The 144,179-nt window shown below is 44.5% G+C and overlaps 1 protein-coding gene across 1 annotated transcript; it reads left to right on the top strand.

The window, feature by feature from the left end:
- The first annotated feature begins 27,924 nt into the window (after positions 1-27,924).
- On the top strand, positions 27,925-113,439 carry LOC115315116 (lysosomal alpha-glucosidase-like). The gene is made up of 18 exons (XM_040221063.1): positions 27,925-28,362; positions 42,095-42,243; positions 43,442-43,607; positions 49,856-49,952; positions 57,646-57,884; positions 82,130-82,261; positions 83,629-83,739; positions 91,935-92,051; positions 93,759-93,958; positions 97,421-97,554; positions 99,324-99,475; positions 101,912-102,060; positions 105,158-105,242; positions 106,114-106,298; positions 106,925-107,013; positions 110,808-110,857; positions 112,294-112,440; positions 113,377-113,439. Exons 1-18 carry the CDS (start codon positions 27,925-27,927, stop codon positions 113,437-113,439), a joined length of 2,703 nt encoding a protein of 900 aa, XP_040076997.1.
- The last annotated feature ends 30,740 nt before the right edge of the window (positions 113,440-144,179 follow it).

The following is a 144,179-nucleotide window of genomic DNA, read 5'->3' as shown; positions in this document are numbered from 1 at the left end:
AACAGCCATTTGAAGTCATTTTCAGTCATAATCTCTGAAATAGCATAGATTCGTCAACTATATCCACGAATAGCCATACATAGCCATTTGAAGCCAGTCTGGTAAAAAATATATGGTAATAGCCAAAACTAGCCACATGAAGCCATTTCAGCTTGTAGACAAAGAAATAGCCGCTAATTATAAATACTAGTCACTTTTAGCCATTTATAGCCAATTCAAGCCACCCAAGTCAGGAACAGATGATTATAGCCAATAATAGCCAATCCAAGCCAACCAGGTCAAGAATAGATGCTTATAGCCAATACTATCCAGTTGAAGTCATTCAAATCTATACACACTCCAAATGCATAAATTGCCAATAATAGTCACTGATAGACATGTATAGCCATTTCAGGCCGATTTGGCCAAGAACTGCCCATAGCCAATAATAGGAGACACTTGAATCCATTCATAGTCAAAACATCATGAATACTGTCACTAAATGTCACTAATGTTCATTCTGAAGCAATTTAAGGTGATATTGTTAAGATGATATGCAATTGGGGCTAACAATAGTCACTTGAAGCCATTTTCATTCATAACTATAGAATTGCAGAATATAGCGACCAATAAGCACTAATAGCCATTTTTTTGGCAATTCGAGCCAACCAGGTCAATAACAGATTCCTATAGCCAATAGTAGCCATTGGAAGCCAACTCAGCCTGCATAAAATCAAATAAGTCGAAATAGTGACTGATCATCACTGATAGTCACTAGAAGTCATTTACACTCCAAATCCGCCATATAATTTATAAACATGATAATATAGCCAATAATAGCCGTATGAAGCCAAATCAGTCTCCACACAATCGGGCAAGTCGAAATAGTGATTAATAGCCATTGAAAGTCTCTAGAATTCATTTAGACCCCGAATCTGCCATATAATTTATAAACATGATCACATAGCCAATAATAGCCATATGAAGCCAGCTCAGTCTGCACACAATCAAATAACTCAAAATAGTGGCCAAAAGACATTAAAAGTAACTAGAAGTCATTTGAACTACATATCTATCAAGTCAAATTTTGATCAAAAAGCCAAAATTAACCATTGAAAGCCAACTCAGTCCGCGTGCATTCAAATAACTCAAAATAGTTACAAATAGTCATTGATTTTGTCATTAAAAGTTATTTGGAACCGAAATCCGCCATATAGTTCGGAAATAAAATCAAATACCAAATAATAGTCATTCAAATCCCCCCAATCTCAGACATAACATTACAAATGTCATGAAATGGGGACTAATGGTCATTAAAGTCTATCACAAATGGAACTACCTAATAAACAGCCGTTCAAATAGCTCAGAAATATAATCCAATAGTAATTGCAGTCATTAGAGGCTAACTAGAGCACTATATAGCTCCTACGGAGCAGAGTAGCGCAATCCTTTGAACCCCGTGTTTTGCCGACAACATGGCCGACAGAGCAGCTCGGCGCGAGTCACGTGGTACTCAGGGTTCCAAGAGGCGGCCCGCCCTATGGGAGAATACATGGAGATCGACATAACACGGCTGATTAAAAAAAATAACGGCGAGTTCACACTTTTCAAAACTAGCCTGTCGTGAAGTTAGTAAAGCGCTGAACACTTTATCAAAGTTTGAATAATATCGGATGCGTGTGCAAATTTTGAGAAGGCAATTTCCAGGGCAATGGCGTTTGAAGCAGACGATGTTTGCTCGCAGTGGAGATGGGCTTTTCGGGTTGGCCGGAGCGGGTCACGTGAATGGTGTGACGTCGCCATGTCGTCTGCTGCATGATGCCGCTCAGGCAATTTTTTAAAAAAAGTTGCGTCCTTGCATGGCACAAAACTTATCGCAAATTATTCTAAAATGTTTCATTATTATGTCAAAAAAAAGTGAAAGCCGTTTACAACTCCCTGTAACACCGAATTAGAGCGCAGCTCTTGAGGAGGAGGGAAGGGTACTGGGGGAGTAAAGTGACCTGGGGGGGTCACGTGACCTTGGGGGGTCACGTGACGGTGCCGATGATGTCATCAGTGACGTCACTGATGACGTCATCAGTGACGATGACGATGCGGACTCCGATGACGTCATCAGCGATGATGACGATGACGATACGGATGTCGGTGACGTCATCAGTGACTTCACTGATGACGTTATCTGTGATGATGACGATGACGATGCGGATGCCCCCCGAAGTCACGTGACACCCCCAGGTGACGTGACCACCCCCAGGGTCACGTGACCTTCCGATGACGTCATCGTCACTGATGACGACACCGGCATCCGCATCGTCATCATCACTGATGACGTCATCAGTGACGTCACTGATGACCTCACCGGCATCCGCATCGTCATCGTCATCATCACTGATGACGTCATCAGTGACGTCACTGATGACGTCACCGGCATCCGCATCGTCATCGTCATCATCACTGATGACGTCATCAGTGACGTCACTGATGACCTCACCGGCATCCACATCGTCATCGTCATCATCACTGATGACGTCATCAGTGATGATGACGATGCGGATGCCGGTGACGTCATCAGTGACGATGACGTCATCGGGGAGGTCACGTGACCTCGGCGGGGGTCACGTGACCCTGGGGGTGGTCACGTGACCTGGGGGGTGTCACGTGACTTCGGGGGGGGGGGGGGTCACGTGACTGGGTGTCACATGACCTTGGGGGTCACGTGACCCTGGGGGAGGGGTCACGTGACCTTGGGATGACCTTGGGGTCACGTGACCTTGGGGTGACCTTGGGGGTCACGTGACCTTGGGGTGACCTTGGGGGCCACGTGACCTTAGAATGACCTTGGTTACGCCGACGGCGACGCCAACGGCGACGCCGACGGCGACGCCGCTCAAGCCGGGAACGGGCCCCTAAGAGCTGCGCTCTAAAATGATTGCCATTCCGTACATCCCCACAAAACTGAAGGAACAACGATTTTCTCACGTTCTCCATGCATTTCTGACCGCAGTTGGAACCTCCGGGCGTTCGCCGCTAGTCGCCGAGAGACGGTGTTCTAGATTGCGCTACTCTGCTCCGAAGGAGCTATATAAAGCTCTAAGACTAACCAGGCCCCCAAAACGACAGGTAAAGAGCCAGTCACGGGAGCTAGTAACAGCCATAGCCTTTAGACTGGTCCATAAACTGTCAATTTACAAGAAAGTCGCTAATTGCCAGTAGGTCAGTTGTACTAGGTGTAATACATAGGTCTATATAATCTAAATACCTAGTGCTAATATGAAGCGCACCTCATTATCAGAAATACCGTGTATCAGCTCTTGCTCAATTGAAATCGGCCACACCGATTTTCCATATATTCATAATTCCTGATAGTGTGAAGAGAAGAAATGGTGTAGTGAATGACTGCTTTCCTTTTAATTTCGAGCTCATAGTTTACCATCCCACACCGAGAGATGGCAGCACTTCTGTGTCTCCCGACAACCCCATGTATTTTGGCTCGAGTTTCCAGTATTGGTAGTCAATGGTATTTGGTATCACCCTCGTTTTGGGCGATGAACAGTCGACGGGGTTAAACCAAGAAGGACAGCACGGTGGTCTACAGAGGATTGTTTACGCCATCCAAAGAGACGGACGCCGGATATGAGGTGTTCTTGCCGACAGGCCAAGTGGTCGTCCGGAAGTTTACCGGCATGCAAAATGTCAATATTTTTATCTGGTGTAGCACGTATACCTGTACATAATTAAACAGCGCACAAGGAGAGGGACAGAAAAGGAAGACAGAACAGGCAAGCGCTGACTCGCAACTGACGATTTACTATGAAAAGGAGAAGGAAGAAAACTACACACATGAACATATATCGGAAAAGAGAAAGATGTGAAAAAGCTAATAAATTAAATAAAATTACACCTAAAATAATTATAGCTGAAAAGGAAAACAAAATAAAATGAAAATCAATCTCTCAAAGTCCTAGGCATGTCCAGTGCCGGCACTCCGAAGCCTTGACCATACACCTATTTGTGCGCAGCTGCCCCCATAAACTCATACTCGCTGTCTTGTAGTGTTAATGATGGCTGGCTCACACATTTGGATTCGAGCTTTCTTATCCAAAAGGCCTCCACTATTTCTCTTGTTGTTTTTTCTTTATGGGAAGCTAGAACAGTTGTTGCACAAAAATCTGGATCACATCCACAGGTTCTGCAGTGGATGGCTAGGTGGCTTCCAGTGGTGGTTTGAAGAGACTGTTTATGTTCCCTCAAGCGGTCGCTGAGGCAACGCCCAGTCTGTCCGACATAGGTTTTCCCGCAGGACGGAGGAAGATGGTAAACCACTTGTAGAATGCAAGACACAAAGTGCACCTTGTGGTTTTTCATGCGCGCAAGCCCTGCTGTCATTGTTCTTGTCCACAAGCGTGCAAATTCTACCCAGTTTGTTTGGGGCTGAAAACACCATGGGCACGTTGTATCTATTGGCAACATTTTTTAAGTTGTGCGACGTCTTGTGGATGTATGGTATAACTAGTGGTCGGATATTGGTAAGGTCTTTGCTCTTTTTTCTTTTGGTCGATCCTTTACAGGTTTGTATCAGAGTGCCCGCAACTTCACTTAACATGGCTGATGGAAAGCCGGATCTTGAGAGTTTGTTTACTTGAGTGCTGAAACTCTGTTCGATGGTGTGGTGACAGGATTTTTTCAAAGCTGAATACATGCACGAACTGGCTATCCCTCTTTTTATTAATTTTGAATGGGCAGATTGGTAATTAAGAATTTCTTTTTTGGAGCGTGGTAGGTAGGACCAACAAATGTGGTGATCTGAGATTTTTATAGATAGGTCCAGGAACTGCAGCACATTTAGAATAGGTTGTTCATACGTAAAACTCAGACCTTTACCGCTTCTGGAGAAAACACTCAGGATTGTATCTATTAAGTCTTCCGTTTGTTCTTCTTGGAGGATAATAAGAAAGTCATCAACGTACCTGAAGACTTTTATAATAGACATAGTGCTCAAAAGCGGTGCGAGGATCATGTCTACGCCTCCCAGAAAGATGTCGCTTAAGATGGGAGCAACACATGACCCAATGCACACTCCAGACCGCTGTAGGTATGAAGAATCTTGCCATTTTACAAACAAGGCTTTCAGATAAAAGTCTAGTAGCTCCATGAAGCTTGCCGTTGAAGTACCACTCGAATTCTGAAACTTGATTTCTCCTGATTGTTCAATGGTTGATTTGACTGAAGCCAGGAGAGCATCCTGTGGATTGGAGTAATACAGGTCCACCACGTCTACGCTGAAGGCTCCTCTCTTCTGATTGGTGTCACTCTTCAAAAAATCAATTACCTCCTCGGAGTTGTGTATGAGGAACGGGTCAACTATGTTGAGGCTAGAGAGGTGAGTCTGGAGATAGAGGGCGATCTGTTTCTGCCAAGTGCCCCTTTCTGATACAATGGCCCTGAAGGGACATGCATCTTTGTGGGTTTTTGCACTAAAAAATATATCCAGGTGCAAGCTGCTAGAAGAGCGAATAGGCGGATTGGCCGAACGACTTCAACGGGCAGAGACGGATGGAAACACACTTCGCCAAATACAACAGAGGCTGACGTCAACGGAGATTCAGTTGAAAGAACTTACAGAATAGAGGGCGGTTCTACAGGACACCGGGACCAGGCCACTAGGATCAATGTGCTCAGCCAATCAAGAACTGCCGATAGCGATATCCGAGAAGCAGTTGAGTACCACGATCGTGGACTTAGAGAGAAACAACTCCACTGATCGGCGGAGCAGTCAATCGTTCGATTCATTGCATGAAACACAGCTGGGTAAATTGTTCCCTTACTGTGACATACTCTCGACGCAGAGTCAGATAGTCTTAAACTGTGATATGGAAGATCAAGCTCACGCAGCCGGAAACAACGCAACTGAATCTCAGCGCTCGCAGGTGACAACTGTGAGTACAACGAATCGAATGACGCAGACTTCGAAAGACACTACTCAACTAAGTAGAACAGAGGAACAGATCCGACCGCCATCCTGTGTTCACCGTGAAGTTATTGTGGCTGGAGACAGCAATGTGGCCCTGTTTGCTCGAGCGCTTTCTGAAGATGTCGGAGATTACCGGAGTATGGAAATAATACTGAACAGAGATGGAACGCTCGAGCAGATTCATGAGCTGATTGAAACGTACGAAGAGCGAGCAAGACAAGTTCCTCGTATGTACATCCTCCATGTGGGTATGAACGATATATTACAAGGTGGTCAATCAGATGCTATAATAGAAGGCTTGAGATTGAAGTGGACGAAGCGTAAAAACGCACTTGCCATCTGCTCAGTTCCGGAGATTCGCAGCAGAGGCAAGCAACTGCAAGCTGAGATAATGCTGCTTAATGTTAAATTAAAACAGCTGTGCAAAAACATCAAAGCACGGTTTATAGACTTTACCCTAGAATTTGAAAATACAAATGCAATCCAGGCAGATGGGATTCACTATCGGCAATTAGGAGTACAAATAGTCACAAACCGGCTGGGGGCCGTGGCAAGCCGTTTTTTAGGGCTCCGGTCACGTTGGAGCAAGCAGAAAAGCCGGTCAATGAACAACAGGCACAGGAAGAACCAGACACCAGTCCATCGCGTGTCAGCTGCGAGACGCGACTACACAGAACTGGTTCCGGGCGCACCCCGTTCTCGTTCCAACATGAGACCACACGTGATGACCAGCGACTCTGGAGACAATCAAACGCCGACTACAATCGGCCTGGGGTACTCCCCAGAGTACCTGAAGGAATACCCATCCGTGGCGGGACTCGAGATGCGGCCTCCAACTACCGGTGCGACGTGGCCTGTACACCCACAAAGACAATGCTCCACACTACCCCTTCACAGGGAAATGGATCACAGGGACAGCCTTCATTCTGGGTGCGACAAGATGCTGAACAACTTATTCCCAGAAGGCTACAACTGTCACCCAGCAAACCATCTTTTGCCACCCACGAGGGAAGCCAAACTGACCGACAATTTTCCTCCAGTGCCGGACCCCCGGCCTCACCATTGGATCACCGGGGACTTCCCTCGGCACCCTGCTGCCCTTCCATCGATGGAGGTGATGCACTTCGTGCACCAAGTGGTGCGACAACAGTTGGAGGACCCGTACCGACAGAGGAGATAGGAAGTCGGGGTTTCAGAACGGAAGACGAAGTCGATCACGTCTACGTTTCGAATCGGACGAGGCTAACAACACGCCGTAGAAAAAAGCAAAGTGTGGTGGTAGGCTTCTTGAATGTCAATGGTGCAAGGCGGCAGCGAAAGTGGCATGAATTGTACGCGGTTCTTTGCAATAAGGGTGTTTCTCTATTTGGCGTGGCGGAAACCCACTTGCGAGACATGGAAAACCCCCCTATAGACCCAGCCTGGTGCTGGACTGGCCGTAATAGAGTTGAAGGAGAGCGGCGAGGTGGAGGCATTGGACTCCTTTGGTCCAGTAATGGACAACCATGGCTTCGAACATCGGAAGATTTCCGGGAACACCTATGGGTGCCTGGAAAAATTGGCAACGTATTGGCAGCTGTGTGCATCATTTACATTTCTGTGGGAAGCAGCTACCACGAAGACAATAGAAACGTCCTTGAGTGTGTTCGTCGAGATATCCACAAATTGGATCGAGGCATCTCCGTGCTTATATTGGGAGATTTTAACGGACATCTGGTTGAATTAGACATGCGGGAAGATTACAGCGGCAGTATGATGAGACAATTGGCAGAGGATCTCGAACTGGAAATATTGAACCTAAGGGAAGAGTGTGAGGGACAATATACATGGACAGTGCGAGACCATCGGACCTGCATCGATTATGCACTCGCGTCAAACAGACTTGGCAGGCGTCTTCAAAAAATGGTTGTAGATGAAGAGGGTGAGTACAGTGTCAGCAGCGACCACAACAGCATCTTCCTGCACTTTGGTACTGTTGGAAAAACTCGGAACTGCACGCCGCGCAAGGTTACAACCCTACTGCGCGAAGAAGACATAGATATTGTTGTCCAAAATTTTGAAGAGAGTACTCGACGTGCGCAAGCCCGCAGCTATGATGATTTTGCAACCGAGCTTAGGATAGTCATTGCTAAGCACTCCATCGTAAAGAAGACGGGAGGAAAACGAAACCTTGTTCCATGGTGGGATGTTGAAATTAAACAAGCAATTCAAATGCGACAGGAATCTAACCGGCGACACAGACAAGCGGTAAAGACCTTTCGGAAGAGTCCTTTTACTTTACGACTATGGGAAGAGTACCGAAAGAACAAGGCAATCACGCAAGACATTGTGGAAGCAAAAAAACAAACACACGAATGCAAGGTCATGGCGGAGATTAGAGATGGCGGAAAAGGAGCTGTAGAAAAATTCTGGAGATATATGAGATCTCTAGATGGCAAAGACAGTGCTCCTCAACTCCTTGGTTATGACAGTGGAGGCCCAGTTCAAAGTGTCGGAGAACTGCTTGAGCAACAACTCTACCTTCTGTTTGGCTCTGATGTGGAAATTCCTGCAGAAAACAGACATGAACAAGTCTGGCCCAACGAAGCGTTCCCATCGATGGCCTCTACAGATGAATATGTAACCCTTGTGGGGCGGGTGCATATAAATCGCGCACTCACGAGATTACACGCGAATACATCGCAGGGCTTGGACGGAATCTCGGCTAAGGTGTTGAAGCGCTTGAAATCAGATTCACGAGATCAAATGGCGCACCTATTTAGTCGCATAGTTCGCGGAGAGGATCCAGTTCCCAGTGATTGGAGACGTGGTCGAGTCACGTTCATTCCCAAGAAGGGAGGCAACAAACAACGATTGAGTGACTATCGCCCTCTCACTGTCACAGCTGTGGCATACAGGCTGTTTGCAAACATTCTCAATTTGCGCATATCTTATTGGGCCGAGAGTACTGGTGTTCTCACGGAACTACAAAACGGTTTTCGAAAAGGTCGTCGGCTTGATGACAACGTATTCATCCTGACGCAGTGCATAGAGATCTCGCGGGTGGAAAAGCGGAATCTCATCGGTTGCTTTCTTGACGTTGCTAAGGCATATGACAGTGTCCCCCATTCTTTGATGTTAAAACCACTTCAACAGCTCAACATGCCTGAACCCTGGGTAGGCTTAATACAACGCCTATATGATGGCAATCACGTGATGGCAACGTTCAACGGGGTCGCCTCTAATGACGTTCTGGTGTGCAGAGGACTACGTCAGGGATGCCCGCTGTCACCTGTTCTTTACATGCTCTACACATCCAATATAGAGAGAGCACTAGAACGCACGGGCGTTGGCTTCTTCCTGCAACACACTCTGCATGGAGACGTCGTCAATTGGCGGCTTCCTGGACTCGCTTTTGCAGATGACATTGTCCTTATGGCTGATAGCGTGCCAGACATGAATGTGCTGCTCATCGCCTGTGAAACAGAAGCGGCTCGACTTCGACTACGGTTCAATGCCAAAAAGTCGGCAATTGTGCTTTTCTCCGGAGACATGGAGGGCCTTGAATCCCTTACCATTCAGAACGCTGTGCTCCCTGTTAGTACCAAGTACAAATATCTCGGGGTTACACTAACTACTTCAGCAGATTATCTGGCAGAACACCACCAAAACCTCAAGACATCGGCGCTGAGAAAGCGCAATGTGCTTCGTCGAAAGAGCCTGTGGAGCTGCGACCGTTATTTAATAACCCGGGAACTGTGGAAAGCTGTCGCTGTACCAGGCCTCACTTTCGCAAATGCTGTTACATCTGTCCCCAGCGAAATTAGGGAATACCTTGAACGACGACAAAGAGAGATCGGGCGCCAGGCGCTAGGATGTCACGGGAGAGTGCCTAATCAACTTGTACAAGGTGACCTTGGCTGGTCCTCGTTTGAGGCACGGGAGGCCAGCAGCAAGCTGGAGTATTACGCCCGACTGCGACATATGGACGGAGATCGCTGGGCACGAACGGTTTTTTTATACATTCATTTAAAGAACCTACACACGACATGGAGGAGGCGTACCAATCGACTTGGGACAAAGTACGGTGCCTTCTCGATGAGCGACGAGCCCTCTACAAAGAAAGATTGGGTTGCGAAGGTGAGAGGACAAATTAACACCGCCGAGACGAATCGGTGGAGAGCCGACATGGAAGAACATTTCAGCATGCACCTATACGCGACTTTCAAGACCAACATCGCTGCCGTCCGCTGGTGTGGAAACACACTGGGCAGCCGACTCCTTGCCGAGGCCCGCGGTGGTGCCTTACGCACCCGCATCTACAGGCATCGGTACGATGTGAACGTGACCGAAACCGTGTGCAGTGCATGTGGTGAGGTAGAAGAAACTATCCAACATTTGCTCCTTGAATGTTCGGCAATCGTACCTGCGACAGACGTCGACACCCGCATTGAGCAGGCCCTTGGTTTTACGGAGGAGAACAAACATGTGATGTGCTCAAAGAGAAGGCTCGAGGCATGGTGAAAAGTCCACTCGTGATACTTCAGAGTGCCTACGAACCATTTCTCAGACTTTCTAGTTCCTTTTCATTATCTTTCTCTTTATCTTCTTTTCTTTAATGCATGTCTATTTTATAGACGCTCGTTAAAAAGGGCAATTGCCGCCAGAAATACATACATACATACAAGCCCTCAGCTTTCTTTATTTTTACCGCCAGCTGATTGAGACTTAGCTTTTGACAGGTGGCATATGCTCTTTCCTTGATCTTTTTCAGTACTATGTCTACAGGCTTGAAATTTTTCATTACAGCAGCGTTAGCCTTTTCATTGTACATACCCTCGGGCATGACGACAAAGCCTCCTTCTTTATCTGAGAGCAGAAGTTTCTGGGAGTTTTGCCCTAAATATCTGACCACGGGTCTGACTTGAATGAGCTGTCTTCCTTTCTTGATGGAGCTTGTGATGACGTTCACACATTCTGAGATGCATCGGGGACGATCTGCTTCTGGAACTTTGAAGGCTACCTTCCTTGCCAAGGTTAGTAAAGCGGGTGGCTGTAAGGTGGGTTCCACGGAAAATTTAGGGCCTAGGTCTAAAGTCTTCCTTACAGGAGAAGGAATACTAACGTCGCCCAAGATGGTTGTTGTCCCTTTGACGGCAGTCAAGTTTCTCTTTTTGCAGAGCAGTTGGGGAAGAATCCCCCGCCAGAGAAATTCAGCAACTTGTCTCTCCGAATTGCTCATGTTGTAGAACAGCCTTCGTTGTTGGTTCTCGGTGCCTCCACGAGCAGCACAAGCCACTCTAAGGCATTCCTTGAAATACCTTTCTTGCCGCCAGTACTCGGAGCGAAGAATCCGACACAGTCTTCTTGCATGGCCTGCTGACGGTTGTAGCATACCGCACAATCCATGGAGTTCCACTGGACAGAGGCCCTTCTTGATGTGCCAGGAGACCACTCTGGCACTAAACATGCACTGGGCCGCGAGGTTGACCAGATGAAAAATGTTACTGAAAGGGGCATATTTACATGTGAGAGGAGGATAGAGGCCCGATGTACTAGAAATGAACTTCAAAATGGTGGATACTTGGGCTAGTTGGTGGTTGCTATACATAATTAAACAGCGCACAAGGAGAGGGACAGAAAAGGAAGACAGAACAGGCAAGCGCTGACTCGCAACTGACGATTTACTATGAAAAGGAGAAGGAAGAAAACTACACACATGAACATATATCGGAAAAGAGAAAGATGTGAAAAACTAATAAATTAAATAAAATTACACCTAAAATAATTATAGCTGAAAATGAAAACAAAATAAAATGAAAATCAATCTCTCAAAGTCCTAGGCATGTTCAGTGCCGGCACTCCGAAGCCTTGACCATACACCTATTTGTGCGCAGCTGCCCCCATAAACTCATACTCGCTGTCTTGTAGTGTTAATGATGGTTGGCTCACACATTTGGATTCGAGCTTTCTTATCCAAAAGGCATCCACTATTTCTCTTGTTGTTTTTTCTTTATGGGAAGCTAGAACAGTTGTTGCACAAAAATCTGGATCACATCCACAGGTTCTGCAGTGGATGGCTAGGTGGCTTCCTGTGGTGGTTTGAAGAGACTGTTTATGTTCCCTCAAGCGGTCGTTGAGGCAACGCCCAGTCTGTCCGACATAGGTTTTCCCGCAGGACGGAGGAAGATGGTAAACCACTTGTAGAATGCAAGACACAAAGTGCACCTTGTGGTTTTTCATGCAGCAAGCCCTGCTGTCATTGTTCTTGTCCACAAGCGTGCAAATTCTACCCAGTTTGTTTGGGGCTGAAAACACCATGGGCACGTTGTATCTATTGGCAACATTTTTTTAAGTTGTGCGACGTCTTGTGGATGTATGGTGTAACTAGTGGTCGGATATTGGTAAGGTCTTTGCTCTTTTTTCTTTTGGTCGATCCTTTACAGGTTTGTATCAGAGTGCCCGCAACTTCACTTAACATGGCTGATGGAAAGCCGAATCTTGAGAGTTTGTTTACTTGAGTGCTGAAACTCTGTTCGATGGTGTGGTGACAGGATTTTTTCAAAGCTGAATACATGCACGAACTGGCTATCCCTCTTTTTATTAATTTTGAATGGGCAGAATGGTAATTAAGAATTTCTTTTTTGGAGCGTGGTAGGTAGGACCAACAAATGTGGTGATAAAAAGAGGGATAGCCAGTTCGTGCATGTATTCAGCTTTGAAAAAATCCTGTCACCACACCATCGAACAGAGTTTCAGCACTCAAGTAAACAAACTCTCAAGATTCGGCTTTCCATCAGCCATGTTAAGTGAAGTTGCGGGCACTCTGATACAAACCTGTAAAGGATCGACCAAAAGAAAAAAGAGCAAAGACCTTACCAATATCCGACCACTAGTTATACCATACATCCACAAGACGTCGCACAACTTAAAAAAATGTTGCCAATAGATACAACGTGCCCATGGTGTTTTCAGCCCCAAACAAACTGGGTAGAATTTGCACGCTTGTGGACAAGAACAATGACAGCAGGGCTTGCTGCATGAAAAACCACAAGGTGCACTTTGTGTCTTGCATTCTACAAGTGGTTTACCATCTTCCTCCGTCCTGCGGGAAAACCTATGTCGGACAGACTGGGCGTTGCCTCAACGACCGCTTGAGGGAACATAAACAGTCTCTTCAAACCACCACAGGAAGCCACCTAGCCATCCACTGCAGAACCTGTGGATGTGATCCAGATTTTTGTGCAACAACTGTTCTAGCTTCCCATAAAGAAAAAACAACAAGAGAAATAGTGGATGCCTTTTGGATAAGAAAGCTCGAATCCAAATGTGTGAGCCAGCCATCATTAACACTACAAGACAGCGAGTATGAGTTTATGGGGGCAGCTGCGCACAAATAGGTGTATGGTCAAGGCTTCGGAGTGCCGGCACTGGGCATGCCTAGGACTTTGAGAGATTGATTTTCATTTTATTTTGTTTTCCTTTTCAGCTATATTTATTTTAGGTGTAATTTTATTTAATTTATTAGCTTTTTCACATCTTTCTCTTTTCCGATATATGTTTTTTTTTTTTATTGATGTGAAAAAAGGAAGCCAGAGAAATTAGCCGGGAAGTATCTCCTGACTTGCTACTCTGGTTAGGGGGTAGGGATGTGGGTACAAAGATATAGTAAGAGTAAAAAACGCACGAAAATAAATAAAAATAAAACGAAGAAAATTAAAATCAGTGTATATCTTGTCACAGCGTTAGAGTTTCTTGTTGAGACCGGTCGCCGATAGGTATCGCAAGAGGGCATTTGTTGCTGTTGTGGCAGAGGCTTCGTTTTCCCACGGTCCCAGTATCTTGCAGACGGTGAGGTCTTCTCCAGAACGTAGTTGCATTTCTTTTTGCAGTTGAGTGCGTTCTTTTTCATACTGAGGACATTCCAGCATGACGTGTCCTAAGTCTTCTGTGATTCTGCAGTGATCGCAGTGTGGAGAGGCAATTCTACTTATGCGGTATAAGTATTGATTGGTGTAAGCTACGTTTAAACGTATTCGGTGTAGTACAGCTTGGCGCCGACGGGTGAGACCGCGAGGTACGCGAAACGTTAGGTGAGGATCAATAGCTCTTAAGTGTGTATCTTGATCGGTTGCGTTAGCCCAGAGGCGTGCAGTTATAGTCTTCCCCAGGACTCTTATGGTACTATTTATGTCCGTTCTAGTAAATGGGGCTTGAACGTCGTGTATAGAGCTTTGAGCATCTGCTGCCACAGCGTCAGCCAATTCGTTGCCTTGAATGCCGCAGTGACTTGGTATCCAGTGAAGACATATTTCATTACCTTGACAAACTGCGTCCCAATGTAGTTTGAGGATTTCCAATAATATCTGTCCGTATGGGCTTTTCTTACATGGGTGCTGGAGTGACTGAAGGGATGATTTAGAGTCTGTTATTATTGTCCAAGGTCGAGGAGGAATTGTTAGAATATATCTCATCCCTTCACGAATAGCTACCAGCTCGGCGGCTGTGGACGACATCCTATGGGAGAGCTTATAACCCTTTTTTAAGGAATGTGCGGGAGCTACCATACTAATAGAGGACTGATTGAGCGTTGTGGACGCGTCAGTGTAAATATGACAAGAAGATAAGTGTTCAAAATGAATGTAAGATAAAGAGAGCTGTCGAAGAGCGACAGCGGGGAGCATTGATTTCTTTGTAATACCCGGAATAGTGCTGTAGATATTAATTCGAGGTAATGACCACGGAGGAGTAGAGATTAAATTGTATCGCTGAAAAGATGTTGAAAGAATGTGCGTGTGATCGAGGATCTCTTGTGCAATGCGGCTGTAGAAGCACCTTTCCGGGATGTCCGCTAAGTGATGGGCTTGGTGCCTCGTAAGATGGCGCATATGATTTCGAAGAGTTTCCTGCGTACGAAGAGCTGTTATGGAAAAGCAGTGGGACTCTGCTATTGTGTCTATGGTGGATGTACATTTAGGAACACCTAGACAAACTCTGAGTGCCTGTGCTTGTAGTGAGTGTAGCTTCTTCATGTTAGTAGGAGAGAGGCCATGCATTACAGGAAGGCAGTAACGAAGAATTCCCACAAATAAGCTATTATAGAGGCGAAGAAGGGCACACGTCGAAGTTCCCCAGGTTGTTCCGCTTATGAACCGGCCAAGGTTAGGAAATGAAGACAACTTCACTTTCAGATAAGACAACTGGGGATTCCATGTTAGGCCGCGATCGATAAAAATTCCAAGAAATTTGTGAGATGAAACATAGGGTATTTTAGCACCATTCACTTTTAACGGGTATCAATCCATTTTCATTCGTGTGAAGGCAATAGCGGCAGACTTTTCAGGGGATATTTCAAGCCCGTGCATTGCCAGAAACTGAGATACGTTAGCAATTGTACCAAGCAGTCGAGTCTGTATGCTCTTAAGGGAAATTGCAGATGTCCAAATACATATATCGTCGGCGTAAGTTGTGATGCGAGTGGATTTCCAGCCCATCTTAGAAAGACCAATAAGAGCTATGTTGAAGAGCACAGGACTCAAAACCCCCCCTTGAGGTACTCCTTTCTTTACAACGTGTTGTGCTGTATCTCCTTCTTTCGTGCGCATGAAGATCGCTCTGTTACGTAGGTAATCAGCTATCCAGTGATAAAGACGACCACCAATACCGATCGTTCGAAGGCCTTGTAAAACAGAGGTATGACTTACATTGTCGAAAGCACCTCGTACATCCAGAAACACGGCTGTTGTTATTTTTCCACGAAGTTTTTGATCTTCAACGTGGGTAACTAGATCTATAACGTTATCGATGGAACTTCGACCCTGTCTGAAGCCGGTCATTGTTTCGGGATACATTGACTTTGACTCTAAAAACCATTCTAGACGTGAGAGAATCACGCGTTCCATGCATTTTCCGATGCAACTTGTCAGTGCAATGGGCCTATAAGATTTCATATCCAATGGAGATTTGCCAATTTTGAGTACAGGCACAATTCTAGCTATTTTCCACTCTTGCGGAACGGTACCAGTGACCCACGAATCATTGAATATGTCTAAGAGACGCTGGCTGCCTTCATGTCCAAGGTGTGCCAGCGTGCCATTGGTAATTCCATCTGATCCAGGTGAAGAAGAGTAATTAAGTGACGCCAGAGCTTGATCAAGTTCTTGGGAAGTAAATATAACATCAATCTCGGTGGAGAATTGGTCAGGGGAATTTTCAGTGTCCACGATTGGTGGACTGACGCTGGCCACAGCTGGCAGATCCATAATGAAGCGCAATAATCCTCTGCAATATCCAAGAGTGACCTTCGCAAGAATATTGAGAGGGCATTGAATGGCGATCTTTGCTGCGGTGTGGACCGCAAGCCCCGCGCAATATGCCATATTTGTGTCATGGGAGCACGTGGATCAAAAGAAGCACATAGCCCTCTCCACTTCTTTCTAGCGAGCTTGTCTAAGTAACAGCGGATATGTTTTTGAGTTCGCCTATCAATCCGAACATCGTCAGGTAGTTTAGTGCGCCGTGCTCGTCGTTCTGCACGCCGCCGGATGGCACGTAGACGCTCATATTCCCCATCCACCTCGGTGCGCGAGGAAGGGAGGTGGACGGATCGCTTGTACCCAGTTACTGACTGCTGAATGGTGGAAATGAACTCTGAATGGTGGAAATGACTGCTGAATGGTGGAAATGAATTGTATGTACTTGTGTTTCGCAGCTTTAATTCAACGTTATCCTTAAAGGACGTCCAATCAATGTACGAAATCAGGTTTCGGTGAGCTTTGGGTTGTAGGCCATGTAATGTGATATACGTTGGTGTATGGTCACTACCATGGGTCTCGACATCTGTGAACCAAGACGCTCGAGATACTAGTTCAGATGACAAAAATGAGACGTCGAGACAGCTGCTGCATCGGGTGCCACGAACATAGGTAGGTGTCCCGTCATTTAGGACGCAGAGATCGTGTTCGTCCACTAAATCTAGAAGTTCCCTTCCACGGTGTGTTGTTCTTGCGCTACCCCAAGCTGGATTATGCGCATTAAAGTCTCCGGTCACTAATATAGGGTGAGGACACTGCCTTATGATGGTATTCAATCTGTCGACATCGAAGAGACATGATGGAGCAATATATGCAGCGATCACAGTGAATGAAAGCCTCCCCTTACTAACGGTTACGCTGACATATTCATTGCTTGGGTGTGATGAAATGTTATGTGTAATGTATGTTAAGCCTTTTCGAACTGCGACAAATACGCGACTAGCACCAGGCTCTCGATTCGATTGAAAAACCTGGTATCCAGAGAGACGAAAATCTATTGGTACACGTGACTCACTAACCGCCAAAATCGGGAACTTATATTTGAAAATGAACTGTCTGAAGTCAGAAAGACGTGAACTTAACCCTCTTGCATTCCACTGGAATACTGTCGCACGTTTCACATTATCTTCAAAGGAGAGGGCATTAGCCAGTAGATTGGCACGAGCTACTCAACAATGCTGTGATCGCAGGTTCAAGGACCAAAAGCCCTTCAATTATGTTCTTAAAGGTGCCGGATGGCAGTTGGGAAATCGAGTTTCCAATGATAGAAAATACAATACTTATTATGTCGCTGACTGTCATCGAGCCGAAAGCAGTAAACGACGGCTTATGAACTGGAGTAGCACGAGTGGCTGCGTCGATGTATGTGCGCTTGCCAGCCGGTGGAGGCTGCACAGGAGTGCTTGTCGTCTGTCGAGGAGGCGGTGGCTCACTACCCGGCACGTTCTTTGTCGCCGCTTGCTCATTCGAAGGAGCCCGCTTTGTCTTGTTTTTCTTGTTGTTCTTCTGTAGCTGTTGTTGAGAGGATGCCAAGTCTGGTGAATCTTGAGGAGGCAGAGGTGGATAAGATTCCAGAGGGGGAGGAGCTTCTTTACTCGGAGGGTTCTGACGCGGTCCTCGTATGAATGTCTTCGCCTTGTTAAGAGCAGCTAGACGTACCTTGCAGTTTACATAGTCTGCTGGGTGTTCTCCGTCGCAGTTAGCACATTTTACAGGTGAGTCGCCCTTGCAGTCTTTGGTTAGATGGGGTTCTCCACATTTCTTGCACTTTGTGCTTCTTTTGCAGTATTTGGCTATGTGGCCAAGTGCCTGGCAATTGAAGCATCTGGGTGGTGCCTCAATGTACTCAGTGACCTCGTGCTGAGTAAACCCGAGGTTTACTTTCAACGGGCGTTCTGTGTTCGGTCGAAACGTGAGCACGACACGATCAGATGCTGTTGCGGCGTCACCAGGCTTTCCACGGCGGCGATAGAGGCGGCGAGCTGCGACGACACCTGTCGGTTGGAGGAAGTTAGCCAGTTCAGCATCTGTGTACCACGCGGGTACCCCCTTGATTAGTCCGAAGTTCTGTAGGTACGTATTCGGTATGGTGGCTTGTACTGGCATGTCTCCAAGGTTGCGGACTCGCAAGAGCTTGTTTACCGAATTTACTTCTGCGACTTCCACTAGGAGGCCACCCCTAGCTGTAAAGTGATGGCGCAGAATGGGGCAACCAGCTGCCGTGTTGACCTCGGCACTCAGCTTCAATGGGTTTTGTTGCTGGAGACGATGGGCTTCGTTAGTAGGCGTCAGAAGTACTGGGACTCCCGTTGTCCTTTGTCGGCGGTGTTCCACAAGAACGAAGCCTTCTAGGTCACCCTCTGTTAGATCTTGGTCCATCTCCTCGTTTACTGCTGCTGCCGGTACTTTGGCAGGTGTCAATGAATGATCAGCAGAATCACTGTCGGCGTCGTTGTGTCGTTTTCTCAGTCCAGAAGGGCCCGAATGATTGTCTTGAACGACATGGTAAGCGTGGTCCTTGTCAGCGGAAGTCTGCTGGGAGCACGATGGATCCAACGCTGATGCCGGCAGAGACATCCCGGGTTGAGGGGCTATTCCGTGTCGGTTACCTGAAGTAACCCGTGCCGCGATGAGCTGCGGACGGTTCGCGGTCACGTCTGATGTCTTAGATGCCAGTCAGTAGTGTGTGGACGGGGTTCAGGACGATCAAGTCAGAGAGCAAAGAGGTGAACGTCCAATCAGTTCCAACGTCCTCTTCTTTCCTCCGATATATGTTGATGTGTGTAGTTTTCTTCCTTCTCCTTTTCATAGTAAATCGTGAGTTGCGAGTCAGCGCTTGCCTGTTCTGTCTTCCTTTTCTGTCCCTCTCCTTGTGTGCTGTTTAATTATGTATAGCAACCACCAACTAGCCCAAGTATCCACCATTTTGACGTATACCTGTGTTAAAGGGGCCATGAAATGATTGTTTAACTTCTTCTCCCTTAGCTTTAATCCTCAACTCAAAAGAGAACAGTAGAATTACGCGGTCGTGACATGCTAGGGCACCGGTGGGATGACTCCAAGCTTGCACCGTGCTTTTTAAGCACACCATAGAACTTGTCATTCACAAGTGCACTCATGTGCACTCATTGGCCACGAACGCGAATTCAAATATTCATCGACGAATTGATTACTGACGAGCGCATGACGCAGTTTTCGTGTCAAATGCGTGAGGTGGGGTAGGCTGACGTCATTTTGGCTGTTGTAGGCATTGAAAAGAGGATATTTAGAACCTTACACACATGATGATCGCATCATGGCACACGGACATTAATCAGTACAAAACGGGCCCAGCTATAGAAAATAAATATTACACTCGCGAAAAATAATTGTCTGTAACTTGTTAATTACAAAGACGAATACGCCTCTGAGCATATAAATTTAATAGTGTGTGTTGATACATTCTTATAGAGCAGGTCATTTCATATACGTCATTTGAGCAAACGCCTGCTTGTCACTTAAAAAAAGAAACAAAAAAACACTGCGATCAAATGTAAGCAATTGCAACGAAAGGACATTTATCAAAGTCTTCAAACTATCAATTCGTAAAATCGTCGATTAGTACAAAAGGTTAAATGTCGCAGGCCCTTCCTCGCTTAAGGCGCATTCCCACCGGCGATGTAAGCAGTCACGCGATGCGACTAGATCGCATCGCAAAAAAAGCTAGATGGTCACAGCGGCGTACGCGATGAGCGAGTCCAATGCCTTCGTTGGTGAGTCGTTTCTCAAAAACTCTCGCTTCGAGCGCCGTTGATTGGCTCAGTCGCTCCGCGACTAGATCGCATCGCAAAAAAGTCGGGTCGAGTAACGACTGCTCATATCGCGTCACTTTTTGCCCGCGATGGTCGCGTTTACCTTGAAAGTTATCGCGCGACTAGATCGCATCGCCGGTGGAAACGCGCTTTTAAAGTTACTGTGATTATTCGGTGACCCAAGACTGAAACAACTTCCCGTGGTATACTTCGTGTACACACGACGTATACCTTTCGTTTCGATTCTCAGCAATTCCAACATTCGAAGGAAGCTAGAAAATGCGAAAATGTTCTCCTAAAAGCTATATTGTAAGATCGCTGATTAGTACAAGACGTAAAGATCGCAGGAGCTTCCTCGCTAAAAGTTTGTGATTACGCGGTTACCTGGGGCTGGAGGAACTTCCCCAAGGTCCAACATGCGACGCATACAGTTCGCATTGATTCTCAGACATTCTAACGTTCAAACAAGGCTAGGAGTATGCGAAAATTCCATGCAAAAGGTCTTATTGATCCTCGAACACATCCAGGAATACGAGCACCGCTACGGTGATATGACTGATGCTGTCGCACAGGTGCGAATATCCAGAGCGATCTTGCACAGAAAATGTATAAAGTCACATTCTTTCACATCTTCACGTTATACCTGCGTCAGAGAACACGAAGTCCGATATCGTCTGCAAGCAGCGGCACATTACGACTACCGCGCACCGAACAAACTCGTATCCATCAGCTCTGGGCGCTGCTATCTTACCGGTGATATCACGGCTCTTGCGAGGTCACGTGACGAGTAGTCACTGGGTTGCTAAGGAAACCGAGCCAGCTCAGCTCGTTGCTATGGTATTGCGTGTGACCAATCACGATGAGAGGCGGCACAGGGAAAAGCGTGGCGCTACTCTGGCAGCTGCGCTGCCATATCGAGTGGCTCTAGCTCTACCCAGCCCCTCCTAGAAGGAAAAATCCATCTAGAGCCACTGTATATGGCAGGGTAGCTGCTATAGATTCATCTACGCGTGCGGCGATGTTGTGGCGGCACCCTCAAGACAGCAGAAATGCTCGTGCCGTCGTCTTTGTTTCCTTCGGCTACAGTGGTGCTTTTTGGCATTTATCTCCTCGAATACCGCCCGGATTTCTTATTTTGAGCATTGCGTGAGTGTGTTCAAGCTCAAGATATTACTGGCACGTACTGTATATAAAGGCGTGTATGAAGGATGCGAATTTCGTTTTCATCACCCGAAAAAAAAAGAAATTAATGTTAGCATTCCAAAAAAAAAATTGGGTTGTGTGTATGTTAATACAGCTTTGGTTTGTTTCAACTGGCGGCGAGTCTTCCTGCTGTAGATAAAAAATTTAGCCAGTGCAGTATAACCACTAGCCACGGGCGTCTTTAACGTGGACCACGCAGTAGTGATACACGACCGCACGCCGGTACGATGGCACGATGCTCATTCAGATCGAAACGGGCAGGGATGGGGATTAAACCCAGAATCCCTGGGTTCTGTAGCGCCAGCTTTCGCTCAACGTGTTCCGAGCTGGTAGGCAATATATCGCACTTGGTCAACGATCCCCCTCTTAGCATTCCTTGAACAATCGCAACGACTGCGTGATCACGAAATCATATTTCTGCTTGTTAACACCGCAGCTTGGGCTAATTGATTTTTCATAATTTTTACTTCGCAGTGCATAACATCACTAGAGCCAACTGAGGACATTCAGGTCTTTACTGCCGGGATCGCGGGTGTGCGGCACAACTACGTAAAGGCACCGTGCTTGACCGAAGCAACAACCCGCTAACAAGAGATATAATTGAAGCATATTGCCAGGCTTGACGATGGATGTGTGATCAGCCCATCTCTCACCTTATTGGAAAAAAATTGGCTTATCTAACCTTAAGATGATAATCGTGGTCTATCTTACAAATTCGTTTTAATAAGCAAAGAAAACAATGACAAAACAATTTCCAGATTTTGTTTTAATACAAAGTAGAAGAAAACGAAGACAAAATACAAAGTGTTGTGAGTCAGCGCTGTGTGTATGTTTTTGTGTCTACGATTGAGTGAGTGCTTCCTATTGTGAGACATTTATCCGGTGTGAAGTACATATTTCTGCGTTGCTATATCTCTGCTAAGATTTTTTGCTTTGCAATTGTAGAAAAGACGTGTGGCGAGATTTGTACTATCAGGTCGTGTTTTAAAGTCGGGATCGTCCAAGACGGCGTACTGCAGCTTTCTTCTTTTCTTTTTTTTTTCATCCACTCTGCCAAGCGAGCCTATCGTAACAAAATAAAAGTTAATAATGCTTCAGACCATAGAAAAGTTGGCGCATTTTTTGCAACGACTGTGAGTGACAGCGCGTCCCCTTCTTGTTAGAGATACCGCGGAAACGGCTGACGGCGGTGAAGAGGCGGCTGTGGTGCTGACGGCCTGCTGCGCTTCTTGCAATGGTTGCAGCAGTGTGTACGCGCGGAGCAGAGTGGTTGTTCCGATTGCTTTGGTCGCAATGGACGAAGTCGTAGCTGACGTGCTCATTGCAAGTGCCCGAATTAAGGTTTGTGTATTCCGGAGCTTAAAAAGTAACGGCTGCAGTTTCCCCGCTTGCCACTCGAGGAAGTACTTGGTGCAGGCTCATCGGTTTTAGGAACCCCAAGTCAAAGGTCATCCGTGTATGATCGCCACATTCCGCACATTGGAGTCTCCACTCCTTGTTGTCCTATTCCGACGAGTTACTGGAGTCTTCGTCGGAAGAGTCGCCGCACTTTCCAACAGGCGTACCGGCGTATGGTGCCACTCCTATGCTGTCGCTGTAGCGCATCAAATCTAATTGAATTTCGCCCAGCTGCGATGTGCCCATGGCTAGAGCGGTGATGAGACGCGCCGATTCAGAAAATATGTCAGTGGCATAGGCGACATCAGCGCCGTAAAACCCTGAGGTAAAGCCTGACGGCAGATCGCCAGCTCGCCGCTAACGTTCCCATTCTCTTACTGCCCGCTGCCATAGTCTGTCACGACCATCAAAATTACGCCACGGCTTGTTTTGCGGTGAGTTGAAGAGGAAAAAAAACTAGATATATAATTCTTCGTGTCGAAGTTAATAAACCGACACGAAAACGGACGCCTCTTCGGTGTTCAGTGAACATTGGAGGATTTATGTAAACGTTATTTTGCAAAAGTAAAAAGACCATTTCATGGTCCCGTCAAGGGGATTTTTAGAGCCTGGCAACCGGCATCTGACGTCTGACCACCAAAGGGGATGACTACTTCCGTCCGCAGTTTTGTGGCTTTGACTCATAGGAACTCTATGCGATTTCTCAGGAATAAGCAAGACAAAGAAGTAATGCCATTTTATGTTATCGCAAAATCCGCTGGTTCTAGCGGGCAACAAGCTCCGCCCATTGGCCAAACACTCAGTATAAACGGCTCTGTTTGCGGTGCCGCCTCATGGGCGCTCTCCTGTGACGGCGCGCGGGTAAGATTCGAGCAGACAACGCGATATGTAATATCACTCAGTGGCTGTGTTAGTTCCCATCCATGCACATTAAAAACGGTATAAGTATTAAAAAAGTGTGCCTGATGTTTTTCTGGGTGATATTGTTAGTAAAAAAAAAAAGCCCCTCAAAGTTGTTTTCTGGAGCGCAGCTCTTATACGCGCCCGTTTCCGGCTTGAGCGGCGTCGGCGTCTGCATCGCCGTCGCCGTCGGCGTAACCGCGCGGTGCATTATGGGATGTCCCATAATGAAACGCACGGGACTCGTGACGTCATGAGTGTCATCACGAGGGTCACGTGATGTCAGAACGGTCACGCGACGTCAATAGGGTCACGTCACGTCGCGAGGGTTCCATGACGTCACGAGGGTCACGTGACGTCAAGCCACGCTTTGAATAATAGGAAAAGTCCCATGATGCAGCGCGCGGGAGGCGGAGGAGGAGGAGGGGTGGAGAAGCAGGGGAAGGGGAGGGGAAAGGAAGAGGAGGAGGGAGGGGATTAGGGAAGACGAGTGATCAGGAGGAGGAGAGGAGGGAGGAGAAGGACATGAGTAGGAGGAGGGAGGAGACCAGGAGGAGGAGGAGGTACGGATGAGAAGGAAGCGCATACCCTCCCCTCAGTACCCTCCTCTTCTCCTCAAGAGCCGCGCTCTAGTTCGGCGTTACAGGGAGTTGTAAACGTTTTTCTTTTTTTATATTAAAACGCTTTAAAATATTCACAAACAAGCTTTGAGCTTCCCATTTGAGCTTGCACTGCCTGCATTAGGGCGATTCACAACCGCTCTGATAATTGTTTTTAGAGCCCAGCTCTTTGGCACCCGTTACCGGCTTGAGCGCCGTCGGCGTCGGCGTAACCGTGCGGTGCTTTATATGTCAATTTACCCGCTAAATTTAGCGGAGCATTTCCACCTCAATGGGAGGAAAGGAGGAGGGGCATAGCCTCCTCTCCATACCTTTCCCTCCTCCTCCTCAAGAGCTGGGCTTTCATTCGGCGTTACAGAGAGTTGTAAACGTCTTTCATTTCTTTTTCTTTCAAATCATTTACTCAGGTGAATTAAAAACCTTTTTTTTTACAGGACAACTGTTTTTGAGAAAAGTTTTGTATTCACCAGAGTAGATGACGTGCAGTCTTCTTAGATGCGAATCGCGCACAGTTGTGTTGCAAAGCGCCGCATACTTGTTTTAGCTACATTAAACTTGCCGATACCGATGCTTCTATCCAAGTGTGACGCCACAGTTCATGACGAGCAATTGCTGGTCGCCAACTGATGCTTAGCTCCCTCCCCATCGAATACGTGTCAAAGAAGATTGTCACATCGCAACTTCTGCTCCCCAAAAAAAAAAAAAAGCTGAAATTTTCACAACTTCTTAAATTTTTTGCGTGGCCCGTGGAATTTATTTGTTTTGCTGCGAATTATTTACAAATCTAAAATCACACGCTGAGAAGCGCATCACGTATTATGCCCTATTTTTTCTGTGCGGAAAATTAAACAGACACGCGGTAGAAGTCATTAACGTTGTATGCCTCACACTTTGGGACGCTGCGGTGTCTGCGACTTACTAGATTTAACATACCTCGATCGCGAAAGGTCCACGCACCTTTCGTGTCCTCCAGGGGAAATAGCGGTGATTTATTTAAAATGACTTCGCAAGCCAGCCGCAGCTTGTTCTTGCCAGTTATTTTGAGGAAATGTTTGTTTGCTAGTTAACAAAATTCAAAATTTAATAAACTTGGAAGTAATAAGAGACCAGCACTCACAGAATACACTCGAACCAAACAAACACATGGAGTCGCTTTCACTTTAGTGTTTTCGACACACGCGGGAGGTTGTATATGTATAATATCGCTTTCCTGTTTTAAATTTGACAATAATATTGTGAACATTGATTCAAGTTGTAATTATATAATCTATGGGGATGACACGAGTATATTTCTTTCTGATATATCTGAAGAGGGCCTGATAAATAAAGGTAACATATTTCTTTCGAAGTCAAAAGTATGATCTGAGTCCAACTGCCTGAGTATAAATGCTTCAAAAACAAAAGCAATAATGTTTTGATATTGCGGTTCAAGTAACCGAGTTAATAATTGTTTTAATTTTGGGTCTTCAAACATTGAGTATGTAAATAGCGTAAAAACTCTTGGAGTAATTTTTTTTTTTCCGATGGCATACTCTGGTCTAATCACGTGAAATATCTCAGCTCTAAATTAGGCAAAGCCTCAGGAATTATAAATAAGCATAGGCACGTCCTTCCAACCAGCGTAAAAAAAGGTTTTGTGCAATTCCCTGTTTTATTTCAATTTATGGTTATGTTAATGCACCCTTATCTGGGGTGATACGTCTTTCTCAAACTTACTAATAATACTCTTCGAAAAAAAAAAGTGCTCCAAACAATAGGTAACGTTCCCTACATACATCATACGCATTCACTGTTCAAATCATAAAATATTATCAATATACACCAAATCTATAACTATCGTTTAACGATGGCATATAAATATGCGGGCCATGGGACGCTCATACATGATTCTTCAACTGTGTGATTTAACAGAAAAAAATCGATTATTATTCATCGAGAAATAACCAGCCCTGGCTAATTCCGAAATGCAGGACCAACTATGCTTGACAAAAAAAAAAAAAAAAAGTTCGTTATGCTTTACCGTCTATTTTGAACGACTATTTGGTTAAGGCATAGATATTGTGCAATTGTCAAACAGCCAAATATTCAATTTGTTCATTTGATTTTCTCTTTTTTGACCACTGCATTATATGTACTCCGTCGTAGCTGCCGAATGGTGGGCCAGGAGCCTCGTCGAGCTGCATTTCTGCAGCTTTTTCTATGACCTCCAATTCACCACTTGTATTTCTGGTGAAAAATAACGTTTGTATCGTATCGTACTGTATCGCTGAGACGTTCATTACCATTATCAAGATGTTTCTACTGGGCTAGAGAACAGTGCATGACCACCCCAGCGCTTCGACATCTCAGCGCCAAAAGTGTTTGTTAGTAAGACTGCGCATGGCACGTTTTAAAGATGAGGTATGATGTCCTACTTCAAATATCACTTCAACAAGAAAGAAAGCTCCACGTAAAACAGGCTTTCCCGCGCATTACCCAATCAGCGCACGAAACGAGTTGACTAGGGTGCCTCAACGTCCTTCTTTTTAGGGTGATGCCACCCTTTGTAGTACCCGATACCGACAGCACGCGGTCACGGGTAAATACAAAGAAATCGACGAAAAAAAAATGTCGACATAGCACAGTCAGCGCCGCAAACGCGTGCAGGGACACGTTCTTTCGGGTGCTTCTGAACAAAAAGAAAAATAAACATGTGTAAGAAAATGCCAGATGCCACCACCAAAGGGCACATGAATGCACCCTAGAACTAACGAGCCGAGGGAGACAACATTTGCACGTAGTTGAACGTTCCGTCAGCGTTTGGCTGATGCTCGTCTTCACTCAGTGGAACCGATGAAACGGAACGCGGACTCAGCACCCATGCAGCCATGCATTCTTTAGTTCTCTATCTCGACTAGGCGCGGCAAAACTATACTGGGCACGGGTCTTGCCAATCTTTGATCTGCGCTCAATCAAGAAAAATAGAGTAAGGAATCCATTCTACATGCCTTCTGTTGGTCAAGACACAACTCTGCTAGATACAAAGCAATACAAGCAAAGCCTCTTTATCCTGGGAAAAGGGGCGCCATTCATTGTTCTGGAAATGCTCGAGACACGTGCCTCGCGCCACCTCTGTGAACAACATGGCGTCTGAAATCTAACTCAGTGCTGGGCTAGAGTGTACTCTAGTTGGGCAGTGCCGCCAAGATCTTCCCGAGGGCTGCAGGTAGAACGTGCCTCGAGCATTGACGCAAATCGCGCTACTTTTGATACATAAATGGGCTTTAAATACAAGCAGGAAATAGCACCTCCTATAGCCCAATACAGTAGCCAATAGAAAATCAGAACCTTAGTATTTTCTTCTTCAATGATTTCAAAAATCACATTCCGCAACTTTTTAGTGCGGTTATTTCACTATTTTTTTTACCGTCACATTGTTAGCACGATTAAGCGATTTCCAGCATTTCATGTTGTTGTTGTTTTAAATATAACGGCTCATATAAAGTACTATTTAGCTTCAAAGTGCTCAGTGTAGGCACCAACCTAAGGTAAACTATGTTTTTAATCAATACTGTGTTTGAAAAAAATCTTGAAAGTGCCAATATTGCGTCCGCCCTCACTCTGTGACATTGTTACCGCGAACGAGCCATCTCTGGTTATTTTTTTGCTTTTCGGTCATTTTGAAGGATTGCTTTCAAAGCTACCATTGAGGTGGAAGTGCTCGGTTGGGGTCGCCGGCCTTTCGAAGTAAAATCAGAAAAGGCGTTAGGGTGATGTTGGCGCTAACAATGCCCCACGCGCAGTATGTACATCCTGCTACGCTCACGGAGAGGGCTCAAAATAGCGTCCACAACAAACATATATTCAAAGCTCCCCCCCCCCCTTTCGTCGTAGCGGAGGACGCTCTCGAGTGCCATTTGGAGACAGTTGCCGAGCGCTTTGACTGTCACCCCGAAGAGAACGCCAGCGAAACCTCCTGTCTCCTTCGCCGCTGCTGCTGGGGGGTCTTGGACAACACGGTGGACGAGACGGTTAAGAACAGTGTCGGGGTTCCGCGATGCTTCTTCCCCAAACACTACCTGGGCTACTCCGTCCAGGGTGCCCAGAGCTCCATCGACCGGATCACCGTCCAACTCAAGCGACGGACGCCGTCCGGCATCGACGTCGACGTGCCGCTCGTTCAGGTTCAAGTGCTCTTTTACGATCGGAACACGGTCAGGATAAAGGTAAGTTCCGTGTTTCTCATTCTTACACATTTATTTGCCTCCCATTTTAGATTTCTACACGTCAGCATATATTTCAGAACGTCACACTCAGCCACATTAGGACCGACTGCAGTCAACTCTAGGATGTCCGAATAAGCAGCGCCAAAAGTAGAGCGTCATGGCGCCCGTTTTCTTTGTCCGTTTGCTGCCTTCCGCTGCATTAACCGGACACCGTGAACGCGCTGTTTGTTTTCTTCTTTTTGGCGAGTGTGTGTTGGGTTTAGCCGGTGGTTGGGAAACCCTACGAAGTAAACAAGCGCCGTGAAGATGCTGTTGTGACGCTTCCTGATTAGCTCCATCGGACTTCAGCTTTGGCTTCGTTCGGACTTCCTATGAAATGGAATATAATAGAAGGGGGTGTAAACTGCTTTCTCGCACCGTTATTATGCCCGAGTCCCACTAGAGCGACAAGTAGAAACAACCGAAAGCGACAGGCCTCAAACCGGATACCTCAGCAATTTGACGGGCTTTGTAGAATAAAGGAGGCTATGATGAAACACGAGCATCATACAGGCGAGGGTATCTCCGGCAGGCTTGCAGTCACTCCTGCTTACTTCACAAGCACCGAGCGACTAAACGCCTGCCAACACATGCAGCATCGCGAGCATGCTGCTTGTGTTCTAGTCTTGTCCGTGTCGGCTGTTTTAGAGTGCAGCTCTTAGGTGCCCCTTTCCGGGTTGAGCGGCGTCGGCGTCGGCGTAACAGCGCGTTGCGCAATCGGACGTTTCCTCGCTAAAGTTAAGGGGAAAGATTTCCTGCCAAATTAAGCCGGACATTTTTTCTCTATACTTAGCGGGGACATTCTTCTGCTAAATTTAGGGAGAAATTTCCCGTTGAATTTAACGTAAAAATTTTCCTGCTAACATTAGCGGCGAAATTTTCGCTAAATTTAGCGGAAAATTTAGCAAAAACTTTCCGCTAAATGGGGGTGGAGCAGGAGAGAAGGACGGGAGGGTACTGGGGGGGGGGGGGGGGGCGTACCCTCTCCTCCTCCTTTTCAAACGATGTGCTCTAATTAGGCATTACGGAGAATTGTAAACGTCTTTCACATTTTGTTTCTCTCTCTAGTGGAAATCGGGCATTGAAGTAACCTACAACTTGAAAAACGCGAGGCGTGCCCCATTATTCTTGTTGCTCTTTGATTTGTTCAGAGTCTTTCTTATTCACTGCTCCGGAGTTGCCCCCGCGATTGCACCCGAGTCCCGCGTTTTTTAAGATGTATGCTATACTATGAACGGAACGCACTTCCTCAAAGCCCTGTTTCTGGGCAAAACCAGGCCACAGTACGTGAGTTGTGTGAGGCACACCTTCGCGCCCTCATAACTCATCGAAATATTTGCTCCAGAAAAAAAAATAATCTTTACTTAAGATTCTCCCTAGATTCCGTGTTTTCCGGATTTTTTTTTTATCATATTTAACCCAATTGTGTAATCGGTCAAGCTTATTGTTTCGATATTTTCTGGCTCTATTGCACAAATGTATAATAAATTGTACCTAATGACTGCCGGAAACTAACGGTTAATGAGGTGACCTTGCGCCCAAAAAAACACTGAACAAGGCTAACATCGTAGGCGTCGATGTCAGCGTACCAGCAGGACCGAGCGCTGTGGCGAAACTGACTCTGGGTCGCCCCGCGGAGGCCCTTATGGCCACGCGCGGTCTTCTGGAACAATCGGCGTAGAAGGTTCCGCGGGTAGAACAGCCGGTCCCCGAACAAGCGACAGGGTTCTGGAATTTACCGGAACGTGACATTTACAGAAACGCCAAAGGGTGTGCCCGTTCCGAGGCATCGAACCTCAGCCTTTTCCGCGTGAAACCAACGCGATACACATTGTGCCACGGGCATGCTTGCTCGCGCACGCGCGGGGCAATATGTATGCATTCTTTTCTAGTGACTCTCTTCGTGTTACGTATCTGGACGCATTACTGGAAGGGGCAATACAATTGCCTTCAGGGTACATCAGAAACTACGAGCCGATGGCCCAAATTAAGAAACTCCAGGAGCGCAACGTTACGGCTCTCTGCATCATTCTTTCAGGGTGCTCTTCGAACGTAACTCAATAATATATAGCAAAACAATTGTTTGTGTGTTTGTTTATACAGCCTACAACTTAGTCTCCCTCAACGGTCGACTTCTCTCCCAGCTGTAGGTGGGAAATTTAGCCTGTGCAGTACAACCGCCAGCCTGGGTTTTTTTGACGCGCATGGCGCAGTAGTGATACATGACCGCACGCCTGCACGATGCTCATCCAGATCGAAACGGACAGGGGTGGGGAAAGAACCCAGAATCCCTGGGTTCTCCAGCGCGAGCTTTTGCTCCACGTTCTCTGAGCTAGTGTACGCTAGGACACTCGGCCACCGATCCCCTAATATGCTACAATTTTACCATGGTCCTTCCAGCATGTGTGTATGTGTTTGCTTGTCTTTTTCACTTCCGGCTGCGCTCTGACTTTTAATTAGACCATGTGTATAAATTCCGCCTACTATTGTAGGACGATCATAAAAGCAGACAACAAAGAAAGCAAAAAAAGAAAAAAAAAACTGTACACGCCAATGGGGGAAGAGAAATGTAGCTTTCGTATCAATGGGTCTTAAAAGACTGTCACAGGGGAAGACCCACGCATTTTCTATGGCATATTTTTGGTTCTTATTCTCAGGAACTACTGAAGCAATTGGCGGCAGAGTTGTGTTCTAAAGATAATACTAATCTTAACAGCGTTGCGGAATTCAAGTTTTAGAATTACGCTTTAATATTGTTTTCCGTGGCTTTGAATTGTGTAAAAATATAGTTTTTGTTAAGCTTTCAATTTCAAGCTTTTCAGCAATTTAAGTAAAGGATGAATAATTATTGTACCGCGTTGGAGTGTAAAATGAAGTTGAGCGTGCTCCCGTACCTTTAATTGTATGCATGGCAGGAGAACCAAGGTTACTAAATCAGATCAGTTGACAAGCTCCGCATTAGCCGGGCTTTGGAGATCCCGCCCCCTCCGTTCGCGCGGGCGTGGTGGCGCTGCCGTAGCAGCCCATCCGGTCCACAAGGCCGGCCAAGCTCGGAACGCTGGCTTTTCATTGCGAAATCAGGCGGTCGGCGGCACGTCGGCGGCTCTTACTCATTTAAAAAAAAAAAATGAACTCTGCAAGTAGATTCTGCTGCAGTCACGATTTTAATTATGCACGCTAATGCTTTCTTTGATGTTTACTCTATAATTCATCGGATAGCAACATGGGTGCCTATCTTTGGGTCTGGCTTCCGAGTGCGATTCTATGTTCGTGTATTATCAAAGTATAACGTGATTTGTGTCATATTTAATGTCCCTCACATTCATCTATGACCAGCATCCACAAGCAGGGGTTCGCGTGCGCTGTCAGCGCCGTATTCAGTTTTGGATAAACGCTCCCACTTGTCACAAGAAAACGAACGAAATGCGTTTTCTGCCTTTTATTTGTTGCCACAACAAATCTTAGGCAAGGCTAAAATTGCAGATAAATACTGTGCAACATTTATTTCTATTTGCACGAAAAACATTGCAAGGAGAATGCAAAATTCCACGACTGAAAGTACCTGTACTTGGCGATCACAGGACCCGATGTTTTCTTGTTTGCTACTAACACCTTTTCCGTCATCTCTCGGTTGATGTACCTCGCGTAGAAGAGCATTTTCGTTACAACAAAAAGGCATTGCAGTTATTAAGAGTGGTCTTTGCACCCCAGGCTTCCTATGTCGCAATCTCAGGGTAGCTAAAATGTATTTATTTTGGCTTGAAATAGATCGCAGAAACGTAACGAGATCAATAAAACAGCATTATTATTTTTGGACGACTGCAACGTTAAGAAAATAGTAGTTAACATAAAGCGAATTTAAATTTATACGCGCTTATAAGCACGCCAACAGGCATGTTGCTGTCAGGCACATGGAGCATGCATACGCTTACACAAATGAGCTCGTTTCACATAGTAAACGAGGGTGTTTCGCAATTCATGCACTGTCGGCTCTAAGTTGTAGCAGGTACTGTAAAGTAACGGTCCTAATATCCACCGCACATTCACACTTAAATCTCTAAATATGCACAGACGATTCCGCGCTGATCAGCTGATCGGAAGTGATGTTTTAAAATTCTTACTCGCACGTCTCCAAAATGGCACGCACGCTCAAAGGAGCAAGGTTGTCACACACGTAAAGAGCACACGAGAGGAATAACTCAGTTGTTTTCACCAGTAGCAGGCCTCGACGTAGCCGAATATAAATTCAAATACAGCCCGATCCTTTCAAATGACGATGACGTTTTCCAATTATCGTTCTTTCCTAATGCGGATTCCGAATGTATGCAGCGCAGTTTACGCTTGTACTTCTGACACAAACACACAACACCAGAAGAGGGAGGTTCTCGGTATTTTAGTCCGCAGACAACCAAAACACAACGGTCCATCTGCCGAAAACCACGAACGATAGACGCAGCCATTTCTCCGAGCTGCTTGCCTTGGTGCGTAATGTTGGAGAAGTGCAAAAACTAAGAAAGCCCGGCGGGCGTAAGTTGACCTCTAAAGTCCCAAGAAATGTTGTCTCAATCCGGCTATTATCACACTGGCAACATTAATTGGTAATACACTTTGTGAGCCCACACAAATCCGATGTTTCACGGCCCATCCACGGGTACCGAGTCAAGTCAGACCGAACGGGTCCGGAGGCTTGGACACCAGCGCCGCTACGCGGCAGCGAATGGCAGCGCGTCACTTTTTTTCTCGGAGCTTGTCAACGTCTCCGACCCAGTAACGTTGAGGAGAACGGTGTCCCCAACTATAGCACAGTTACAGCTCAGACGGCCGCGCTCTGGCGAAGCTGCCGGCCGCCCTGTGACGCGTAAAGCTTGCTACGTGCCAGTACCGCTTCGGAAACATAGGTGGTATGCCTCACTGAAGAGGTCGTAAAACAGCGAGCGGGTATTCAGATTGGCCGTACCCTTGGCAGTGCAGGAACTATTGACGTCACGAGCGTGATACGAGTTGCACTTCTCGCTATTCGACTTTCAAGGGAGGGGCAGAGCTTCCGCTCAAGATATTTCCTTTCCGTACGCCTTAAAGAATGAACAGAGTGTAACGAGACTGCAACTCGACGTCGATGTATGGTTATACACAGGCACGTAGCCAGGATTTTGTCTCGGGGCGGGGGAGGCCGCTTAAGACAAAATGCTGCATGAGGGGGAGGGGGGCGGTTCCAGCAAAATGGAAGATTTCGGGGGGGGGGGGGGGGGGGGGGGCTCATGGCCCCCCCATTCTGGCTACGTCCCTGGTTGTACACGCTTAGCCAAGCATGCAATCCACGTAGCCTCAAGCGCCCGGATTGATCGCATTACAAACCAAGTAAAAACGCACGATATGCGCGAATGCTGAGAATGACGCGAACCAGAAGCTCTTTACTGAACAGGGCTTAGTTCTGAGCACGGTGTAGGATAATACTCGTCAGGTGAGGACAGCGCGCTCCTCGCGCGGTGCAGATAAAGTTCGCTTTTCACTCTCTCTCTAACTAAGGTTACAAGCGGCGCTGGCAGGTGACTCGTCGACCCGTGGGCACGGCAAAGACGGTGCAGAAAGACCACGGTGTACCGGGGTGTCAAGGCAACAAGATAATTTTTTTTCGCTCTCGCACAGTTTCGCCGTTTGGCCGCCGGCGACATTGTCAGCCACGGGCACGGTGGCCGCGGAATAATGCAGCCTTTCGGATGCCTGTCGAACGAACACTATCCGATTCCTCGCGCCGCGCGTTCAGCCCCGCCGTGTCCTCACCTAAAAAGTGTATCTTACACCGTGGTTCTGCGACTGGCGGCCATAGGTGAGCTCGCTGCTATTGAGCACGTGCTGACGGCAGGCTTCCCCAACGATTCTGACACGCACATTCCACACCATCAAGATTGTCTTCTTTGTGACATCATGAACTCGAACTCACGCCGACCATACGCTGTGAGCAGTCGTCTCAATAATGGCGTCGAGTGAGAACTAAAATGACTGGATCGTGTGAATGTAGCGCCAAGTTGCCCGTATGGTCGACATTTTGGCTTAGGAATTTCGCAATATCACCTTGACATCTCCATTATGGTAAGCCGTTTTAAATTCGCTGCTGGCGGGCAGCTTTATAAAGATGTCTCTTGTATACCAAGATTTTGCTATCCGCACACCGGCGAAGTAGGCGTACATTTTGTATCAATAGGAACGATGCACGAGCAACACGAATATAGACGACGACGACGCCGTTTGATCTAATCCTTTTTAGGTGTACGGACTGCTTTATTTGTCGTTCTTAACGGAACGATACATGGTGTCAAAAGTGGGATGATAATCACTGCTCATCATGACTGATTTTCCGCCGCCAGAAACGCTGAGGTTCGGAGAGCATGCCGCTGAAATCTAGAAAGTTCAAGCAGAGAATTTCTGCTTGAACTTCTGGTGGCCATGGAACCCATCAAACTTCGGACTCGGCAGCAAAAGGCCACTATCTTTTTGAATATCGCGGGGCAGGAGGCTATTGATGTCTTTAATACTTTTGGACTACCACCTGAGGAAGTCACAAATTACGACAGTCTGGTAGAAGATTTGAAGAGTACTACCTCCCTAGATGTAATGAAACTTTTGAGCGTTACGTATTCCGGACGCGGCAACAGGAGGAAGAAGAGCCATTCGAACAGTTCTACCGCGACATCCAGCTGAAGGCGAAGACTTCCGGATTCGGCGAACTAACAGAGTCAATGCTGCGTGACCAGATCGTTTACAGAACGTCAAGTAGGAAGCTGCGAGCGAAGCTCCTGCGAAAAAAGGATTTAATCTCGGAAATGGCAGTCGAATGTTGCAAGGCTGAAGAGATAGCCGATATGCACGGTAAAGCATGGAGTGCCGCAACACCTGTCAGGGAGAAGAGGGAAGCAATGCTGAAGGTGGAACCCGTTGAGAGAAAAAAGCACGAAAGTAAGGTCGGAAAAAAACTCGGGGGTAAGAGGAAATGTGGCTTTTGCAACTATGTTCACCATCCTCGACACTGCCCAGCTTACGGGAAGAAGTGCGCAAAGTACGCAAAAAAAGAAACATTTTGCAGCATGCTGTAAGAACAAGCCGACTGGTGTCCACGAAGTCGAAGAAGCCAGTGAAGAAGACAGCGAATTTGATGCCCTCGAAATTCTAAAAGCCAGCAGCAAGCGGCCCATAGGTAGCGATGACCGGACAATCACAACGGTGATGGAAGAAAAAGAAGTGGAGCTCAAGGTAGACACCGGTGCTCAGACTAACCTATTTCCTCGCACATTGTTTCTGAAAATTAGGGCCAAACAACAGCCTACACCAACGGTTGGAATTCTATACAGCTATGGCGGTGGACTCCTCCAACATCTGGGAAAAGTCCGGTTGTCCGTACTCATTGGAAACAAGCAAGGACTGATGAAATTTTCGTTGTCAAGAAAGGACGGCAGGCCATTATGAGCCTGAAGGCGAGCGAGTACTTCGACCTCATCAGCAGGATCAACACCGTTGGGCATGAAGCCCAACTGCGCCGGAAAGAAGAAAGCGAGTTTCCATCTCTCTTCTGTGGTCTAGGATGCGCAAAGAGACCATAGAAGATGGTTCTTCGTGAAAACTCCACCCCGGTGATACAACCATCTCGTAGGTGACTGCACGCACTCAGAACGCCTCTCGAGGCAGAGCTGGATTGAATGGAGGAATCCGGTGTCATCGTGAAAGCGCAAGAAGCTTCAGACTGGGTGAGTTCCTTAGTGATAGTACGCAAGAAGAACAATAAGTAGAGAATATGCATGGATCCCCGTCATATAAATGAAGCACTCAAGAGAGAGCACTTTTAACTTCCTCGAAGAGAGGAAATTGAAGCGGACTTGGCGCACGCGGCATATTTCACCAGGCTTGACGCCAACAGCGTTTTTCATCAAATACCGCTAGATGACGGCACATCTCGAATATGCACCTTTAGTACGCCTTTTGGGCGATACCGATTATAACGACTACTTTTTGGACTCGCTTCAGCTCCAGAAGTAGTTCAGCGTACCATGAGCTACCTTCTAGATGGCCTTCCAGGAGTCCGGGTATATATACGATGTCTTGATTTGGGCTGCAACACAAACAGAACATGACCAACGCTTGCACGGAGTGCTCAAGGCCATACAAGCTGAAGGACATCCCTAAACTTCGAAAACTGTGTCTTTGGGGTAAAAGAAATCACCTATCTAGGGGATAAGATTAGTGCCGCTGGCACTGAGCCAAATCCAGACCTTGTAAAGTGTGTGGCAGCCCTACCTATCCCGTCAAGTAAAGTTCACAGGTGGTTAGGGACAGTGAATTACTTTGGCGAATACTTGCCTCATCTGTCAACGCAGACCAAGTCCCTACGTAAATTCATTAGGCAGGACACTGTTTTTGAATGGTTGCCAAGCACGAAAGTGAGTGGCGGCAGATACGAAAAACGTTGACTGAAGCGCTGGTGTTAACACTTTTTGATCCCACTAGGCCTACAAAAATCTCCACAGACGCTTCTGCCTTTGCTCTGGGTGCGGCATTGTTCCCGCATGACGAACAAGATTGGAAAATGGTGGGGGATATTGTTCAAGAGTGCTTACGGACACAGTGCGTAGATATGCTCAGATTGAGGAGGAGGCATTAGGAATTGTATTTGGGTGCGAGAAATTCAACGAGTTTGTGCTAGGAAGGAAAGCATTAGTTGAAACCGACCATCAATCTTTAATCGCTCTTGCAAAGAAAAACTTGGGTGAATTGCCACCAAGGTTGCAAAAACTATTTCTTCGTTTGCTGAAGTTTGAATTTGATTTGCAGTTTGTTCCGGGAAAGAAGCTGGTGATCGCGGGCACAATTTCTCGCATCTCTTGCGAGTCACAACTCGAAAAAAGCTCCACCGACGTTGAGATACATGCAAATGCGGTGCTTTCAACACTGGTAGGCAGCCGGACTTTGGGCAGCCTACAGACCGCCACATCACATGATCCGGTCCTGCAGGAAGCTGTCAACTGTGTAGAAGCGGGAAAACCAATCCTAGTTGAGTTAAAGACCATCATGACAGGGCTTTTCGTGGTCAACGGAATCTTGTTGAAAGGAAGCAAATGAGTAATTCCTACAGCAATGCGCAAAGAAATACTTAAACGGATACATCACGGCCACCTACCCTACTAAAAAAACATTTGAAACTCAAACGGGTGGCAAACATGTCCACCTGTTTGAATCAAACGTGATTATGGGGTACGGGTACCCGTTTGAAACGGTACCCGCTTGATACGGGTGCCCGTTTGACACGGGTGCCCGTTCGACCTCGCACGTGATCACACCTCTGAATGCGCCATTCGAATTGGCAAATTATGCGCTCGCCCTAAATGGGTATCATTCTGGGAGCTTGGTTATCTTAAGCTTATTTAGGACGTCCCGAAACTCTCAAACGTATCTATAACATGGAGAAAACACGTAGAACAAATGCGCTCGCGTGGGTGCTTGCAAATGAGCTGGAAAACAGACACACAAGATTGTTTTCAATTCTCCTCGAAGTTTATTGCCTCGCCTGTAGACAAGTACAAACATGCAAGCGATCTGTGAAATGTGAGAGGCACTTTAAGCTTTTATACAACTGAGAAGATTGCAAGGCAAACAAGAACCGAGGTGATTCTAGACTATACAGGTAGACTTTCGGGGAAATTATTTACCCGGCGTACTCTTCCGGATTATTTATAGAATTTTGCAGCTACAAAATTCTATAAATAATCTGGAAGAGTACGCGTAGAAGAACGGTCAATCGTTGCCAACAAGTAGGTTGCAGTGCACTTACCATAATAATAGCGGACTTGAAAGACGTAATCCGTGATATTTGTGGACACGGTAAAAGCAGGACCACCACACAAACACAAACGAGAGGGAACGGCTCCTTGGAAGTTTCAACACGATGCGGCGCACGAGCTGTCATTTGCCGAACCCTACCAAACCGCAAGAATTCTAAGAATCACTTGTTGCCGATATCCACGTAAGATTTTTCGAACACTGAGAGCTTTGGTGCACATCCAATACGTTGTCGAGAGACATCGCAATAAGACCGCAGGGATAGGCGACAGATTGAAGCAGTTGGGACGAACGAAGTTTGATTATAATGCAATTAAATGCAAAGCTGCGACTGACAACAAGCAGACAAAGAAAAAAGCAACTGCAAGGCGCGGCCTTGCGGATCTTGATGCTTATCAGCGTGTAGCTCGCGCGCTGCTGTGGGTCACGTGACAGAGGTGACAAGAAAGGAGAGAAGGGGCGCGGTGAAGGGGCAGGACACCGAGACGGTTCCGAACCCTCTCCCCAGGCATTCCAGTGAGACGTGCTTTTTGTAGCCTCGGAAAACAGGCGCGCGCGCGCCCGCACGCATTTCAGCACGCTCGAACACAGGAAATGGCGGCGGCCAGAAGCGCGGCTTGGGCCCGAGCGAAGGAAGTACTCACCGCGAGCTCGTAGTTAGACTGCTGCAATGGCGGGCGTGCTCTCGCAATGATCTATGTTCTTGCAGCCGCGTGTTCGCGTGCTACCTTCGCTGCGTCTTGAAATGAAGTGAAACGGACTCTAGAAGTACATTCTTTCATGCGGTCGCGTCTTCTGCGAGAAAGATTCGAGCTGAATAAGTAAGTTGAGGCAACAAAGATGGACAAAGTTTTAAGGTTCTGTCAAAAATATCGGCCCACCAAATTTACGTAAAAAAAATGTGTTAGTTTTAGTTGCAATATAAGCGAACATCAGCGCAATTAAAATATATATATATAATTACTTGCATCACGCGGACGATCTGAAACCGATGAACCGGCGCTCGCAGCCTTCCGGAAACATAGGCTGCCACGGCTGAAAAAGGCGTGCCCACGCCGCCGATCTGTACGTTCAATATCAAACGGGCTCCCGAGAGCCGTTTGATTAAACCGGTACAGTAGGCCCGTCACCGGTCACCTGTCTGTGCAACATGGTCACCGGTTTGAGCAAACGTGCGACAACCTTGCCCAAACGAGTCGCCCATTTGCTGAGACGAGTGACCCGTTTGCGAAAGAAGTGACCTGTTTGCCCAAATAGGTGACCGTTATGGCTCATACGGGGGACCTCTTTGAGCCATACAGGCGACCTCTTTGACGAACTGGTGACCGGTATGGCTAAACTGCTACCGGTATGGGCCCGTTTATTTTCATACAGGCGCCAAATGTTTTTTTTTCAGTAGGGCTAGATCTCAACAAGTGCAAAGCAAGGGCAAGAAACCTTGTTTATTGGCCAGGAATGAATGCGGACATCACTGCACTAATCAGGGATTGTGAGACTTGACAAGTCTTCGCATACAGACAGAAAAATGAACCTTTGCATACACGTGAGGTACCTCAAAATCCTTGGAGCCGAGTTGGAGCAGACTTGTTCGAACTGTCTCGAAGACATTACCTAGTTGTTTATGATGCGTACTCCAATTTTTCGGAATTGGAGGAGCTACAGGGCGTAAGTGCTAATGGTGTGATAGCCAAACTTTCTGCGTTTCTTTCACGTCTTGGAACACCCGTTAGAGGTCTGCACTGACGGAGGCCCACAGCTTTCTGCGAAAGAATTTAAAGACTTTTCTGCGCGGTATGACTTTATTCATACAGTCTCAAGCCCTCAGTATCCCCGTTCCAACGGCCTAGCGGAGAAGGGCGTCCAGATGGTCAAGCAACTGCTCCAAAAGCGCCGGTTACTGGGGAGGAGTTCTGGCTGGGTCTTCTCAGCTACCGTACGGCTCCGCTGGAGGCCGGTCGCTCGCCATCAGATCTTCTCATGGGTCGCGGAATTCGAACACCTGTGCCAGACCTCCAGTTAACCAGCACCGCCTGTACAAAACATGCACAGAACCTTCAAAACAGATGGCATCTAGGACATTTGCAGCCAGAAGACACTGTGCGGATCCTAAATAACGGAAAATGGTTCACAAAAGCCAGTGTGCAATCATACGTAGCCCCTAGGTCATACACTGTCATCACAGAAGATGGCAAGACGTTCCGCCGCAACAGGCTACAACTCTTGAAAACATGTGAAAAATAGGTTCGAGGAACAAATGGCGATAACAATGACGACGACTGAGAAGTGGAAGATGAGGGACTACCGGAATTACTCGACCAGACAACACAGATGAGCAAGAAGCTTGGACGCCGCATGAGTACGTCCAGCAAGCTCAAAGGCTGAATGGGCACACTTCACGTACGTCAGGCAGAACAAGACGACCTCCACGGACACAAAGCTATGATGAATACTTCCAGCAAATTTCGTAGTTTTTTTTTTTTCTTGTTTTTTTTTTCTCATTTTTCTTTCGTTCTCTGTTTCGTTCTGTTCTTCTTTGTCTAATAATTTTGTTTTTTTCTTTGTATTATCATTGAAAACGAGAGGAAAGATGATATAGCAATAAAAATGATGCACGAGCAACACGAATAAAGACGACGACGGCGCCAGTTGACCTAATCACACCCAAGTGTACGCACTGCATTATTTGTCGTTCCTAACAGAACGACAAATGGTACCAAAACTACATTCGGTTTCGGTGCTTGGGCGTTTTGAAAAATAGTTTGACCGCTTTGAAATACGCAAGAAGAACAATATAATTGTAACAGATCCGTGGCGATGGACATGATTGATTAGTTCAGTGCATCCACACTCCTAAAGGCGCTTATATTGGCGAAGACTGCCTTCAGAACCATGATGCTCTATGGTGGTCTTCTTGTGACTGAAGAAAAACGACCCTCTCGAAGATTTGAAGATTTGAAGGGTATGAAATGGCGATTGCCATAGCAACGCAGACACATTAGCCAATCACCTTGTGAGGTTTATGTCGTCTGTATGTCAGTATTTTTTTGTGTTCCACTAGCAGACAGAAAGCAACGACACTACTTTTTCATGATTCACTGATTTAGTGAATATCGCCTATTGCCGCCGAAAGCACGTCCAACTCGAGCGCCCATCAAGGCCATGGACACACTGTCTTCATTTTTTTCTTAATTCCCAATTGAAGTTGCCTCGAACCATAGTGCGCCGGCACGCCATCAAGAAAGAACGCCAAGCGGAAGTTGATTTGCGGTAATTTTATGCAGAGAGAGGTGTCCTCCTATGCATAAAATACTCCTATGGATTTAACATCCAAAAAGGCATGTTGGATTGATCATATTTTGCAAAGCAAGGGTAGTGGCGCATCCAGATCCGGAAATATCATGAATCTGAGATAAAATCCTACTGTTATATCTACTTAAGTAGACGTTCTGCCCTGATCAAAAAACGTCCCTACGGCATTCAACCAGCTTTGCCACATTACAAGGGTAGGCTAATCAGTCTTCAGATAAACACCTTTCGCAAAAGGCTGCGGCGCCCTCTGCGCCGCCGAAAGAAATGCTGGGAACTTGCTGTAAATAACTTACTGTAGCATATGGCGGAAGCGACCCTGAATGTGACGGGCGCAACACAGGCGAGCGAGGAAGGGTAGGCAAGCAAATCCGTATCCTTCGCTCTGGCTGGCTTTCTTGACTGTCACGTGGCAGATGTTGGAGGGCAAGGAAAATCGTAAAAAAAAAATTTATATATAGAATTCAGTGCGCTGCGCGCGCAGCGTGTTAAAACTGTGGCGAACCTGGTTTTTTTTCTTTTTTTTTTCTTGTTTTGAGTTGTGTTAATTGTATCATTGCAGGTCCTGGATCCGTCGGTTCAGCGCTTCTCTCCTCCGGTGCCCAGTATCCGCGACCAAACCTTCTCAGGTCTCTGCGAGTACGGCGTCAACTTCAGCGACGCCGACGGAAAAATTCGGGTCTATCGCCTTGAATCACCGGACATTGTCCTGTGAGAAAACGTTGCTCCATTCGAATTGTTGCATCACATGTAAGAACAGTACCACGGCGCTTTTTTTTCTACTCCTTCGCACGTTCGCCGAAGAGCCGGAAGGAGAGCGACTTTCTTGTTACAGTAAATGTCAAAAAGTAGCGCCAATATTTGCATCCAGAACCAAATGCGTTTAAAAAGTGCATTGGGCTTCTTGTTACAACCGCAGAATTTGGATAATGTCGAGTGGTCGCTATTGGACCTGTTGCAATAATAGATATTTTGAATAAAATTACGCTGATTAATTTACTTCAGAGGTCATTACGCTGTCATTGTCAACGTGATAAAAACAATCTAAAGAAAAAATACCGGTAGTGCTGGCGCTTTTACCATCACAAATCGGATGTCAACGGAGGTTTCAAATTACACACGAGGGAAACGTCAGCGTTCGGCGAACGTTCTGTGAAAAGTCAGAATTGACTTGACTTGTCAGTAATGGGGCTTTACTGGAAGACCTGACGTTTGTGTGGACGAAGCAAAAATATCAGAGAGAAAAACAAAACGCCGCTAAGCCTACGCTGCAATGTCACGCAATGCCTCCTGTGTAATGCCTTTTCTCTTTGTACCTCGCGTTAGTTGTACGACGTACCGCCAAGTGGCCCGGTGCATCAAGTACAAATAACTAAAATGTTCAAAAAGTGTGCCCATGCAACCCCGGAAAAAGCCTAAGTACATGTGAAATAACTTTGAAGACGCCATGCTGTTTACGCACAACCGCCCTTAACACGTGCTTAGTGCGTTTGTGAAATCGTGGTTGGTCAGTAAGTATACGTAGGCACAGAAAGAACAAAGCAGCCACGCGGACACTTGTGCTGCGAGTCAACATACAGTAAAGTTGGAAATAAAATTCGCATTTTGTAAATTTGAAGCTGTCCTCACGAGAGGACAGCTTCAAACCGGGATTTTCTGGCTTTTCCTGAGCTTCATCACATGTAGCCGAGTTACGCGCAACCCCGGATATTTAGCGTTAGTTAACGGTTAGCGGTAACGATATGTATACTGCAACGCTCAGTGTGTGCACTTGGTCTTCCCGTCCTTCATCTTTTGGCACCATTTATTATACCGTTACCATGTACCACCAACTCACACAACTTTCCACCATTATAGTATTAGGATGAAGTCTGCCCTGTGGTTATTAGAGATTCCCCCGGCGGTTCAGTTTCCAGACAGACCTATCGAGACTGGTGTTCACCGACCAGTTCCTCCAACTTTCGACAACGATGCCTTCGAGCACAGTGTTCGGCCTGGGCGAGCAGTGGAGCCACCTACGCAGAGACACCAACTGGACTCGGCACGTGTTTTTCAACAGAGACCGAGGGCCCGTGGTACGAACGGAAGACGTTATATGTCTTTATGGTGCTCAGAGAGAACGTGTTCGTTATTCTAAGCTAACGTCGGCCCCCTAACCGGTGCATTCCTATGCTTTATCTCACATTTCGATAAACATCGCACAGTAGCAAAAACGCGCGGGCCTAGCCATAGCCTTTTGTATACTCTGTGTCTGGCGGAAGCACTTTCCAACCATTCGCAAATTTTAGTAACATCAGAGCCGTATATCGGGGGAGTTTGGCCAATGGGCGAAACAAAGGCCGCCGCTAGCGCCGAATACTCCTCCCGTACTTAGAACTTACACTAAATGTGTGACGCAGCAACGGCCAATCGGCAGACCGGGACGTCACAATATTGGAAACGATACTTAAACCTTGAAATAGAAGCGTACAATCTCGGTTTCTCGGTGACATTTCGCTCTCGGCCGGCTTGTTGGAACAGCGTCTCAGCTGAGAATGGCTGAGAGGAAAGAGATAACAGGAAGACGACGACATTGCAAGAATGCCACACTGGGCGTCGGTGGTGCCTAAATCTAAGCCCTGGGCCTCGGTACCTCGGAAACAGCAGCTTTCTACTATGACTGGGCTACCCCCTTGGAGCCTGGTGCTTGGCCCCCGTTGAGCGACAACACCATCATGCTCCTCGGGATCCTTTGTGCTACCGTGCACCGATCAAACGGCAAGCTGCAGATCCCCTTGACCTCCTGCTGACCCGCCTCAACGGAGTGTCGAGATCGTCAAATCGGACTGACATCCTTCGCAATAGCTACAACCCATCTCGTCGTCATCTTGCATGTATAGACTTATCGCATTATCATGTTGATTAGACGCGGCACCGTGAGCCTCCATGATACGGGCTGTTGCCTTTCCGCGGTGCCGCGGCTCGCCAGAGCCAAATAAAGATATTAATATTAGTATTTTCATTAATATTAAAACAGTGAAAACGGTGCGGCGCGCAAGTGTCTTGAGACGCGGTTTGCTCCGCTCCAGTTGAGACGGTGCAGCTCCGTTCGTGCGCTGGCTTTGGCAGTGCTTTCTTTACCCCAGTGTCAGCAGAGACACGGTTTCTAGCAACTTGGCCCTGGTTTTGACCGTACGTTCGTTTGTTCTGCCGTTAAATATAGAGTTGACGAAAACCTCACATGCGCCAAGTTTTCAGTCACCAAAAATCTTACTCGAGCGACGTTAAAACGGCTTCAATTAGTCGAGTGGCATTTTTGGAGTTCAGGATCACGGCTAGTGGCTGTTTTGCTGCCTGTGGTATGCAGCGAGATGCTCGCCTATCCAAACCAATCTATGTCCAAACTCTCCCAATTCACGGCTCTGAGGGACATCGCCCACTTGCGCCATCTATCTCCAGACGACGGTACCCTGCAAGCATTTCAATGAAGAAATCCCTTTTTTGTCATAAAATAAATGAGGGCGCATTTCTCAAAGTACCTCCAGACATGGAGTCTTCATGGGCGTTGATATCGCTTCGGCACAAAGAGAGAGCCTAAAAAAGTAGGTGGTTCTAAATTTGCTCGAACTTCTTATCTTCTTATCACTTTGTATAGTAAATCTTGAAACAGATCGCGGTATCATTTTCACCAAGGTTGAACCATAAAAATATAAGCCTTGATTAAGCAGGCCAGGACTATGCGCAACTCCTTCAGCAGGGTAGATTCATTATAGTGCCTTGCATAATGTTTCCTGAAGGAATTTTACGCGACATTCATCAGTGAGTCGCACCGAGCGACCGTACTCAGGGTCACATGCAAGGTTTATGCTTCTCATGCTGTTTGCGGTGGAACGCAGCGCTTACCGCGTCGGGCCGTCATTCCGCTCTCCCGGGTTTGATCCCACTCAAGTTCTTAAGGCCCGTTCACACTCTTGCCACCGAGTACAACCCAGAGAGACGAGACTTGTTAAAACCTCTTAAAATTTCTTAGGACGAGGGAGCACACTGGCATTCTGGCGCCATCTATGCGGTGACCCCGGTACTGCATTTCACAAGAGCGAAGGTTTTGCGGGATTTCCGAGGTCAAATGCGCGTAATAGCTATAAGAAATGCTCGTTCATAACGTTGACAAAAGTTTTTCGAGCAAAGAAAGAAAGGATAATGCGCGAGAGAAATAGAAAATATGCCGGACCGAAAAGTTTACACTGCTACCCAATACATGGCGCCAGTGTGTCCTCCTGTTGTAAGAGGTTTTAAGCCACCAAGTTTTAAGAGGTCGCAAAAGTGTGAACGGGCCTTTACTGTCTTTAGTGCCTCCCGACGCTATTATGCACCACCATGGCGTAGTCATCCCCTTATTCATTGTCTCTTCTCGTCATGCTTTTTTTATTGTGTATTCTGCCCGGCAGATCGTATTAAAATAGGCTTTGCGCGTCAGTGCTTAAGATTTCTAACTTTTCTCTGCATAGTTTTCACGCATTTCTGGTTAAAATTTATTCTGCACTTTTGCAAATCCGGATTTAGTTCCTTGTCAAAATTTCAATGGGGTGTTTCTAGTGTCTTCGTGTTCCTGCTTTATATTCTTTAAAAATCTGGGAGTAAACATCGGGAGCTCTTCTTATACCTGACAATATTTGAGAGTCGGACTTTCGTTCAGTAATTCCGGAATTCGGGTCTTGACGAAACATATAGAAAAAATATCAGAAATTCAAATAAAATTCACTAGGACGCGTCGGTTTGAGTGCGTGATTTACTTATTTATTTTTTCATTTACACTAAGAAAATTAAACAATGTACAGATAATACCCCAAAACATAGTGTTAGAGCTCACGTGCTATTTCTTGTTTCTCACATTTTTGTTTTTATTTCTACATGATGTATTTATTGCTACCACAATGGTTCACTCAGCTACACTTGGTAGGAAGTTTAAGAGTCATATTATCAAATAAGAAATATATTTCTATTGCCTCACTTGTTTTCCTGTAGATCTAAAGGCATGCGCAGCAATAGAGTAATTTAGATTTGTTGTTCCACAGCATCGCACGCTTGATATGCTTCCTGCACCCATCCATGGCTGGAGGCAGAAGCGTGCGTTGGCCTAAGGTGAAAGTTTAAAGAAATAAAACTTTTTGGAACTTTTTTAAAATTTTTATGTGGGTTCTAAACTATATACAAAAATAGGGGAAATATTTCTAGACCGCCCACCTTTCACATTTTTCGTACTGAACATTGCCTATCTTGAGATATCTAAGATATTGGCGATTACTCTCAGAGAAGACGGAAACTAAGTTTATAACGAAACAATTTATTAGTAGTTTTTGAAGTGATACAAGCAGAATCGTTTTTAGGCTTCACACCCTTAGCATTGAAAAAGAAATAAATAACGAATATATTCATATTAAGCTCTTTTTAATTCGCTGCTTTCCCGCGAACACTTGCAAAGTGACAGCAAATATTATTTGGACAGTTAGAGGGGCGAATTAACCCACTGAAACGGTGTTTAATTAATATTCTTGCTTTACAAATAATAAACGAATGTACCGTGGGATACAGTTTTGTACCTAAAGCCTATTTGTTGGCCCTGTGGCATACAATTCGACAGAGGATCGATTTTTTATGATATTCAAGGCTCCACCAAGGAAGTAAAACTTCATAGCATAATGATATGTTCAAACAGACTTCTTTATTTTGCCAACAACGCTTACGATGTTTTACTGCAGATTCCGCAATTGACAAATTTAAGGCTGGGTCGTTCGGAGTGAAATAACCCAGGTGCCTCATTTTGATGGGGATTGCTTGAGTTCGGTTTGGTCTGGAAGTCTGCGGGGACTTAAAATGGAAAGTTCCCTACCTCGCTGGGATATTTTGAATAGTGTCTATAAGGCTTATTCCATCAAAAAGCGAAAGGTTGGGCCGTTACGCTGACGTCAACACACTACTCAAGGGCATATAAATTATACATGGTCAGAATTTAATGGCCATAAAGTAATTCACCAGTTGGTACTTGGTGTCATTCGACCGGATATCCAAGGATCTGTAGCTCTATGTTTTATCGAGCGAGCTACGATATATTTTTATACAGTTTCGAGCGCAAACAATTCATCTTGTGTAATACCCAATGTTGACAGTACTTGCTCATAGACAACATTCAGAGAGATTGCAGGAAAAAAATAATACCGGAGCGCGGGTAAAGTGCTTGAACCGGGGAAATGACGAAAGAAAAGAAGCATTGCAAAGGTAAAACGAATTAAATTTGGCAGTATAAAACTGATACGTACAGGTGAAATTAATACACTCAAGGTATCCTCATGACTTCCATGAGAAAGGTTAACACCGAGCAAACGCGGGAACACTTTCAACGAAAAGACCTGAAGGACGAAGCGGCCGAGACAAGGCCAGTCCCGAACATGAGCGACTACCTGGAACGCAATTAAAGCTTTAGGCTTGTCTTGATTATACTAGCAAACTTGGAAAGGCACAGGATGTGTTATGAATTAGATGGACACTATCTGTGTGTGGTGGTCCAAACCGCGCTCGACAAGATGAAAGCAGCTTAAAGAATTCTCGAAAATTATAGCAAAGCTAATCACATCCTAGCCAATGATACCTTGCACAACAACACAATACATGTCAAATGAAATGAAATCAAATCAGTTGTATCTTCACCTCTTACAAGAACAGAGAAAGGACCTGTGGAAACAAAGATGCAGCAGCGCAGCTTGACGAGTCAGCAGAACCTTAATTTGTCAGTTAAACAGCGCCATACTAAAAATATTCTTGATCAAAAAATTAAAAACAAAACAAAAAATGAGATTAAATGTTGTTAAAAGTGTGCCGAGCTCAGCCGCAATACAATATTCCCGATGAACTCCTATAAACTCCAAATTTAAGACGATTGTATAAGATCAAGACAATTGTATAGTCTTTTTCCGTGTGTTATGATCTAAGCAGACTTTAAAAATAAGGAAGAAGTAAATTAAAACCGAACCAGAATTCCGGATACGTGCCTTGCTCGCAGCATATTTCTTTTGGATTGTGAGTCATTGGGAAGTTTACCATGCAAGTCCGTGTCATAGGGCAGGCGATTTTTCAGGCTAGTTATAGAGTTTTAAAGAACTATCTAGGGTCACTCTATGGACACTGTTGTTGTCAAGAGAAACCTTTTTTAAACGCCCAGTCAAGTAATCACTCAGTCTTGTCTGACGTCATTTCAATGCAAAACACCAATTGGACAGAAGCACCAGCTGCGCATTCAGTACATATTTCTTTGTAAATTGAATAGAAGCATGGCCACCTAGAGTCTTGGCGTCGTAGACCAGATATCAGCATCTCAATCATTAAATGTGTACACGCGGTATGCTCCAAGAAAATGAGAGAGGGGAGGAGTCAAGACCACGCGGGCGCGTCAGAATGCTGAGCTCTTGATGGAATGATTAGTGAGCAAACCTAAAGTTAGCCGCCTTTGTCTCCACTGCACTCGTTAAACGCGTTAGAACGTGGAGCGACGGCGCCCGGCGTATGGCTCTCGCATTCGAACGTCACCATACGCACCTTGACGTCAACAGTAGATGACAACTGAACATCGCATAACTTCAGCCTGCCTTCCGAAATAATTGGAAAGCATACAGTTGAAGCTCTAGAAAGAGGATTAAACAGCGAAAGCAAAAGAATAGAACCCAGTTAGAAGAAGGAACCGAATCGAAAGAGGTAATCATTGAATTTTCTTTGCATTGTTGTTCATGTTAGAGCTTGTTTCATAAGTTTTTATTTTTTTTTATTTTTCAACTGCGTCAGCATGGTACAACCTAAGGTCGTTCTCAAAATTCATACATATTTAACCAAGTTCTTACATCTTTCGTACATTTGTCGTTTTCCTTACTTTCTTTTTCGACTGCTGCTCAGGGGAGGGAAGAAAAAAAAACTAATGCGCATTTTGTATTTCGGTACCTTCAAAAATGTATTCCGATCTGGTATTTTACGAAAGTAAAACCTGGATCCGACGTTTTCGCTTGCCTAGTTTCGTTTGAGCTGCAAATAATGAGTCTTCAAAATTTAAAATTTCGCGACTCCTAAAAACAGTATCTTGTTCATAAATCTTTAGCTACTATCAGTTTATTGTGCAACTGACCGTAATAATCATACGCTCTTCCAAATTAATGATTCTAATAAAAACATTCTGAAGACTGATTTTACCAAAGAGTCATGAAATATTTACAAACGTTTCTGCAGATTAAGATGCTCAAGAACAACTTAATCGTTTATATTAAACGAAGACCTGTTTTTCACTTGAAAGTTTTTCTTCTAGGAAAACGAAAACCTCTACGGGACGCATCCGGTTTATTTTGGACTTGAGCAGGACGGCAAGGGCCACGGCGTTTTCCTGCACAACAGCAACGCGATGGGTAAGGCGTCTAACCCGGTTGAAAGAGGGGCCCGATTTCACAACATCATTATTTATTTGTCCGAAATACGTTTCTCAGAATGGTATACAGAATCGCTTTAGAAATTTCTAGTCATGTCTCTAACGTTTGTTGTAATTTATTCAGCGTGTGAGATTAAAGTGGCAAATAATTTTAAAGTTTGTTTATGGGTAATGACCTTCTTAGGTCACTCAGAAAGCATTTCTGTGAAAGCTGCAAGTTATTTCAAAACTATCGGCGTTTTTTGTTTTTGTTTTTGTGGAACTTTTACAACTAAGTCAAAATAAAAGTTACAATACATTTTAGTGTTTTTCATTTACGTTTAAAGAAATATCAGTTGGCTACCCAGAACAGGGATGCTACTATTCTGCGTCTGTACTAAAAATAGAACGCTGAAATGCAACAAACTACTGTATTCCGCCACACTGATGCTTCTTCGTGTAAATTTCCAACGCATACAGTCCAGAATATTATCTTTAGGACCTTACATATAAGAAAACAGAATAATATAAATCACCCCGTAAATTGTCGCTCTATATCTTAGAGACGGACACAGTGGCAGGCTCTGACACCTTAAAGAAATGTCACCACACGCTTTTACTTAGTGTAGTCGCTAAAGAATATTCTTTTTGGTAATAAAGTGGCAAATACGTGCTCCCGTGATTTTAGTTTAACAAATCTGTTTCTTGGAATAAACAACAAAAATATGGGGAAATAAAAACTGCTTCCAGTGAAAGAACGCCATGAAGGTTCCCTTCATGCCGTCCGTGCCGTATTCAGTTAAACTGGTTTGGAGACATCATATAGTGTGATTTACAATATTGATGACAGACACTAAACCTTTATGAATCTGAATCATGAAAGTGTGTCTCTTTATGACATATGAGCTTGTAAAAATTTTAGAAGCAAAGTATCTCAACAAAGCGTAAGCAGGCAATCCGAGGATTCTATATAAGTTTCTTCTTATATATAGGTGCTTATTTGATTCATCCGCAGGGTGAACCAAACAGGCACGTGTTATTACATCCGTCTTAAATCTATTGCGTTATTATTGTTAGTGCTGTATTAAATGGGATAGCGCTTCTGTCGCCAGCACCCCGTGAAAATTCTGCTCTGTACGCGAAATAAATGAGTACGCGCCGGATAGTGGAGAATTGAAACTGACCCGACAGAACAAAACTCCGAAGGTCTCTAACGGGAAAGGAAAACAGAACCCCAAGTTTGGGAGCCCCTCGCTCAGCCATTGCGGCTACAGGGAGGTTTTCTCTGTCGAAGTCTACAGGAAGGGTTGTAAATAAAGGTATGAGATGCGATCAAATTTCTTCCGTCAACCAACACCGCGGAACGACAAGTGGCGCCAGCGGGTAAGCTGGCACATGTTTTCACGCTGTAAAAGTGTACGTGAAGCTGAGGCGCAATCGAACTGAAGGAGCTCGCGCATGTGTACATCCGTCAGCAGGGATTACACAACTTCCAACAGAGGCACACTTTCAAAAGGGGTCATAGCACATAGTTCTCAAAGCAAATATCTAAAAATGCATTGCATAAACTAACTGTGGTATGTTAAGAGGAACGCAACATCTTGGGCATGAGATTTAGTAGTTACAAGTGTGGAGTAACGGCGTTCAATGATAAAAGGGAGTGAAACCCCGAAAATACAAGGAATTGTAGTATGCCACATAGGAAAACACACACGTGTAGAGTATAGAACAAAAGGATAGAAGAAAATGTCTAGACGTACATGAATGAAATAGATTTAGAGAAAAAAAAACAATAAATGCAGCAATTATAGAAATCAAGGTGCCGTGGCACTCTAATGAATATGAACTGGTCAGGACCACGTGGAAAGGAGTGATGATACCTGGACTGTTGTACGGAAGTGGGTGTACTATGCTTGAGGTTCGAGGTTCAGTCAAAAATAGGAATTCGACAGGGGGATATGGGCTGGGTAGCACCGAGTGAGAGCTCAGCAAATGCGGGATCCCAGAAGACATGGGCAGGTTGTTCATTGAGAGCAGAGAGGCAATCAGGCAATTAGCTCAATTTTGTGCAAAAGTTAACTTGAATAACGGATACGGGATGGGCAATAAAAATATAAACGCAATATATATAACAAAATATAAATCACAAAACGAACGTACAAAACACAAACCCGACATTAAGTTGCCTACACATTAGTGATGGGCTTGAGCAAACTAGTTGAGTGGGAAAGAGAGGGAAAAAAATCGGAAAACAAAATATGGGAGGGGGAATTGTGCGACAAATCAGCTTAAGCAATGTACGGGTCACAAAAAAAGGTTAAAAAAAAAGAAAGAGGTGTTTGATAATTCAGGAGGGCTCTTGACTCTTCGAGGCGACAACGGGAATCCTAAGGAAAAGAATATATATGGCAAAGTTTCAAGAGATAGACATGTATGTGGCTATGGCGTGGCAATAACGAGACGCTACAACCTATGATTTTGACTGCTTGGGCTTTGTTTTACCATCTCTGAAGGGGTAAAAGGATTGGGCTGGAGCGCCGAGTTTTTCTGAAGACGAGAAAAGAACGGGGGAAGAAAGATTTAGGGTCCGAAAAAGGTAAAAAGAAGATTGGTGGAGAAAGGCGTGAATATACGCAAAATGGGTATGATGTATAATTCAAGAAGAGACAAAATTTATAGCCATATTGAAAAGGGAAGGTGAAAATTATTTTAAGCTACGTAGCGAAAGCTACCACCTGATGCAGGGGGTATGCCCAATCATTTATTTAGCCAGTCTACGATACGCATCTATTTAGAAGGTAAACAACAACAAACAAGATGGCTACTTCCCCGTGCCATATTCATTTCCGATTGACTGGTGTTGTGTGCGTTTTCCTACGGGGCTTGCGCAATGACGAGCGCGTACTATTCTAGATTGCCTCTGAATGATCGAGCTCCTTACGTGGAAACATCAATGTGTCGACGCTCATCGTCCCAATTGAAATGTTCGATCTAACGAGTTCAGGAATGTTGAAGAAAGAGCGGCGTTTGCACCCGTAAGTGTAAAAATTCAAAAGCGCAAACACCAAGGAAAAGAAGAGGGGACAGGACAGAGCGCTCTGTCCTGTCCCCTCTTATTTTCCTTGGTGTTTGCGCTTTTGAATTTTTATACAATGTGTAGCCAACTAGCCCAACTGTTAATTTTGACCCGTAAGTGACCTGACCCGAGCCGACGTAGCACTCTGTGAGGAGATGCATCGACACGACTGCGAGCAATCACGCCATTCATAGAGTTGCGCTTGTCGGTGCTACGACAAGCTACGAGAGAGAGTTTCCGGGACATGCCTGCATCGTATATCGGGCGCAAGGCTGCTCCTCGAGTTAATTGCCACGTCGAAATTTATTTTAGCAGCAGGGACGTCCCGGCGTCTGGCAGCTGTAACTCGACGTAATTTCCTTTAATTTAGTCAAACGCTGCTACGTCAGCAGGTCTTTATCAGTGTTTCGCATGAAGCAGGGCAAGACGGCAACGAATTTAGTGATTCGTCTGTCACGCGAGATTGGAAGCAGGAATGCCCCGGTAGTGTCTCGACGTAACGTCATCAAGCCTGCTCAGTGTGTAACACGCTGCTGTGTGCCAGCCAAGAAAAAAAAAACGGATTTAGTTGCCAGGTCGCATAGCTGCAGGACAAAGAGATAGCAAGACGTAGGCTGTTCGGGTTTATCGGGAACACGGGCCGGTCTGACTACGTATACTGCGTGGGCGTTGAAGGGTTAGTTACTTTGGAACAGTATATTTTTGTCGTAATTTAGAAATGTCTGGGATTACAAAGCGCACAGTACCCCCTCAATAATAAGTCCAATTAAAAGAACTGAAAAGGCAATGAGGTCTTTATTAGTTCATAACTTCATATGCTGAGGAAGTAAATACCTTTGATGTACTAATAAACACCTCTTGGCTTGCCACACTCCGCGTCTCATTTCGTCCATAAAATCCTAATAGTCACACATGACATTTCACACTTTATATCTAGCGACGTTTCATTGTTGCGGCTGCCTTCAATCAACAAGACAAGCTCCATTCGCTGTCCATGTACCATGGTCATGCTGGCGATGTTCATCACGCGGTAATCAAAACAAAATTACTTTCGAGATTTGGTTCATAATTTGTCAGAATGGGATAGTGCATCCCTAAGCACATTCCATGGAATCTACCCATTCACAGCAACACAAAAACAGAAAAAGCACTCTGACATAATAGTCAAATCCCATAAACAAGACCACGTTCATTCCAAAACCGAAAATGATTTAGGCAAAGAGATGGCAGATGAGAGAAAACCGGAAGTCGCAGAAAATGGATGTATAAGACATGGGCTTGCTGGAGGTGCTCTGGTCTTCTCCAGAATGCCTCGCAAGACGAAGGAGTGGAATGAAGAGGATATCGCTGAACACAAGCGGCGGCCCACTAGGACTCAACGTGTTCGCCATGCCGATCGGACACCGAAAAAAAGAGCCCAGCGCTTGACCGGGAACAAAGGAGGCTTCCAACTGCTACGACCAAGAGCTGAGTGAAGGAACAAGATTTTCCCCCATTTATTCAGGGAAATGGCAACTTCATAGAAGAAACCTTCACATGATATCGCATTTCAACGTGTTCCGCAGAGAAGCATAGCAAAAACGCAGCCTAAATTGTTCATCTCCTTTTTTATTTTTATTTTTTTTATTTTCTTTTTTTTTTTTACAGCAAAACCTAGCGCTACCGCTATATCAGTTACCTATTCCGAGAGGGTAAGACAACGCCCCGTGTACCTCAAAACCACATGTTGTAGCGAATCGCCTTCACTGTACCGTACGACACATATGCGTCTACTACTAAAACTTTGCCCTATATGTCTTTGCATTTCAGACTCCCGTTTTCGCCTCAGATAATAAAAAGCTTTCCCGTGAATTTTAAAATATACGTTCCTCCCTAATGTGCTGAATTGCCTTGAAATATTCTTCCCTTTCACATTTTCCTTTCGGATTCTTCTACTATTTTTTTCCTCCGTCCAAACTATAATATAGTTCAGTCCCATGAACAATATTATAGTTTGTCGGTATTTAAATGCTACCTTTCAGGTTTGATTCGCTCCTTATACGCTTAATTCCTTACGCAAAACTGCCTGTATACTTTCCGTGCCAACCCTGCATTGCCCATTTCAGTTAACTTCTTTTGATCAAACTTCAATTTACTAGTTTTTCAAAGGACGACCAGCCAAAGTCCACCACCTAGCTATGTGAGTTTACGTAAGTTTTCCGTGGCAGTCTTTTCACGCTTCATTGTCGAATGTCCGGACATAATTGAACCTCTGACCTCATGCCAACACAATTGCCAAAACAAAATTCAGACATCGTCACTTTTTACAATCCACCGTTTACCACGCACCATTTATCATAATTCCATAGTCGCTTGAGCTCTGTGGTCGCTGAATTTATTCGGCCACTCCTAATTATATTTCCTTCCAGTTTCTTCAAATATATCCTTCACTAATGAAGTCGCACCTCCAAATATTTGTATCTTTCTACGTGTTTTTTTTATTATTTATTATATTTTCTGGGGTTACATCCGTTGCTAAACACCATGTCTTAAAATTATTACTGTTAAAACTCAGGCGCAAGATGTCCCCTTCCTCATCTCATATCCCAGTTAATCTTTTTCAATGTATCACAGATATTTGTCATGAATACCATATACCAAAAATTTTAAAATTCTGCCCTTTGTGTGTCATTCCAGAGTCATCAGTGCCAGTTTAGCTTTAACACTAGAAGGTAGCAATTGTGTCGTCTCTTTTTCTTGTAATGTGATGGAACGATGCTGCGTTGTTTGATTCAAACCACTCTTGGCACACCTGTATATAAAAGATTAAACATCATGGCTGCGCGAATCAAACTTCAAATCAAATAGACAAGTATCATTCCTAGCTTCAACACCGAGAATAAAGACGGTACGCCTTGGCTTTTTCTTTGGCTATAAAAGAATATTGACTAAGTGCTAAGAATTCAAACCACCTTTCGCACACACTTCCCTACTGAAAGCAAATATGGGATGCGTTCAAAAAGATATTAAAATTTATAAAATAAAACATAAGTCACTTGCTGAATTTCGCTACGTTTGCCTGACAGATCCCTTCAAAATGTTTATATTTTCAATGGGTTTATTAAAAATCATTTAGGGGTTTGCAGAGTGGTGCAAATTTAATTGTACAGTTTTCAATGCGAAAGCATTACTGTGCCATGGAGAGTACCGTCGTTATCAGCTCATTAAGCCGCGCCAAACGCCACCTAAATTCCCCTGTCCCCATGTAGTGAAGCCTGTAGTACGCACGAGCGTATTGATCGATAAACTCCCATTGGCTGCCGCGCGGCGCAGTTTCAAGGAATGCCACCACATAGAGAGCCCCCTCCACGGGGCAGCGGCCCGGCCGCCGCTAAGAGGGAGAGGGTGGCCGGGCTTTGCAGAGCAGCCGTGGCGGCCGGCCGCAGAGCCCGCCCGGGCAACCTACGCACTGGTCGAATGGCATGCCTCAGCGGGTCGCGCAACTTGTAGGTATACGCTACGTATACGAATGATTTCAAGACGTTAGCAGCCTTAAGAGTCTTTGTAGTTTTATTCCCTGCGACAACATTGCAGATAGAACCAGTATCGGTATATTCTGCCTTTTTTGCACTATGCATGAAGCAGCGCTATTCGATACGAGCCACTCTTCCCAAACACTTATGAATCATTCATAAAAAGTCGTTTATTAATTCAGGCTTGAATTCTTACTGAAGCTTACTCTGACTTAAGCTTCAAATCGTGAGTGACGCGTATCAAGGTCGGAGACAGTTGGCCGACTGCCAAACACCTCGACCGAAGCTTAGAGATCAGACGACGCAACACAGGAAGAAAAACAAGAGCCTGGAGGACGACATTTAGTCGCTTCTCAAGACTTCACTTCCTGCGAAGTACTTACCAAACAACGGCCAGAAAAGAAACGGTCTAAAAGGAGGACTCGGCGACATTAAAAGGCAACTTATCGTTGCCTGCAAAATCAGAGTAGGGTTCGCCTCCGCGACGTTCCTCATAAAACACGCAATTCTTCATATAGACCTCTGCGTTGCTTACAGGGCGCTGTGAAAGATGCCTGTTAGGACTTGTTTTCGGTAGTACAAACTTGAGCGTGTCAAATTTTCACACTGCAAAAAAAGTGTTTTTTCTTGTGCGGAACGCTATCACGGGGAAAATACAAAGAAACAATAAGAATTTGAACACCGTCGAAGTACAGGTCAAAGCTAAGTGGCTAAGAATTAAAAATTAAAAAAAAAATCAAAGCGTCCGGACGTCAGATATTCTGACGTCACTGCACAAAAATAACAGACGCGTACCCTAGTGGTGGTGGCCTGAATCTGGAACGTTGGATTGTCTTACGGCGTTAAATATTTCCGATTTCGGAATGCGAAAGGTAGTTTTCTGTTCTTTAGACTACACAGAAAAACGAAAACTCAGCGAAGGCGCTACAAGTAGTGGGAGGCCCAATCAGGTGAGCTTGTACTACCCAAAATGAGGGCGCCAGGGTTTTCTCCAAACTTCATCGCAGGAGGCTTATAACTGTTTGGGCGATACATCGAAATACTACCGCATATATGTCTCGTTTTATTTATCCTCGCCTTACGCTTAACCTTGTTGCTCTTCGCAGAGGTTTTCCTGCAACCGACTCCGGCAGCCACCTTCCGCGCCATCGGTGGCATCCTGGACATGTTCGTCTTCGTAGGCCCATCCCCAACCAAGGTGGTTCAGCAGCTTCAGCACGTGGTCGGCTTTCCCGCCATGCCCCCTTATTGGGGCCTGGGCTTCCACTTGTGTCGTTTTGACTACGGGTCGCTGAACAGGACGCGCTTCATCATGGAGAAGAACATCCAGGCTGGAATACCATTGGTGAGCGTACGGTCACTGCCTCTATATTTGAGTACATTGGACTGGATTGTGTTGGCCATTCCCTTTGTAACGGGTGATTAGTGCTTATCAACGTTATCAGAACAACTCAGTTTGGAAAATGCTATAGACCCCGAGCTAAAAAGCAATCTGTTATAAGTAACAGATTACTTGTACTTCGTTACTTTGTTAAGTAATTTTGTAATTGCCACGTTCCTGTTTTTCGGAAGTAAGTTGTAATGTAATTTGGTTACAAAATATTGGTAATGGATTACATTAATTAGTCGTTACATTTTAAAATATGAGCGTAATACAGGTGCTGGAGCAATACGAGCAGAACATTCAGCGGCATAAAGAGAGCAAGTTTAACAAAATGGAAAATATCAGGAAAGGGAGAATAGCCGAAACGAAAACAGGAGCTTTTGTATGACCGGTCATTCGAACCACTAGAAAAACGGGCAAGGCATGTACAAATATACGAGACACAAAGATCAAGCAAAAGGACGCCGAGTAGGCTCTCTGTCGCCTTTTATCGTTTTTTTGTTTGTTCGTTTTTTTTCCCGGGAACGAGAAAGCTTTTCGTGTTTGGTTTGGTTTTTTACACCGTTTCGCCCTTTCCGACTTTTTCGACGTCTCCCGCCACCTGCACCGGCATCAAACGTAGGACGGTGCCCCTTCGATTCGTGGGTTTACAACTCGGGTAAGAGACGATGTAGCCTCGTGCGAGGGAGTCGAAATCTCCTTGTCTTTTATGTGCGCAACTGTATTCTAGCACGCTCTAGAGGGACGACTGAAAAGTGCCCTGTGCGAGGTTAAGAGCATCGTCTTCGAGGGTACGGACGATAGGTTTTTGGTTTACTTGTCTGGGCTTGGTGCTCGAGTGCACTCCTCACTTTAGAGTCAACTGTTCACATAAAAGGAGGGGAGGAGGGGGGCGGCAGTTTTGCCATCTTAGGAGTACTGACACGGAGAGAGAGAGAGAGAGCGAACGCGTAAAAGTGGTGTAATCCTCTACTGTTTTGTGACAGCGATGTCCAACGCTCCTCTCGCCCTTGATGCCCTCCCTTTCCCTGGCCTCCACGAATATTGGTGTGAAAGTGAGAAACGACGAATATTGCATAACCCGTAAACGCCACTTTGTCTCTCACTGGTCGAGTTGTCGGTCACGGCGTGTCCGTCGTCTCCATAGCCATCTATTAATGAGATGTCCGAAATTCGGGGCATTAAAAAGAACGGAAACCTAAAGTTTCAGTGCAAACATTGCTTTAAAAAAAAAACCATACTTTCATCAACAAGAACAACAAACTCTAATCTACGGAAACACATCAAGGTAAGCTGGGACACCTGCATTCTGCATTGGGTATACATTGTTACGTTAGAAGCAAGTTTTTCTTTTCTTGTGAATAACAGGCGAAACACACGAGTCAAAAAGAAGCTTTCGTAGATCGCTTCTTTAGCTCCGAATCTTGTGCGCACGCGCACCGCTAGCTTTGTCTGCACAATTCCAGGGATCATTTCCGGAGGCTGTAAGCTAGAGGGATGGAGGGTGTGGCAGCAGCTTTCGATGCCTTGTCAGCTTACAGGTGAACAGAGTGCACCTACACTCTTTCTCGTAAATACAATATTTTATTTTGCAAGGACTACCATAATAAGGGCGTATGAGAAATGAAAATTAGTGTTCCATAACGTTTTTAAAAAAATATAAAAATTGCTTATATTGTTCTTTCGATAAGTGTACGAAAAAGTAGCGTGAAAGCAATTTGTAACGTAGCGACTAAAGTAATCTGTTACTTTTCAGCGAACGTTATTTGTAACGGCAATCCATTACATTTGAGGCTCGTTGATTTGTAATTGTCATCCACTGCATTTTTCAAGTAACGAGCACAAGTCTGCATAGACCCTGCTTTGAAAAAGCGGCTCCGATCCGTATTCGATAGTCAGTCAGTCAGTGAACTTTATTGAACCGTAAAATCAGATCCTAATATCTGATACGAGGGCTCGTTTGAAGGGGGGGGGGGGGATGTGGGATTCTTCGCATTTTCAGCTTCGACTTGAGCTTGTACTCAATTTTTGCACGCCTGAAACGACTGCAATCTGCATGGTGTAGTCGTCTGCCATCAAGATCCGTTCCCAAACAGGGGAGTAGTCTTCCTCTAATATATCTCACAGGACAGTAGGCAGGGCGGTCTCTGAGTATTCTCAGTAGGTATGCCGCCAGGACCCGTCCGCGAAGCCACATTCTTCACAATTTCCCTTGAAGAGATCTGGCCATGATCTTCTCAGGGTTCGGGGAGCCAGGGAGTTGCGGAGTTTTAGGCGCCGCCACGTAGATTCTTGAAGGCGCGTAGGGTTCTTGTGAGGCTCACCCAGAATCTTGCGCCGAATCTTGAGGTTTCTGAGGATCTCATTATATGTTACGGCACTCCGCGTGAGTGGTGAGGCCCCGTAATTGTGGTCTCTGTCGGTGGCGGGGATGCACATCCCGCCATTGGTCCGGATTTTTTGCGCACGGACCACTAGCGAGTGAGGCCCCTCTTTGCCAGAGTGACCCGAGTAGCGGGGCACCCACGTGAACGAGTAGCTGGCTTCTTCCTTTGGCGTCGTCTTCAGTAATAGGTTTCGTGCAGCAGGTCCGGCTTTACCGTTGCTCAGGTTCATAATGGCCGATCTTGACTCAGATGTGATGGTGGCAGGGTGGCCCTTTGCTACGGCAGTGTCCAGGGCCAAAGCGGTGGCCGCCTCTTCTGCCTCGTCGACGTTGCTCGCTCGTACTGATGCGGTGGTTGTGCAGTTAGCGTTGTACACGGCAACCACGCACTTGTTTTCTTCGGGAGGTATGTGCTGGCGTCTGCCTGGTACATGTGTTCTTGACCATTATGTAGCGTGTCCAGTGCCCTGGCTCTTCCTTCTCTTGTTCCCTTGTCCCTCGCGGAATTCGTGTTTTTGGGTAGCGGCATAACTCTTAAAGCCCGGTGCCATGTTGCTGGGATCGGTTTCTGTTTGACTTCTTTATTCGATTGCTTGATTCTAAAGCGCTGCAGAGTGATGAGGCCTGTCGCAGTTTTCAGCAGGCGCTGTTCTTAAGCTGTCCTCTGTGCTACTCGCATTCCTTCGAAAGTGTTATGAAGTCCGAGTTGTTCCAGCGCGTCGTTTGGTGTGCACGTTGGTAGACCAAGGGCGGTCTTAAAGACTTTCCTCATAATTGTATCTAGAGTTTTGATTGTCCCTTCGTTCAGGTGCATGTATGGTGCCGCATACATGATTCGGCTGAGCACGAATGCGTGAACTAGTCGGCAAGTCCCATTCTCTTTGAGTTCGTAGCTCTTGCGGGACACACGTCGAACTAGTCGGGCGAGGTTGTCCGCGTGCTTCCTGATGTACTTGATGATACTGCTCTGCTGGTTGTATATAGAAATTATCATTCCGAGAACTCGTACATCGTCTGTCCTAGGATTGTCTATACCTTGCGTCTTGAGGCAGAACTCTGTTTCCTGCTGGTAAGCTTTGTGTTTGTGGGGTCGGACCAGTAGTGCCGACATTTCGGTGGTGCATTCCAGTCCGATGGCTTTCGCTTTCTCTCTTACGATGTTCGTCCCTAACTTTAAGGCTTTGCTCATGTAGGGGGATGGGTTGTTGGTCCAAATCGTAATATCGTTGGCATACAAGGCGTGCTGCAGGCCTCCAACCAGTTCCAACTTTCTCGACATGGGTATCATTGCCATACTAAACAGTAGCGGGGAAATGACTGCCCCTTGTGGCGTACCGCATCCGTTGTTGATGCTAAAAACTTCCGAAGTTTCGCCTTCTAGTTGGATGCTGGCTGTGCGGCCAGGCAGGAAAGAGCGGACGTAGTTGAAGGTCCGCTCCCCCAGCCTCGTCTCGGAAATTTGGTTCAAGATTGCCGCATGGGATACACGGTCAAAAGCCTTCTTCAAATCGAGTGCGGCGAGTGCGGCCCAATTTCTGCTTTCATTCAGCGGGTCTTCTTGAAGGTGAACAAACACAACCTGCGTAGGGAGATGTTTTCTGAAACCAAACATTTTGTGCATGAATAAATTTTGCTCCTCCATGTATTCTTGTACTCTTGTTTGAATGACACGCTCCAGTAGTTTGCCCACGCACGACGTAAGTGAGATTGGGCACATATTCTCCACCTTGAGAGGTTTTCTGGGTTTTGGGATCAAGCTGACGATTGCGTGGCGAAAGCTTTCCAAAAGCGCCAGTTCGTTCATATTTTGTTAAAGTACTCGGTAGTTCGTAGGAGCGATTCGTCGTCCAAGTTGTGAAGCTTTCTGTTCGTGACTTTGTCCGCGCCCGGTGTCGAAGTAGTCTTGACTTCGGCCATGGCGAGACACACTTCCGATTCGGTAATTGGTGCATCGAGCCTGCCGTTCTCGTTTTCGCCGTACGCTGTTGATAGCGGGGTGGCAGGTTGGGGGGATTCCAGATACAGGGATCTAAGTCTTGCGTAGATGTCTTCGCCATCGAGTTCCCGAACGAGTTTGGTAAGAAGTTTCCTCTTCTCTAGTTTGGTATCGGCAGGTTCCATCACATAGTGAAAGAGGGACCAGGCGCTTTTTGTGTGTAATCTTCCTTGTAGCTCATCGCACATTTGCTGCCACTGTTTCTGCTTGAGTTGCTGCGCGTACGCTTCAATTTCTCTGCTGAGTTAGGCAGCCCGTCGTCTAAGCTTAGGGTACCTCTTTTTTATTTCCTCCCATCTCCAATAGATTGAACTATAGGCCATCAGCATGTTGTAGTTTGCTGTACATCTTTCAAGAATGGGTAGGGTTCTCGATTTCTGTAGTGCTGGCCTCTTGCTCTTTGACTAAATGTCTGCACCAGTCGTCAATATTTTCCAGCGGTCGTGTGGCTTTTTGTCTTCTTTTGCAAAAAGCGTCCCAATCGGTGGAAGGTTGTGTGGGGAGTCGCGTGAGTCGGAATCCTGGCAGTGGAACTTTCGTTTCCGGAATATAGTGGTCGCTGCAACTTTTTTTTGCTATTGGTGCATGTGAATTCGTCGATGTTTAGGCCAAAAGTAAGATCCGGGTTTGTATCCCGATGCACGCTGTTTCCAATCCTAGTGTATTCTGTAGTGTCGTTTAAGAGCAAGGTTTCGTGGGCTTCTGCCTGGTGGGCAACTTCCTTTCCTTTCGCAAAATCTCTTCTGTAGCCTCATACAGTATTTGGAGCATTAAAGTCACCCAGAATCAGGGCCGGAGATTCTCGCGCAACGTTCCATATCTTCTTTAAAATCTGCGAGACTGCATAGGAAGTATCCTTTGGATTTAAGTACACGTTCCAGATGATTAGGGTTTTCTGTCTCTTGCGTTTGGGCATAATTTCTGCGGTGATCGATTTGACTTGGCATTCAATTCTATGTCGTGCTGTTTGACTGGTAGATCCCTCCTCACGAAAATGTGTAACAATTTTTCTTTCGTTTGTCCTATAATTCCGTAGCTTATGTATCCCAGTATCGTACACTTGAGGCCCGATTCTTGTACGGCCAAAACGTCCGGCGGCGAATCGGTGTCCGTGATTATCATTTTGAGCGAGCCAGTTTTTCTGCTGAGACCCCTACAGTTCCACTGCCTCACACGCACTTTACGGCTGTCCTCCATGCTTGGCAGCTACTCTCGCAAATTCTTGTTCAATGAGCGTCATCCACTCTTCGTTCGTCTTCATACGTTCCTCCAGTCTTTGAAGGCTTGCCGTTGTGCTACTGAGCGCAGCTTGGACTTTCTGAGGGAACGAGTCTTCGGTCTTTCTAGCCTTGTACGGTCTCTCCGATGAGCAGCTGATGCTCGTTTGAACCGAGCTTTCAGAGTCTGTTCTCTCCCGTCCTTTCCTGACTTCGGCCGGCCGTGGAGGTGCTGGCATCTCGTTGTCGGTTTCCATGTTCTGGCTTCCAGTGATGACACTCGTTGGTATGAGAGCGCTGCTTTTCATTTTTTCCTGTCGAAGTTGTCGGATTGTACGCACGGCCGCTTCATAGTTCTTCTTGAGGCACGCCGATTCTTCGCTTAGCTTCTTGTTTGCTTTTTCAAGCGCCGAATTGGTGCAGTCTTCGGTTGCATCCTTGGCTTGCGGCTCCCTTGTATTTTTGCCTCATGAGGCTCGAGCGTAGCTCATTGTTTCTTCCTCTTCGCTGGTAGAAGTATTGGTGCTATCTTCAGCTGTCACGAAATACTTTTTCGGTGTGGTTATCCTCTCTGAAAGGCTTGTAGCGTTCCCGACAGGCGTTGCTTTCAGCGTAGTGGTGTTCATTGCACATCACGCACTTGGGGGTGCACGTGTAATCGATCCTCACTCCAGGCACCCGTTGAGGGAAGTCGTGTTCCTCGCCACAGTTTGGGCATCTGCGGCTGACACCTTCGGGGCCATTATCTGTACCATGTCCCATGTTTCTGCACGTGGTGCACGCTTGCTTCTTCTCCAAATAGATGTTGTAGCGGCTGATGCTTCCAAAGATCTTGGTGTTGCCCGGTTGAACCTTCGTGCCCAGTGTAACCAAGATGGGCCGGGATCGGTCCATCCACTTTGCATCGATTAAGTGTGTTTTGGGATCGCTCCGCTGCAATTCTACCAAAACCTCTTGGTTGTTGGTTCCTCGTTCTCTACGAAACACATTGGCGACTACTACTCGGAAAGTGTCTTCCGAATTTCCGGTGTATCCGTGCGCTTCGTATTCGATACCCTCGTACCAAAATCTTTTGACTCCGAGGTACTTCTCCGCCCGTTCCTGATCGTTCGTATGCACGGTGACCGTGTTGTTACGTACGTTCTTGATAGCATAGTCTTCTCCGAGCGCTGCCAGTCGATACGCTGGTCTCTGCCATGATGCACGTAATAATCTCCAAAGCTTCAGCTTTCCATAGATCGAAGAACTTGATTCTGACGATAATCTCGAAGATATTTTTCTCCTCTTTAAGCCACGTTCTAAAATTTTTTATGATCCTCCGGCTGTGATATTTACCAACTAGGTGCCATTTCGATTTGTCGTTATCTTCGACTTTTTGTTACTCTGTAGCAGCCAACTGTTGTTTGTATCTAGCGATGTTTAAGAAGGTAGCGTGATTCTCCTGCTCCCTCGCCGTCATTGTGCTAGGCCCAGCGTGAGGTCTAGCTCCCTCCGACAGATTTTCTTCTATAATGGCTATTTCGGACGGAATTTTGTGCAGAAAACAATATCCCCACGTTTCGCTTGATATTCCAATACGTAAAAAGTGCAAACTCGCCCCTAAGATGTTCGGGACCCGCGGTAATCCACCGAAAATCCGGAGCACGTGGAAGACACGTCCGCCTATCTCTCCGTCTCTCGGTGACCTTCGAACGAACTAGCCGTATTCGATAACCAAACTAATGGCAATCGCAACGCCACCATTTCTCCTGCAGCGGCCACTCCGGCAACTGCACGGCAGCACGCATTGGTTCAGGCCGAGTCGAGCAAGGGCCGGTGGCGCCATCTCGCGGTGCCATTTCGCAGTAGTCGTATAAATGAATACATAAAATTGAAAGAATAAAACACAGACGACAAGCACAGGACAACCACTTTCTTTCAGTTAGCAACGACGTTTATTTTGGGCAAAGACATTGCACCCTGAGCGAGACCCCGACAAGATAGGTTGATAAGGGGGAAGGCTTACTGGGAGATGGAAAGGGTGATGTGGGGGACAGATAGGAAACTTGGGAGATGGAAAGGCCATAAAGGGGAAGGAAAACTGGGAGATGGAAGGGGTGATAGGAGAAGGAAAGGGGGAACCATGAGGTAAGGGCGGAACTACCGGGATGCTGTGTGATTACGGGGAGTTGCGATATTTTCCAAGTTCAGGCTTGAGGAATTCTAATTCCCGTCTTGATAAGGTTACTGATGCCGATGAAACGTTGTTTTCTGCGTTCTGGATGAGAAAAGATTCGATGATTTCACGTCCGTGGCGATTGCGGTGTCCCCCTCTTGTCTTGGCTCCTGCGAAGTCAGGCGCGCATCCAAAGCATTCGTTCGCGTGAACCGCGATCGGATGTATGGGGTTGTCGGTTCTAGAAGTGGCCTCGTTTTCGTGCTCTCTCAGGCGGCCATCGATACATCGGCCGGTTTGTCCTGTGTACTCGGCACCGCATTTGAGAGGGATGGAGTACACTTTTTCTGTGCAGCAGGTCCGGAAAAGGGTGGCGTGCTTTTTTTCGCAAGCCGGCTTGGCTTCTTGTCGGTTGATCATGTTGCACATGCTTGCCAATTTGAATCTACTGGAAAAGACAACTTTCGTGTCATAGCGTGATGCAATGGATCGGACACGATGGGAAGCATTATGAATGTAAAGTATGCTGGCTATCCTTCGACTGAAAGGCATTTTTGTAGTTGCTTGTGGGTTGATAAGTTGGTGGAAAACGGACACGAGGCGTTCCACCGGATATCCGGAACTCAGGAGTCGTTGAGTTTGGCTCTTAATGCTATCTGCCTTCGAATGTTGACAGGATTTTGTTTTAGCTGATGTGAGTAGCGTCTTGATGATATCTATCTTAACAGTCTTTGAATGAGCACTCTCAAAAGGGAGCACCGGCTTTTCTGAACGCTGACTGAACGCTCAGCAAATGCCTTCGCTGGTTTTTTTCAATCGCAGGTCTAGAAATTGTAGCCCTTCAGAGGAAGGATGTTCCTTTTTGAATTTTAGTTTGCCTCCTGCGCTTTTGAACGAGGCCACGATCACCTCGACTTTATCAGCTTCAGGGTAAATAATCAGGTAGTCATCAACGTAGCGGACTACGGTGCATTCCGGGCTAGTGTCCTTGAGCTGTACCTGTATGGTCCTATCGACATAAGACAGGTAGATTTCACTTAAAATAGGATCAAGGCAAGACCCTATACACACCCCGGATTTCTGTATCCAGATTTTTCCTTCGTGCTCGGTCATTGTTGAGTTTAGGTAGAGTTGCAGAAGCTCGAGGAAGCCGGAAAGTGACACTCCGGATGAGTTTTGGAAGCTACAGATTCCGTGTTCGGTGATGGCTTCTTCTACGGATTCGAGAAGAGTAGGAATGTCCAGGTTATAGTACATATATTCTATGTCTAGGGAAAAGAAGTCTAAGTTAGGAGAACCAGTATGAACCGGTTCCAGGGCGCCGATAAGCTCCTGAGAGTTTCTGATTCGATAAGGTTGTGCGGGATGCACGCCGGAAAGAAGTTTCTGGAGAAACGTGGCGAGGTGCTTCTGCCAGCATCCTCTCTCGGATACTGTTGTGCGGAGGGGGACGTCCGGCTTATGCGTTTTAGCGGCGAAGAATACTTGTAGATACTGGTTGGCTGGGGCTGTTACCAAATTTTTCATTTTCGGTAGGTTTAGCTGAACGCATAGTTCTTTCAGTTTGCTGCGGAGGGATCCTGAAGGCCTCTTCTTAATGGCGGTGAAGTTTTTTTCGACTGCGGCTTTACCTTTAGTTTTGTACATTTCGTCATCAATTACTATCCGCCTGGAGGAGCTTGAGGTGTTTATCTCGAATATCCGCTACTGCCGATTGAATGTTGACACTTGCCTTTGGCCGGGGGCTGGATGGTAGCAGACTGAGCGGGTCGCTGTCCCCAAGAATTCCTGTCCTTCCTGTTCCGGTATGACTGCTGCAACATGGTGGATGGCTGCCAGGTGGTCGACTTTCGAGACCGGAAGATCTGGTGCGAACTTAGGTCCTTTTGAAAGGAGAGCCTCCGTGTCCGGGGACAGTTTTGCCTCTGTTAGGTAGGTCGGTGGGGCGAACTTGGTGGTAGAGGCTTGCGTGCGACTGTGCAGGTTCAGTTGGAAGACGATCTTTGTCCAAAACGACTCCAAAAGTTCCCCGGCGGCCTGCTGAAGAAATATGTAGGAGGGATGCTTCACGTAGGCTGGACCAAACAACTTGTGTATGAAGCTATGCTGCACTGCTGATGTGACGCGCAATTCTGGGGACACTTCCTTGCAGGACGGTTGCATTATCTTGTGGCTGGCTGTCCAGTTCTGGCTGCTGAATCCGAGGGCTTGGTGCACCGAAGGGTGAATGGTGTTCTTCCGCAAATAAAATCCCAGGGTCCGGAGACGGAGTCGAAGTAGGTTCTGTCTTGATATAAAGATGGCAGCTGGGTAAAACGTAGCCGGGTCGAACATGGCGCAGGCATTTTAAGTGAAATCTACCTGTCTTATGTCGATAGGACCATACAGGTACAGCTCAAGGACACTAGCCCGGAATGCACCCTAGTCCGCTACGTTGATTACTACCTGATTATTTGCCCTGAAGCCGATAAAGTCGAGGTGATCGTGGCCTCGTTCGAAAGCGCAGGAGGCAAACTAAAATTCAAAAAGGAACATCCTTCCTCAGAAGGGCTACAACTTTTAGACCTGCGATTGAAAAAAACCAGCGAAGGCATTTGCTGGGCATTCAGTCAGCGTTCAGAAAAGTCGGTGCTCCCTTTTGATAGTGCTCATTCAAAGACTTTTAACATAGGTATCATCAAGACGCTACTTACATCAGCTAAAACAAAATCTTGTCAACATTCGACAGCAGACAGCATTAAGAGCCAAACTCGACGACTCCTGAGTTCCGGATATCCGGTGGAACGCCTCGTGTCCGTTTTCCACCAACTTATCAACCCACAAGCAACTACAAAAATGCCTTTCAGTCGAAGGATAGCCAGCATACTTTACATTCATAATGCTTCCCATCGTGTCCGATCCATTGCATCACGCTATGACACGAAAGTTGTTTTTCCAGTAGATTCAAATTGGCAAGCATGTGCAACATGATCAACCGACAAGAAGCCAAGCCGGCTTGCGAAAAAAAGCACGCCACCCTTTTCCGGACCTGCTGCACGGAAAAAGTGTACTCCATCCCTCTCAAATGCGGTGCCGAGTACACAGGACAAACCGGCCGATGTATCAATGACCGCCTGAGAGAGCACGAAAACGAGGCCACTTCTAGAATCGACAACCCCATTCATCCGATCGCGGTTCACGCGAACGAATGCTTTGGATGCGCGCCTGACTTCGCAGGAACCAAGACAAGAGGGGGACACCGCAATCGCCACGGATGTGAAATAATCGAATCTTTTCTCATCCAGAACGCAGAAAACAACGTTTCATCGGCATCAGTAACCTTATCAAGACGGGAATTAGAATTCCTCAAGCCTGAACTTAGAAAATATCGCAACTCCCCGTAATCACACAACATCCCGGTAGTTCCGCCCTTACCTCATGGTTCCCCCTTTCCTTCTCCTATCACCCCTTCCATCTCCCAGTTTCCCTTCCCTTTTATCGCCTTTCCATCTCCCAAGTTTCCTTTCTGTCCCCCATATCACCCTTTCCATCTCCCAGTAAGCCTTCCCCCTTATCAACCTATCTTGTCGGGGTCTCGCTCAGGGTGCAATGTCTTTGCCCAAAATAAACGTCGTTGCTAACTGAAAGAAAGTGGTTATCCTGTGCTTGTCCTCTGTGTTTTATTCTTTCAATTTTATGTATTCATGTTCAGCCCGCTCGCCTTCATCAGTCATATAAATGAACTTTCATGTTTTTACTCATCGCTAAAGGGCGGCGTTGTTATCGTATTTAGTTCGGTCTTGGTGGACGCGAGCGGTTGGAATTACAAGGGTGAGTTTCCCAATTGAGTGTTTCAGTAACGCTGGTGCCCATACTCTATTCCAGCATCTCCAAACAAAGAGCACCACGTCCCAGCTGTGGTGTCGAATCGCTCCGCGGAACAACCATAAAAGACGCTACACTGCGTTTCACATTAAGTCTGACAACAGCCAAAGCTACCATCGGATGTAGCCGATCAAGCGGAGTCAAAAGTGAAGTGTCATGACGCTCGTCTTGGTGCCTCTGCTATCACTGGACAAACCACTCACGCCGAGTGAATGCGGCATAATCCTGTGTTTGGTTTCTATGCCTGATTGGTTTAGTTGGCGATAGGTAACGCAAAAAACGGCATGCGCCGTGATGATGCGCTTTTGGCGCTCGGTGATTGTCTCAGTCGGATTGTAGCGTTAGCTGCGGTCTTACATGAAGTCCCTAAATAGGAACTTCCTTAAAGTGGCGACATTCTTTGAAGCACCGACTTCATGACGGTGCAAGTTTTAGGAAGCGAATGGCGGCGCACAGCAGAGGTTTGAACTGAATGCAGCCATTTTGTTTTAGCGGAATGTGGTTTGTCATTTTTATTGGTTGTCGTCACTTCTAAAAGAAGTATCAAGGGGCTTTACTCTTACCTAGTGTGAAAGGAAGGATTTGGATGGAGATCCGATCTTCGAGCCCTGAGTGACTCGATTCAAAACAACACCACTGGGGACAGCTACAGACATTAATAATATTAATAATAGCTTTATTTACCATGTATACGCATGGTGGGAGCTGAGGAAAAAAGCTGTCCAAGCAGCTTGACTGGTCCTCAGCCCCCTCAGGTACACACAGTGCCGAGAAAGACATTTAAAAAGAGCACAAGAAATTATATAGTAATACAAGGTACTTTAATCATAACAATGACCAACAGACAACTATCAGCAATGCATCATGCAAGAATAGCACTTGCCTATAAAAGAAATCGGGAAGTTGTACACAAGAAAGGGAAAACTATCTAAAGTATTCAAAGAGGCTTCAACACAATATATATATATATATATATATATATATATATATATATATATATATATATATATATATATATATAAAGTAATAAAGTCGCACTTCGAAACGTTGTTGGAGTTTTAAAGCATTTAGTGAGTCGACGTTTATGCCTGAGACAGGCCTTCTTCAAGACTGGTTGCCAGAGTCGGTTACATGGTTGTTTTCGCTTTCCCCACCCGGGCCACGTCACCTGTCAGATCACGTGTAAAAATGCCCAAGTAAAAGAGCCCAAGTGAAAAAACGCTGCTGTACTCCCCCCACTCCACGCACGGCCGCAGCAGACGCCGCCAGCCATCGGAGCATCGGAGTACAGCAGCGTTTTTTCACTTGGGCTCTTTTACTTGGGCATTTTTACACGTGATCTGACAGGTGACGTGGCCCGGGTGGGGAAAGCGAAAACAACCATGTAACCGACTCTGGCAACCAGTCTTGAAGAAGGCCTGTCTCAGGCCGAAACGTCGACTCACTAAATGCTTTAAAACTCCAACAACGTTTCGAAGTGCGACTTTATTACTTTATAGTCTTCGGCGTCCTACGCTATATTTTCTTTGTCTATATATATATATATATATATATATATATACATATATATACATATACACATAACACACACACATATTATACATACATACATACATACACATAGACCATATGTTTGTGTTTTCATGCTTCGTACATTGCGCGAAGTTCACTATATCTGCAAGTGTACAGATCAATATATACGTAGTGATAGTTGTTTAAAAGGGATGGTAAAAGATAACGGAGACATTCTTTCCTGGAGTTTAGTCGAGCTGTAGGGGCTATCCAGCTCTCTTTGTATCTTGCAGAGTAACTAGATGTTTTTATTTGCAGTTGGGAGAGATTGCGTATATTACTTATTAAATTTTATTAAATTAAAACAATATTGTTATCAATAAGCTACGCTTAAGAGAAACGACACTTAATCGTCATTTAGCTTAAAAACATGGCTAGCAGTTATCCTAAGATTTATCTCAATATAAAGGAAACGGTTTTCTCTCCTGAAAAAATCTTGTAACCGTTCGCGATGGTAGATGTAATATTACGTGAGCTTCCTAATACCGAGCCTTTCTTCTTCTTTTGGAGGGGGCAGGTTTTTTTGATGCAGCCTGAGCTTAGTATGCCTCAACAGATAAGTTGTCCTTTCGCTGTAGATCAGAAGTTTAGCGAGTACAGGACGACCACTAGCGTAAGGCCTTTAACGTTCTACGCAGTAGTGATACATGACCCCACGCCAGTACGATACTCATTCAGATCGAAAAGGGACAGGGGTGGGGATTGAACCCAAGATCTCTGGGTTGCAGCTAACACCAAATTTAATGCTGAGGAAGTCGGAGTTTTCAATCATGACGATCGCCAGTTGGGTCTGCTCTTTACTAAGCGCCAAGATGCCAGCTCCCACAATAATATCGGGGAACAAAGTGCCGATACTCTAAGCGTAGCTCATTTAGTTGCTCTAAGGACCAGAGGTGACTGTCGAGACAACAACATAGATTATTTGTTCGTGTTTTGACGCAGCGCTCTGTCTACATACTCGAAAGTTGCGGCACGTTCGACTGGGGCTAGTGTTCGAGCAGTAAAGCCGAACGCGGACGTTGCCCTCGTGGATTTCTTACTTAGCCTTTTTCGACTCAGCACGGGGAACAAGCTGGGCACGAGCGGTCAACAATCTTTCCCCTGCGCTCAATCGAGAAAGGTAAAGGTATTGCAGATGCCTTCTGTTGGTAAACACCTAACTCCAAGGAAAACAACAATTTCGGCGCAGCGCAGAGGGAGACGGTGGGTGCATCACTGAGGCGTGTGTTGAACCCCACCCCAGTCACGGCGCTTCGCGGCGGCAGTCTGCTGATGGCTCGTTACAAAATATTAACCCAACTTTGCCCATCCCGACACGACGCTTTGCGGCGTGTACGGCCCAAGTACGTTTTAGTACCGCTGTCCACCACTGTACCTCAGTTGTTATGCGTTACGTCGCGCCGCCCAACCAATCCTCTGCGGCCGACGATCCAATGCGTCCTATCGCCTCGCCTCTCGAAATGGACGGCCGGGGTGCTGTACGCGCTACAGACGTCCTCGGTACCTCATGGAGCCGGATTCGTCGACCTATGGACGCACACGGGCTTTGGCTCCGTTTTTCGGACTGCCATGCCGTTCTTGACATGAAGTTAGCATGTCACCGGGACATAAGCACACCTTGTCGTCGCCCCTGTATGCACGACATGTAAGCATGACAACGAAATGGTTCTGTCGCTTTCCGGGCATCGCGCGCGTCCTTCATGCGCACGTCGTGACCTGATCTGCATGCGCCAGGGAGAAGAGGGGTTTCGGGAATGTTCAACCCGCGGAAAAGTGCTGAGAGGCTGCATTCGCCACGCTTTGTGGTATATAACCGCTCCGCGAAATGATAATGTATTTCTCTGAGGACCAGCTTGACGGCAGCGGCGGTTTCGGCCTATTTTAATGACTTGTCTTCAATGGCAAAAGGAAAAAAAAAAACGCATTTCAGGCGAACATTTAAAAAATAAACAAGAGAAATTACAAAGAGAGTGACAACGTGTTATGATATCGTAGTTTGTTTACGGCGGTAGTTTCATGCGCAAACCTCTCTTAAATAAAATGGTTAGCGTGGATAGATTTTTTATGCACAAACCTCTCTTATACAAAATGGTTAGCGCACTAAACACCTATAACAATTACTTCATTTCATTACCTTTCAAAATATGTTTATTTATTTACACTCACAGCCGTATTTTGGAATTGCTTTCCTATGATGGATGTATACCACGCTGTATCATTAGTTTTTACATCATGTTTTACGGCTTTCAATTTATTTTCACACTTTGCGTTCCACGCTTTCTCGCCACCCAATCTCAATGTGAAGATTAACATAGCGTTACCGCTGGTAACGCTATTTTGAAACTTTCTAATTAATTCCCAAATGTTCATAAATAGATTTTTTTTTAAATATTACCAACCGGCGTTTATTTGTCAAGACTCATAGAGCCTTAGGTCAGCTCAGACAGTCCAACTTTGCCCCAATTTCGTTGTTACTGTCGAGTTGTTCACCGCTTTCCCTAGATCCTAAATGAATTTGCTGGGAGAAATTGCCCCGTCTCATGAGTGTCCAAAAAACAATGGTCGGACGCAAATGAAAAGAAAAACATATAATACACTTCCGAGTGTCAATCCAAAAGCAGGGTTGAGAAACATGTTTAGCGCAGCGCTTGGGCGCCCGTTTCCGGGTCGAGCGGCGTCGGCGTTGGCGTAACCGCACGCCTTGAATTATGGGAACCTTTTCAGCTAAATACAGCGGAGAAATTCGTTGGCTAATTTTAAGGGATAATTGTTTCTGCAACATCTAGCGGGAAAATTTTCCCGCTATTCTTAGGGCGAAAACGCTTCCGCTAAATTTAGCGGAAAATGTTTTCCGCTATATTTAGCGGGGAAACTTAACTCGCTATATTAGGCGGGAAACTTTTCCCGCTAAATTTAGCGGATTGAGCTTCTCCGTTCAATTTAGCGGAGAAATTGACGTCACGTGACCTAAACGCCAGTTCAACTTCCCCGCTAAATTCAGCGGAAAATTTTTCGCTAAATTTCCTTTCTAAATTTAGTGGGAACATGTTTCCGCTAAATTTAGCGGGTGAATTTTTCAGCTAAGTTTAGCGAAAATGTTTCTCCGCTAAATTTAATGAGAAAACTTTCCCGGTATTTTTAGAGGGGAAATTTTTCCGATAAATTTAGCGGAGAAACTAACGTAAGGTAAGCTCAACATAAATTCAATTTCCTCTCTAAATTTAGGGCAACACAATTTGCTAAATTTCCCGCTAATTTTAGCCGAGAAATTTTCCCTAAATGTAGAAGGAAATTTAGCAGGAAATTGCGAGGAGGAGAGGAGGGTACGCAGGGGAAAGAGGGGCATGCGCTCCCCTCCGTACCTTAGCATTTTCCTCCTCCAGAACTGCGCTTTAATTCGGCATTACAGACAATTGTAAACGTTTTTTTTTTTTTTTTTTTATCTGACTCATCCTCCTCGAGCAGCGCGCAATGTAGCCACTGCAGCCATTCACCATGGGTGGAACTTGACGTCGGCGTCAAGTCGGTAACAATGAGTGTACGGTAGAAGCCACGTCCTCATTGAACCAATGGACCTTTTTACAGTAAGCTCCTGCCCATGCGTACACACCCGCTGTCGCCATTTTCGCAGGACACCGGGAAGCGGTGTCCTGCGAAAATGGCGACAACATTGTCAGCATCTATCTTCGCGCGTATTTAGACTATTTTGACGCTTTGGTTTTCAGTATCGGTAGTCCGGTGTATAAAGAACACTGAAAACCGATACAACGGCACGATGCCAATGTGTATTGACGGGCGGGGCATGTTGGGCTGCTCTTCTACTGTAGTTCACAGACAACTCCCCAGACGGCACTCGTCACTCGAAAAAGGTTCCTTACAGATCTATCTTTTGCCGATTGATTACGCTGCCTTCATACCCACGCACCGGGAGAGGGGCGAGGTGACGAAAAGGTGGTTGTTGGTTGTCCCACGGACGTGTAGCTCCCATTTCACTGTCAGCTTGAGGGTGAACGAAGAATATCACTGTTGCTTTTCAGAACGAGCATCACTTTTTGTCTTAAAAATAATTTCTAAAAACTAAACAGAAAATCTCAGAAATTTGAGAAGTCCCTACGATTTCCAGTGGAAACAACAGGGTGCCCCTAAGTCCCTATTGTACCGAATAATACATGCGTAAAGGGACATAATCCGACATTTGATAACACTGCCGCGCAGCCCAAAGGCGCAACGTGACCTTCTAGTTTCAACGTCCTTCAATGGAACTGCAGGGCGTTACGGACAAGAAGGCCGAGTTCAAGATCAGACTAAATGACGAGCGCAAGGACAAGGGCAGAAACACCGACATCATACTCGTCGGTGTTTCTGCTCTCAAGAGACCTATGACATGGACACCAGAAACCCAACAGTAAGGCACATGGTACGTGGAAAGACCAAGATCCACCCGCAGGCCATGATCTCCATTTGCAGAGGTGGGTGGCAGCAGCAGATCAATACGAAGGAGTGGTGCAACTCGAAGCAAGAAGTGATTGTCGTGCTGACGACGATAGGAACCAAAAGACCGACACTCTTCAACTCGGCATACTCCAGACCTTGTATGAAGCAGGAAGATGCCCACCGATGGATCGCACATTTGACCAAGGCTTGCAAGGAACGCTACCTGATGCTACACTCGTAAAATTCTAGTAGTAATCACTAGGTAATAGCTAGTGACTGCTTTTGAGATGTTATTAGATACCTAATAACCGTAGGTAGTAACGGTCAAGCTAATGACAGTCACAAGGTCAAGAAGCTTGTAACGGTTACTAACCAACCTAGTATATTTTACTACCTTTAGCTAAAAAAGGGGTCTAACTGTCACAAGACACAGTAAGGACTACCCAATCCCAATTGACACTAATCACGCCAAATTCAAAACTGGTACAAAAATTATCTGCTTATACGCACAGTTGTACACATATTATGCATGTAACAAAGACAAGGGTTTAGAACTTGAAATACACACACGCGACAACCGGCCACCCAATTGCTGCCCCCAATGGCTATCCATGCTTATTTTATATTGAACATTTGAAAGACGTCGGTGGCGAATGACCACCTGGTCCGTGAAGGATGTTACAAATATGGGACTGCTTTCGCGCTAATATTGTTGTCCAATGATTTTGCTAAACATTCCACGGAATGTATCTCACCAAGAAGTAACGGTACACACAATAATTTTTTGCGACAGTCTGCAAAACAGCTTCCTCATAGATTCCCAGCAGCCATGTTCACGCTCCCCCGCATAGCAGCCACAGTTTGTTTGAGGTAGTAAACGAACCTGTAACTCGTTTGAGGTTGTAACATGCTCGCAAAAGTTAGTGAAGGTCAGAGAAAGGTAGTTTTAGCTTTATTTACTAAATTGTTACTACCTATCGCGGGTTCCAGGTTGCAACTAGTTTGTGAAAAGTTAGTGACTGTCAGAAAAAGGTAGTAACTGCTGAAATTATAACCTTTTTACGACTTTTTCTTTTTTTTTAAGATTGTAGTCGGCAGAAACTTTGACGTCGTACACAAGGACTGTGTCTACGAGAAAACGACGTGCAAAGGCGATGCAAAGAGAGGTGAAACTTGAGGGCTTCAAGCTCCTTAACATGGTGGAAATCAACACAAAAACCACGCCGAACTCCAGACAACAAGACACCACACTCGACGTGACCTTGGCAAAGCGCAAGCCGAAAGGACTACAGAGAACGACACCTGGGGAAGCGACCACCACCCAATCAGGGTGAAAATCGAGCAACCGGGTGGCCCAAGCGGACGCATGAGGAAAACAGGAATCATAATATGGGAGGGATGTTTTTAGGACACACATAGAAAACAAGACCCAGCTGAGCGATATAATAGAGCTTACAAAATCCGTGATGGAGGCAGTGAAGCGAGCCACCGTATGAAAGTGAGTAAGCGAAGACGGTCCGACGCCGGACACTCGGCTACTTTCCCTGTGGCACCGCAGGACGAACACTCTGAAGAAATATAGAAAGTTCCGCAGAAAGCGATACTTAAAGAAGGCTAACCAGCTCGCAAAGGAAGCACAAAAGTGCGCGGCGAAGATAAGCGGGACCAATCGACTCCGTATATCTGACTCATTCAACGAACACATGTCCCTTACACGGATGTAGGCCATGTATAACACAACGAAGCGAAAGGAAACACATCCCCGAATATTGTTCTGCGCGCGAATAAGAGCGTAGACAATATAATGAAAGAGACCGGTGATGTTTATTTTCCCCAACCCGCAACGGAACCAAACAAAGCCATCTATGAGCCGGAGCACGACAGCTTGGAGTCCTACTAGTAGGATTTCACCGCTTGGAAACTCGAAGCGGTCATAGAGATGGGAAACGAAAAGAACGCGGCGGGTCCCAACGGGGTTGACAACGCAATGTCCAAGAACATAGACGACGCGCATAAAAGCAAGCTCCTCAAGCAGATCAATCTGATTTGGCGCGAGGGGGGACCCTTGGATAAGTGGAAACTCTACTTGGGGGTCTGCCCGATTCCCAAACCCGGGAAGGTGGGCAAACCGCAGAGCACGAGGTCAATCTCGCTCACATCTGTCCTTTACAAACCAGTCAAAAGATTGATCTTGTCAGGGATCGACTAGATCCTCAACGAAAAGGAAGTCTTCCACCCGGCGCATACGGGCCTCATGAAGTAACTCGGCACGCACGACAGCCTGGTACTTATCAGGAAAAGGCTTCTTGGCACGTATATCGAAGGGCTCGAAGCCAGGTAACTGCAAAAGTAAGGGAAGATGCTAATGGCGTTCGACTTATTGAAGTCATTCGATACGCTCCCTCACGCTACCGTGAAGATGGTCAAGTCTTTCGAGCACGAGAGCAGCGAACGGCACAGCGCGGTAGGGGTCCCGCGGGGTGCAGACCAGTCTCCGACCATTTTCAACATCGCCATGATCCCGCTGCTGTGGAAACTAGCTCAAATACGGAACCGGGCCTTCACTGTGCACACGGAAGATGTTATTATATGAACGATTACTGAAAAGAGCGAAGAAGTGCAGACCGACATGATACATGGGGCTAAGCGCAGTCAACGCGTTCATGTAATACAAGGTGTTGCGCCCGGGTATTACTCACGTTCAACAGCATGGACATTAAGAAGACAGAAGAACACGCTGTCGTGTACGTAATCATAAACTGACACCTCGACGCCACAACGTAGATAGGAGATAACTGTTCACAAGAACTGTCCGTAGCGAGACTAATTACCACGCGTGCCGGCGGACTCGGAGAGCGGGTGGCAAGACCATGGTTCAGGCCGCCCCAGCATCCAAAATGGCGTAGGATTGTGTGTTTACAAGCTCAGAAGCCACCAGAAAAAACAAGTTGGAAACCCTTTTGAATGAGATGATAAGATGTATATTGGGGCTCCTCAAGTGCATGAGCTGCGCAAGGCGGTGCCGATTATTTCTCTCAGCGATATCACGACACAGCGAAAATATAACTTTCGACTCAACCTCATGCATACTCCTCGGAGCAGGGCGATCGCAGAACTCATTAGACGAAAGATGGATGGAACACCAACCCGGATTCTTCCGTACCGGAACAAGTGACGCCAAATCACCCCATTCCGCGCATGATGAACGCAGTCCCCAACCCTAAGAGAAGAGCGAAGTATGCGACAGACTCGACAATGAAACGAAAACCCCGGCCGGGGGAACGAGGATCTACTACAGAGACGCAACATGCAAAAAAAAAATGGCGGCAAAATCTGAGCGGCGACAGCTCGGCACCTTCCGAGCACAGGAATGACTGAAGCCAAACTCCTCGACCACAAGGAGATATCGACCACGCAGAAGGCAAAACTTTTGACAGTGCTACAGTGCTAGAGGTCATGGGGGGAGCTGATCCAAGCGCCGACAGCGACTCGACCCTGAGAATATTCACTGAGTGGCGGAACACAGCACGAAACTAATCACATCATCGGGAAGAACTCCCGACTTGTCGCGAGTCTCGCAAGCACCAAAAACGCAAAGACCAGCATTGATCACGGGACCGCAGGCATCGCAGGAAATGAAGCAGCCGACCGAGCCGCCACCGAGGAGCTATCCCGTTCCATCCCTCGGTAGTGGATCAATGCCATCGACGGTACCCCTGGATACTGCGGAGCAAGCGACCTGGTCTGGCCCCTGGACATGGCCTCCCTCTTCATTAGCATTTGCTTCCACTCGTCCTCCACCACCCCTCCCTAGACCTGACCATACCATAGCGTATATCGTCAGCGAAAAAATCACTCCACCTCCTCTTCTCTACAGAAAAACGGGCGCAGGTGATCGTCCTTGATTCAGGTCTTCTCTACCGCATTATAAAGAATCATTAAAACGTTTTCTCACTCACGCATGTCTATTTTGTTCCGAACGCCTTTGTTAACGCACACTACTGACCCACGCTTCGTGATTGCGACGCCGATGCCCAACGACTTCGTTACATCTCGGAACTATGGCTCTAACACTACAGCTACAGCCATAGACTGCCATAGTGGCGACGATGAAAGCAGACGGCCTTTTTGCTGCGGAAGAACTCTGAGGCACAGTGATACCAGGTGTGTGCTGAGGCGCTTGAACCATGCTTTTCTATTGGCTGAACGCGAAAAAAAATAGTTCAAAATAAGGACTTAGTGCAAAAGTCTGTTTTTTTCCAGCGCCTCATAATTTGACAAGCCTTGCAGGAAAAAGGTGTCTGCTTTAACCACCCGTGCCCCTTTTTTTGTGTATAACAAGGTTTAAAGTATCAAACTGCTGAATCAATTGCAGAGGGGGTGGGTCATATTGCACACTGACAATGCTAATTGAACGAAAGTTATTGGCGGAAAACCAGAGAACATATGATAGCCGAAGATATTTCTTATAGAGTATGTAGTTACGACGGTGTTCGGTGAGTTCACACTTTTATAAAAAACCAAAAATATCCGGTAAATATAGCTAAAAGTAGCTAAAAAAATAGGCTGAACCAAAGTGCGAAAAAAGTGGTTCTAGCGTGAGATGCCAATCACGCACTAACTTATAGCTCGGAGAACACAACTAGAACAGACGACTAGGTACGAATACTTGAAAGGATAAAATATGGAGGACGGGGAACAAAGCAAGACTTCTTCTAAAAAAAGAAAAGTCCTGTTACCGTCCCCGTCCTATAGACCTTTCCAGCGGCAGTCTCGAACGAAGCGATTTCCAGCGCGCGTCCCTGGTTTTGGAAGTGTACGTTAGTGTTGCCCGACTGCGCTGAGCTGTGGGTTTTCTCGTCAGTAGGCTGTGGCAGCCTGCGTAGGAGCAATTTTGAACGCTGGTGGCGGCAAAATCGCCTCGCTTTATTTTTTCTTTTGTGTTCTATGGCGAAGAGAATTTCTCGGAGTTATTAAGAAAGCGTTTAACTATTTTTGGGAACAAAAACAAACAAATGAAAGCTATTTTCGGCGAGTTCGTACGCGACAGAACGAATGCAACTGGGATGCTTGTTTCATTTTATGCTGATCCTTTAAACGGCACCATACACACAGCCGTGTCAACCTACAAAGATCTTAACTGCCTAACATATTTGACCACACCAGAGGATAGCCGAACCGCATGGGTATTGCCCGCTCACTATGTGAAATTCAACGAGTCTCGTCAATCGAACACCATATATTGTACGTACCCCAGGGTGCCGCGTTATCCGAACAGGATTTGAGAAAAGTCTCAAATAACGTGACAGCATATCCAATATACAGTGTCGACGATATTCACTTCACGACGATCGGACGGAATCCGGCTTGTCTTGGGGGTACGTTTTGAAGAGTGATGTTTTTTTTTACACAGCACTAAAGCAAATGAACCAACGTGTGTGTTCAGTTCCCCTACCCCGGACCCTATCAGCTACTTCTCGCCAAGACCGGGAACATAACCGGGAAGGCTTTTCGGAGATTATCTCAACGGTAATCTAATAATCCTCAAAGAACGTCGAACGGCCCGCGTCGCGGCCTGCTTGACGTTCGCTTTCTTCGCTCGCTCTCTTCGTTCGTTTCCTGCGAAGGTCCAGCAGGCTACAAACCCTGGTATTCCCTGGTTCTCACAGTGGAAGATTACAAAAACACGCAAGCATCCTGAACAGGCAAATAGAGTAAACACTTACAAGGAAAGCCGGCGAACTCCGAACACACAATGCAGCTGGGGAGTCGCGCTGACCGGGTTTCCACAGCTCAGGCGGGTGGCAGGAATTTTTGGCTGATAGGGGTCGCTCGAGTCGCAAAATGGCGGCGGATAGCGAGCTGTTTCTGCAAAGGTCTATATGTTTTGACCATTCAAGTATTCGTATATCTTCACAAACACGCTCGTTTTCAATCAGTACTAGATGAACCGGGCACACTCATGTTCTAAGCGAATGTCGCGGGGGTGTTTTTCTTTTCTAACTCATATTCATATCCGCCCTTCTTTTCGTCTAACACGCACAGACATGGAATAAAACAGGCAGAAAACAAACCCCTGTTTGAAAATAAACAAGCATTCGCCGCTCATGTTTCTGTTCGTTTTCAGCTTTTTTGTCAGAAGTCCTGAACAGTCCTTTTACCTTTTAGGACAAAATGTGTTTTTTCAGCCCAATTTCATAAAAAAACACGTCATTCAGAACCATCACGAAGAAGAGTCCCAAAGGAAGGTCAGTAAGAACCGTCACGTCAAAACTACCGCTAAATTTAACCGGGAAATTTGTCACGTGACCAGGTCATGTGACTTCGTCGCGACGTGACGTAAATTTCCCCGCTGACTTTAATTCAGAAACTGACGTCATGTAAACTCAAGGCGTAATATCAATTACCCCCCCAAATTTAGCGGCAGCATTAATGTCACGTGGCGTCACCCCGTTATGTGACCTCAAGTCACGTGGCCGCAATATCTGCGAGGCGACTCTGCGAGCTGGCATTTTCCGTTCAACACATTCCCTGACCCTGTTATTTGACATCATAATAACGCTCGGTTTTTTATTTGTGCAGGACACGCAATGGAATGACATCGACTACATGAACGATGGAAACGACTTCACCTACGACCCTCACCAGTTCCGTGGACTCCCAGAGTTTGTGGACGAGCTGCAGGCCGGTGGCCGTCACTACGTCATCATCCTCGTGAGTTTTGCAGCGGGTACCTTAGCGACCGTGCCGATGCCTCTCAGACGCTTTCTGTACACGAAGATTGATCGATTTTCCTGAGTTAGCTTTATATTTTGGAAGGTTTAACTTCGCTAGTAAAGACAGTGTACTTGAACTTTCTGGATTCTTTGTAGGTGTGAGAATGTTACGCTTTTACTTATGAAGCTACAGAATGACATAGACGTTCATGATGGCGTGTGGGTTTGGAAGTGTAATAATATTGTTTTAAATGTAAAGTAGTAATCCGCGTGTAAAACTGTCTGGATGTTCTATTATTTTTATATGTTTAGGAATTACTAGCGTATGATAGTGAAGCTATAGAAATTATGAAACTTTTTGCTGGTCTTGCTATGGCGTCTGAATTGCCAGTATTATCCAAGTGCACTTTGTGTGAGCATCCAAAGGTGTCCGCATACTTGCAGTGAGCCATACATTGGTTCATGTGTTACGTCTTCTTGGCTAGTGAAGAAGTCATTCCAGCTATTGGAATTCGATGCAGTAGGAGAATCGCCGGAGTTTATGCTGTTATACAGAACAGTCATAACGTTTCGAACTTTGGAGATTTTCTATATGCAAGAGGATTTGTAACGAGACCTACTAAAAAAAATAATAGAACTTACATTAGCGCTCTCATCTTATTTAAGATGAGTCTACTGTTACCTACATAGAAAGACACTCAAAATACTAGTATTCGTTTGTTAATGTTATCGTTTTTGTCTTGTTTTCGGAGGGGAGGGGGGAGGGGGGAAAGGGGGGGGGGGTCAGTGTATGAAGGCATGCGGGAAGATTAATTCTGCTTTCCTGAACACAAATAACGTATTCAAAATATGTCGAGCTTTCGGGATTTCCTATATCCGGGTGAATTATTGCTGCATTATTGTGGTGAGCTGGGCGAGTTGGATATTGTTCAAAATAACAAAACATAGCGCATAAAAAAATGAAACAAAGTCACACGCACAATAGACAGTTTTTTTTTCTCGTTATTATGTGCAAGCTGTGCGCCATCGCATATTTTAGCGTGTTTTTTTTTTGCCTGTCTTGTTTTTCTGTTGTTTTTTTTTTATTCAGTGGTATGCGTGCCCTGGTGGCACGATATTTAAAAATATATTTTTGGGCACGATAATAAGGAAGTATCATTCTTTGTGTGCTACACAGTTTAACCCGGTTCATTGTTGTTGTTGTTTTATTACAAAATTTCGGGCTGCGATCTTTTAATAATTTATGATAGACTCACACTGATAAAACCTCACACTCCAACAGTTCGGCGCATCACCTAATTTATTAAAATACCAAGCGGACTTAAGAACAAACAAATAAAAACTACGAATTTCCGTTTTGCAAAGGACCCTGCAGTGAGCGGCTCGGAACCTGCAGGAACCTATCCTCCCTACGACCGAGGCATGGAACTGGACGTTTTTGTGAAGAATGCCTCTGGGAGCGTCGTGTACGGGAAGGTGAGCGACGCGTGCAGCAAGTAAGTTAGGTTGACTTGCTGGGCCTGTTCAGAAACATATACTCCCATACTACGTTTCACCTTAATTCTGGACGCAGCCCACAACATGATGGCACCGATCAAACAACGTCAAAAGCGAAAGTCACTGGAACTTGCAAAAGTATAATTGGTTCGCTAAAATAATTTCTCGCTCACTTTATTTGATTATTTTGTTTGTTTTCTACACAAACACCCAGAACCTGCATCAAAACTAAAGCCAAACTTTTTTTTTTTTGAGCGACTGAGTAAACAGATTAAAGAGCTTGAACTTGAAACCCCAACGTGCCATCATGCAAAGAGAAGTGCATATATCGTCGTGATTCGCGTTAAATCGAATATAAAAGTAATTACAATCACTGAAACTCTAAGAAATGCAGGGCGGGACTTAGTAATTTCACCTTTTTACCTTGTGGTTTGTTCCGCGTTGCTCTTACGTTCAAACTATGAAATAACGTTGGCTGCGAAGCAAAAGCTTGGGAAGTCTTCGCGTTTTTAAATCATTGGATACAGAGGGTGTTTCTTCATGTATTGTCCGAATTTCACAATCAATGCCTTCGCGTGGCTAATAACGCTAGCCATACGCTTTGTTATCTCAAACGTAATTTTCCTGTGGTCCCTTCATTGTTACAAGTATTTTTTATAAAATATTAGTGTGGTCAAAGCTACAGTATAAAGCCTCCATCTCAGATCACAATACCTTTTATTTTACTGACTCACGTGAATTTATTAAGAACTGATCCGCCCGTTTTACTCTTGTAATTATAATCACGCATTGAGTCTAACATCAATGAATAACATAATCGACTGATATAGTGGTTTTCAATTATGCTCTGCATGTTTCAAATTGAAGCCATATGAACATTTTACTACTTAAAAAGTTAGTTAAGGAAGTTTAGTAAATTATCCGACTCTCCCAAAGATTAGCCAACCAAGTAATGTCCCCTTGGCCGTATAACTCACCAGTACAAACAGTATTAGTTCATATTTTACGAATGTTTTGTAACAAATCTCATCGAAATAAAATGGAATACCCGGTATATATTTACAGGGTATTCCACGTAATTTGAACCAAGCTTTAAAACTTTTTGGTACATTTCAGGAAGACAAATTTGAACGAAAAAGGTTGGGCATTGTTTGGAGCATGTCGGGCTTTTTTCTCCTTCTTTGCCCAATTAAAATATTAATAAAATAAATTATTTAACTTTTTAATTATTCAGTTTAGAGCAAACGCTACAAAGACAAAGTTGCAAAGCGTTCTCAGAAACATCGAATTCAGTGGCCTTTATCAAGTATCCCCTAACATAATTCGTTTTTCAGGCTTCAAATAAAATGCCCAAAATATGAAAAAAAAAAAACACGTATTGCTTAAGAGCGCTCAGTCAAAAATGCTCTATTCAGCAGGCAGGCCTAGATTATTGAAGCCGCAAATGGGAGCGCTGCAATACAAGGTGCACATGAGCAAAGTCACACGCTTTTTTTTTGTAATTCGGAAACATTTTTCGAAGCCTATAGACCAACACGCTGTTTACAAACAAGCCCGCGTTTGCCCCCACCAGGTGTGGGCACTGCGCGTGCGCAGAAACCGAATTCGCGTGAAGTGAAGCGTCTGCGCATGCGCTACGCCGTCGACAGCGCCACCGCAGCTGTGTGAAGCCAGGGCCGCGTTTTGGTCTATAAAAAAACGTTTCAAGGTTTCTTGATAAAGACCACTGCATTGGATCGTTCTGATGGCGCTCTACAATTTTGTGATAGCAACGTTTGCTCTAAAATTAATATTTAAAAAAGTAAATAATTAATATCAATAATTTATTTAATTTAGCAAAATACAAAAAGGCCTGACATGCTCCTGACAACATACTTATTCGTTTGGTTTCGTCTCCTAAATTGCGCCAAAATATTTTTAAAACTTGGCGCAACTTAAGGTGGAATACCCTGTAAATATGTAGATATAGACGTATATCTGTGAAGTTTTTCCTCAAAAGAATGTAGTGTTTCATTGCAAAACTGAACTGTCCATTGCGGAACGCTCATTATCCACCCAAAGGTACTGGCAGAAACCAAAACCTGATGCTAAAGCTTAATCATTAACCGTTATCTGAAGAAAAAAATGATTAGCGATTATCTCAAATTTTTAAAGGAAAATGGGACTCATTTTCGCCATAGAGCTTCCCCATTTCCCATTGAAATTTTCAACGAAAAAAGGCTTACCACTTTTCAATAACAAAAAGCACCCATCGAAACTCCAGAAACGGCAAATAGTTATAATCTGAAAAGTTGAGCTTGTTTTGAAAGTACTGCTTAACTAAGATAATATGAAAACATCGCTTACATACTACAAGCATGTGCTGACAATGAACAACAATGCCTGTTCATTATTTTTTTTTTCACAGTGCCATCATTGCACTAATGCATTGACGAGGGGACTGGATTACAATTCAGGAAATCACCTTACAAGTTACGATGAGAGGCTCGATTAATATTATATTTGCAGGATTATGAATGAATCTATAATTCCCTCGAGTAAGTTATAGGGTTACTATGCTGTGAAAATAAAACACGGTGATATAACAATATTGTTTCAATATTCAAGCGAATAAGAAAACTTAGTGGGGAAGTGATGGACAATGAGGGGACAGGAGGCTTTACGCAGTAGAAACAGGTTTAAATTGCTCTAAAAGATAGGAAGGTCAGGCATAAATGTAGGCCGTATTTTATTTGGCAAACCGTCGAAAAACGCAAGTAATCCCATTAAATAAGAAGTTCACCACGCATTCAGATATGCTCAACGTTCTTAGCTAGGGTAGAATGATGATTCCAGATTAAAAATGCCCACTCCTATTTCGATCTAACAAAATCAAGATAAAATGACCGTTTAACGCAGTAGTATATACTTCACGACACCGTGGGCAAAGCCAAATATAACACACTAAAGTGGAAAAAGTATTTTCACCTATTTTCCAAGCCCTTGATATTAAACTGCTTGTAACTTATGTGTTGTTGGCACTTTATAAATCTTGCTGCTAAAATTTCTTCTCTGTAGGTTTTTTTTATTCATACTGCTAACCTCTTTCGAGGTCGTAGCAGGAGTGGAAAACACATAGATACAAATATTTCATGATGCACTCATTTACACAAAACGTTGCAAAAATCTGAATAGGTGGCTGCATAGACGACATCGGGTGGCAGGTTGTTCCAGTCAATTACTGTTCTAGGAAAGAAGGAATATTTAAATGATTCATTTTTATAATTATATGGTTTAAGTGTCTTCTGATGGGAATATCTGGATACTCTAGGACAAAAAAAAATTCAATGTACTGATTCTTGTCTATTCCCAGCTCATTGCTAACAATTAAATAAAGGAATTTCAGACGATTTTGTTTCCTTCTTTCCTGTAACGTTTGGAGTCCTGCTCTAGCACACAAGTTTGTGGGGGACACATAAGAAGAATACATACTAAAAACAAATTGCACTGCAAGTCTCTGAACCCTTTCTAAATTAACTATGTTAGAAGTCGTGTGCGGGTCCCACACACTGCTAGCGTACTCTAGAATTGGCCTAATAAACGTTTTATATAACAACAACTTAGTATCAGTTGGCCCATGTTTAAAATTCCTGCGCAAAAATCCCAGTTTATTTATCGCCCTTGCGATCATTTGGCCAATATGCATATTCCAACTAAGTCAGACATTATAGTGACACCGAGGTACTTACAAGGGGACACTCTAGGTAGATTATGACTGCCGACTGCATAGTCAAAGTAAATAGGATTCTTTTTTCGAGTGACAGACATGCACACAGTTTTAGTAAGATTAAGTGACATTTGCCAATTTTTGCACCACATATGAAATTTTTCTAAAGAAGAACGTAGTATTTCATAGTCACTGGAACTCTTAATTCCATGAAGAAGAATACAATCGTCTGCAAACAGTCGCAACTTGGCAGGAACTCCGGTCTGAATGACATTAATGAATATTAAAAACAATAATGGCCCTAGCACTGATCCCTGACGGACACCCGAAGAGACATGAACAAATGAAGAGCGTGCGGTGTTCAACTGCACATATTGTCGCCGATGAGACAGGTAATCTTGAATCCAGTTTAATATTTGATTGTTGTTTAAAATTGTGCTCAGCTGTTTAACAGCCTTATGTGGAATACGCGATCAAAAGCTTTCGAAAAGTCTAAATAAATTACATCTATCTGACGCCGTTTGTTAATTACTGTGGCGAACTCGTGAACAACTTCAACTAGTTGCGTAATTGTAGACACTTTCTTGCGAAATCCATGCTCAATGCTGGTAAAAAATGATTAGACTCGAGGTAGGACGATACGTGCTTGAACACCAGATGTTCTAGAATGTTACTACACGTGCTCAAAAGAGAAACAGGTCGATAATTGGATATAAGTTGTGGTCGGTTTGCCTTGCTGCATACCCGACCCGGAGGAATAACACGGAGCCAACGGTTTCAACAACAAGAAACTACATTTAATTGGACTTGGACAAGACAATTAACATTGCTACCGGCGCTGCCGCAGTCCAGGCAGCGACTCTCCGTGCGCCGCCTCTGATCTGCCTTATCAAGGCGGCGCATCCGATGTGCGCGTGGCTGGCGTGACGTCGCCGCCACGCGGGAAAAGTACGGCTTGAGCCTCGCAGTCGGGCAACTTGGCTTGGGAGCCGCCAGGGTGCACACAAAGTTTAGAGTCACCCAATTTAGGTACCGGTATTATTTGGGCAACTTTCCACCCCCCAGGGACAGTGGCGGTAATTAATGAACATCGGAATATGACAACCAAATATTTAGCACACCACTCGGCGTATCTTTTCAGAAATTCATTAGGAATACAGTCCGGGCCTAGTGCAGTTTTAACATTGATATTCAAAAGGATATTTAAGTTGCCCTCTTCCGATATAACGATATTAGGTAAGGAATTTCTGTTTTGAGTTTAGTTGGCTGCCGGCTCGAAAGCATGTCCTAGCCCATCATCTACGGTAAAAACACACTTGAAATAATCATTGAAGGCACTAGCCCTTGAAAGAGGGTCATCAACGTTCTGGCCGTTAACAGTAACTTTATTCACATTATGCCTCGTCGGCGACAAGAGCCAAAACTTCTCAGGTGAAGCTTGGACGAAATCAGTCAAAGTTACGTTAAAATACCTATATTTTGCTTCTATGATTTTTTCTTTCAGTTCACTATTTATGTTGTGAATGAGGATCGCATCTCGCTTTCGCTTTCTTAGCCTAGAAAGCCTACGACGCAGATATTTAATTTCTCTGGTTATCCATAGGTTCTGTTTATTCAAGACCTTCTCCCTTTTCGGCACGAATTTATTAATGCCCTCTATAGCAAGCCTTTGACAAAAGTTCCATAGGAAATTGACATCTGGTTCTGGCATGAGAGATGAGCTTGAGAACTCAGAAAACAAAAAAGACATTGAATCAATAAGACCAGTATCATCTGCCCTAGAAAAGTCATAGTATTCTTTTTTTTTTTTTTTTGTCGTTCTTTTTTAACAATTTTTGTAGCTGACAAAGTAAGATATACCATTTTATGATCCGAAATGCCTCCTAAAGTATCAACATCCTTCACTCTTTCCACCAAATTCTGAGAAAGCAAAACTAAGTCAAGAATCAATTCCCTTCTATCTGACACCCTCGTTGGTGCGTTTACTATCTGAACAAGATTATGGAATAATGTTAACTCAATCAACGCCTCTGAGATACTGCAGGATGATTGCGTGCCCTCCCACTGGATATTAGGAAGATTAAAATCTCCAGCTAAGATGATCCTTGAACTTGAGTGTACGTTTGTTAACAGATACTGATTAATGTCCTCAAAAGAATTGTCGCTGCCAGGTGGACGATAAAAAGCACCAACAATACCGGAAGTAGAATAAACACTAACACGAACCCACAAGATTTCCACCCCGTCCATATCAGGCATGCGATGAAAACGTATATTTTCCTTTAAGATTATCGCCACGCCCCCGCCCCGTGTATCTCGGTCTTTCCGTATTATTTTATATCCGCGTGGATCCACTTCCGAACCCATTATGTTATCAGTTAGCCACGTTTCTGTAATAACCATGATATCTGGTTTATGTGAAAGCAATACATGCTCTAAGTCGACAGTTTTATTTTTTACGTTTCTTGCATTTAGGTTAATAAGTTTTATGCCATCATCAGACTTTCGCTTAGACTGTCAGTTGGTTTGTTCTGAAATCCGCTGATTCATTGGAACCGTCGTTTGCCTTTCAAAATCCCAAACTTAAAGCGTGTTGTTTATTTTGAGCTTATCGTACACTATATTGACTTTATCACCCCTTGAACGGTTTTCGGCAGCACTGTTCCACAAGTTCTTACGAATGCCGCGTAATCTTTTTGAAAAATCCTCAGAGACAGATATTGACGAGCCCTTCAGTTTTCGGTGGTTTTCAAAAATAAGCGTTTTCTCGGAAAAATTGAAAAGTTTCACCATAACAGGCCTCAGTCTATGATCCGTTTGTTTACCAATACGGTGCAATCTTTCCGTACTTGTAATAGACACCCCGAGCTTTTCACCAAAAATGCCATTCAAGACTTGACTCTGGAGGGGTTCGGCCGTCTCGTCGGCTGCCTCAGGAACGCCGTAAACGATAATGTTGTTGCGTCGACTCCTGTTTTCGAGATCATCAATTCTGTCATCCATTTTTGCGACTAGGTTTTCAAGTAAAGATATCTTGTGCTGATGGGCGGGAAACTGATTTGCAGTCGTTTCCAAGACAGACATTTTCACCTGTATAGCAGCCAACTTTTCGTTCAACCGCTGAACCTGATTCTCTGCATGTTTCTGATTTTCTTTTATCGCTGATAGCTCCCTCGTCATCTGGGTCTGATTTTCAAGAACTTGAGCCAACATCTCTTGGACGGTCGGTCCGGAATTCTGTGGTCCGGGATTCTGTTCCACGCCGCCACATAATTGCAATAAAAGACAAACCGTGTCTAACATTTCAACAATGCACTCAAGACAAGTTTTGGGGCACGGCAGAACGAATAGACATAGATAGTCACTTTTAACCATAGAAGAGGGTCTACCAACCTGCACAAAAAATAGCAGCGGATTTAGCGCCATGCTTGCGCTAAGGCTGCCGTGCCCACTGTCGAGACGTTGCCTGATCCTCTCTTTTATGTGCGGTGTCGCCACTGTAGATGAAGTTGGATTGGTCGCTGTTGATGACGACAGTTGGAGCTCGGTGATGAACTCAGACGATGAAGGCAGGACGAATGGGACCGGTGCTGAATCACGAGCAGCCATCGATGAAACCGGGATATGCAGCAACAGCACGCACTGCACAAAAAACTGCAGCGGATTTAGCGCCACGCTTGCGCTAAGGCTGCCGTGCCCACTGTCGAGACGTTGCCTGATCCTCTCTTTTATGTGCGGTGTCGCCACTGTAGATGAAGTTGGATTGGTCGCTGTTGATGACGACAGTTGCAGCTTGGTGATGAACTCGGACGATGAAGGCAGGACGAATGGGACCGGTGCTGAATCACGAGCAGCCATCGATGAAACCGGGATATGCAGCAACATCACGCACTGCACAAAAAACTGCAGCGGATTTAGCGCCACGCTTGCGCTAAGGCTGCCGTGCGCACTCCTTTTTTCCTTTTTCCTTTCTAGTAATATTTCCTTTTTAGTAATAGAGCAGTTTTGACCATCTGCTTGGGGACTGCTCCTTTTGTGCCAATATCAAAAACATTTGGTTGTTGAAAAACATTTAATTGTTTTCTCTGTGTTTAGGCAGCGGGAGCCACAACATGGGCCTGGTATCGCCGCAGTAGATAATAAATTGACCCAGTGCAGTATTACTCCTAGCCTGGGTTCTTTACCGTGAATCGCGAAGTGCTGGCGCAGGACCCCTCGCGGATAAGATGCTCATCCAGATCAAAACGGGTAGGTGTAAGATTCAGTGAGGTATCTTTGGGTTCTGCAACGCTGGCCTCCAGTCCACGTGATTCCAGCTGGGGTGAGTAAACACACCCGGCCATTTAATTCCCTTCAGGGCACTAAAAAAATAAACAGTGATAAAAAAGTGACGATGGCTGATAACTTGATAAGCTAAAATGAAATGCAAAAATTATTTGAAGTTATTGGCTTTGTACTTTCTGCTCAGGTTTGGAATGCCAACAGCAGCGTGTTTCCTGACTTTTCACATCCGAGGGCGGAGGAATACTGGATCTCGCAGTTTAAGAACTTCCACGACTTGGTGCCATTTGATGGAGCCTGGATTGTAAGTAAACTAACTGCTTTCCAAAAAAGCACTCACGGAACGCGGTCTTCAGCGAAACAAAAAACTCCAAGGGTTATATATTGTGTATTTGTTTAAATGCCCCGAGTTTTCAATGCCAAGATGTAAATTGAACTAACCGAAATTCGTTGTAAGAAACTTAAGAATTAGAGAGCAAAAAAAGAACTTCTATTTGTTCCAGCGTTTGACATAGCACGAAATGTTCGAATATGATCTCATTTTTTTATTTATCAATATATATTTTTAAAAAAAACTGTCGCGCGATCTTAGTTCTTTTCAAGTTTCCTTGTTAAGGAAATAATTAAAACTAGAATATACCAAAAAAGGTTTTACTAAATCAGGATGCAGGAGGCTTCGTGTACACGGAATAACGATTTAGAGTAGAAATGAACACGTTACTAAGCAATAAACATTATCGAAGCCCTAGGCAAAAGCTAAAATCGATGTTTTATTTTGGAAAACGTGGTCCTTATTTTTCCAGTATTGAATTACAAATATGTATAACGATGTTTCGTAGCTTCTGCACTAGACAATGTTTCTTTAAACAAACATGCAAGCAAAATACTTAATATGGGTGAGATTTTAGTTATATCTACTCTTAATAGATTTTTAAAAACTGTAAAGTATTAACGCAAACAGTAAACTAATAAAGCGAGTAACTTTTACTTTGTGTAATCCCCTTCGGCATGTACTATATTCTCCGTTAAAGTTAGATAATTTTACAAAGGCTAGTGAAATGACGACAAAACAGAAAGTTTTTATTATACTATATTAAACTACCTTCATAATAAAACGATAGCTACGCACATTATACCTTACCTTGGTTCGTAGTCTACGATCTGCAGAACATCATTACACATAACACTTTTTTTATTAAAAATACGTTTTTTTTAATACAAATAGACAGGTGGTAATTTAACTAAGTTCATTGCAAGGGTCGCTCAAGTTTGACCCGCAATTCTGACTATAAAATATTGCTCAACAAGTCTAGCATGATGCAACTTGCAGGGGACGTTGATGACCCTTTTGACTTTTGAATATCCTGCAATCGGAACAGCATATTTCACGCATACAGAGATGTAGAGGCTGTCATGGCGGCGCGATATATGTCTGTAGCTGATTAAAGTTGTAAAAAATGAAATTTCTAGTGACGGGAAAAGTTACACCAGCTAAAATTTTGAGATTTCAAGAACAAGTTACAAAGCAAAAATATAGAGGAGGGCCGCCTGTGGCAAACAAACCGCACATATACGTTAATTCATTCGATTGCAGTCACGCAACCCAGATATCTATGTGTCGAAGGGTTAATAGAATTTCCAGGGCAATGGCAGCGGCGCCTAGATGCCTACACTTTGAACAGCTGATATAGTTTCTAGCTTGTCAGCTTCACCATTGCTCTTGTAGACATTAAGATTTCTGTAAACCGTTAACGCCCTTTATATGTTAGCGTACAACTTCATATTTCTGGTTCTAAAGGTCTTTATTACAATTCAGCTTGCCAATGTGCCAAATGCAGGGCGCCGGCTCTGTCAATCTAGACTTTTGCAGCTTGTCTCCTCTCCTCAAACCACCATTGCTAACTATGCGAGAAATTAATAAATCGAAATGAAAATAAACTAATCAAAGACAAAAGTCTTGCGGTAATCTTGGGGCGTATGCATCGAGGACTATAACAACCCTCGCACACAGGACATGAACGAGCCGTCCGTCTTCTACAACGGCCATGCCGGCGGATGTCCCGAAGACAGCCGCCTCGAACATCCCCCGTACGTCCCTGGAGGAGAATCCCTTTCTGTCAAGACTCTGTGCATGAGCGACCGCCATCACATCTCGGCGCATTACGATGTGCACAACATCTACGGACACCTAGAGGCCAGAGCGACCTACAAGTAGGTATTAGTGACGTGCCCAACCAAAAGTATCGCTGTGGCTACCGGGATTAATTCTGCTTTCCTCTGCGAAACTAAGAGAAATCTAAGAGCGTCAATCTGTCGACGGTCACAAGGTTGGTTAAGAAATGCGGGGACTCCAAGCTTCCATTGTGCTCCTGATACCGATCATAAAACCTGTTCGTTACATATGATATGTAGCCAGGCCCAAGTCACTACCTCTACCCCCGCAAGTTCCGGAGCACATGCACCATCGGGCAACATCCCTTAGATACCAAGGTCAATAGCGTTGGGTTATTGACGCCATCAATGGGAGGCCAGTGCTGGGCGAAGATGGGACACGATGCAATAATGATGCAATAATACAAAAAAACAGGAATGTCTGCACACACCCCAACGCACTTCAAACAAAGCGCCTAACGTAGAAACGGTCCTCACTTGAAGTAAAATTACAACCAAAGTAATTATTTTATGCTCTAAAAGTATGACCAAGGTAAACATTTTATTGTTAAGTCACAACCAAGAAGCATGATCTCGAATGAAAGTATGTGATGCACTCTACGAAAGCAAAATTGCTCTATACTGGTTGTGCTCACAAAGACCACAAAGCACTGAAAATGTTGTCAGTTAGCTCATCAGGTGTAAAGTGCGTATTACATCAGATTACGTAACGACGTCACGTGAATACGTGAACTCACAGAGTCACGTGATATCATGCGAGTTCATTGTGTTCCGTGACTCCACGATATCAAACGACCGTGACGTCATACAACGACATCGGGCCACGTAACGTCAAGGTGTCACGTGACCTCAAAACATCAGACAATTTGTTGGTGTCATGAGACATCGCGATGACGTCACAAGGAATTGTGACGTCACGTGAACCATGGCATTTTAATGACGTAAATATCACGTCCCTGTGTCGTCAAACCGGCGTCACATTGACATTATGTTGATGTCAACATGACGTGATGTAATCCTGACGACATCGTAACGACATAATATGACGTCATATTGACGACCACATAACGTGATTATGTTCTCATGTGACATTTTAACGTGACGACGTAATGATCACGTCATGGTGTCACGTGACGTCATGGTCCCTCACGACAGTACTTAATAAGGGGTCTTCGATGGGTCCTCGTGACGGGTGCTCCTGGCGGGACTTTTTGACGGTTCCTTATGACGGCTTTTCACGTGCAAACCATGTGATAAAACAGTTAAAAAGCATCTTCGTTTAGTTTCCTGCAGTGTATCCAGCTTGCTTTACTTCGTTTCACCCTAAGTCCGGACGCGCAGGCAACGCTACGACCTGATGGGCAAATAAGACACTGTAAAAAGTTCAGCCCCCTGATGTTCGTCTTGATTCTGTATGTGTTCCATTATCGCTCAACCAATCATAAACGAAAAAGGCTTGCGCATGTGACGCTGCCTGATTTAGCTTCAGTCCAGACTCACCGTCGGCTGCGTGTGACCTTCAGCTGAAACGTGGTACAGCCAACGCGAACTAAAGACTTTTCTTGACTGACAAAGTCCAGAAAACGATGCGACCTAAAAACTACAATGTGAGCAAGAAGATTGAACAATTGAAACGGTATGTTCACACATTATGCGCACATCGTTGAACTCATAGCTCCTCATAGGTCCGCGCCACCATGCATCTGGAAAATCACTACTTGCATTTTCGTTACTTCCTTCAAAATGTGATAACGTTATTCGCATCGTGCACCAAAAACTCCAGGGGCCCCAATGCTAAGCAGAGACCACAACAATGAGACAAAAAAAAATGACGCAGCCAAGTGCCCGTCATTGTTGTTGTTGTCTCCATGAGTTTAAAGCTAGCATCTTAGTCCCCAATAGCGTGTTCCAGTAAATATTTTAAGGCGAAAGCCTTATATGTCTCGTCGATGAGTTGACCTTCAAAGTGCCTGAGCGAAAACACGCCGGTGACACGAAAGGTATCAAAACGTGATCACTCAGTGGATGACTAAGCGGAATAATATGATGACTCGGCACACTGAGAAGGATGACTCAGCACATTAAGGAGGACGACTCAGCACATTAAGAGAGGTGATTCACTGAGTAGATCATGCCACTGTCTTTAATGAATCGGCACCAGGGATTTCGCCTTCAACTCGTATTTTGTGATGGGTGTCACGGGTATAGATGAGTTAATATTTTTGGTCAACTGCACTTAGCCTCCAATGGAACGTGAAAGATGGTTGATGGCTAATGGGGTGTACGCATCGAGGATGTAGTATAATTATGTAAATGCATTTCTGAAATTTATACAGTGCTGATAAACACGTAGTTACGTTCATGCAAAGAATACCCGAATGCAGACCCATGGCCGAGCGCATTAAGCGTAAAACCTTAGTGCAAATATTTTGACCTATCAAAGAGACTAGTAATTGGTGGAACCATAATGCCATTCGTGGGTATGATTATAATGCAGCTATAGTCACTCAAGGTTACAAAAAGCGTGGACGAGACGGTTTCTTGCCTGGCACTTCCGCCTCCTTAGCAGGCCGCCATTGTATTGGCTGTGGAGCCAGTAAGATGTTGGATTGTCCTCACACACCGCGTTCATTATGCTCTCAGTTACAGAGCATATTCAAGTAAAAACAATGCATCATGGTAAAAATATTTCTAAAACAAATCTACAGATTTCGTAGTCTCACAACTGCACAGGCTAATGTTTTCCTAGAGAATGTCCAAAACAAACTGTTAATGTTTTTTTTTTTTTGTTGTTTTTTCTCTTCAAATATAAACTACGCATCGCCAAATGCTCATTCTCCACCCAAATGTAGCGCAAGCATTCCGGACCAGATGCCAAGTTTTAGAACTGACCGTCATCTCAATTAAACGTTTTACGCGAATCTCTAATATTTTTCAATGAGAAAATGACGCCCATTTTCGCCCGTTTTCTGTAACTGGCGCCGTTCAGCCTCATGTATTTGAGATCTCCGTTGGCTGTCATTTTCCCAATTAACATTTTAGAAAATCACTTACTACTTTCAAATCAAGTAACGGTTAGTTCGTAAACTTCGGCATCTTGCTCGCACCGCTGGCACTATGCCTGGGCAGCGAATGGGAATTCGGCAAATGCGTACTTTATTTTCGGGTCGAAACAATATTGTAATACTTTTGGCACACGCTATTATATATGGCTGCGAATTCACATAGCAGTCCACGTAAATAGTGTACAAGTAACAGAATCTAAACGTAATCTAGAAAAAAAAACTTGGTTTTATCGATTACTGTACGCGCCTTGTTCTTCACTGCACATAAAACTTTCTACTTTATTTTTTTTTCAATAGAGTAACGATTTATTTAGTGAGGCAGCAACCAATTACTCCGATTTCCATAACTGACAGAATGTTTAAACGTGAGAAGGGAATAAAATGTTGCACAGCGTGGAAGGAGTAATTCTGATTTCTCACCGCTTTTATCGCCAAGGGCTCTTGCGACTATTCGACAAAAGCGACCATTCGTCATTTCCCGTGCGACGTCCGCCGGACAGGCGGCCTGGTCTGGACACTGGTCTGGAGACATTGAGTCGTCCTGGAAGGACTTGAGGCTAAGCGTACCAAGTGAGTTTGAACGCTCGCCAAGACCCTATTTTGACTCTGGCTAATTACGCTCTTAAATAATAACAAAAACATTCACTTGTATTACATCATGAACATGCTAAAATATTTCGAAGGCTATTGTTCTCAGTCTAGCTGTTTTACATTTGGAAAGTTGAGTTAATTAAGAGTTCTATATGAATTCCTTCTCGAACTGGGCCGCTTCACTCATTAAAAACACTTAGATGGCTCCTAGATAGCTTAGAAGAAATTCGAAGAGGTTGTTTTTTTTTTGTTTTTTTGTTTTTGAGTTCAGGTTTTTTTTATATATGAAATTGCGTCCCCTTCAAGCTCACTAAATGAAATTTCAGAGGTTTTAATTTTTTTACGCACTTTTATTTGTTTTTAAGACTCTTATATATTAACAGAGCAGAAGTCAATAAATACGCCACTCATCGATAACAAACAACGTCAAGTTATTATTTACAATTATTACATAAATTTGCTCGTACAATTAAAATTTACTTCTCAAAGACTATTTCCAATTGAGACGGATATTGCCTAGCTGATTTTTACTGCGTCAAATATTCGGAGGTGTCAAAAGAGTTTTCGTTTATATACATACAATTTGTAGTTCTCTTAAATATTATGTCAAAATCTCACATTAAAAAAATCATAGCACACCGAGAACCCGAGAACTCAAGAGAACCCCTCTTTGCATCAGGTAATCTGAATTTTCTAGTTAATATATGTCCCACAACATAGAATAGTAGCTTGAAAAAGGAAGACGTAAAACCTGGCAACCTGTGGTTTAACTATTAAACGCTAACGAAATTATGTTTTTTTTCTTTTTTAATTTCTCGTAAACGACAGAATGCTCAAAACGCTTACCGCGAGCATTAATTTTGTTCTTTAATGTATTTTAACTGGAAACCCTAAGAACTACAAGATATCTTCCCGGGGAAAAAATAAAATCACCTTATGTTTAAACCTGCAAAGCAATGGTTTATTTAATTCATTTCATAAAAAAAGCCCTTTGTAATTGAATTTGACGCACGCGAAATGAATTTTTACATCAATACACCAGTATAAGAGATATCTTCATAATCTTAAAATTATCGAGTATACATTCAAAGCAATATACTACTTTCAGGTGTATTTTTTAAAGTAATATGTTTAAATGAAGCAACAAGTCGAAACATTTCACTTAAAATCTAAAAACAATTATCGTAATAAAGTGTTCTGCAAGAGCACCAGCAATACGCATGATTGATTGGAATCTGCTCGTGGCAACTGGAATCACATGTGCATGTTTTATTTTGACAATATTTCTATTAGAAAAATTGAGACATCTCTGTTTTCTCCAGTTTCTGATTCGGTATATACATTGTTTAAATTTCGCAGGGTGACACTTAGTATTGCTACTGGCAAGCGGCAGCCCGCTGGAATTAAGAATTTCCTTTATCATAAGAATTAGGTTTTCTCGGGGAACAATTCTATTAAAATAAATCTACCGCTGAAAATATTATTTTCCAAATATATAAACACTTCATCTTGAAACAGCACGAATGTCATACAAACGGAGGAAAGAGGTGTAGGTTACAAGCGCTTTTGGTTCGGCACGCTTCTCGAGATTTTATCTCCAGCCTACCAAGGCAGCTTCAGACTTTTACTACTAGACACATCTACTTCAAAGTCATTCCAGCTGGCTACAGCAAAAGGGCGAATGAACACTCGGAACATTAGCGTCGGTTTCCACACTACTACAACATGCGCCCTCGATGTTTCCTCAGACGTGCTGAGTTTCGGACTGTACGGCATACCCCTGGTCGGTGCGGACATCTGCGGCTTCAACTCCAACACAACGGTGGAGCTCTGCGCTCGTTGGCAAGCCCTCGGAGCGTTCTACCCCTTCTCCAGAAACCATAACACCAACGATGCAATGGTAAGCACAGAGAATGAACATGATCACTCAGTAAGTCCTCGACTTTGGCTCTCAGAGCAATGCGTGGTAGATGTTGAGTTTAAAACTGCTTCATTGTTTCCATACCGAAAGGGGGACTGCATTGACAGAAGAATATAACGTATTCTCGAGTGCGTACCAGCATAGGCGAATTTCACTTGAAAAAAAAAGGACTTACTCATTTGCAGACATGTACAGACTCCCGATTTTAAAACAATATCGCGCGAACGCCTACCGGCCGGTAGATCAGCGCCTTATTACGACGTGAAAGTGCAGGTCAGCGAGGCTACACGCGTATGACAGAAGGCACACGCCTAACCTGACTGACTTGCTGTTTAAGGTCGCAATCAGGCGCTGATCTACCGGCCGGTAGGCGTTCGCGCGAAATCGTTTGAACATCTGCAGGATGTGCACTTTACCAAAACAAAAAGGTAACTAGATGTTGTTCCTTGTTACATGCTCAAAACTTAAATATATGAGTTACTCTTTAGCGATTCTCACATTTAACGCATTACTTTATCTCACATGTTACGAGTTACCTTTCTTGTTACTTTGACGGTCATATACACAGGACTGCTTTTGTTTTGCACTTTAGCAGTAGCTGCCTCTCCAACTTTGCATTAATTATGTTTCTCCGCTTCCTTGAGGATACATTTCGGGCTGCGCTGAAGATTCGTCCTACTAACGGGCTCGAAGAAACGGCAGTGTTGTGCTTCAGGAAGATCTGGTGAACCTGGGATTCCCCACTTTTGTTCTCACTGTTTCTAAATTTAAAAATTAACAATGGATTCTGTGCCTGTTCGTGTTGGCTACCTCCTGGTTTGCATTCGATTTGTACTCAATTTTAGAAGGGTTAAACCAAGTAACATTATTGCATTGGCTGAGTGAAGGACATTACGAGATATAGAGTTCGACTGATGTGTTCAGTTATAAACGTTGCTATATTCACATCATTTCATACCGTCTAGTTATTATTTGGGTCGCACATCTGCCTTTGTCAGAATAGACACATACTCAAGTCAGAATTAGAACTAGGCTGTTTAGACGGTCTTGTACAGGTGGCTCTTCAGAAGTAACAAAATACCGCTACGCGTTAGTTGGCCTCAAAAGTAACTAAGTACGTTACTCGTTCCTTTTCCAGAAAAGTAGCTAAATCCGTTACTCGTTACCGAAAAACTTAACTAGGTAGAAGTAACCTGTCACTAGTTACACATTACCTACATGTTTGCTCCTTAGAGAGTCCCAACCGATTGTCTAGTCTGCGCATAAAAATTATCATAAACAGCACACATTAACAAATGCCTGTTTTATCAATGTACAGTAAAGCCTGTATCATATAAAATCATCATTAACATTATATGACATTCATAAATTCTGTCACGTCTTGTCACAACGAACGATAATAAAAAAAATCCTTGCATATTTGATCATCTACACCGCGAAACATTTCAACATTTCAACATGTATCATATGCGTACTATAGAGCGGCGACTGATTTCAATTCCTACGAAACAGTTACAAGAATCGTGTATAGGCCGATCGATGTGCTTCGTTTCAATTTGTGAATGAGGATTTGAAACTTGTAGAAGGTATAGTGCAAGATATTGTAATTGGAGCACACGAAATGTGGTGACTATGCGATTTTTTCCCTCTCAAAGTCTTTCGCACGCCCACTCAAAGGAAAATTGCAAAGAACAGATGCGACTCGCGTTTACATTATACAACATCCCTGAGGCGTTGCACATTCAGTCGATTACGAATCTCTACCAACACCCAGCCTGGTAGCGCGGAAAAGCAATATTATTAGGATATGATATGGAAAGCAACCACACGTCAAATGGCGTAAAAGATGTCTCTTGCGTTGATGGACCGCGGATGATCCTAGAAAAAAAGAGAATAAACAAATTAATAAAATGCTTTCGGCGGGATAGCGCAAGCCACAAAAAGCAAAAAAACAACAACAATCGCCCGGAAAAGCCTTTTTTGGAACCGTGATATGTTATACTTCACTCTAGATTTTGTTTGATATATTAAAATAAATAAAACATTTACGCGACCCTGTATATAAAAATTTGTTGAGTTGTGTCCATATACCTTCTTCTATTGCATCGTACAAAAATAAATCTCCATTTGTAGGGGGATCCGGAACAACCTTCGGAGCAAAGCAAGTGTGCTGTGCCTTGCGCACCCCAGAGCCTGAATATATTAAATGCTAGCGCCCCATAAGCGATATCAAACCAAGTTTTGACCGAGAGCTAAAAGAATTAGCACTAATTCTTTCTTCTTCTTTTTTTGCGACTGCTAAAGCGTAAATAAAAATAATGATGTTTTTGTGGGTTGTGAGCACAACAAATTCATTCTGAGCAATGCTTAGTCAATGCAATGAAATTTTATCCTGGCCGTCTAAACTTTTTCCAGGACCAAGATCCATACAGCATGGGACCTGTGGTGCTTGACGCAGCTCGAAGCACCCTGATGATGCGGTACACGCTCCTGCCTTACCTGTACACACTCTTCTACCGGAGCCACGTCCTAGGCGAGACCGTCGCAAGGCCGTTGTTCATGGAGTACGTGAAGTTTAATCTAGCCCTACATTCAGATGCAACGAATGGATGTGACAAATAAACACCACCACGTATCAGACACAGCATCGCATCGCGCCAACGAAACAACCAGAGCTGTGTACCATATCTTTTTTCGATTAGGCCCGAGCTACTCTCACGGAACATATCTTGTACCACAGAAAGATCGACTCTGAATATAAATAAGGTACAAAATATTTACTCCAATGTAAGATCCAGTAAAATGTAGACTGGAGCGGAAGAAAGGCAGTAGCGGTGAGAAGTATCGACGTTATCGCGACGAGCACCTGGGTAGCGGATTATCTGCGCATCCCGAAAAAGCAGTGGCTGGCGACAATGAAGGTGTAGGAGGAGCATCCGGCGCGTTCTAAACTTGTAACTGACTATTGGAAGCGTGCGACAAGACAGTGGCATGGCGGCGTGGCACCTTTTAGACGCATTTGGAAGAGACATCCCGGCTAGCAACCGACCTTAGTTTCTAATCAGTGTTCAGCACAGTGCTATATCAAACGTTCAAGGACAGCGTCGACGCTAACTTTCGTTTACGCAAGACCTGGAAATTAATAACACATCCCCTCCATGCACAAGTGAAAGCAGTCGCGATCATTTCAATATCTGTTAGTCTCTTCAACCCTGGCCAACGAGCGAAGAGCTTTCTGATAATAAGAGGAGTGAAAAATACTTTTTTAATCACTTAGTGAGAATATTAAATGTTGTCCCGTAGTTATGTTCGGACCGCCAGACATACAAACACTTTATAGAGGCATGTTCTAGCGCAGATGAACAATACAAACATGGCGGTGTGTTGCAGTCGTTGCCGCTTACGGGGGACGATTAATATCGATGTTCGAGCAACTCCTGCGTGTCGAATGACGTGAGAACACATGAAGAGCAACGCTGGACATTGACACGTTTTCAAATGTCGAGGTGCCGAACATTTACTCCAGGTCGAGATCGAGAAATGCGGCCACGGGGAGGCGCAGACAGGGTTAAGACGCTGCAGGTCAAGTCCTGAGCGTGAAGACGTGACGCAGACGCTGTCGTATGTGTAGCTGCAGAGCGGAGAGGCGTACCCCCTTTAGGTGTCGCACGCTCCCTATAGTAGGAGTATTTATTTACCAAATCTGTGTTCCTACTTTGTTTAAGATGTAGAATCGGCAGAAAATAATAATGATAAATCGTTGATTTAGCCATTCTTGTACATACGTTGATCGAAGGCCCGCATAAGCGCGCAAGTAGTTATGTGCGTAAGAATGGCAACCCAAAAGCGTGCTCAAAATAATTAAAACAATAGAAACAGGAACATTTTGCTCGGAACAGGCTATACAATGTTAACACAGGTAAAGTGAACAGCAAATAAAGCAACAGTGTGAATACACCTAGACATAACGAGAGCACCACTCCATTCATTCCTGTTTCGTGTCTTTCAGAGACGGCAAGCCGTGCCATTCTTCCGGAGGTATATTAAAGTAGAATGTAATATAATAGTTTCTTAAACACCTTCCGTAATTTGTGTACGCCAGATGAGTGGAAAAGGTTCCAGAATGCCTCAGATATTTTTGTTTGTTAACTCTATACTTGAAATTGTTAGTATAATAATATTTTATTAACACTACGAATTCCCATAATTTCTGAACCTGCAATATTCGAAGGGGGGTCAAATTTTCACTGTTAGAAAGAGTTTCAAATTTCGAACCGTATGCAATACTATCTGCAAGTCTATATATTAGCCTATTATTTTTTTTCTTGCGGAGGGCAGTCCGGGAACCATAAACAGTGATTTCGCAACGCAGAAATGAAGACTTCTAGTACTTTGTAGACTCTTCTCCTAAGTAAAACAGCCCGTAGGTGAACGTTTCTGCTCGGCTGACTTTCAGAGAAAACAAAAAAGTACACGTCATTGCACAAAACCCACACTAAACATCTTATCATCGTCATATGGTATCAATATTACCATCGTTACCTACTCACGTGACGACAAAGATTGAGGGACTGCTTAAAGTAGCTAGCACTATAGCTGAAAATATGATATAAACGAGCAACAACAATCAGAATCAACCATAAACAATGGCACGCTGTGCACTCCATGATGCGCGCTAATGGCCCCCAATTATCAGTCGTGTTGCACTGACTAATTTTCCAATTTACAAGGTAAACAAATAGGCTGGGCTCCGCCGTGCAGAGCGACCAAATGGGCAGCGGCAGTACTTCTCCTGGGGTTCGTTTTTGCTCACGGTGAAGGCGGGGAAGAAATAAGGTTTTGCTATAGGGAAATCAGTAAAAATGTGCTTAGAACTTGCCTGCTCCCACGAGCAAGTTGCGGAGGCTTCTCGGCTACGATGCCTCATTCCCATACAGAAAAAAAAGAAAAACACTTATGCGTTTTCCGATAACGAAAGTGAAAATTTCTGGATCGCCCGATGAACTTAATTAAAGTTAGCACGGTTGCGAAGTGATATTGGATGCACATAACAATTATTTTATTTCCTGCGGAAGTGACATACTTGGCTGGTAGCGTCCAATTTTCGATGCGTTTATTTCACCAGGGGTTGGATATCTAAGTATGGAGGTTGGCCTTCAGATTCGTAAATGCCCTCTGCAATCTAAAGCCTATAAATAAAAAAAAAATTGAAACGTTTATTAGTCGCTTAATTTCACAAGCAAACCAGCATATCTTTGTGGCCGCCAAGTCGAGTAAACTGGTGGTAAAGTTAGAAGTGTACTAATAAAACTCTTCTTTTTGTGTGCGTACATCTTAATAAAGCAAGTCAACTAAACCAAGCAGCTGCTGCGTTCTAATAAAATACCGTTACTCTTTCAGCACAAGCATTTTTGGCAGACCCTTCTACAAAAGACATTTTAATAACACAACTTTCACTGTAAACATATGTGCGGCATCGTGCTCTTAAAGTAAAAAGATGCAGCAGATTCAAGTAGGTGAATTTCCTAAATCTAGTCCGATATAGTTTTGAGACATGAAGCTCTGTGATGATGGAAACAATCTGTTTGCTTGCCTACATTTAAGATAAAGAAAATTGAAGTTATTAACTGTTTTCAAATTGATTATGATGTTCTCGTTTAGGTTCCCTCAAGATCCAAGCACATACGACATTGACGAGCAATTCCTCTGGGGACCGGGCCTGATGTTCAACCCGGCATTGTACGAAGTGGGTGCATTCAAACAGCATTGGCATGTTGCAATATGGGATCTGAACGTCTCAAATTCAGAACACGGACTGAATCGTATTTTTTTAGATTGGGTAGTGTAAGTCAATTATCTCGTTGTCGGCATAGCGTTTGTGAGCCGTATTTTGTTCAAAAGACACTTAAATTATCACTGAACTCAAGGGCAAAAAGAACAAACATTTATTAGAACCTAACGCGTATGTCACAGAATTCACATTTTTTTCAGAAAGTTATCATTTCTATTGAATATTTACGCCGTCAGACATTAAGGGTTAGGGGCAAAAACGAAATACATTTTTACTATGAGACGTTGTTGCTCTCTCGCCACAAAAGTTAATTTCGGTTTTGTATATTATATGTCACAGTGTAAATGTTTCGCCCATTAAAAAATGCGTCATCATGTGCTTTCGTCACCCTACATTGAAATTTATAAACCAGAAAATCAGTACTTCAAGACGTTGTTAGGTACGGGTATTTCGGTTCCTGACACCTTTACTACTGATTTCTTCCAGAATGTTTAGTACGTGAAATTCATACATTCAGTGTCTTTACATCTCTGGATACAAACAATGCCGGGACGCCGAGACGGACTCGGAGGAAATAACTGACTGCAAATCGTTCGTGACACTCAATGCCTCTAATATTCATGTCCTCTCTATGTGCGTATGGCCACTGTTGGTGAAAAGTTTATGGTGCTAGGTACCTGTTCCTGTAGCTTTTTTTTTTTCTATCTCTCACCGTCATTTCAATGAGAAATACAGATATTTTAAGCGGAAAAATTGCTTACACTTCTTTTCGAACTTATAAAGAGCCTTCACCCTCGTGAGTGTTAGTTGCTGTTCTCAACTGCAGAACCAGACGGAAGTCAATGCATACGTCCCGGCCGGTGTATGGTTTGACCTCGATCGCGGAACACCGTACCATCATCCCGAGGGCCGCTACCGGACCTTTCCTTCGCCCTTGAACGTCGTGAACATCCTGGTACGCGGAGGTTTCGTTGTTCCGGGCCAGGAGCCAGCCCTCACCACGACCCAGAGGTAACGCTTTCGGTGGGATATTTCAATAAATTGAAGCCTGATTTGGTCATAGCTGACAAACTTGGAGACGAAGAGCATGTGCTACAAATGAGGTGGCCACATATTGTGAGTTTATGTCACGTCACGTGACGTCTAATGACATCGTGATGTCACATGACATATGTGTCGGTTGAGCGTGGCGTCTTGTTTTTCTCATGAAACCCAGTCCTACACCACATTCATTGCTAAAAGTATTTTTGATCACGTTTTTGGAACAATATCTGAATCTTCATGGTCCAAGGATTTAACCAGACGTTCCGCAGTTGTCGTCTGTGCACCCAATTCGATATAAAACAGCGCTCAAGCTGAAATTTCTGGCAGAGAGATAACAAGTCTCAGATATGTGGAGTGCCTCGATGTCTAGTGGTTCACTCCGAGAGACCGTAAGGGACAGATTTTCAAGAAGACATGAACAAGCTGCATCTACGCGATGTTGAATATGATGAAACACTGGCGCACAAAAAAAAAACAAAAATCAAGGACAGCAAACAACTTTCTCAGCTTACCACCTTATATGCTACCTTTCAGATGCAATCCTAGAAGATGGATAAAAAGCTTTTTTTACTGCCTTTTGTTTTTCTCCACAGTCGACAGAATCCAATCGTGCTCCTTGCAGCACCTGATATCAAGGGAACGGCTCGAGGAGAATTGTTTTGGGACGACGGAGACTCCATAGGTGCGAGTCTGTTCATATCTCCAAAGGCGTGCATTTAAATAGTTTTCCTTTGTTCTTCATGTCGGCCGCCAGACCGCGTAAATTTTTGCTGTGAACTCGAACTTGCGGTTCGTCCCCGTTTGCCTCCTTAAATGATTTTTTTTTTTCCGTACGTTGAATTGTTTTTCCTGGAGTTTCGAGTTGCAGACGACCTGACGCCTTAAGAGCAACCGTGCATGAAAACTGGCACGCACAGGTCATCTCTTGTCACACAGAAACCCCGGACATCTTAGAATCACGTGATAATCACAAGAGGAAAATCATTTGCGAATGCAAAACAAATTAGGCCGACTTACAGTCTGGCCCAGTTGTGCACAGTTGTGCATAAACAGAAACAACCAACGAGGGCCAACCTGGAGGAAGTGCAACAGGAACGCGAAGACATTCTTTGCCGCCCTGTAATCACGCGAGGCTTACTTCACAAGCACCGAGATATTGCGACCCTACCAATGGTATTTTCTAGCACACGCTGCACGTGCTTAAGGCAGTTCGTTGTCGTTTCCAGCTGTTTCTGGTCAAGTGGGACTGGGGTAGGCAGAGACAAATGACGTCATAACTGAACATTTCTTCTTCATGTATCAGTTCTGCTTAATTTATCTCCAAAATATTTTCAGAGCATCGGTTAGGGTAAGTCATGTTTTCCAAAACCAATATTGTTCATTCAGACATGACATACGTGCCCATATAAAATAATGAGTTCGTATCTTGAATCAATCAGCCTATTTATTATTTTCTTGTCATTGCCATATTTTCTCCGTTTAATACAATTTTAATGTCAAGTCATCTTTTATCATTTTGTTACAAATACAGCACAATTCCAGTTTTGGTGGTAATGCATTACAAGTAGCGGCGTTACGGTTACACGTTAAGTTATTTTTTTACGGTGACGTAGATAATAGAGAGTTTTAGAGAGCCGTTTTTGCACATCCGATACGGTACAAAAGGCCCTCCGGTACGAATTGCGGGTGTGATACCGCATACGTATAGAATGTGCAAAAACGGTTCCCTAAAACTCTCCATTGTTCTCGTTACTTTTCAAAACATTAACGGGTAACGGGCTTACGTTACTTGTTTCAAGTAATGAGTAACGTAGTTACGTTACTCCTTACATCTTCTTTCAAGACCTAAAACAATTGCACTTCATTTTTTCGTGTTTGTAGGCCGCCATGTTAATAATAAGAATAAGAATAATAATAAACTTTTATTCGTAGGAATAGACAAATACATATACACGTCTGCCCGAGCCAAGGGAGGCTTGTGTGGCATGACCTCGCAGTACAGCCCAGTCCCTACACAAACAGCAGGTAACAACAGAATAAAAACGAAGTATATAGGCAACAACACTCAATAAATGTCAACTGTAGATCTATCACTTGGTGGTATCATGAAATAATTTTTTCAGATTCTTTTTGAGCCTATGGTTAGAACTGGTTAAGAATAATGTGTCTGGTAGTTCCTTAAAGATCTTTGGTACGTAAAATGAGCTAATGCTTTCCACATAATGAGTATAGATACGAGGAATTTCATAGCGAGTAGTGTTCCTAAATGCACGTGGGACCAGCCTCTCAGTTTGAAATTCACTGCACCAGAAGTAACGAAAAACGACCGTCTGAAAAAAACAACGATTAAAAACAAGGCAATTTGAGTAAACTAAACAAGTTGTCAGTTGCTTTTTAACATCCCTCTCATAATGCTATCAATTCTGGCATGCCATTGTCGAGAGCAGTTAAAAAATAGAGTAACACCGTACCTAAAAGCACTATACGCCATAAAACGCATGAGCATTTTTCAACTTGCAAACGGAAGGAACACTTTTGGGTTATGGAACTGACAAGATACACTTCTCAGTCGTTCCGACACAAAAGAGAGGTGCGTAGTCCAAGACATGTCAGAATCAAAGTATATTCCTAAATACTTGACAGGAGAGACATATTGAACAGGGTCGCAGCAAGATAATACGCAATTGTATTTGTGCAAAAACAAAGGCGGAAACAATTTGACTTTTTTCTACGGGCTGCGGAAACATGCCAGCTGTGGTTTAGAGGCGTTTACACTTATCTTGTTATTTGTAAACCAATTCATGACAGTAATGACATTTCTCTGCAGGTCCAGGATAGCATGTGCAATATCAGTATGACAAGAAAAAATCAGTGTCATCCGGAAATTGCAATAGGTTACACATACCCCCTTGAGAAAGGTAGTTAACGTTTACATTAAATAAAAAAGGGGATAACGCGGAACCTTGTGGGTCTCCAGAACTAAGTGTACTAACTAAGTGCCTTTGTACTATAAGCTTCGCCAACAAACACGAGTTGAAAACGTGCGCACAAAGAAATTCTAAGGCTAAGCAAACGAGCGAGGACCCCCCCCCCCCCCCCCTTAAGCGTATCTAATAAAATGTCATGGTTCACTGAATCAAACGCTTTTGTAACATCAAGAAAATGCGCACAGACATAAGAGTGGTTGTCAAACGACGAATGCAAAGAATCTGAAAACAAGTCCAACAGGGATGACGTGCCTCGATAAAAAAATAAACCGTACTGTGAGGGTGATATGATAGCGTGTTTATCTAGAAAACTTCTCATACAAAACAGATGTTTTTTCGAGGATTTTTGAAATACAGGGCAGAACCGAAATGGTCGATACAAGGACAACTGATTACGCCGGCCGCCTCTATAGATCGGTACTGCGATTGCAGTTTTAAAGTCGCCTGGCATCAATCCCGATAATATTATATTGTTTATAAGAGATCAAAGCACGTTCTCGAGTGACTCAACATTATCGCAGAGATCCCTGACAGATATGCCGTCAAGTCCAGCAGACGTATGTCGTTTAAGGCCGGATAAAATATATCGTAAGTTGGTCTGCGAAACCGTACAAAGTATTGCAGAAGTTGTAGTCACATTCCCGTCATTGACGTATGTACATTGCACCATCACGGCTGCTTTCATAGATGCCAGTGGCCAAATATTCATTAAATGAGCCCACTGCTGTAGTGAGGTTAGGACCAAAACTTTTCTGCATCAATTCTAAAACGCTCTTTCGCGAGCTACCACGCAACTCGTCAATTCTTCTTAGAGTTAATTTGTTAATTCTACAACCTCGGTTACTACTCTTTAGAGTTGAAACGAGCTTTGAATATTTTCTCTGAAGAGTAGTTTCGTTTTGCAGATCTTATGAAAGCATTTACCCTATTACACGAGGCCTTAAGTTCCACTCTCAACCGTTCGTTACTAGGCGCACGTCGATAGCGCTTGCACAGAAGCTCTTTGGTTTTGACAGCGCCACGTATATCATCATTCAGCCATACTACCACTGATCTTGGTTTTTTTAACCTTAACAGTTACAGTGCTATGTTTCTTTTAAAAAATGTTATGCGAATATTTAAAATTCTAGCGTTTTTCTTTGCGTTTTGTTTTGTATTTAGGTAAAACCGTAAAAAATGATGAAGCAGTTCTGTTCAGTTCCGCATAAACAAATTTCTCTTTTTCGAAGTATGGCGTTTATGCATACCTGTACCGTCAAAACAATAAATCATGTTAATTCATAATTTTAAAAAGTAACACAAAAGTAACGTGTTTTTTTTATCGGTAACGGTAACTGTAACGGGTTCCTTTTATTTTGTGGTAACATAGGCCGGTAATACCTTCCGTAAAATTTCCTATTACCGAGTAACGTATTTTGTTACTTTATTTTTCGATAACGTCTAAAACACTGCATACTCCTCGCCTATATTACTGCGACGTTTTTTTCAGACACCGTGGAAAGAAATGAGTACAACCTCTACGAGTTCCTGCTAGTCAGGGTAAGCTTTTTTTTTTCACGAATGTGTGAAGAGTTGCGTATTTCTCGACACCTCTATAAATTGCGGCTCAAATAATATAACCATTAAGTTAGGATAAATTATTTCAACTGAATGTGTCTCTTGTTTCGTTTATGACTTTCATTGGCACCCTTTTCGTTTTAAAACCAGACCGAAAAAACCCGAACACTGTTCGTCGGTAAAGTGTTCGTTATTTCGGATATCTGCACAACACTCCTATATGTGACATCGCGGTAAGGATTAAAAAAATACTCGGAAAACTTCGGAATACTATTGACAGATCATAGAGTCAGAACTGTAGTCACTGAAAGAGCGAGAACGGCAGGGCGTGTTTTAAACGTCGGGCCTCCAGAGTGCACTCGTCGCCTTCCTCGGTGATTTTTCTGTGCCCTCGTGCTCGAGCTCCAAGATGCCCGGAAGCCTTTTCGAAGGCAGCATGCTCGTTCTGGGGGAGGCAGATGCTGTAGCTTCTGAGTGCCGTTCTCGCCTTGTCAGTGACCATAGTCCTAAAGGGAGGCTCCGCAAATATGTTCCTATACCTCGGAGAATTTCGAGAATACATCTGGTCACCGCTGCTGTATTTTAGGGTCAAGACAGATGTCACCCTATGTATGTTATTGTACTCTTCCAGTTTTAAGTTCAGAATATGCCATTTGGGCTTCCCGTCAATAAGAGGAGGCTGTTGCATTTATGATCTTGCAGATTTTTAGTAAATTTCGCTTACAAATACGACGGCCTTCGGTGTCTTTTCGTGTGTTTGGGCATTATTTATTTTCCTTCTGATTTATAAAGAATAAAAAAACGCAACAAAATTGAATAAACGTCGAATTTCAGAAATTTAAAAGTTCGGGGAACGGTGTACCTCATTTAATGCCAAATTTGCACCAAAGAAACTACTTTCCGGGAAACATAAATCGAATTTTACCGTAAATAAACCTCAGAACCATGGATTCTTCGTAATAGAAAATCTTGTTCATAGGCGCGATTATAATCATTGTTGCTTAGCCTCTCAGGATGTGGCGGCTGGGCATGGCTTTTTTTCAAGCCTTTCCTTGCCCTAAATACAGAATACATACGTTCACATTGTAGCACAAATAGCGATGTAACTAACCCCTGCAAGCAAAGAAGGATTCCGCCGAAACGAAAGAACAGTTAAAGCTGGAAAATTAGAAGCATGTTGGTACAATCAGAATAACGCGTTACATGGTCATTGCCCTGCGCTCTTCGGAGTTTTCAGGTAAAAATAATTATGTATTAGAAACATTTTAGGTATTTCTAGAGCACTTATTTCTCACGCGATTTAAGAAAGGTCCCGTGAAGACCAAAGCTGCAGTATTAAATAAAATCGAATCGGTATCTTAGTGGAAACCTGTAAATTTAAATTAAATCATGAACGCAGTCAATATTTTTGTTCTCAGGACCTTTTGCATGTAAGCTGTCACAAACGAGGATTTCAAGGCAACCTGAAACTAGGCAGGGTTGTCGTCTACGGTGTCTCCACTGCGCCAGCGAGCGTAACCATTGAAGGAACGGACATAAAGTTTGACTACAATGAGACAACACAGGTAATATATATTTTTGTAGCAAAACGTTTTTAATATGGTTCACCATTGTAAACAGTCGCATGATAAGTGTGCTAAGTACAAAAATATATATATATATTTACATGTGTTGTAATATAAGTCTTAACGCGTGAAGGTAGACATTGAAGATAGAGCGAGTAGTCTGGCGAGCTGGTTGATGCTACACATTTTTGAAAAACCGGAGACGACGGACGAAAAAGCGGACAGCACACAAAACGTCTCTAAGACGTTTTGTGTGTTGCCCCCTTTTTCGTCCGTCGTCTCCGGTTTTTCAAAAAAGGTAGACATGTTCTTTACTTGTTGGTTATGAAGCGCACGTTTTATTTTATATCAGTCAACGTTCTTAAATTAAATTTTTTATTCAAATCTTTAAAATGTTTCATGCCTTATTGTAAATTTGCCTAGTCCATCTTAGACATGAAGAAAAATATTGTGACCGCATACTATGATCACTCATTTCCTCAAAATTGAGGGATTTCACCTAGTAATAAAAAATGTACAGGTATATTTTATCTAAAAATTTAGGGATTTTAAAAACTGAGACCTAATTAGTCTCGCTAGAAATACCATGCTTTTTGAATAATAAAAACAAAACATTATTTAACTTGTTTTTATCGTTATCTTTTTTTTTCTTTTTATTAAACCATTGACTCAAACTCAAGACTCCAAGTAATGGTGCACAATGTAATATATTCGGAATACTGAAGTTTGTAGAAGAAAGCAAACTAAAACATTTAATACTAATGCCTAAGAAATGTACAAATTGTGATTTTTTGCTAGAATTGTTTCTAGTAGAAGTTCGGAAAATAAAAACATTGTCATTTAATAAGAGTAACGCCAGTATAAACTCTCATAGATATTGAATATGTCTGATATATGTACTAAATTGCTTTCTTTATTCTCTTTATTCTTTCATAGATGCTGTCTATTCTGAACATCGATAAGCCTCTTGATGGTGATTTCGTTATCAAGTGGTCGTGACCGCCGAAGTTCAAAAAGCGCTTTGCTCGAACGATAGTTAAATAATTTGTAATCACATGATACTCAAATTTTCATGTGGTCAGTAAGGTTGATATGTACCTTCACTGTAGCACATAAGCGTAAGTTTAGGTAGCGCATTCCCGGAGTTGACATTTTTAAGACAGGCATTCTGTTGAAAAGATTACATTTGCGAAATTTTGTGCCGGTATCATATGAAATTAAACATCAGTAGCACAAAGAAACGCAATGTCTCTGTCTATTAGTGACGTTTTATTTCTTCTTTATGTTTATGAATGACTTAATATGACTATTTCTATAAATCGTTGTGCCATAATCGTTAAATTTCTCCAACAAACTTCGGCCATCAATGACACTAAAAACCACTAAGTCATGAAGCTTACTGCAATTCAGTGTGAACCTGCTTTGTTCCTTAAAGAGTTCGCTTAGAAAAACCATTATTATTGATGCTAAACAATTGACAGGAAACAGTTGGTTCTCATTTTTGTATCGAAATTGCATTGTGAATGTCAGTTAAGTCTTTTAATAAACAATTAATGAGTTATTTTAATATTATATACCTTATTCAAAAACGCGACTTAATACTATAAAAGTATTTTGTTTCAAGTTATTTTTTTTAAAAGCGGCATAATTAAGTCACCTGTTTTCGCGAATAAAAATTCATAATAATCATTATTTTATTGTGTCCACAAACAGCACATAGCCTAAATAGTGGTACACAGTTCGTCATTGAAAATAAAATGCATACAATCACATAGATACAAAATTATGCACAAATTATCGACTCCAGTGTACGTCCAAAAGTTGTCACGCCACTTTATAACAGATTGGTCAAGCCCGCTAAATGCCAGTTGCATTCTTGTTAAGCGAGACGTATCCTATAAGGGTACGTCTCGGAGTAGAACGGGCTCTGAAACCGACTAGACCGCAAGGGAACATGGAATAATAATAATAATAATAATGTGCTTTATTCCCTTTACAAATACATATAAATAATGCTGGCCTACTAAAGCAGTATCCTGCTTGTGCGTAGGACCAGACAGTCCAGCGAAATACATATCAATACATCATGATAAAAAATCGAACGACTACAATGTGGCCATTGATACCAACATTAATACAAAACAGAGCCACAATTCGGCACAAAGCAAACCGAACACAACTATCGAAATCATTAAGAGACAAGTATACAGTGATAGGGGGAGTAAAGCAGTGTTTATGGAGGTAATGAGAGGCACCAATTTTATTTTCTTTTTTTAGTACTTTTATCGAATTTATTTTCATTAAAGGCCCAGTGAGCTCATTAAATAAGGTGGGAATAAAGTGAGCTCGGCTTCTTTTTTCGTATCGCGTGTAAATTCTGGGGATTTTAAACCTTTCTTTGCGCCTTAGGTCCCTAGGCTTGTCCACTGAAACCTTGAACGTTGCATCGTAGAAATAATTTATAAACGTAACATATCTATGAAAATTTTTAAAGAATAAAATTTGGAGCTTTTTTGCTTTATCTTCCATATCTAATGTTCCGTACGGAGTTCCGTACGTAATGTTTTTCACTATATGTTTTAGAATTCTGTCTATTGCATTTGTCTTGTATGGAGAACAGTGACCATATAAAGTGATTCCATATCGTAGAATTGATTCAGCTAACGACCTGTACACCAGTAGTCTTATCTTTACGCTGCACAAGCTTCTTATTCTGTACAGATATGCAGAAACGGCACGTAGTCTTTTAGTCATAAATTCCACATGTCGATTCCATGATAAATGTTCGTCCACGTATAATCCTAGATATTTTACACAATTATCGTATGGCAAATGTTTACAAGTACAATTATTACACGGTGTCGAATGAAGTAAAATTCTAGGTGACACATGAACACGTTTATGAGAATTTTGGAAACACAGTAACTTAGTTTTGGAAAAATTTACTGAAATAGCATTTGAGTTAAACCAACCTATTAGTTCATTTATATCTCTTTGGAAGACTAAAACAGCATCATCATAGTTTTCAGAGGGTAAAACTAGCACCGTATCGTCAGCATACTGAAATAGCTTAGATTGTAGAGGTAGAATACCCAAATTATTTATGTAAACGTGAAATAAAATTGGTCCCAGAGTGCTACCTTGTGGTACACCACATTCGACGTTAGCTGTACTACTTATATTATTCATAATTTTAACCATTTGTTGTCTGTAGTTAAAGTAATTCTGAAAAAAGTTATAAAACTGTCCCCTGAAACCCAATCTGTAAAGCTTTTCAAGTAACATAGGATGATCAATGGTATCAAAAGCATCTATAAAAAGTGCCAGGGCAATCTTGTTATTGTCTAGTGCTTGATTAACACAGACAAAAAAATCTTCTAAAAGTGTAATAGTACTTTTTGTTGTCGAAAACCATATTGCGTACTAGCAAATAAATTAAATTTATCACAAAAATTGGTCATTGTTAGTTGTACCCACTTTTCGATTATATGAGCTAATGCAGGTAGAATGGAAATGGGCCTGTAGCTCTCCAATTCCTGTTTTTTCCCCTTTTTATACAGTGAACGTATAATAGATATCTTCAAGCCCTTAGGAATTCTTCCGGTATGAAAGGTGTCATTATTTATTTTCATTAAAACGTCTTTTAATTTATTAAAATTATACCGAATATCTTGTACTCTAATATTATGAAATCCTGGTGTTTTAGTTATTGGCATAGCATTTATAATACTCAAAAGTTCGCTGTCCGTCATCTGAGGTAAGTACGCCGAACAAGAGCATCTGACGTTAAATAAGAATCTAATCCAGGAAAGTTTTTTTTAATTGTATCATCCACGCTATTTTTAGAGTTTCTGCCAGTTAATTGGTTTACTAGGTTCCACGTCTTTTTTATATTTCTTCTCGAAGAGGTGAATTGATTTAAATAGTGTTTCCCTTTTTCTAAACGTATTTTTGCTGTCACTTTATTGCGCACTGCACCAAATTCATTTCTTAGTTCTGCGTTTTCGGGATTTTGCTTACATCTGCTCCAAAGCCTCTCCTTTTGATCACACAATTCTAATATTTCCTCGTTTATCCAAACATTCTCAGGTTTTCGTTTCTTCAACTTTATTTTTCTAGTACCTTTAGAATAAATATCTTGAAACGTGTCCACTAGTTTGTCATAGGCTACAATATGATCGAACTCGCATAAAGAATTCCAATCGAACGATTGTATTAAATTATTGATTTTTTTAGTATCTAGTATAACTTTGTACCCATTTTCTAAACCTACATTTTCAGCAGTAATTTCGCCTAATATTGAGAGTACAGTAATGTAATGGTCAGCTACCTTTTGCTTAATGACTCCAGACAGTGTTTTCGAATTACTAATTCTTACAACTATGTGGTCAATACATGACTTTGTAATTTTATTACCATAATATTCCTCCCTCGTATAATTTTCGATGACATTTTCTAGACCAAATGAAGCGAGGGTATCAAAATAACGCGGTACTCCCTGTTTACTCTCACTCAGAACATCAATATTGAAGTCTCCTGCCAAAACTAGGTATTTGTTGTTATTAAATTTTTGAAGGAATTGTTCCAATTCATCACAGAATATAGGTATATTAGAACTGGGTGGCCTGTATACAGCACACACAACATAAGAAAAATTCATTTTGTGAACAATAGCAGCACACACTTCTGCTTGTACAAATGAAACATCTATCTTTTCTGACAAGCATTTGTCATTTATGTACATCATAACTCCGCCACCTTTCCTTTGTTCTCGGCACAAGCAGAAAAAAAGAAAGCCTGGCAAGGAAAATGTAGCGACACCAGCCTCATCAGCACTGACCTCACTCAAGATAAGTACATCCAAACTTGGTAGTCGCGTAGATAATATAAACATTAACTGATCCCAATGTCTGTAAATACTCCTAACATTTACATGAATTAAGCTTAATTTAGTGTCAACGTTACTTCTTTCCACTCTAGAACTTTCCGTATATCCGTCCCACTCACGGAACGATTCAAAAAGCGATTCCATGATTACCTAATTTTGATTAAGTCCTGTTCGCTCTCAATCTGAATCACCGCCGCTCCCTCCTTCTGCCTTACGAATAATTTTCCGTTCTTCATCCAAGTATACATGTACCCTTTTTCCTTCGCACGTGCCTTGGTGGACCACAACAAACTTTTCAGCGCTCTAGTCAAGTTTTCATTTATAAAAATGTTCTCATTTCTAAGAGTAGTTCTTTTTCTCACCCACAAGTCCCGTGTACGCCTCTCGGTGAATCTCACCAATATATGTGTGATTTTTCCTTCTTTAGCTTTTAGCCTGTGGGCAGCCTCGATGTCATTCGAAGTCACTGGTGTTAGGTCCAGCTTCGTTGCCACTGTGTTGATTACGTTCATAACATCTTCATTCGGTCATTGGACTATACCATGGATTTCAATATTCTGACGTCTAGAGTACAGCTCTGCATTGTCGATAGCCTTTCTTAGTTCGCCAACCTCTTCATCCCTTTGTGATATCCTTCCCTCTAGTTCGCTGATTTTTCGCTGTAGTTCATTTATTGTTTTGTCTTGGTTATCCAAATGAACGTTCAATTCCTCATACCTTGCTGTAAGATCATTCATGGCTGCCTCGATTCCTGCTATTGTTTTACTCTGATTTTCTATTTTGTGCATCATCGCGTCGGACCTCGCAGTTTGCACCTCGAGAGACCTCTCAATGCAAGACATCCTCTTAAGGACGGTGGTCAACTTTGCACTGATAGATTCATTTTGTTTGAGTAACCTTTCAAGTTTTTCCTCATTTGGGGTCAGCTCTGACGCCCCTTGAGATACCTCGGGAGTCGCAGACTGTCGTTGGGAATGCAACCTGCAGGTGTTACATTGCCATTCGGAAATTTCTACGTCGTTCATCGACTTCAATAAATTTTTTGTCATTCCAGAACACTTGCCCATGTGGTAATAATTTGTGCACTCCGAACACTTAATACATGCAGCATCATGTCCAATTTTTTTCAGGCAAGAGAGACAGTTACTTTTTTAGCTATTTTCGTGAAAGCACCAAACAAAAAGCAAAAAGCAAAAAGCAGACCAGCGAAATGCACACCTGCGCACTTACAAATAGTAAGCGAGGGAATATGAAATCTTAACTACAAAAATTGAAAACTTAGTTTTCGGGGCGATGCATTCCGCTGGTCTCCGAAGAGTTGTTCAGCGACTGCCGCTTTTATAGCCCAGAGATTCCGACGATAGGCTGTCCCGATGCGCTGCCTGCCAGCAGGCCCGAGCAATCATCCGCTGATAACCGGGTATCGATGTGGTGGCCGTCGACGTGCAGATATCTCTTGATATCGTCGCTTGAATCCAGGATCAGCCGTCTCGTTCGTTTTGCGGGCAGGTGGGAGCCAAACAAAAATTGAAACCTTAGTTTTCGTGGCGCTGCATTCCGCTGGTCAATAATTGCTGTTTGGAAACAAACAGCAATTAACAAAACTGGTCAATAAATAATTCCGTTCACAACGTTATGTAAAAACAAGGTCGAGTAAACGCCTTCTGTCAAGCAAAGTGCGCCACCCTAGGATTTTAGTAACACATGCGCCAGGAATGCCTGTCATAGATTATGCCTATTAAGCGTGTTTCAACACGCTGAATAGAGCATGACGCTGTGTGGTTGATACAATTCCAAACAATTGAAGCTAACTCCAGCTCTGTACGCCCTAAGCAGCAAAACAAACGCACAAGAGAATCGGGCGAAGAAAGTTGCCTCGTAAAACGAGATATCGCCCCAAGATTCCTAAGAGAGGCATTACATATAGCTAAAATATGATTATTGAGATTTAAAAATGAATCAACGAAAATTCCAAGATCTTTAATAACGGAGATGACACTGCTGTCATTTGTGAAAGGGAACAAAAGTGAATCTCGCTTCCTAGTCAGGGACATTATTTTTCTCTTTTGCTCATTAAACAAAATATGGTTCATCCAACATCACCTTGAAGTTGACAACGCGTCATCTTTAAGAAATTTGCACTCCGAGTACGAACGAACAGAGCGAAACAGATTGATGTCATCGGCAAATATTAACACTTCAGAGTTTTTCACGGTATGAGAGATGTCCACAAAAGTCAGGAATAAAAATGGACCAAGGTTGCTTCCTTGGGGCACTCCGGAAGGGGACAAAACTTTATCAGAGATGAGCCCTTGCACACAAAGATTCGGGTCTTCACTGCTGAGAGCCCCGCTTTATATCACAAGACACGTGGAGTGTATTTAATGTGGCGAAAATTACTATTTGGGAAGTGTTCAGACTTTTTTTTTATCTAGAGCGCCGATATAGTCGAATATTTTTTTTGGACATGACCGAGAAGCAGTTATATTCCCTGTGTCTTTTACCTTGTAATCTTGCTTTAGAAGATTCCCTCTTTTTAAAAATATGTGTGTAAGGGAAGTTGTGAATATAATTAATAATAATAATAATAATAATAATAATAATAAATATTTATTTTCAAATGCCCAAAACAACCAACAAGTCTTTTCTTTGGTACACATAATAAATGAGGAATTAAAATAACAGAGATATGGCAAAAATACACAAACGTTACAAATTGGCAACAAGTACTTTCATTTTCATCGCGAACCCCCGAGAGTCCCAAAATATATCCACTTCACCATTGTTGATGCGGTTAAAAAGCAGTTGGCAGCGTGATAAAGGCGAGAGATCACAGACAGTATTAATGTAAAAAGTACAATGACTTCTAGTGGGTCGGGAGGGAACATGTAAATTAGCATCACTTAAAAGCGAGCCACAATCAGATACACTGTCAAAATATTTGTGCTGCTATCTTTTCGTGTATGCCAGTTGGTAAATGATAGATAAATAATTCTAGTTACTAAGTGTAGCACTATTATATCGAAACTTGCCAGATGAATATTTTCCTCCTATCATCAATCATATGTTTGGAACCTATTCTTCGGTCTAGATGAGCATCGAACTGGCGGGCGTGCGGTCGTGCACCTCCACCGCGTGGTGCACGTTGAATATCCCAAGCTACCGGTTTGTACCACTCTGGCTATATTTCTCATCTACTGCTGAGACACCAGACGCCAAATGGGGTCTGACTTGACTAGTACGGTACTGATTAAAAGTAATCGAATTACTTGTGATGAATTACTTTTTAAAGCGATGTGTAATTATTTTAATACATTTATTGGGATGTAATCATAAGAGTAATCAAATATTTTGGTAGTCCTTCAATCACTTCTAAATGTTACTATTTTCTCTCCCTTTCCTAACGGCGCCCTTTGCCCGTACAATTTTTCTAGCAAGGAATCCTCGAGCCTCCGAGAGGAGGATGGTTTACCAAAATTTGCTGATAAAGAAGATAAATTGTTTAATATTCGGTCATTTGAATACAATAACAGACAGTACCTGTATTCAAGCCGGCCGAAAATTCCTATCGTTTTCAAAATACTAACTAATTAGTAAAGTAATTGTTACTCTTCAAAGTAACGACCAACTACGTTTTCTCCCAAGTAAGGGAGTCATCTAATTTAATATGTTTAAACCAAAAGTAATCGAAATTGTAAGCGATTACTTTTCCGCAGTGTCGTGTACAACAATGGGGCTGAATAACTTCAGGATGTATATTCAAAACACAACAAAATTCTTGTTTGCTCATCTAATGCCTCTCACTATTTTTGCTACTTTAAAAAGGGCTATTTAATTGTAGGTAAAAGAAAATGTAGGTAACACAATTTGTTTTCGAGCTCATACTGCAAATACGTGTCCCTACTTCAGTTTACATGGGAAGTCATAATAAAAGCATTCAATTTAATATGATCACATGATTATGACATGTGAAGTCAATAAATGCAGTTTGAATTATGTTTAAAATTTAATTTGCTTATCACTCTCCCTATGAAAATTAATTGAAGCATGTGTGCAAGTTTAACATTTAAAAACATCTAAAAAAAAGGACAGGCGAACACAAACAAAATTTGTAGTTTCACACGTTATACATTTATTTACTGGTACTTCAGCCTCCTTTATAGGTATTTCCCAAGTGGGAATATATATCTCGTGTAGTCAATACTAGTTACCACAGAAACAAGAAAATTCAATAATGGCCAGTGTTTCGAAACCGAGCTAGGCTGTCTAGCAAATACATTTAAAACAATAGCACAGCTATAGTTCAGGAAAAATCACTAAAGTGACTGAAAGCGCACGACTCTAGAGAGAAGCACACTGCAAGACGGTTTCAGTGTTTACAGGAGAAACGCAATAAACGTGGCCTAAACTACGGTGTAAGATATATATAGGCGTCGAAATCGCGCGCGTCGCCGCTGCCAGAGAAAATCCTCTCCTCTCATATTGTTGTAAGCGGCGCCACCAGACGACTCTTGGAGAAGCGTCTAGTAGTAGCCTGTCGACCTTCCGGTTTCTCATGACTTAACAGCAAACTTCAAAGCACATATAAATGTGTGACCGGACCTTTATTCAATGCCTATATCTCACACCTTTCAATAGGCGTTATTGCAGCATTACACTTTTTGGCGAGCAGATTTTAAGTTTCGGCACTACACCTTTGCTTCAAGGGTTTTTAAAATCCTACAGCTTTATAATTTGCGTCCTCGAAGCATCACAGCTGATGAAGCAATGTTGTCTCTCTTAATTATATGGCCATACATTTCACTGCTGTATCAATTTTTTTTTAGAAAACAAATACACACAGCTTTGGAGAGCACTTGAGCAACACATAACACTTACAATGTTTCATGTTATTGTTAAGAGATCACTCTAATGACGGAAGCAACTTTCAGAGTCATGTGCAGCTTAACTGCTCTAGAAGGTTGTTTACGTTTGCTTTCGAAATACAAGGTTGATACAACACAGAAATGTACTAACCTATAAAAAGTAACAACATTGATATAGTCAGGCATATCCTTTGTTTTTACTTTGAGACAAAAGACATGTACGTCGTCTTGACGATGTACATGATTGTTAGTCAGTCGTGTTCACAGCTTTGGGCGGAACAAAAGCCCATTTGATCTAGTAAAGTTTCCACGGTTAATGTATACTGCACTGCACATAAAGGGTGTCCGAAAAGCGTGACTCAAATTCAACAAACACAGAGTAATATTCTATGCAAAAACATGAGGGAGATCGGTGGCCGAGTGGGCTAGCGCACACCAGCTCGGAGCACGTGGAGCGAAAGCTCGCGCTGCGAAACCCAGGATCCTGGGCTTCATCCCCCTGCCTGTTTCGATCTGGATGAGCATTGTAGGGGCGTGCTGTTGTGTATCGCTACTGCGTGATGCACGTTAAAGACATCAGGCTAGCGGGTGTACCGCACTGGCTTAATTTGTCATCTGCAGCTGCGAGACTCGCTGCCCGTTGGGGCACACCAAGTTATAGGCTGTATAAACTTACACGAAATCCAAGTTTTTACAAAAACGTGATGTCCAAGCTTGGGTTTTCCAATGAAAAAACTATTTTATTATCGGTTTTGCAAACTCACCATTAAAAGAAGAGCTACACTGAGAAGCACAAATAGCATTGTAATACAATTCACTGATTTATTAGTCAATAATGTAAATAAATAAAACTACAATCAAAAGAACGTTATTTTTTCTTTCATACACAATTAGTCCCAAAATGTTTGCGTGGAGCCCTACTATAGTTTCCGCTCATGACGGCAGGACCAGGACTTGCCTCACTGAAACGTCACGAGTTGTTATCTTGGCTACTTATTATAAGTTGCGAACTAGGTGCAATGATGTTCGCAAAATGCAAGAGAGAAGCTTGGAGTCACCTCACTTTTCAAATAACACCATGAAAGTTTCCACTCTGACATTGTTCTTATTTACGTCGATGAAAGCAAAGCGACAGGGAGAGAAAGCAACGTCTCGGTGAGCTACGAAAACGAGATGAGCACACGCTTCCGTCGAATCAATGCAGTAGATGAGAAAGGGTGTGTCTAAAATGGCTTAGAACCGGCACCGCCATGACGCCGGTCCGAAGGGGCCTCCTCAGCGTGAAGGAAAATGAAACGGAAGGTGGTGAACTGGGGGGATAGCCAGTGCGAGGACTGTCTCGTACTCGCAAACATTGAACACGTCTTTTAGGAAGTGCGCGAGGAACCAGAGCTAACTCAAGACAGCCATCGAACCGGAAGCCAGAACGAACCATTCGTGGCACTGCATCCTTCCAGAGTGTTTGTCCGAACAGAGGACAATCTAAGACTCGCTTGAAGACTACAAGTCAAACCGGTTGATTCAATGCCTTTAGCTCCCTTCCGCGAACCCTTCCTCTCCCGTAACCGATAACAAACGTCAAGGCTTTCTTCTTTTTATTAATATAAATAAAACATTGCCGCGTTCACTCAGAGTTATTCAAAGTAAAGCTATCATAGTCAGCGTTGGTCAACAAGCGAATGCCGACCAAAATCGACGCTTTCGCTCGCCCAAGTCACCCATAACCCCTCCTGTTGTTGTTTTCTTCTTAGACTGAGACGTTCCGCTATGTATCATTTTCTTTTACTTTTCTACACCACAGCCTAGGCTGTTACACAAAATTGTGGACTATAAACCGCTCGTCTGGACACTCCCTGTCTTTTCGTAAGAGTATATGTGTTCACAGAGAGAAGTCCCCGGATACATGACTTGGTATGAGCAATACACACCTAAGTTATTTGTTACTGCTGATTCCAGGCGCGCAGTAATACCATGTCCATGCTATTCGCATGTTTTGCACATATTTCTACTATGCCTTAGCGCTCCATGGGTCATCTGACAGGTCTTGTAACTTCCTGTAGTCATATCTCAAAGTTGTAGATCATTTAACAAGTTTAAATAAATGGTGCTATATAACTTTGAGACTGGGTTACTGAAAGTCACATCCGCCATCAGACGACCCCGATGCCGCAAGTCCAAACCAGAAATATCAACAAAGCATGTGGATTATGTTTGCAGGTATGGAAACATCTCGATGAAATCAGTCGTCAAAAGGGTATTTCCTTTGTTTTGCTACGAGTAAGCAAAAGTAACTCCACCCATATGGCCCTACCTTCTACAGAAGTACAGTAATGCATGATGTACAAATTAAAATGCATGAAACAATATAAACAACAAAAAATCGGCTACATGTCTAAAACAGTCCTCAGGAAATTCGCTGCCTGCAAGACAAATAAATTACCCAACAGACAACTCAAACAGGCTGACGTTAGAGGAGAAACTGCTCAACTGGCAACAATGTTTGTGAGACACGATCACTGTACTAGTTCATGAACATCATGGCAGGAGTCAACTTCGTTATATACTGTCGAAAAAACCTTTCAGTGGCAGACGCTTTCTTGAGGCGCCCCTCAGTACACTTGGTATTGAACATCCAGAACGCAGCCATCAGAGCGTCTAGGCCTTTGAGGATGTTGATCCCTCGAAGGAGTTTCGTTCACACTTAATGAACAAACTGGCGCTCCAACAGTTCCAGGCGTGTCCATGGAATACAACACAAAGTACGCCGCATGGGATGAGCCCGTTTTCGCTCTGTAGTACGAACCGGAAACAGTCATAAATAACAAGAACAGGTACTGCAGCGTCCCTAATGCATTGCAGTTTTCATGTTTTACTAACTACAATTAGAACTTTTTTTCAAACTACGGCGTTCAGGAAACTAGCAATGAAACAAAAGTTATACTCTAATGCCCCAGAAGATTTCGTTTCAAAATGACTGAGTGGGTTTCAGCTTCAACTGCGAGTTGTCCCACAATTGGCAGCTTGCGTGTTTTTAGATACCATATTAATTCACTAAGTAATTTGAAAAATCGTTTTTTCCATAAATGTGAACGGTATACTTTTTTATCTGTGCAGCTTCATTTAGAACTGGAGCTTTGCCACAAATTAACAGAAAAATAAATATAAACCGAGTGTCGGGTGCCTAACAAACATTTATTCTTTGTTCATCGAAAAAAATTAATTTGAATCGTTAAACGCTTTGCCCTTACCGAAGTGCAGCGCTAGCAGTTTGTACCAGAGGCCAAAGTTTCAGAGATTGCCGTGATCTAATTTAAAAGTTACAAGCTATTTTCCTAAATTTACAATCCCAGAATGGGGCCCGTTTCCTGCAACCAACACCCATTAATTCATATCTACGCATTCATATGCTGAGACTGAATCAGACTTCATTGGAATCTTTCCCACTTTTCATTTCTTCGTGACGCAAATAAGGTATGTATTTATTTATTCAAATTACCCCACAGCGCCTAAAACGCATTCTTGCAAAGAGGAGATGCTTTTACATTTTTACCAATTTACAAGGGTTTGCGTTTGAGGAGCCGCTAGTTTGACTGGCTTTAAAATTAGAAGGGGGAGTGTACGCTGAGACACGGCCGCAAGTCCGAAACACCCTTGCTTCGAATACTTCGCGAGGCAAACAATCCAACGAGTGGCTTGGGACGCAGCATACAAATCACCAATGTCCCAGTAATTTGCAGTTATATCTCGGCGTAACGTAGTTAAACGTCACCGTTTTTCCTGGTTCGAATAGGTTCTAGCCGTAAACGGAAACACCAGCACAGCTTCCTTACTGAAACGTGAGAGTTCTTACTGATGTCAAGGGAAATTACTGACTGAAATATGGCGAATGAAGGCACCCAAATTACCAAGCGGAGTCCATAATTTTTAAATACCTAATTTACGACTGGCAGTTCTGATTTTCGCCCATCTTTAAAAGAAATATGCTTAACTTCATAGTCAACATTCTAGTACGGCTCAGATTACAAAACTGATGTACAGTCGGCCGCAAAATTTTGCGGGACATGGGAGCGCCAGCCAAACTGCCTTACCGCGCCGTCTCGTGGCCTGCTGCCTGGTGTCAAGACCAGCGAATTGCGCATGCGCGGCCTTTCATACTAGGAGGATTGTCCTGTTCACTGGCTTCCGTCCGACGCGCTCCCGATTACTGCGACCGGCGCAAGGTGCTGCTTCGCAACCGCTGTGCAGCGAGTCTGCTTCAGCCGGCGCGACGGGCAGCCAAGCTCGCTTGAACCCTCTTCGCGTCGCGGTGCACTTTCCAAAGGCCCTAAACTCGTCAAACACAAAGCATGAGCCGAAAGTTCGCGGAGCGCGCCCATTGGACGTCGGCGCAAAAAAGCGCGAAGTCATCGTCGTGATGAGCCCATCGGTGCGCTCCGTCAACTTCGGCCCCAACTTTGTGCATGTTTTTGTGCAGTTTAGAAGCCCAGATAACATTTCGCTGGAATCTCGGCTACGGGTTGAGCAGTGAATTCCAGTGAAATGTTATTTGGAGAGTGTACCGCGCCGCGAAGACGGTTCAAGCGAGCCCAGGTGCCTGTCGCGCCGGCTGAAGCAGACTCGCTGCATAGCGGTTGCGAAGCGGCACCTTGCGCCGGTCGCAGTAATCGGGAGCGCGTCGGACGGAAGCCAGGGAACAGGACAAGCCTCCTAGTATGAAAGACCGCGCATGCGCAATGCGCGGGTCTTGACACCAGGCAGCGGGCCACGAGACGGCGCGGCAATGCAGTTTGGCTGGCGCTCCCATGTCCCGCAAAATTTGCGGCCGACTGTACATGGATCATAGGTTCTCAGGCTGCGCCTACAAACATCTCCAAGTCGTATATTTGCACTAAGAAATTGAAAAATAAAATCAAGAACTTACATTGACTGACAAACGACGCAGGTCCGTCCGTCCGTCCGGCCGCCATGTCTGCTTGTTGATAGTGATAGCGATAGGGTATCTGCGACGGTTTGCAAAATCAAAAACCGAAAATATAAGAAATAGTAGTCCTTTTTAATTCTGTGCGTTATCCATCCCTTGTTTCTGGTATGATTAGTCCCACATGCCCCAATGTTCCCAACAGCATGCTTTACACGCAAAAGCTAGTATGATTCCTGTCTATTATTTCAGTAAAGTTTATCCCGGCAAAATGTTAAAAAAAATATGTTTTCAGGCGGAACCACCTTTTCCTTTGTGAATGGTGTAATATTTTCTGAACACGTTTTTGAAGCCACCAAGAGGTGCAACAACAGCACTCTCGCACGCTCAGGATGTGCATCAAAAACATTAACCCTATCTAAGAAATGTAGCGTATTGAGGATATATATTCGGTAGGAAACTTCTGCCGAACACCGTTATGGATGTTTTTAAGCTTACCGTGTACGGGATACATGTTTCTTTGTAAACTCGTTTTCTCGGTTTGCCTCGTCATGTAGGGCTTGACGCTTGTGCTCCGCCTGGTGCTTAGATACTGCTTGTCACTGACCCTAGTCCGTGCCTCAACGGCGGCAGAAGGAGTTTTATAAACGCTTTAAGACAAAGAAATTTCTTGTGCGATGTTCAAGCCGGTGTCGTCAAGGTCAGTGCAGACGCGCCGAGCGAAACGCGCAAGGGAACGAGTGCCAAGGGAACGAAACAGTTGTTTGGTGTTTGTTTATCTAGTTTTTGCTCAATTGCACCATCGGGCCAGTGGAAGCGTTTTCGGCATCACGACCTAGTGTAATCCTGACCTGCCCACCGAAGAATGTGCCAGTGCGAACATTGTAGTAAATGACCGAGACCGCACCGTTTTATCTATGACTTGCGACGCCGCATTAAGGCTTTTCTTGTTTCTTAGGGTATCCGCATATCAATCAATGTCGCGCGAGGCGCTGAAGTGATACCACCCAGAAAACAAGGCCTGCGCGTTTCCTCCTCTAAACGTCATCACTAGTAGATCCCCTCAGCGCCCCCTAGGTAGCCCGGATGAGCAACATTGACTGCGGCATCGTCTGCTCACTCGCCTGCTTCAGTGGTCATGATCATGAGTACGATCCCCACCACTGTCCGTTTCGATCAGGATCAGCATCGAACCGGCGTGCGGCCGTGTATCACAACTGCGTGATGCACGTTGAAGGCCCCAGGGTAGCGGTTGTACTGAACTGGCTAAAATGCTCATCTACGGCTGGGAAACTCGCCGCCCGTCGAGGCAGACAAAGTTCTAGGCTGTATGAATTCGAATGAGCTGACATTAATAGGCTGCTGACGGGCAATGTTAATGGTGCCGCATGCACGTTGCAAATGAACTGTGGAAGCTCGCTATCAGCGCGCGTTCTGCAGTCGCGCAGATAGCTGTAATGGCCAGTGAGTACGAGGCACTTGTGACATGGCCCATGCTCTCGTCAAGCTACAGTGTGTTTCCCGCTTGGAATTGGTCGGGGACCTACTAACCAAACGTCATGCACAGGCCTTGTCTTCAAGCTTGCATTGCGGGAGGCCTTATCAGGTTGTTACCTGCTCTGCTCGCGGGCGTCGCGGGTCAACGGTCGGTGGTCGCGTGAGAGATTCGTCACTAGTGTCGCCGGCTGCCAGCACAATGGCTAATTATGGGTGATCAGAGAACACGCTTTATTTCGACAATGCCAAAAGAGCAGTCGAGATTAAAGAAACGCGCCTGCGCGTCCGTGCCTGAGAAACGCTCTCGTTCGATTCAAGCGAAGTGGAGAGCGATGCACCCGCTACGTGTTACTGCTACTGCAGCCTGCTTATGGTGGCTATAAGGGAAGCTGTGCGGAACAGAAAATCTATAGCACTCCACTTGTTCATGACGCCAGTGGCACCGGTACCCTGCGCCTGGTGTCATCAGGTGGCGCACAATGGCACCACGCGTAGAAGTGCGTCCTGCATGAGCACGTGTAGTACAAGACACTCTCGTTTCCCGCGAACTCGCGCGCACTTTATACGCTTCACGCTACGCCCCTTCGAGCAGAAATTCACCGGTATATACAGAACCTCAATTGACTCCGTAAGCATGACGTCATGCGTTCAAACAAGCCGTTGTTAGGGTTGTTGTTATGGACAAATACATCTGGCTAGGTTTAGCTACGAAACCCCAACCGTTCAAAAATCAGTAGTAGGATTTAAACTTCTAAAAATCACAGATATAGAAAGCTTGAATGTCATATATGTTTCGACAAAAGTGTGCCGGTAATCGCTTGTTTCTGAAATATTTATGACTGCAACTACCGGTCCTTAAGATGCCTGCAGCAGACGACGAATGCAAGAAGTATGCCCTCTGCCAGACGCCGGCCGGCCAAGCCGGCGCCGTCGTTTGAATCGTGTGAATAAAGACGATATTCTGATATTGCATTTGTTTCATTAATAATGAGTTTCAGACACTTATAAGAATTCATGGTGGAATGCGATGCAAAATAAGGTTTATCGAAGGTCCGGGCGCCGATCGAGATTATCGTCTGCTAAAAGATCGCATTGCACCCGTGAGAAAAGCACTGCAGGCGATCGGTTGAGATCCCAAATTTTGTTTGCGAACTCGCGCTTAGGGTGCTTTGTACCTGGTTGTAACCACGGCGTGGAGAAAGACACTTGCAGTTTCTTCAGATTTCCGCAAGACCCTAAAGCGCGAAAGAACTGAAAAAAAACAAAGGTGAGTAAATCTAGCACTGGCGGACAGTTGTCTTGATGTAAAAAAGGGCCAAACGAACCGAGAGCACGTAAAAGTGATATTTTGTTCGGTCATAAAGTCTTCAATATGAAACTTTATTTATTTATTATTACTATGATATTGATAAAGTAGTTTCATGCGAGTAGTAGTGAAAATAAAATCCAGCTCAAACTTGCAGTAGTATTTCATCGCTATGGTAAAACAGCGTTGAGAAGTATGCCTGTGTCCATGCGCTATCCGGTTATTTTGTTTGGGGATGTTTTTCATTGCGCTCTTCATATGTTCTCCTGTTCGGACTAGATTTTTAATTTAATATTTAGTACAAGACTGGTGGATAGCGTTCACCTTGTTCACCTTTGTTTTATATTATTTTGAGTGTATTATTTAACTAAATTATTATTATTAAAGATATTTTATTGACGAACAACTGCAAGGTTGTTCCTGGACATATTAAAACATTGATCGATTATTATAATTATTTTAGGAAAGCAGACAGCGAGCCAGGGCAACAAGCACGCATTTGCAGTTGCCCTTTCAAGGATAAGGAAAAAAGCAAAATACTGCGAAATCGCAATAGACATCCAATAACCTCAAAATTAATAAGAAGAAACGACTTACCTCGACGGCGTATGATTTGTTTCTCATACTGGCCTGCACTACGCCGGTAATGCACTTCAGGTCGTCGTCGTAACTGATCTGCATGACGTGGTTTGATTTTCCGGCATTTTCACCCCTCTGAACTAACATGGGTTCTTCACAGAAAAAAACGCAGATTGCGGAGACCTCTACGGTCATGGTGATGTACTTGCTTTTGTCGCTCGCTTACCGACGCAATTCAATGAAGGCGTCCGCTGCAACAGAGGCCAGCAAATCTATCGTGTCTTCTTCTACCAGATCAAAGCGGAGTGTAATACTTCAGAAATGGCTTTCATCATTGCAATACGACACTGAGACTACAAGAACATCCTCTTAGTTAGATATCGAGAAGTTAAATCGCGTAGAAAAAAATGATTTACTTACTTGTAAGCAAAAATATGGCCTCGTGTGGAGTCTTCATGCATTAGTCCATAGCAACGTCCCTAGCAACGGCTTGTTTGGACCCAGACGCCATGTTGTGACGTAGTCACAGAGATTTTTTATAAGTAGTTCTAAATGCCCTAGTGCTCGAGGTCCGTGACTCGAGTGGCCCTTGGAAGCAAATGGCGCCGCAGCACTGAAATGAAGCACGACCTATCCTATACTTACGACCATTCCATTTGCAAACACTCCAACACGCACCTCCCGGAGGGCTAGAGTGCCTTCGTACACATGCACGCTATTGCTTGACTGGTGACATCTCAGCCATTTGTCCGCCCAAGCGTTTTCTTTTTTTTTCAATGCATTTTGAAGTGCGCGCAATCCGGTGCCACTCAGCTCGAGCGTGCAGCTTTGACTAATGCATAGACGCCATTTTACCGCGCAAGCCACGCACCGAGTGCGCCAGAGAGTCGGTGCTGGCACATTTAGGGCAACAATGGATGTCTTTATCCTGAGACAGAGAGACAGGCATCTGGACACCCCACAGGGGGCCGAGTTTCAGCGGCGCATCGTGGCGAGGCCTCGACCTCGGTATTTCAGTTTTTCGACTTTTCCGCGCTGCACCAGGTTCTTTTGGCCTCTATGGTGTTGGCGGCGCGCGGGCGCAACCAGTGCCATGTTCTGCTGGCTGCGCAAACTAAACAAAAATGCAAACTAATTAACGAATTGGACTCATTCAGTATGCTTTACATAGGGAAAACCATTTTACAGCGTAAACGCGCTTGAAACTAGAAAGCTCGATCAGCTGGCACGCAGCCACAAATGACAGAAGAACCTGACGAAGTAGGAGGACCGAGTTTTTGTGCCGCCTAGTGACTACGCCTCTCACTCGGCGGAGCTAGAACTCGGTCTACAGCCGGGAGCAGGATCTACCATGGGGAGCGCTCAGATGGCGTGGTCTTAAGAATAGATTTGGTCGTGAAATGAACGGCCCTTCGAAGCAAATGGTGGCGGAGCACCCGCTCGTTGAACCTGTATTTCGCGCTTCCAGAACAATGGTTGGCAGTACTTCTAAGCATGAATTTTATCAAGGGACTTTATTGGTATCCTGGCTACAGCCCCACTTTTTCGTCATGAAGCGGCGGCACGTGGAACTACCGAGGAATGCAGGGCGCTCGGCACACCTCCCCTTATATCCACCATAGCCTGCTGGCGCCACATTACACTAGGGGTTCCCTAGAAACAGATATCACCAGCCCTGCGCTTTGCGAAGCATGCGCTAGAGAGGCTCTGAACCGCGTTTGGTGCGCATAAAAGCCTTTGCCGAGCGTCCCCAATGACGACGCGATGCACTTCATCGGCAACAGCGTCTTCTATGGGGAACCATTCTGTGGTCAGGTCAGAACTACACAAGTTCGTGCTCGGCAAAAGCTTCTTTGGTTCGAATCAATGGGCAATGTTCTAGGGTGCCCCGATGTGCGTCTGTCACAGAGTGAAGACAATTATTGTAGTACTTTTGAAAACTCCCAGCACGTGCCAAATGGGCCTCAAACTGGCGCCAAAGCACCGGCCAGAGCTAAGCACTCGCTCCGAACGAGACTGAAGCGCGTGCATTTTGGGACCGAAATGGCGGCGATGTCACCATCCTAAGACAGACGCGGTGCCTGCGTATGAACGCTCCCTACAATGTGAGAACCCGAGGCGCCCCTAGGGTTTCACATGTGTTCTGTTAAACATTTAACAAGGAAAATTTAAATTCCAGTTTTCTCCTTCAAACCGCGGGCAGCCGCAAGTGGGTATTGAGGACCTGCACCACATAACTCAACGCCGGGGACCTCGCCGGGTTTTCGTAGGTTGATAATACTGCAGATTGGGCGAGTTGGTAAGGCATCATCACGAACCAGCGCAAGTAGACAGTTATTCAAAATCCAAACACACAAAAAATACACTCACACAGCGCTGAACTATCAACTGAATTGTATTTCAAACTTCCTCTTCTTCGACCCCCAGGGAATAGGTTGCCAAGGAAGAAAAGGGGAAAGACAAGGCAAATGGGGGAAGGCAAAAGAAAAAGAAAAGGAAAACAAATGAATAGAAGACAAAGAAAAGGAAAAAAAAGGAGAATAATACTAATGCACCAGAGTCCAAGAGTTAAAAAAATTACAAAAATAATGACAAAATTAATCACGCACAGGTATAAACCAGGTGATATGCTGGCCTACTGTCGACTACACTCTCGGCGTAAATAGTTTGAGTGATGCAAAAAGTCCAAGAGTTACAGATATTAGTTGTTAAATAATATAAGATGTAAACAAAAATCAGTGGTTATACTGGCTTATTGTCTTAAACTCCTTCTGTCTAAATAATGTAGTTCTTTCTCCGATAAAGCTAAGGATGGACTGCTAACGCACTGGGCTTCTCGTCTTGCAATGTTCTCCGCTTCTATAATTTCTCGTGTGAGCTGGTTTTTACTCCTGCCTAACACAGCACAGTTGTCCAGTCGCGCAAAACAGCCACAATGCCTACAGTGAATTCCTAGGTGACCGGAGTTGGCATTGGCAATGTTGTTGTGCTCTCGCAGGAGGTAGTTTAAACACCGCCCCGTCTGTCCAATGTACTCTTTTCCACAGGAAAGGGGAAACGAATAGACTACCCCTTCAACACATGGGACAAAGTTGGATCTGTGTTTCTTTGCGCAGCTGGCGGTGCTGATTGAGGAGGTGTTTACTTTTTTGCAGAGGTTGTGAAGTTTGCGTGGTGCTGAAAACACTACATTAACATTTACTCTGTTCGCTATTTTCTTTAGACCATGCGATAGATTATGCATATATGGCACGACTACCGGTCTGGTTGTCCTGTCTCTGGGTATATTTGCGGCGCTACCGAGCTTGATTTCTCTGAGGAGAACCTCGGTTACCGACGTCAATATTTGTAGAGGATATCCAGCGGACCTTAGCCTTGATACTTGAGCGTCGCAGCTTGCCTGCATTGAATGTAAGCATGACTTGCTAATAGAGTTGTTAAGGCATGACCTCACTATACCTCTTTTTACAAGCTTGGAATGTGCAGAGTTGAATGGTAGAAGAGGTTTCTTTCCCCTGGGCTCATAGGACCAACAGATGTGATATGGTAGCACATACAGTCGAAGATCCAGGAATCGTAATGATCTTTCGACCGGCAGTTCGTAGGTGAGCTCAAGAGGATTCATACAGTTCTTGAAATTGTAGAGGACCTCTTTCACCATGGCTGTGAAGTTTGTATCATCTGTAGCAAGGAAGATTAAAAAATCATCTGCATATCTACATACTTTCACTGCATTTGATGTGTCCAATATTTGTTGTAGACTCCTGTCTTGATGTGCAAGGAAGATGTCACTAAGGACTGGAGCAATGCTGGATCCTATGCATACTCCCGTTTTTTGTAGGTAGGCATTTCCATCCCAAGCCGCGAAGGTGGACTTCAAATAGATCTCCAGTAAGTCCAGAAACTGACTTTGGGACAGACCCGCCGCGTTCATAAAGGGTATGACGCCAAAGGCGTCAATACTTTTCTTCCACACATTTTAGGAGACGTTCTTGGGGTAAGGAATAATATAGGTCCTTGATATCGATGGAAAATATCTTCAGCTCTTCCTGACGATGTTCTTCTAGAAAGCTGAAGACCTCGCAGGAGCTTCGAACCAGGTAGGGATCGTCAATCTTTAGCAGATTTAGCCTCTCCTGAAGGAATATTGCCACCGATTTTTTCCAAGTTCCTCTTTCTGAGACATTGACCCTAAGGGGACATCCTGGTTTGTGGGTTTTGGCGCTGAAGAATAATTCAAGGTTTTGATTTCTGCTGCGATCAATAGAAGAGCAGAGCTTTTTCAATTCGAGTGACTGACAAAATTGTCTTGCCTCTCTTTTTATCTTGTTCAAGGCGACCTCTTTGTGGCAGTTGAAGACTGAGGCGATGGCTTCTAATGCCTTAGCACCGTACGTTTCTTTGTTCATGACCACAAAACCACCTTCTTTATCGGCTGGCATAAGAAAGAGCGAGTTTTTCTTTAAGTAAGTCTCCACTTTCTTGATGGAAAGAGGTGAGAATGACGGTTTGTATCGAACAAGTAAGTCCACTCCTTCTGAAGTGCATCTATCGACCTCAGACTCCGGAGCGCGTCTCGACACTTGTCTGACGATGGAAAGCTTCTCCGATGCTGACAGCTTAGGCTCTACTGCAAACTTTGGTCCAATATTGAGGACATCCCTCACATCTTCTGGCTGATGGATGTTGCTGCCGATCGTGTGGACTGGGTTGCTCGAAGCACACTCTTTCTTTGGCGTACTTGCTCTGAGGTTCCTTAAGGTGAGCCGCCACAAACATTCTGATGTTCTTTCACTTAAGGAGGCGTAATCTCTCCATTTTCTTTTGCCTAAGTAAGGAGGAATGTTCGCATTCAACTGTATGTAGAGGCTGTTTCTGTAGTGTCGTGCCTGTCGATGCCATTCAGACTGGAGAATCTTGCAAATCCTCTTACCGTGGCCGACTGATGGCGCGAAGCCTCCAAAGAGGGACCAGATTTCCGGTCGCAACATCTGTAGTCGAACGCAGTACCCGAAAGAGCGTGCTTGGCAGATGGATATGGCGATCATAGTGACCAGCTCTCCTGGGGTCAACGGAAGGTGCTTAAAAGGGCCCGATGTATTAGAAATAAAACCTGTTAATACTGCAGATTGGGCGAGTTGGTAAGGCATCATCACGAACCAGCGCAAGTAGACAGTTATTAAAAATCCAAACACACACAAAATACACTCACACAGCGCTGAACTATCAACTGAATTGTATTTCAAACTTCCTCTTCTTCGACCCCCAGGGAATAGGTTGCCAAGGAAGAAAAGGGGAAAGACAAGGCAAATGGGGGAAGGCAAATGGGGGAACCTTCCGTTGACCCCAGGAGAGCTGGTCACTATGATCGCCATATCCATCTGCCAAGCACGCTCCTTCGGGTACTGCGTTCGACTACAGATGTTGCCACCGGAAATCTGGTCCCTCTTTGGAGGCTTCGCGCCATCAGTCGGCCACGGTAAGAGGATTTGCAAGATTCTCCAGTCTGAATGGCATCGACAGGCACGACACTACAGAAACAGCCTCTACATACAGTTGAATGCGAACGTTCCTCCTTACTTAGGCAAAAGAAAATGGAGAGATTACGCCTCCTTAAGTGAAAGAAAAACAGAATGTTTGTGGCGGCTCACCTTAAGGAACCTCAGAGCAAGTACGCCAAAGAAAGAGTGTGCTTCGAGCATCCAGTCCACACGATCGGCAGCAACATCCATCTGCCAGAAGATGTGAGGGATGTCCTCAATATTGGACCAAAGTTTGCAGTAGAGCCTGTTTTCCTTTTCTTTTTCTTTTGCCTTCCCCCATTTGCCTTGTCTTTCCCCTTTTCTTCCTTGGCAACCTATTCCCTGGGGGTCGAAGAAGAGGAAGTTTAAAATACAATTCAGTTGATAGTTCAGCGCTGTGTGAGTGTATTTTTTGTGTGTTTGGATTTTGAATAACTGTCTACTTGCGCTGGTTCGTGATGGTGTTCGTAGGTTGACCTACGTGTACATGTGATTCAGTAAGTATACTTCTCGTTTCGTGATTTTATCAGGTGGTAACTGATTCAAGGCGAAGACAAGCCACGAAAAGTTGAGAAAAAAGAGAAAGGCAAGGTGGCCGCTAAAGTGGCCATGCTGATCGGGGCAATGAAGGTGAAAGAAGATGGCTTAACAGCGATCGATAAAACACGGCATAAAGACATTGTGAAAGAAATATATTAATAGAGCCATAAAATGTTATTTTTTTTTACTTTGGCTAAATACTACTTAGAATTGCTTTCTAACGTTAATAACTGAATAGGCCACCCTTAATTTTTTCCCAGGAGATGGCAGTGGCCAAAATAAATTCGAGAAATATGAGCATCGCTCATCCCCTCAACTCGGAGCCAGAATCAACGGAAACGTGGCCAGGTGCCTATCATCTTGCCAACTTTAATCATACTCACATGCTCAGGTTGGCAAAGTAAAAAACGCGTACAGAACTCCAGGCGTTGTTAAAGTTCCGCTGTTCTCATCACCGTAGTGGTTGGACCCGAGTGATATTTTTTTTTTCGGGAAAAAACATTGATAGTTTAATTACCGGCGCAAATATATTTCCTGAAAAACTTAGTTGGTGGACTGTTTCCAATTCTTCGAAAATTAATGAAAGTAAACAAATGCGATTATCTTCAAACCTGAAGGTACACTGTGTAAGGCCACCACATAATTAATGATGAATTCCTCGGAGGTTAAGTCTGTAACTGCTGTTAAATCATTAGGGCGTGATTTTTCACGAACATATGTTATGGGACTCCCCGCATGTTCAAAATCTTACTCTCAAACGTTCGAGCCTCATAGGTACTCTATATAAGCATCGCTATATATTACCAGCTCGTGTAAAACTTTTAATTTACAATGCATTATTTAATCCTCGTATATCATACTGTCATCTACTTTGGGAAACTACGACGAGCACTAAAGTTAATAAATTGTTTTTACAGCAGAAAAAAAACAACAATTCGCATGGTTACTAATGAGTCTTATTGCGCACACGCTGAACCTCTTTTTTGTAAACATAAAGTGATGAAAATCAATGTATACTTTAAATACATGGTGTCACAAAACAAACTTTACACGGTATTTTTACCGCAAAAATAAACTAGGCCTTCCCGAACGCTCATTCTCCGCCCAAAGGTAGCGCTAGAGGTCACAACCCGATGCCAAATTTTCAGCCCGATTGAATAACTTAATCAAAAGTTATAAGCGATTTTCTTAAAATTTCAATGGGAAAATGGCGGCCGACGGAGTTTTCGAACACACGGGGCTCTATGGCACCAGAAACCGAAAACGGGCAAAAATGGGCTCCATTCTTTCATTAAAATTTTCGGAAAATCACATAACTTTTAATTAAGTTATAGGATCGGGCTGAAACTTTGGCATCTCGTTGTGACCTCTTGCTCTACCTTTGAGTGGAGAATGAGTGTTCAGCGATGCCTAGTTTATTTTTGCTGTAAAAAAGACCGTGTGAATTTTCTTTTGTGACACCCTGTGAAAGCTAGCAACTATATACATGGCATCACTTAGATTTCCTAATCATCCATTGCGGCAAATTTCAAAATTAACTAACAAAATATTGTATATGATATGCGCAGCGCCGGAGGCTTAAGAGTATTATGTCCAAGAACTAATTGCAGACTTTAGATGATTCAGCACACACTTCAAAGTATTGAATTTTTTCAAAGAACAAGGTGTCTGCATTGAAAATTTAAATGAAAATAGATTGCGTGACATATTATCCTCCTAATAACATACTTCTCGGTGTGGTGCATAAATGTTTTCTTTTGTTTAGTTTCAGATGATGTAATTATATCCCGCTGACCGATCTGCCTGTAGGGGGCAGAGGCTTCGTCAAGCTGCAATTCTGCAGCTTTTTCTCCTGCCTCCATCGCCAATTTTATTTTATGAGAATAAATAAAATGAATTGAAATGAATTGAGTGTCCGCCAAGGTATTGGCTGTTACCAGCCGAAGCCGAGTGCTCACGCGGTTCTCGTGTCCAATCCATGAATCGCGCTGAACTGCCGTCAAACCGGTCGTGTCATAGCCTCCTCCATACTGAGTATAGAAGAGTCTATGGTGGTGTCGATCCCACAATAACGTCAGCAAGCTTCAGGAAGGCAAGACGGAAAGAAATAGTCACTTTTATTCTTGCAATTTCACAGTGAGAAAGAAGCTTTTTGAATCAGTAGCGGTATGTGCGAAAATACTTGGCCCAGACGAGGACCACTACGCCTCTGCAAAGTCAAGAACATTGCTGCCTGATACCCTTTCATGACCCCTTTAATCTTGATGTAAGTCCTTCTCGAAGTTTCTTGAAATCAAAAACAAACCCCCACAAGCTATAAGTGCGTATAGACGTGTACGGCGATCGGTATTAAGTTTGATTTCGCAGAGGCGACATTGGTTTTCTTTGTCTTGAATCGCTAAACTTCTGATAAAATCACGAGAAGTGGCGCATGTGCATGTACGTGGTCCGATTGAAAACACCGAAACTAAGTTCCTAAAATCTTTGTAGTCAAATGTTTATGGACCTGAGCCGCTAGGGGTGCCTCGTTTTCCATATTGCCCTTAAACTTTTATCTGGTCGATCGCGTCCCAACGTTCGCCGTGCCGTGTATATTCACTAAAAAAACCTTACATGTTGGCCTAAACTTGTTTGCACTGTAGAACATGCTTCCAGTCGTATTTGACCTATCAATCAAACCGTCTTAGGCAGATTTCCGTGGTTTACTACACGTTTACCCGTCGTTCTTTCCTGTCTCTTCTTTGTTACAGCGACACGGAGTTTTCGCAGACGCGCACATGGAGGGAGATAGAAAGAATAAACGTTATTGCTACACGACCGGTCCGGCGCTCTTGAGGGAAGTTCAGGGGTGTCTACGATTCCTCTTCTGGAGGAGTGGTAACGATGTGTTGAAGGAGATTTTCTTGGTACAGTCGGCACAGAATGAAACGCGAACAAGGAGCGCATGGTTTTCGACCCACGCTGAGTCACCTAGAGACGCCACACCGAAGCTTTGGATGCAATAAGCAAGAGTGTGACACATCAAAGGAGGAGCCATCTTCTTGCAGCTCCCATCTGGTTCAGGTGATGCAACATCTAGCGAAAACCATGCACCCGCTGTTCGTGTTTCATTCCGTGCCGACTGTACATTACGGCAAGGTGTTTGGGTGGGGTCGCACACATGGAGGTGAAGGAGTGTCTCGCGTGGACAACGGATAATGTGTTGAAACGCAACACGCGCGGAGATGCGCAATTAGTTGGAGCATAGCCCTGTATTTAACGATAACCACGCGATCCCGTCGCCAGTACCATGAACAGCCAGTAAAATCTCCAAAAAAATAGCGCAGAAGTATGTACGTACAGCACCATAAAGCTCCGGTGCCATTTTCAATTCACATCGAAGTAAACAAGCCATGGCCTTGGCACGTCAGACTTATAGGCGCTTTTCAACAGCTGTGCATGAACGCGGCTGTAACTGGTCATTATTTTTCACCTCTTTCATTCCGCTGTCTCAACTTCATACAGTGGATCCGTTACAACTTATAAACCTTTTATGCACCACGGTGTTGCACTCCGCAGCGCAGTCTTTGTGCGTATTCCTTAACACTTGTTTCAGTCGCTGGGCATCTTAGAGACCACAAAACAGAACGTCAGTCATGGCATTCAAACCTGGCGCGCAGAAACAGGGCCTATACGATGGTTATTAAGTACCACGCACTGTCGCGGAGTAAATATCTGTAAAGCGACGTGCCGGGCGAGGAGGGGTCACTCGTAGACTCCATGGCCTCACATCGTTTTATTGGGGAAACGACCAACTCTATACTTACGACCACGTCATATGAGCGCTCCCTATGGAAGAGCCTACTACCGGCTGAGGGCCGAGTTTAAGCGCCGCCTAGTGAGAGGTATTCCCAGTAGGCGGCACGAAAATCTCAGTCCTCTAGGCTCCTACCTCATCCGGTTCTTCTCTTATCCGTATGCGCCAGCTAATCGCGCTTTCTATTTCTAAGCGCGTTCACGCTGTAAAATATTTTTCTCTACGTAAAGGATACTAAAGGAGTCCAATTCGTTAAATAATTCGCCTTTTTTAGTTCGCGCATCCAACACTGGATGGTATTGGTTGCGCCCGCGCGCCGCCAACACCATAGATGCCAACACAATACGGTGCAGTGCGGAAAAGCCGGGAAAAAATTACCGAGTTCCAGCCCCCCCCCCCCCCCCCCCCCCCCCCCAAGAGTCGCCGCTGAAATTCGGCCCTTTGTAAGGGGCCTCTATCTGCCGGCCGCTTCCGCTGACAGGGTGGAGGCACCAATGGAGCCATTGGAGTGCAACAATGTGGCGCCTGAAGTCAGTATTGGGCGTGGGACCTCTAGAGTGTACGTGACAAAGTGGTGGTGCAAAAATATTCCCTGCAGCAAAAGTTCTGAAAATATAAACTGAATATAGCGCCGGTGAGAGCATCGCGGATTTCGCCACAAAATGGCGGGTGTCTCCACCCTGTCAGCGGAGTGGCCGACAAATGGAGGCCCACTGTCCTTTTGGGAGGTACGTTCTGGGGTGTTTCCAGGTGAAGTGGTCATAAGTAGGAGAGTAAAACTTGATTGGGACTGACCACGGTGGAAGAAACATTTAGGTGATGACTTTCTACCCGCCGCGGCGACCACATTATGTTGGCGCGCCGAGCGCTTCACTCGTACGGGGAAAGATGGCGCCCAAGTATTGGGTCCCTCCCAAGCCGACCGCTCCGGTTGTTTCTCCCAGCGGGGGTACCGCATTAGTTCACTCGACGCTCCTTGTGTTACCCACAGTGGAAAACACACATTTAGGTGATGACTATCTATCCGACAGGCCGACCACATTATGTTCGGCGCACCGAGCGCTTCACTCGTACGGGGAAAGATGGCGCCCAAGTATTGGGTCCCTCCCAAGCCGACCGCTCCGGTTGTTTCTCCCAGCGGGGGTACCGCATTAGTTCACTCGACGCTCCTTGTGTTACCCACAGTGGAAAACACACATTTAGGTGATGACTATCTATCCGACATGGCGGCCACATTATGTTCGGCGCACCGAGCGCTTCACTCGTACGGGGAAAGATGGCGCCCAAGTATTGGGTCCCTCCCAAGCCGACCGCTCCGGTTGTTTCTCCCAGCGGGGGTACCGCATTAGTTCACTCGACGCTCCTTGTGTTACCCACAGAGGAAAACACACATTTAGGTGATGACTACCTATCCGACAGGGCGGCCACATTATGTTCGGCGCACCGAGCGCTTCACTCGTACGGGGAAAGATGGCGCCCAAGTATTGGGTCCCTCCCAAGCCGACCGCTTCGGTTGTTTCTCCCAGCGGGGGTACCGCATTAGTTCACTCGACGCTCCTTGTGTTACCCACAGTGGAAAACACACATTTAGGTGATGACTATCCATCCGACAGTGCGGCCACATTATGTTCGGCGCACCGAGCGCTTCACTCGTACGGGGAAAGATGGCGCCCAAGTATTGGGTCCCTCCCAAGCCGACCGCTCCGGTTGTTTCTCCCAGCGGAAGTACCGCATTAGTTCACTCGACGCTCCTTGTGTTACCCACAGTGGAAAACACACATTTAGGTGATGACTATCTATCCGACAGGGCGGCCACATTATGTTCGGCGCACCGAGCGCTTCACTCGTACGGGGAAAGATGGCGCCCAAGCATTGGGTCCTCCCAACCCGACCGCTCCGGTTGTTTCTCCCCGCGGGGGTACCGCATTAGTTCACTCGACGCTCCTTGTGTTACCCACAGAGGAAAACACACATTTAGGTGATGACTATCTATCCGACAGGGCGGCCACATTATGTTCGGCGCACCGAGCGCTTCACTCGTACGGGGAAAGATGGCGCCCAAGTATTGGGTCCCTCCCAAGCCGACCGCTCCGGTTGTTTCTCCCAGCGGGGGTACCGCATTAGTTCACTCGACGCTCCTTGTGTTACCCACAGAGGAAAACACACATTTAGGTGATGACTATCTATCCGACAGGGCGACCACATTATGTTCGGCGCACCGAGCGCTTCACTCGAACGGGGAAAGATGGCACCCAAGTATTGGGTCCCTCCCAAGCCGACCGCTCCGGTTGTTTCTCCCAGCGGGGGTACCGCATTAGTGCACTCGACGCTCCTTGTGTTACCCACAGTGGAAAACACACATTTAGGTGATGACTATCTATCCGACAGGGCGGCCACATTATGTTCGGCGCACCGAGCGCTTCACTCATACGAGGAAAGATGGCGCCCAAGTATTGGGTCCCTCCCAAGCCGACCGCTCCGGTTATTTCACCCAGCGGGGGTACCGCATTAGTTCATTCGACGCTCCTTGTGTTACCTACAGTGGAAAACACACATTTAGGTGATGACTATCTATCCGACCGGGCGGCCACATTATGTTCGGCGCACCGAGCGCTTCACTCGTACGGGGAAAGATGGCGCCCAAGTATTGGGTCCCTCCCAAGCAGACCGCTCCGGTTGTTTCTCCCAGCGGGGGTACCGCATTAGTTCACTCGACGCTCCTTGTGTTACCCACAGAGGAAAACACACATTTAGGTGATGACTATCTATCCGACAGGGCGGCCACATTATGTTCGGCGCACCGAGCGCTTCACTCGTACGGGGAAAGATGGCGCCCAAGTATTGGGTCCCTCCCAAGCCGACCGCTCCGGTTGTTTCTCCCAGCGAGGGTACCACATTAGTTCACTCGACGCTCCTTGTGTTACCCACAGTGGAAAACACACATTTAGGTGATGACTATCTATCCGACAGGGCGGCCACATTATGTTCGGCGCACCGAGCGCTTCACTCGTACGGGGAAAGATGGCGCCCAAGTATTGGGTCCCTCCCAAGCCGACCGCTCCGGTTGTTTCTCCCAGCGGGGGTACCGCATTTGTTCACTCGACGCTCCTTGTGTTACCCACAGAGGAAAACACACATTTAGGTGATGACTATCTATCCGACAGGGCGGCCACATTATCTTCGGCGCACCGAGCGCTTCACTCGTACGGGGAAAGATGGCGCCCAAGTATTGGGTCCCTCCCAAGCCGACCGCTCGGGTTGTTTCTCCCAGCGGGGGTACCGCATTAGTTCACTCGACGCTCCTTTTGTTACCCACAGAGGAAAACACACATTTAGGTGATGACTATCTATCCGACAGGGCGGCCACATTATGTTCGGCGCACCGAGCGCTTCACTCGTACGGGGAAAGATGGCGCCCAAGTATTGGGTCCCTCCCAAGCCGACCGCTCCGGTTGTTTCTCCCAGCGGGGGTACCGCATTAGTTCACTCGACGCTCCTTGTGTTACCCACAGAGGAAAACACACATTTAGGTGATGACTGTCTATCCGACAGGGCGGCCACATTATGTTCGCCGCACCGAGCGCTTCACTCGTACGGAGAAAGATGGCGCCCAAGTATTGGGTTCCTCCCAAGCCGACCGCTCCGGTTGTTTCTCCCAGCGGGGGTACCGCATTAGTTCACTCGACGCTCCTTGCGTTACCCACAGAGGAAAACACACATTTAGGTGATGACTATCTATCCGACAGGGCGGCCACATTATGTTCGGCGCACCGAGCGCTTCACTCGTACGGGGAAAGATGGCGCCCATGTATTGAGTCCCTCCCAAGC

This window comes from Ixodes scapularis, unplaced genomic scaffold, assembly GCF_016920785.2.
Source record: "Ixodes scapularis isolate PalLabHiFi unplaced genomic scaffold, ASM1692078v2 PGA_scaffold7__128_contigs__length_106722199, whole genome shotgun sequence".
In the NCBI taxonomy this organism is placed as follows: Eukaryota; Metazoa; Arthropoda; class Arachnida; order Ixodida; family Ixodidae; genus Ixodes; species Ixodes scapularis.
This window is presented reverse-complemented; position numbering and strand designations above follow the sequence as displayed.

Coding starts and splice junctions, on each gene's coding strand:
- LOC115315116 (XM_040221063.1), top strand. CDS start 27,925: ATGCCCCACGCGCAGTATGTACATCCTGCTACGCTCACGGAGAGGGCT. Junction 42,244..43,441: donor GAATCACCGGACATTGTCCT/GTGAGAAAACGT, acceptor CCGGCGGTTCAG/TTTCCAGACAGACCTATCGA. Junction 102,061..105,157: donor GCAAGGCCGTTGTTCATGGA/GTACGTGAAGTT, acceptor GTTCTCGTTTAG/GTTCCCTCAAGATCCAAGCA.